Here is a 141,609-nt window from a genome sequence, read left to right as displayed (position 1 = left end):
GAGCTACTAGTAGGCTATACACTGTAGTTATAGCCTAAGATTGAAATTAAATATTTTTTAATCTAAATATTTGACTGACTTGTTGGATATTGACAAACAATTAGTCCTCTTCTCCTTATGGCCTATGAGTCCATATCCCATTCGACCTTCTGCCTCATAAGCTATTGACTTGTAGCCCATTTGAGCTTGAGGACTAATTGCTAATTAGTAGACCCTAATTCCATTGTTTTCGTTTGTGTCTATTTAACTATTATACCTTGACTAGTATTTTTTATTTCATGGGTTAAATGCCTTCACTCTATTAGTCTTCTAAGATAACTATTTTTGTTACAGATCAATACTTCCTCATTCTTAGTTTATTTGACATAATTTAAGTAGCTTGCGCTAATACTTATTGCAAATCGATCTGTTTCATTCAGCATTTAGATGTCGTCATTAAAGACTGGCCGAGTCGTTGTAAGACTAACTTTAAGATTCTATTTAATAAACAACACCAAGACCTTTGTGGTGTGATCCATTGATTGGAATCAATGTTGCCTTTATTTGCCTTTATTTAATGAAAGTGTTAACCAGGAATTCTGGGATGCCTGTGGTTAGTTAAAAAGTAGCCCAATAGCCAATAGGGACTTTAAGATTTGCAAAATCTATGACAGCGACTTCTACCGGAAGTGTAAATAACTTCACTTTGGGGATTCGCGCCTTCAAAGTCTGTCTTCCCTGTGGATGAGTTGACTTTACTGACAATGTTTTGAATGAAATCTCCAATGAACAGGACTCCAAAGAGGAATTATTTACACTTCCGGTTGCCATTGCCATAGTAGATTTTGTAAGTCTTAAAGTCCCTAATGTGCACGAGCACTAATCTCTAGAATCAAGCATGATGGTAAACTGAGTACTTGTGCTTTTTCCGCTCGTCTAAAAATCCCTCTGACAATTTTTCCTTCAACATTTTCTGTAAAACTGTAAGTATTTCAACAGACGAAAATAACTAACTTTTTTCTGATAATTCTCCATGTCTCCTGATGTATATAGTACTTGGTTTTCTATCACGCTTTGTGCTAGAGATTCCTGCTTGTGCACATTGGCTATTCTCTACTTTCCCATACCAATAATACTTTGCGGCTTTGGGGGAAAACGTACTTCTTTTGCTGATGGCTGATCAGACAATGTTGAAAATACCTTGCTTGATATCCAAATATAAAATGTAGTAAAAATCAGGAAAAAAGAAGCTTTGTAAGAAGTTTAAAGTAAATTTTAAAAACAATTGTCGTAAGCCAATACATTTTCTGCAACACCAAACCTCTTCTTCTGTACACACAAAATTAACTCGGAATAGTAAATAATAAAAAATAATAAATGGGATTTAGCCGTGGCATTTCTACAGAGTAGCTATTCATCCACTGTTATTCCAATAATAATAATCCAATTATTGGATTTTTGCAGAGGGAGGAAAGCTGGGGAACCCAGAAAACCCTCATAGCACAGGAGAGAACCAAAAAACAAAGCAGGTATATTATATATTCAATAGAAGAACGTTTCAATTCGGGACAGTTTTTTGATTGGTTACCCCCAAGGTGCAAAGCACTATGACAAAGTAGAGATACCAAAAAAAACTTTGAAATATCGAGATGAATGTAGAGATTGACTCGCTTTCTATATCCTTGCACTCCTGGACACTTTGTCATACACTTCAGGAAACGCCTTATGACAGTCCAACTCTTTCCTCAGCTTGTCGTAGAGGGTGTGGTCAAACATTTGACGAAACTCCTCTCTCGTCATGTATGAATCGGCATACAACATCTGGAACCTAGAAATCAATATTAGATTGTGACAGGTCATAACATTCCAGTTTCAAATTCTCAGGTACTGGTCAAAGTTAAAAAAAGGAAAAACTGGATTTGAAAGAACTTATTTCCTGTTGACCGACCCATCTCCAGTTTCCATGGTATCACAGTAATCTTTAGGGTATTTTGACATCTTTGACACAATGTGAATTCAATAGCATGATAAGTTCGACTTACCCATGAACTTCTCTCACAAAAGCTTCCACATTCCTCAAACACCTAGTGGCATTGAAGTCCTTGACCTTGGGTGATCCATAACCACCAATGTCCACATACATCTGGCCTTTAGCTCCTTGGGGGTGAACCATTCCAGGGATGCTTGGAAGATACATGGGGCACAGCCACAAGGGATAGAGCTACAAGATAGTAGACACTGTCGTCAGAGCACAGCTAATCATGAAATAATAATGACGATGATGATGATGATGGTGGTGATGGTGATGGGGACGATGATGATGGTGGTGATGATGATGATGATGATTTACAAGCATGGTCAAACAAAAAGCATGTTTGCTTACATTATCAGCCTAGAATGGGAGCTGGGATTGACCCTTTTAAGGGTTGGGACAATGGGATTTCATACACTGGGAATGGGAATCACTCCCCATCTAGCAGAGTCTTTCCTCTTTCTCTCCCATTTTTAGGCGGGGAGGAGGGAGACTCTGCCGATGTAGAGCGTTTCCTTTGATACACGGCCATCCACAATTGTGGATAAACGAAACCAGTTTTAAAACTGCTTTTTAAACTGTACATGTAGTGCGCATAAGCAAATATAACACACTGTGACGCCAAACGTTGTTTGACAAGGACGGCTGTCAAAATCATGACAGGGTGGACTCATAAATAGCAGAAACAACTCATTCTCATTTAACAAAAGAGAATCATTGTTTATGTTTTTTATATCCATGAAGAGTTCTTTCCTTAGATGGGGATGAGAAATGGGATTAGCCCCCTCCCCCCCCCCCCCCCCCCCCCCCCCCCCCCTCAGTACCCCCTTGTAGTTTATTAATCCCTTACTTCAAACTCCTTATGGAAACAGCTCAGTGCTTGCGCTAGTGTTTCTATGGGAACCAACATGTCCTGTACCACATGATGCTGCTCATACAGTCGGCGTAGTATCTCCCCTTGGGTCAGCTTGAGAAGGGATATCTTTGGCGGCATGGTCCATCCCAGTAGACATCTCCAAACAACATGGTTACCAAATGGTATTATGTCCTATGAATGAAAAGTTACATGTGAGAGGTAGGAGTGTTTTTTTTTTGCCTTTCTAGGTAATCACCATTATATATTATCAACCTCATAAAATTGTCACCACCAATCAATCAATCAAGAAAATAATTGGACAGTTACCTATATGGGATTAAATGAGAAGCTGTATAATTAAAAAGATAATTACGATACATTTATAATACAATGGATGTGAATTTCATGTAAACTATCTTTCTCAAGGATAGTAGGCAGGCAAAAGAGAGACCGAAGGCTTATATTATTGGGCTGCTTATGTATAGCTAAAGTAAAAATTAATGTATATTATGGTAATTACAATGAACAAAGAGGCACAAAGGCAAATATACTCAGACAGATTTTGATATAAATTAACAATAATCATATTAATTAAATTGCAAGAATGCAAAGATTGATTAGCTATTTATAGAGAGCATATAATAATAACAAAATTGGTAATTATGACCATCAAAAATTGTCATCATTATCTTTGTCATCATCATGATCATCAAAATCATAAGAATCACCATCACTATCATTGTCGTCATCCTCATCATCATCATCACCATAACATCAACATCACTACGTCATCACAATCATTACCACCACCATCATGATAATCATAATCATTACAAAACCATTTATTACTTTAATAAATTATGAATTGTGACAGCCCCCTCAGGGATAGCCATTATCTTAGATGAAAAAATAGAAAATAAGTACATGAGCTGTGACATGCTACCATTAACCAATCAGAAAGCAAGATTGATAACAGTTATTCTATAAAATCACCTGGAGCTCCCAGAACAAACTTCTCGTATGACGATGGTAGTAGTGCCGTAGAGGGATATACTCCACTTTTGTTTCTTTCGCCTTTAAATACTTTTCCACATGTTTGAAAAACCAAGGCTTCCAGAAATATCCGATGGCATTGATCTGCATGAATGAGAAAAAATGAAAATTGAATGGAAAAAAGAAAAAAGGGATAGAAAAATGGACTAATGTGTAGTTCCAGAAATCATCCATACCTACCCCACAGAGGAATTTGGAATTTCCGAAGAGTGGGGAGGGGGGTGGGGGTCAGAGAAAGAACAAAAATTACAGAGTTTGTATGGAAGAATATTGGAATTTCCAGGGGGTAGGGGGGTGTCTTAAAAAAATTTCATGAGGGGGTATGGATAATTTTTGGAACAACACAATCAATAAATGGAAGGATATGACAGAATGATGAGCTGCTTTGCAGATGGGATTGGATGAAATGGATGAACAAACAAATTTAAGATGGGATATACTAAACCATAACTTGATGATGAATGACAGATGAATGAGTTGTTTGGTGGATGTGATGAGATGGATGAAATGCAATGATATGGATTGAGTGAATGGATAGATAAAATGGATAGGATAGGATAGGATAGGATAGGATAGGATAGGATAGGACAGGATAGGATAGGATAGGATAGGATAGGATAGGATGATGTTGGATTGGTAGTGGTGTGGAAAAGGAATGGATGCTAATCATTAATCTAATTCCATTCATTCATCCTTTTTATCATCATGATAAAATGGCTAAAAGAATGGGGTAAGATGAGATAAGCAGTATGGGATTGAACCGATAAAATAGGTGGGAAAATATGGCATGAATTAGAAGCCTAAATCTCCGTACTCACCTTGTCTGACTCAGGAGTATCGGTGAACGTCCCAGTCATGACCACCGCCTCATTTTCAGAATAAACCAATCCCTCTACAAACTCATTCTCCTCAACTTTACGAGACTCTTGCTCGAACGCTCTCGTTGTCTCCTCCTTTCCATAAACAGGCTGATAATGTATGCGAACATACTTTTTTGCAGGAATTATTTTTATTTCTGCGGCGACAAGGAATCCAAGTGTTCCATGTGACCAGGGAATGGAATAAAAAAGATCTGAATTCTCCTCCTAAGAAAAAAATGCATACATTTGTTAATTACTAGGTCATCTGCCTGTTCTTATAACCAGAGTTCACAAATATACTGAATATTATTTATAGAACAGTTTTTGCATGACTATGAAAAGCTTAAGTGCCATGCGCATGTTCTCTAGAAATTAACTTGCCTTATTTTTTCTCGTAAAATTATTATATAACATATCATTGGTTTGATAGTGCTGTGACTTTGGCATGACCGTGTCCATGCTGTGTTTATGCCATGTTCTGGGTATATTTGATTGAATGGATTGCCATATGATGACCGTGTTCGTCCCATGAGCTTTTCACAGTCATACGAAAACTGTTCTATGAATAAAGGGGTCAGCTTGACTTCAAGAATTTTTTTCGCGAAATTTAAATAAAAAATTCAAATTTTTTCTTGCGCTGTTGTTGGTATTTTTGTTATACATGATGTTCCTGTTGTTCACATTGCTGTTGTTCCTGTTGTCAATGCTACTAATGTTACTGCTGATTCCGCTGCTGGTGCTGTTGCTGTTGCTGCTGCTGATGCGGCTACTAATATTGCTGCTGATGCCACTGCTGGTGCTGGTGCTGATGCCGCTGCTGGTGCTGTTGCTGTTGCTGCTGCTGATGCGGCTACTAATATTGCTGCTGATGCCGCTGCTGGTGCTGATGCCGCTGCTGGTGCTGCTGCAACTAATGTTGCTGCTGGTGCTGCTGCTGGTGCTGGTGCTGATGCCGCTGCTGGTGCTGATGCCGCTGCTGGTGCTGATGCCGCTGCTGGTGCTGATGCCGCTGCTGGTGCTGATGCCGCTGCTGGTGCTGATGCCGCTGCTGGTGCTGCTGCAACTAATGTTGCTGCTGATGCCACTGCTGGTGCTGGTGCTGATGCTGCTGCTGGTGCCGCTGATGATGCTGCTACTAATATTGTTGCTGATGCTGCTGCTGGTGCTGATGCTGCTGCTGATGCCGCTGCTGATGCCACTACTAAACCACTATCTGCAAATGCTGTTGCTAATACTGTTGCTGCTGCTGTTGCTATTGCTGCTGGTGCTGCTGCATTATGCTGGTGCTGTTGTTTCTACCACTATCTGGTATTGCTGTTGCCATTGCTATTGTATTATTCTGTTACTGTTGTTGCTGCCACTATCTGCTGCTGCCACTATCGTTGTTGTTAAATATCTAACCTTGGTTGCATGCACAAGACTTCCATCAGCAAGAACGACATCAAACCCAACACAGATATGTTGAAACAGACCATATTTATGCGATGACGACTCAATACCACATCCCATTATGAGACCTCCTGAAGAAAAACATTCACAGGCATTTCAGATATATTTCCTTTACTTACCAAACCTATTTTGAAAAGCATCCTCGGTTGGTACTAACAATGTACACGAGCACAAATCTCTAGCACAAAACATTATGGGAAACTGAGTACTTAAAGCTTTTGAGCTCCTCTAAAAATCCCTCTGACAATTTGTCCTTCAACATTTTCTATGAACAGTGAGTATTTCGACAGACAAAAATAAGAGTATTTTCTTTCTGATAATTCTATTGATTTCCTTGCTCTGATATGTGTAGTACTCGGTTTCCTATCATGCTGTGTGCTAGAGATTCATGCTTGTGCACATTGCCTATTAACTGAACAAAAAAGTGTGCAAGGAGTTGTGGTAGTAGAAGTCAATAGATCCTTTTCGAGATGCGCAAGTGCTGTCAAAAGACTTGAAAATATTTTCATGGCAAGAAAATCACAGAAAACACAGACGTTTATAGCTTTTGAATTATATTTTGAAATAAAGAGAAATAACGATGATGATGATGATGACGATGATGATGATAAGAACAACAATGATAAAACAGCTATAAATGACAAGCGAAGCTATTGCGAAGACCATTTAAGGCTTATGAACTCTGGTCATAATTCAACTCTGTGGTCAGTCAGTGCATCAAAAACACCACAACAGGTGTTGTCTGATCTACCAAGGGACTGTTCATTCAGGGTTCGTGCTGAGGTAACCACTTAAAATTCAAGGACTATTCGAGGAGCATACGAGGACCCAAAAATGAATTTATAAGGAGTATGTTCAGCTGACTATGCCAAGGTTTTACACGGTGGTTGCACATGGTCGACTTTTTTTGACTAGATTTATTTCAGAACCATGCAAGTAATGATCGAAGCAAAAATTCAAGGAGTTTTCAAGGAGTTTCACTAAAATCGTAAAATTCAAGAGCTTTTCAAGTGCCCTTGAAAACGTGAATTAAATTCAAGGAGTTTTCAAGGAGTTTAAGGAGTAGCATGAACCTTGTTCATTAATTATGCCTCAGGGTGGGCTGGAGGAAAAATGGAAAAAAACCTTGGAAAAATTCACAACCCCCCAAATTCTATCTAAAAAAAATTTTTGACCCCCCCTCCCCTCTCCTTGTGACCTTTTAGACATACCTTAATTATTTGTTTCAACCCCCCACCACTTTAAGTCAGCAAATACTATTTAAGCCCCCCCCCCCCTCCCTTCTATGTGTGATTTTTTTCCAAAGCCCCCCCCCCCCCCTACCCCTCCAAGGCATAATTAATGAACAGTCCTGTTAAGCTAGAACCAGACAAAAAAATTTGTTCCCATATATAATCTTTACACCCACCTACAGTAAGATCATCTAATTCTGGTAAAACAGGAATCGTCCATCCAAGAGGAAGCAAAGTGGAACTCAACTGGCCCATCGTCACCAAAGGCTCCACCCTTACGACCCTACTTTTGGTATCAACTTCAAGAACATCCATTAAATTGATATCTATCCTCTCGTGTGTGGCTTTGTACTTCCCGACTCGTAAGCTTACTGTCATCCAACCTGGTCTAGCAGTGCACATAGGCCTCTGCTGGCCTTCTTCCTTCCATCTTTTGACCTGTTCTTGGACTTTTTTGACCCGCTGTTGGTGTCGTTGAGGGCTGCTATAGAGTTTGAAGGCCAACCAGTTTCTCAGGTGCATAACTACCTCGTAAACCACAGAAAGAGGGAGCAAAAATAAACAAACGAATATCCAACGTTGTTGTATAATGATGTATTCTGCTCCTTTGATCCATACGTAGGCTATAGGAAAGGCGATCGCGGAGATTAGCGCTAAAATCGAGAAATATTGAACGGCCATTCTATTACGAAACTGATCTTGCCTGGAAACGTGCGCGTTAATACCAGGCGATTAATATTACCGCAGGAAGCCCATACAAGCTTTGAGAACTGAATGTAAAAGTACCGATAGGGGAAGGGAAATGTTTTTTAAAAAATCACTAAAATGGCTAAAAATCACTACTAAAGAACAAGGACGACGAAAACAACACTTCATGTGAGTAAATATTAGATTTTGTTAAATTTTTTTTGGTTAAAATTGCATTCAGTTCTCAAAGCTTGTATGGGCTTCCTTAGTCTCCCCCAAAGCCGCTTTCAGTGTCGTCACGCAACGCTTTACTCAGGGGAGAAAGCGTTGCGTGACGACACTGAAAGCGGCTGTGGGGGAGACTAGGGCTTCCTGTGATATTACATTCCTGCATAGCCTAAGCTTGGTAACTGGTGGGGGGGGAAAATCCTTAAAACGGGCTAAATTCAAAAAAATAACCACACAGAGCGAAAGAAGTGCTATTTCTCAATGATCGGGTAAATTTTCGAGGCTTTATTTCACGTTCCAATGATTTTATTGAAATTTTTGATGAATCCCCATACATTTCCTTATAACATGACATCACAGAAACCAAGCTTGGGTTACCTGTGGATTCACTGGTCAATAAACACGAAGCGCTCAAGCGAGGCGCCAAGGTACTTTCAAAGGATTATTCAAAATTTGAACCCTGCAACCTCGACTGAATGCTTTGTGTTTGACCAGTGAACCGATGTATGGAAAATGGTGAATAACAACAGGAAACCCGCAACTTAGTGGTTCAATATAGACGTATATTTGAACCAGCTTATTGAACCACGAAGTTGCGGGTTCCTTTGTTGTTCAACTGAGTGATTTACATACAAAATACCGATTTTTGAACTTGACATATTTGTAGAAATGGCGTAAACAGCTCTCCCATTTCTTCCTGGGCATCACCGCATTGGCTCTCAACTCCGTGACCGCAACGGAAAAGCGCCGCAAAAATGTTTATTGTACTTTATAAAGAAGAAATAACTAGGTAAAACTTAGTGTGACTTCTTTGTTTTCGGTCTTTCTTTGATAAACGGTAACAATGATTGTCGCAAGACCAAAGAAATGCGGCTTATTCACCTAATTGGACACTCTAGTCCCAACGGGATTAATGAACGCTTTGCTTTTAACTAACCAACTCTTCTGTCTTTTGATTGTTCGTTTCCTTGCCCACCTTGTCGTCATTGGTTTCTTTTGTCTTATTCTCAGTATATTAACACTCCTTTCTACCTACCTCTTTCTCTTTTACTCCGACGAAGGACTAGCGTCCAAAACATCAGTAAGTTTTTTCATATCTTTTCACAGTGTAAAATTTAACCTTTTGTCATTACTGTTTCGTTAGAAACACCGACGCAGCTCACACTAGTTTCTTATCTCTTCTTTGTAAAACAATAAGTTGAGTGGCCACAGTATCACAGCAACTACCAATGTAAAACGAAAGAAAAGGATATAATTACTTTAGTGTCTACTAATATATCAGAGTGCCTACCATAAATTATATTCGTAAGAAATTGCACATATTTGCACAAATTATTAAGTTCAGTAGACCTCAGTAGACCGCAGACCTACAAAATCTTGCATTGTCAATGAATTCCTTTGTTATATCCTCCAACATGGCCGCCGTGTCTTTTGTTATTTAATTCTCTTGCGAATGATTGAAAACCAGCAATATGCTAGACCGATTTTACTTAGTAATTGCCCGCTAAAACCATAGGAGTGCCACCGCATAGAGGGCATACTCGTATATTCGTGAAAATTTTAACTAATAATAAAATTGTACAGATTAGCTTAGTGCAAAATTTTGTAGGTCTACGGTCTGCTGAGGTCTACTGAATTAATAATTTGTGCAAATATGTCGTGCAATTTCTTACAAATAATTTATGGTAGGCACTCTGATATATTCAATTGACACTAAAGTAATTAGTATCCTTTTCTTTCGTTTTGGCATTGATAGTTAGTCATTTAATTAGAGAACTTCGTTGCAAGGGCTTAACTAAAATTAATGGGGATTAGTTAGGGTGTTGGATAGCCAGTCATTGATTATAGCCTTTGAGTGGAGATTAGTTAGGGTGTTGGACTTAGAAAATTAAAATCATAAAACTAATAACTAAACCTCTCCTCCCTCTCCCTCTCCCTCTCCCTCTCCCTCTCCCCTTCCCCTACAGGCCTGAAACTCAGGTTAACCAACAAACAGCTGTACTCGCTCAATGAGTCGAGAGGAACAATGCAGGTATGAAAAAATAAACTCAATCAATCAAAAATTGAAAAAATCTACTAAACGACTTTGCTTCCTAACCGCCATTCTTCGAGTAAACATCTTTTAAAATAAGCCACATTGTTTCGTCTATTGTACATTGTCTGGGTTTCCTTTATCACGACCGACCGGATATGACGTCATACCACATTTTCCCAATATTCGACTTTACCGGACGATCAAAAAATTGTTGCAAGTGAATAATTTCGAATGAAGTGAGTTTTAGCGAGCAGCTGCGTTTATAAAAAGAAACAAGACAACGATTCATGGGAATCTATTTTAAAACCTAGCTCGTTTATAATTACATAGGAAAATTCCACAGTGTGAAAACGGTAGGAAATCCTGCTGTGACGTCACTAAATCTTGTTTTTTATAATAAACACGGACAGAAATTTTAGAGAATTTCATAAATTCCTTAATTAAGTCCTTGCTTAACGATTTAAGTTCAAAATCCGGCTGAAATATTAGTTAAAAGTAGCATTGTGTAACGCACTCCTACGACCTAAGCTTATCTTATCCGCCAAGTAATAGATGGCAGGTTAATAGTTCTCTGTTGTGATCATAGCTTGAATATAGAGTGTATGGATCAATGCAAATACCATCTACCAATGCTAATTTATTGAGCGAGTACTACATGGCCTAGATCAGGGAACGTCCACTAACATGAGCTCTCTGGTCAAGGTTTTCTTGCTTTATTTGGTCCAGGGTAAGTCGAGATTGATACTTTATAGCGCAAATATTATTTATGCAAAATATCGCAAAAAATATTCAAATGAATTATGACAGTGTTAGAAAGTATTTCACGAGATCTCCAGGATTTCCCCCTGCTAAACACGAAACACCCGATTTTATATTTACTCGTTTAGAACGGCTTGGATATACACAGGAAAACTGTTTTGGTTTAACCGGTGAATAATTGAATCCCCAGCAAATATTTTTGACCCAAATCTTCACACTTTTGATGTGTGTTTTCGATCAGCTGCTATTCGTTGACAATATTTCAGATACGCAAAAAGCACTTGTCGTTTTAAATAGCACTCAAAAACTAAATAGAAATAATCTATTCAAGCCAATTTCTTAATTCAAATACTAGAATATTCATTTTGAATTGTCATGTCAATCGGAAAATGGATTCCCAATAGTAGTAAGCATTCAGTACGATACCAGATTTCGAATATATTTAAGCCTTCTTTTCATTGATTTTATCACCATATAATTTAAAGGCAACTGATAAAAAATATTAGTTAATTTTGGTTATTTTATTGGTTACGTTAGCGGGATGAATGATCATTCTTTGTTTGATATTAAAAATAGATTGTAACTCGAGAAAAATATAGCAGTTTATCTGATATGCAAAAGCTGTTTTCAATGGTTTTTTTGTCTTTTTTTTTTTTTTGCATTGGTCTAAATTTTTTGCATGTGTTAAGTTGAATTTTGCTGGAACATTCTTCAAAAATAACTACAGGTTAGACCCCTAGTGCTTCTGTCAAAATAATAACTTGAAAAGGAAATTACAAAAAGCCTTTAATATATATTTATTTCTTAATCAAATTTCCAACTTCAAAATTCGAGTCCTAGTGAATTCATATGTATGTATAAAAAATGGATGGAATGTAATAGGATTTTTCCCATTTTTCCCATACTCTCGTTCTTGTTTGTTGTGAAAACGACCCCGACAAAATTACCAGTTATTCCCCGAAAATATCTGAAGACAACTGTGTGGGCTATAGCTTTTTTCAGCTACAAAAAAAGTCTAAACAGGTACTTCTCTATTTAGCCAATGAAAAAATAAACACAAGAAAGCGTTTAAAATTAAATACGACAAGTAAAACTGCTTGAGAAACTATTTTCTATTTGCATATCCATGAATTTTTAATTCAAAGCAAAGTTTTTTCAATGCTAGACTTCAAGCTCAGCGCAATTATTATAGAGCCTTGTTCAGCCATGAATTTAAAGTTCAAGTTTATTTTGTTCTCTTATTTTTCGATAGCTTTGATTCCCAGGGCTTTGGTATATGGCGTGACCAATGCTGTCACGCTATCATGTCACTCGTCACATATGTCTGTTCAAGTCGATTTGAAATATTTCCAATGGCTCGATCCACAATCGTTGCATTTAAGACACCAATCTTGTAGTTCCAATCGTTATAACAAGACTAGTGCATCATTCGTCGTTCCCCTTGATGGATGTGGCACACGACGAAGGACTCACAAAGACTTATTTATTTACACGAATGCTGTTAGTAACTCCAATCGGAATTCATCGTTCATCAGTCGTGTGCCGTATATACGCATGCCATTTCATTGCATATATCATAGAAGATATTCATTCATGTTGACGACTGGTACTGCCTCGAAAAGAAATATCGCAAAGAAAATCAAGAACCCAGAGAAAAAAGAGATTTTATTTCAAGAAAAAAAATGGACGTAAGTCATATAAACTTCTTTACCTTGAGCGTAATGTTTTCCCATCTCAGATCACGTGTCATTCTCTTGAGAATAAAATTCTTTGTTTGAGTTGTATCCATATTCATGTATCTTCTCATGTGCAACCGTTTAACAAAAGAATGATGATACTCAAGGGAATGACACATGGCTTGAAATGAAAAACAACTGACTTCGCAACGTGCTGGTAATAGACTAGACCCTTTGCATTGAGTCCCGAGAGGAATTGTTCTGGGGGACAAAACAATGGATTTCTCTTGTACTACTCTTCCCAGTAGACCGAGGTAGTTGTGATTTTTTAATGGCCTTCGTAGCGTCTGTTATGTTATCCGCAAGTACATTTCAAATCGACCACGTGATGCCGATGTTGTACCACGGAGACAAGTTTTTTACACCACGTGATCAAAATTCAGTCAAGTCTACTGGGAAGAGTAGTATAAGAAAAGACGGACTATTGTTTTTTCCCCAGAACAATTCCTCTCGGGACTCAGTTCAAGGTGTCTATAGCACTTTTCTGAGATAGCGAATATGGTGTATTGTGGTCTATATTTGCTAAAAAGCCATATAAGGCATGTTATAAAATATATATATTCGTACCGAAGCTATACCATAATGCACCATGTTCGCTATCTCAGAAACCGTGCCGTTGCCGTGCGTGATATTACATGCAATTGTTCAGTATCATCTGTTGAACTTGTGTTCTCTAACCTTTATACATTTTCCAAACTTATTCTTCGTCTTCCTTCCTAGAAGATGGAATTTCAGCCGATTCAAACGCAGATTCACTACATCGCATCTCCGTGAGCATTCTCTGGATTACATCAATGGGAACGTTTACACTTTCTGTTTCAACGTTATCATAGAAGAAAACCTAACTACAGGAAAAAACTGGGTCAAGAGGCATTGCAGTGCATTCTGGGGCTGATTTAAGGGACATATTTCTAAGATGGAGGCTATATTTCGGCCCCCAATTAAACAGTCCCACAATGCACTGCAAGGCCAACTCGATCTAGTTTTTTCCTAAACTTTGAATAGCTGCTATCAGTATTTTTTCAATTGTTATTGTTTTGTTGTTTAAAAAAACACATATGGTACTTCTTCAAAATCCTTAACATCATTCCGCGTTTTCAATAACATTTATGCCAAAAGGAGCCAAAGTAGATATTTAATTTTGTCAGTCCTCGGAATTTTTTTCATCCAATTATTTCCAAATTTGACAGCATGTAGTCCTATTACCTATACTAATTCGCGTTCCTAAACTCCGATTCTGTCATCGTTGCTCGTCTTGTACGTTCCGATCTAGCTCGTACCGCTCTGAACGAGTTACATGATTGGATTAAAAAACAATAGATTGGTCTTCCAAACAATAGCACTAAACCTAACCTTACAAAAGCGGTACTGTACTTAGGGAGCAATGAAAATCCAGCTTTCGAGCAGTATACTGGATTACTCCTTGTTCCAAGTGTCGTCAATGAACATCAAACCCCCACCCCTGGGGAGGATTTTTTGTCCTCTTAGAGATTTTCTGAATTTAGTTATTTAAATATAAAAATCTTATCTACAAATTCAAGATTCTAAAAAGATTATTGTCTGTAAATTAAATTAGCTAGTTATTTATTAACTATAGGGATAGTCGGGTTTTATAATTATTAGAGATTAAATATTATGTACTAAGACTTATACCCCATTCACACCAAGGCTTAAACATGTTTTAAAGTGGTTTAACTAAACAGGTTTGGAAAACTATCTACGAACACTGCACAATATTTAGTGAAGTAATGCATGTAAGCTATCCTTTATCTTGCTCTGACAATATTTTAGAAAGTTTTATTATATTGTAGGTTTCTAGTTTCTCAATTGTTTTCCTAATGAAAACACAGTTTAACTAAACACGTTTAGGTGTGAATAGGGTATAAATGTTTGGGAATTAAAAGAACTTTGCTACTCTTTTTTGAATGGGAAATTAAATCATCTCATTTTTCTAAAGTTATTGGGAATTTCTTAAATTTTTGGAAATAGTTAACTTGTGCTTCTAACGATTTCATCCAGGATTAGAGGTAAGGTAGAGGAAATCCCAAAGCTCTTGTCTAGATTCTATCACTTTTAAACTTTGGCGGTTTCCTCCTTCAACAGTGTAATCAGTTAGTTCAAAAAAAGCGTCGAAATGATTCTCTCGCCATCCCCTCAGCTGGGAATCACACCCAGTCCTCAAAACTACCACAAACTAAAGCCGTTTGCGTGTGGTAATATTAGTGTACCAGAGCTGGAAATTCAACCTAGTTCGATAAGAAAAAAACCGTAAAAATGTCAAGCCCTCGTTCACAGCAAGTTCAATAAAAAAGTGAACATCAGTAAAATCTGATGGTTTTCCTATATCGTTCTTATATGATGTCCAATGCTGCCATCAAGCATGTGATAAGTTTACTTTTATCTAAAGTGGGCTCCCTGTGGATTAACTCAATAAGATTGACTCGGAGATTGACTGAAAAACAGATGTCGAGTACAAGAAATTTTGCTCTCAAAAGTTATCTAAAATATCAAAAAATAAAACAAGAAAGCTTTTGGTACACGAAGAACCCCATTTTTCTGCGACTTTAAGAAACTCGATAGCAATTTCTTTTTTTTTTTTTTTTTTTTTTTTTGTAAAGAACAAGTCAACAAAACGTAAAAGATAAACATAAACGAGTCTTCAAGATTCTCAACTTAAGTCGCAAGAAACCAAACAGGCTTTAGTAAGTATATAGTGATGAATGCATTAGTACACCACTGAGTTGATTGGGATGGCAAAGGGAAAAGATTATGAAGTATTTTGTGGATATATTTGATCGATCGAACTTTCTAAAAATTGCAACATCCCACCGTTCTATATGATCTGATTGATGACATAAGGAATCTGGGACAAATCTCTTGGGCCAGAAATAAAATACTAGGGCAGTTAAAATGAAACTGAAAAATAAGAAAATAAAAACGCACTTGCAATAGGCGCTTTGCAGCTCAGCAATCACGTGCTGATTAATTGACTGAGAGCAAATGAATGAACATCTTGATTCCCATGGGTGAAATATACTGGTGAGCAAACAAACTTTCTACAACCTGTTTCGAGAGATCGTAATAAAACTGCATTTCGTGACACACTGGTTACACATCGTTTCATTCAGTTCTTTAAAAGCAGCTAAAAAGAATCAACGATTTAAAATAAAATAAAAAAATTTGCCCACTAGGTACAGACACGTGACCGCTAACTGCAAAGGGCCTATTAGGATAAACGGTTATTCGTAATAATTGCCATAGATGTTATACCAGTAAATCAATATTTTGAGTCTAAAACATATACATTTTAAACATTTATATCAAAGTTTTTGATGAATGTGTAATTGGAATTCAATAGCCAATTAGCATCGAGTTTACTGGTTACAATGGCAATTACTTCCCCGCTACGCCACGTGGAGGCTACCGTTCTTCGTAGCGGACACAGACACCGACACAAAGACAGACAGACATAAATACTTGAGACAGCCATAAAATAAGCAAAAGCTTGCTTTATTTCAACTTTATTTTTGCCAACAAACAACCTGTCTAAAACTCAAAACCCATTAGTCGAAGTACGATAACGTAAGGAACCACACCCAAAATCATATGGGGCTAACTTCTACCTGATTATAACCATACTACACTGTCTAAACCTAAACACATGCTTCCGGAAAAAAGGCCGGGGAAAAAGCCGGAAAAAGAAGCCGGAAAAGAGGCGGGGAAAAGGCGGTGATAAAAGAGCCGAAAAAGCAAACTTAAGTCTAACTAGAGGCATCCGAAAAACCTCTAGTATCCTAAACCGTTTGAAGCCATCCAAAAAGACTTCAAAGAAGCTAACTTAGTCTAACTAGAGGCATCCGAAAAACCTCTAGGAACCTAATTTGTTTTGAAGCCATCCGAAAAAAACTTCATAAAATCTAACTTAATCTAACTAGAAGCATCCGAAAAACTTCTAGTATCCTAACTCTAACTTAATCGAAAAATAACGTTTCTTAAGTACGCGGAGATATCCGAAAGATCTGCAGAAAGCCCTAAACTTAAGAGAGAAAATAGAGTTCGGGTTATAAAAACGAAATGTTGTATCGAAGAACGAAAGATAAAGATCGAATGAATCTGAGCCAAATGAAATGCCAATTAGAATCGAAGTTAAATTGAATAAAACTATGTACCGAATCTCACTGAAAAAATATAGCACACACGGGTATAATTTATAGCAATTGAAAACAATGGCAAAACAAAATTTATACCGTTAAAAATGTGCAATATTTACTAGGATGTTAAGAAATTTTGTAGGTTGCATTTTAGTTCAATTATACCCACGTATACTGCAAGAATAATTAAATTTCATAACTCACGTATAACCAAGAACCTGACGTTTGGATGGATGGACGAGTACGTCTTGTTATTCTTGAACTATTCGGTGATGCATTGTCGTGTTGTTAATTGTGAAGAGGGAGCCAAGAAGACGAAAAGGTTCTGTAGTCTTCTGTCTGTCTAGACAAGTCATAGAAAGTATCTTGTCAAAATTAATAGTATTTTTTTAGCAAGTATAAGTTACTGACTTGAGAAGGCTCAAAATGGAGCTAGATTTTTTACCAAGATATTGTAGTTACCCTAAGTTAGATCAGAATGCACTAGTTCAGTAGACCTCTCTGTGCCTGCGTATGTCGAATGGTCGCCGTATTAAGAGCAAGTCTTAGTAGCTTTGGATTAGAGTAGAGGTCACATATACAACAAACAGAGGGCGCAAAAGATGTTACACTTACTTGTTGTATGGCGGTGAAGGATGGAGTCTGCATGAAGCTGGGCTGTGGTACCGTCCAGTGCAGGTTACCTGTGAGATGAATATGAAGGTATTATTGGAATGGATAGAGTGGAACTGTGGTTTTGAGGTCAAGAGGTCACCGAAACAGAGAGCGCACAAGATAATAGACTTACTTGTTCAGTGGCGGGGAAGAATGAAGTCAGTATGAAGCGCAGCTGTGGTACTGCCTGTCCAGTGCAGGTTCCCTGTGAAATGAATATGAAGGTATTATTGGAATGAATAGAATGAAACTGTGGTTCTGAGGTCAAGAGGTCACAGAAACAAACGAGGGCTTGCAAGATGTTAGACTTACTCGTTAAATGGCGGGGAAGGATGAAGTCGATATGATGCTTGGCTGTGGTATATACTGTCCAGGGGTTTTCTACGAGATGAATGTGAAGATATTATTAGAATGGATAGAATGATTCTATGATTGTCAAATAGAGCGACTACGAACAACAATAGCAGGAATGACAACTACAACAGCAGCAACAGCAGCAGCAGCAGCAATTACAGCAAAAGAGCAGTAACAACAGCAATAACAACAACAAGAACAAGGACAGCACCAGCAACGACAGCAGCAACGACAGCACTAACAACAGCAGCAGCAACAACAACACTAACAGCAGTAGTAGCAACAACAAAAGCAACACCAGCACTGAACAACAACAATATCAACAACAACAACAGCAACGACAGCAACAACAACAACAGCAACGACAAAGCAACAACAACAACAGCAACGACAAAGCAACAACAACAACAGCAACGACAGCAACAACAACAACAACGTACAGCACTTACAACAACAGCAGCAACAACAAAAGCAATTAACAGCAGCAACAACAACAGCAACGACAAACAAACAAACAAACCGTAACAACAACATCAATGTTTACTTACATATCCAAAGTAGGCTTAATCTTCAAATTCTCGGCACTCTTCATCATTGGTGCTTGAGACTTACTGAAAGCTAAAAAAAACAGTATTCTAATCTAAGTATGACATCTTTTAATTTAAAGTAGAGATAACTAGCTAAAAACTAGTGTGAGCTGCGTCGGTGTTTCTAATGAAACAGTAATGATAAAAAGGTAAATTATACACCGTGAAAAGATGAAAAAAAACTTACTGACGTTTAATTCATATATGTTTTTAAATGTTCATGCGTCTGAAATAAGCTACAGTACCTGAACTGTTTGAGGATAAATCTTGATAGGGATGGACTGAATCTGGACCTGAAAAACTGGCACACTTCGTTGGAGTCGCGATTTTCAGTCTAAAATGTGAGAAAAACATATCCTAATCTGAGTAAGCATTCATCTTTTTAGTATTTTTATGTTCATTGGTATAAAATAGGAAACAAAAAAACAAAAAACAAAAACAAAAGGAAGAAAAGGACCTGTACTGTTTGAGGACAATACTTGACAGGAATGGACTGAATCTGGACCTGAAAAACACGCTAAAAAAATTGTTAGAAAAGATCACAAAAAAGACTAAAACTAGTTATTCTGCACCGCAATCCGGGTTTGAGTCCCAGCTGCTGCAAATAAACAAGTCACCCTATCAAATGCTGTTTGTACTTGATGTTAAAAGACTCGATAGAGACGGGTTAGAGTCCTGTAAAAACACAACCGTAACTAAAGAATTCGTAATATCTCCGAATTATTGTTCTGTCAGTTGATTTGACTTCAATTAAATATTCCAATTTTTATATTTATAATCTTCCTTGACTTTTCAAGCGAAATTCTAATTCTGTAGCGCAGTTTTCACCTCATCTTGTACATTGAATACTGACCTGTAAAAATATAATAAAAGGTTAGTAAAAAAATTATTTACTTCGGTAAAAAGTTTACGAGTATAGCGTAATCTAGGTTTGAATCCTAGTTGCTCTGTTAGTCGAGCCATTCCATCAAATACACTTTATATTGAAAGTTCTAACGCTCGAGTTTTGGGTTAGAGTCCCATTACAAAACACTACATTTTCTTTTCATTTGTTTTACTTCGACCTGGGCTGGAAAAACAATTCAGTTTTTTATTATGGATCTGTATAATCGTCAGCATTTAGCTCTCCAAGTGTGTAGAAATTAATTGTTCTAAAAGCAAGAAGTTTGGGTTTGAATCCCATTTTTTTTACAAAAAATAAACCTCATTAACCGTATTTATCTTACTTTTTTCAGTAAAAACTCCCAAAACGATTCCATATACCACAAGTCAATATAACCATACTACCTTTAAGATGTATTACTTGGCCTGTGAATAGACTAAAGGCAATTTTAGTTAGTATAAGATGAGAAATTTGAAAGCAAAATCTAGGTTTGACGAGATTTGGGTTTGAATCCCAAATACTTGCATAATCAGAGAGGATTTAGAGATTTTAGTTTGGGTTTCGACATCTCTAAATCTGAGTTTGAATCCCATTTTTTTTACAATTTAATCAGTAGAACTTCTAGCATATTGAAATAATAATCTTATTTGTAAAATCACAAAATGGCAAAATATCGAGTGGCAAAACATTCAAACTAAATAAAGAATACTAGAAGACAAATAAATGTTTTAAAAAATAAATTATAAATATCTAAAATACTCCCTTTCTTATTACACTGCAATGTTTCTTAAATTTTTTTCTGCAAAAAATAATAAAGAAATTAATAATGAAGTCTTAAATATTTAGGCAGAGACACCAAGAACGAAAATAATAAGAAAGAAGAAAAGTACAACTCACCTCAAAAATCATCTAAAAAATCCAGAAACCAAAATCCAGGCAAAAAACTAGGAGCAAACATTCAAGACCAAATCCACCTGCTTCAAAATGTTATGAAAAAAAGCAACCTCCAATCTGTAAAGAATTTCTCAAAAAAAGATTATCCCATTCCACGTACGTGCACAGTTCAATATGCATTGCATCTATTAAATACACTAACACAAGATAGTACAGCTGTTCATAAATATAATGCGCAACCAACTAACGTATCTATCGAATATACCCCTGCAAGATAGTATAGTTCTACATTAATACAGTGCGCAACCAAATAACAGTTCGATATGTATCGTATCTATTGAATATACCACTACTAGATAGTAGAGTTCTACATTAATACAGTGCGCAACCAAGTAACAGCTCTATTTAAGTCGAATATATCACTACAAGATAATATAATTATACATTAATACAGTGCGCAACCAAGTGACAGTTTGGTATGCATCGTATCTATCGAATATACCACTACTAGATAGCATAGTTCTACATTAATACAGTTCGTAACCAAGTCACAGTTTAATATGCATCGTATCTATCGAATATACCACTACAAGATAGTATAGTTCTACATTAATACAGTGCGTAACCAAGTAACAGTTCAATATGCATCATATCTATCGAATATACCACTACAAGATAGTATAGTTCTACTTTAATACAGTGCGCAACCAAGTAACAGTTCTATTTAAATCGAATATACCACTACAAGATAATATAGATCTACTTTAATACAGTGCGCAACCAAGTAACAGCTCTATTTAAATCGAATATACCACTACAAGATAATATAGATCTACTTTGATACAGTGCGCAACCAAGTAACAGCTCTATTTAAATCGAGTATACCACTACAAGATAATATAGATTTACTTTAATACAGTGCGCAACCAAGTAACTGCTCTATTTAAATCGAATATACCACTACAAGATAATATAGATCTACTTTAATACAGTGCGCAACCAAGTAACAGCTCTATTTAAATTGAATATACCACTACAAGATAATATAGATCTACTTTAATACAGTGCGCAACCAAGTAACAGCTCTATTTCAATCGAATATACCACTACAACATAATATAGATCTACTTTGATACAGTACGCAACCAAGTAACAGCTCTATTTAAATCGAATATACCACTACGAGATAGTATAGTTCTATATTAATACAGTGCGCAACCAAGTAACGGCTCTATTTAAATCGAATATACCACTACAAGATAGTATAGTTCTATATTAATACAGTGCGTAACCAAGTAACAGTTCTATTTAAATCGAATATACCACTATAAGATAGTATAGTTCTATATTAATACAGTGCGCAACCAAGTAACAGTTCTATTTAAATCGAATATACCACTACAAGATAGTATAGTTCTATATTAATACAGTGCGCAACCAAGTAACAGCTCTATTTAAATCGAATATACCACTACAAGATAATATAGATCTACTTTGATACAGTTCGCAACCAAGTAACAGCTCTATTTAAATCGAATATACCACTACAAGATAGTATAGTTCTATATTAATACAGTGAGCAACCAAGTAACAGTTCAATATGCTTCCTAGCTTTTGAATAAACTACTACAAGATAGTATAGTTCTTCAGTAATACGGCACTCAATCAAATGATAGTTCAATGCTATGTGTTCATTAATACTTCAAGACGTTTTATTTCGACATTAATAGGGACCTTAAGCTGCAGGACGGCAACGACGACGACGACGGCAACCATACAATAGCACTAATTGCGCTATTCAATAGATACGCATTGGAATGTACGAAATACTATGCATCATTACCGTCTTATGCTGAAAGTAAGACGTGAAATGTCCTATTTTTACGTACTAAAGAGAACGGCTACGCCAAAAGCTTATCTTTGCTGATTTTCGTTATAAGAAAAGCGTTCCCAAAAGACGTCATTTCACTCTAAAGCGGGGATTCTTATTGAGTAAAATACTAGATAAACACGAAATAATAATACAATAGAAAGTTGAAGCGCCTCAATTTCGCCGACATTGTCGCCCACGTTGCCGTCCTGCAGCTTAAGGTCCCTAATATCGCGGTTCAAAAATCATTGGTTTGTGTCCTAGGTATAACACGCGTTCTTATCAACATGGTGATGCTTTTGAAACGTTTCTTCGAATTAAAAAACAGTTAAATTTTGATCATCTCAAAATTCAATAAACTTTATGGCCTTGGTTTTCTCAATAAATATTCGAATTGTTGCCTCGGATTAATATCTAAATGGTATACAGTTGTTTATATTTTGAAACTCGAAAGTTTAAATCCCATATAATTTTCCTTTTTTCCTTCTCCAAATTCTCCCATTTTAATTTCTTTCTTTAACTCCTCGTATTCATCTTCTCCATCTCTCTTTCCCTTTCCCATCTTCTCTATTTTCATCTCCTCGATCATTGTAAGAAAAGACATCAAACTCTTATATTGTATCAGGATAAAACCAGGTCAAAACGACATACAAAAGTACAGTTTTTTAAACAATCAACGGAGCCGAAAACGGGAAAAATTTAAGTGCGAAGCAAGCAAGCTTAAATTCAGATGTAAAATATATCAATAAAACTAATTTGAAAATCTAAGGAATATGCTACTACAAGATGAAATACAATCGTACATCAAATATACTGCTAAAGATGGTATAGTTCAACAGTTCAATATGCATCGTATCAATCGAATACACTGCTACAAGACAGTATAGATCTACTTTAATACAGTGCGCAACCAAGTAACAGCTCTATTTAAATCGAATATACCACTACGAGATAGTATAGTTCTACATTAATACAGTATGCAACCAAGTAACAGCTCTATTTAAATTGAATACCACTACAAGATAGTATAATTCTACATTAATACAGTACGCAACCAAGTAACAGCTCTATTTAAATTGAATATACCACTACAAGATAGTATAATTCTACATTAATACAGTACGCAACCAAGTAACAGCTCTTTTAAAATCGAATATACCACTACAAGATAATATAGTTCTATATTAATACAGTGCGCAACCAAGTAACAGCTCTATTAAAATCGAATATACCACTACAAGATAATATAGATCTACATTAATACAGTACGCAACCAAGTAACAGCTCTATTTAAATTGAATACCACTACAAGATAGTATAATTCTACATTAATACAGTACGCAACCAAGTAACAGCTCTTTTAAAATCGAATATACCACTACAAGATAATATAGTTCTATATTAATACAGTGCGCAACCAAGTAACAGCTCTATTAAAATCGAATATACCACTACAAGATAATATAGATCTACTTTAATACAGTACGCAACCAAGTAACAGCTCTTTTAAAATCGAATATACCACTACGAGATAGTATAGAACTACTTTAATACAGTGCGCAACACCAAGTAACAGCTCTATTTAAATCGAATACCACTACAAGATAGTATAGTTCTACATTAATACAGTACGCAACGAACTAACAGTTCGATATGCATCGTATCTATCGAATATACCACTACGAGATAGTATAATTCTACATTAATACACAGTGTATAACCAAGTAACAAGTAACATATGCATCGCATATATCTAATATACTACTACAGGATAGTATAGTACTATATTAATACAGTGCGTTAAAAAGATAAAACTTTTACCTTATGGTTGCTGCATAATTTTGTCGAAAGTATGTTCGCAGGAAAAAAAGTGGAAAAAATTCTGAAAAGAAATAAAAATGAAAGTTTAGCTAACTTTATTATGCAACTTGGAGTATATTAAATCGTTGCAACAAGGATGGATAACAATATATTGATTTTTCTTTTGTAAAGATAGTGATTTTATGAATCTTTTCGTTCGCACGAGGCAGTCTTTGAACCTAAAAAGCCCACCAAATCGTTTAAAATATAGAAGATATAAAAATGTAGCCCTTTAAACTAAAAAAAGCTCATAACTAGACTTTCTAATTAATTTAAAAAGAAGAAATGAAGTTCGTGTTTCAAATGGTTTCATTTGGGTTGTTCCTTGCCTCACACGTGTACATCGAAAGACTGGATATTTCGTTCTAAATTTTGAGAATTTGAATTTTTTGGGGGTTAAAAATACAGCAAATATCACACTACTTTCAAACTTCAGTCTCTGTAAAGAAAAATTCTAATATTTCGTATTATATTTTAAGAGTATTTTCTACGAGTAAAAAACTGTGTCTTACCTATTCGAAGTCTTTGCAGCAACTGTGAATACTATTTTGAATGTGGCGCCACATGAACCATTTAAATTCCAACGAGACAAATCGACCAGTAGGATAGAGTTTAAAAATGGTGATGTAATTTTTCACCAATGGGATTCAAGATATTTCCTGCGCGTTTGTATTGTACATTGACAATATATTGACATGAAAATATTCAACGTTCGTATGTTTATATCACAACTCTTAATTAACTATATTATTTAATGTGATTCTCATGATCTAAAAAAAAAATCTTGTATTTTTGTATGCAAAACAAAAATGCAAACATAAAACCTATGAAAATACCCCGCCAAAAATTTCCGTCTTCAGTTTTTTGCTCGACAGTTCGAACATTTGTAAATTTTGAATTTTTGGCTCCGTTTTTTAATGAAGTCAAATCTTTGCCTTTTTTATACTGTCCAAATCATGACAACGTCAACGTGTATTTTACGTTTAATTCTTCATAAACATGCCCATTATTGAGGAATGATACAGCATTCTGGACAAACTGCAGACGTGAGGTTTCGCACGAAGGAAGTGTTTTCAATCCCATTTACTTGTGGTAACACCACAGGGACCCCGTTATGTGGTTTTGGGTTTTCTACTATACCTGTAGTAAAGTAAGTAAGAGAGAAAGAAAGAAAGAAAGAAAGAAAGAAAGAAGACAGTTTCAGTAAATATTTTCACAAGTTTATTTCAAAGAAACGGGTGACAAAAGTAATGTGGAAATGGCATAAAATATATTAAATAGCATTCAATCATCAACGTACTTAATTTACTTTCAGGAATATCAGGTTTCAATATCCTCTTTCACAAACAAACCAAGAAATTCAAAAAATTCCCAATGAAATACTAAGTCCAGAACCCCAGAGGATGTCCCCAATCATCATTACTCAGCAATTTTCATTGTATTCACATACTATGATAACGTGACGGGCAAGTTATAAGCCTTTTCATAGTTTAAGAATCGATTCCACTGCGCATGCGATTTTATCCCGAATTTCTCACCTTCTTTTGTTTAATTAAGAACAAGAGAAGGTTTAGACAAAAGAAGGTGAGAAATTCGGGATAAAATCGCATGCGCAGTGGAATCGATTCTTAAACTATGAAACTAAAAGCTTATTGAGATCACCCTTATGACGTCACGCCATGCTTATGCAAACGTCAATGTCGATTACACTATATAAACTTCAACATCAAAAAGCACAAAAAAGCTGAACTGAAAACGTTAACTACTCAAAAAATCCAAAATGATCGTTCCTAAACTTGGAAGATTTCATTCTTCCGGTAGTTTTGCAGGATCTCGGAGTGTTCTCGCGATAATCCTAGCAAGAGGACCGCGTTTAGGTGCTGTGAATATAAGAAGTTGTTGTCAGATGCAAGGTGGTTATTTTCCCAAGATTTCAACGCCTTCTGCTCCATATTCGGTGAGCAATTCGATTAATACTCGTTTACAATAGATACATATTCTTCAAGTCATAAAAATGAAAGCTCTAAAGTCGATTTTTTAAGACATATTAATGGCGACACTACGATCCTTGAATTAAAAACGCAACTTCAAAATGGCTTTCAAAAATCGTGGTCGTCGAAATAATGTATGAGTCAATTCCAAAGGTTCCCATCCCCCCCCTCCGGGCAACCCCCCGGGCATTTGACTTTTTGAAAAATAATTGGTCAAATTCCCCACCATGCGGGCCAAAAAATGATCAAATGCTCCATCGTTCAGGCTCCACGAAGTGGTCAAATGCCCGCCTCTCCAGTCCGATGAATCTCTAATTTTGCCTAAAAAGTACAAAACTGAGCCTGTATACATCCAACAAGTTTCATGCTAAGTACCTTTTGAGATCGTTTTATCATTTATAGCTTTATATAAAGAATTAAATAAGAATTAAATAAGAATCTAGACTTGAAATCTTTGCTGACTTTGGAATTAGCGTAAACCTATTTATTGTTTTGGACTCCAAAAACTTATCTTCATCTACTCGTTCTGTACTGTCATCCACCTTGAAAAGTTTCTTTTTAATTCCAAGCTTTTCTTTCTAATTCCAAGCTTTTCTTTCCCTGTTTCTCAAAGAAGCGACAAGGATAAGATTGTATTTTGAAACCAAATTTTTGTGGCGATTCGATTTCAATGAGATCGTATTAAACGACAGAAAAAAGGCTTTATTTTATCATCTTTTTCGGCTTTATGCAAATAAATTCGATATTCAGTCAATATAAATGTATTTTTATCATTCTGGAGGTCTGACAAAATAAAATGGATATTCTGAAACATTACTTTCCACCCACCCCCCCCCCCCCCCCCGTCACCCCTTCACCCCTTCCACTATAATACTTAACTACGTTTTATAGTGTATTGAAGTGCAAGACAGTTTACCTGCACCTGGTACACGTCACTATAATATATAAGGATAAAGTAAGAATAACTTAGAAATAGGTGATAGCTAATCATAATAACAAGGTCAAGGCCATATCAAACAAAACCTTTCTAAATGAATAAGCGAATTTCTATGGAATTTATTTCATATTAAGAATGCTGGAAAGTGTTTTGTGCCTTCACATTATGAGCTAAAAAAAATTATTATGGCTATAATATGACAGCAAAGAAACCCGGAAAGCCAAAGACCATAAACAAAAGATCACAATGAGCATGAAAAAATGACGTCAGACATTGCTATGACAACGTCAGAACCCTTGGTATGCCATCAAAAATGTTTATTTAAAAAATCATAACTCAGGAACCAAATGGTGAAATTTTTTTAAAACTGGAATATTTCAACTTTGTATCATATTATCTCCCATTTGACAAGAAAAGAAAAGATTCTGTAAGAGGGAATTTGTAAAAATCAATAAAAATTGTTTGGAATAGTTCCCTTTTACAGAATTTTTTAAAATTTTCCTTAAGTTTTTGAAAACATAAACTAAAGCCATATGCAAAATTTGAAGAAATTTCACCACAGAATTTTCGATTTTTTACAGTTTGAATATAAAATTTATGAGTACAAAAATTTTCCTTTTGCAAGTTCGATCTACTTGGACCTAGAGCATGAGCGTGCTCAAGAAAAAACCGTTTCCAGCCTCCTTAGTGAATGTGGAGTAAGGAGAAGTTTAACGTCAATTTGAAGAGCATAAAAATTTGAAACTTTATTTTGATTTAACTTTGACTTGCATTCTGAGATTTCAAATATGGCTGAAGCTGTTACACGTTGTTTTGAGTTCTGCTTCTCAAAAGCTTCCTTTGTGAGATAAAAGTCCAAGTGACTTATTCATATATTTTGTTTGAGAATAAGTTTTCTATGTTTATTCTGATAATCTTTGTTTTGCATCTTTTAGGTTCGCACAATGTATACGAGTTCATATTGCTGTCAAAATTTACCTCACTTCAAAGAATCTCAAAATGATGCAGCTTGTAAGGACAGTAAGAAAGAGGACAGCCCTTACCTTTTGCCTCACCCAATTTGGTAAATATTACTATAAAAGTAAAATATAAAAAATTTATATCAACAATAACAATTATTAAAATTGAAAAAACAATTAAAACAGACAGTGACAAGCTTAACTCTCCCATCCCCAGTGGAATAAATTGGAAGTTAAATTAAGTGTAGTTCCAAAAATTGTTCATATCCCCACCCCCCCCCCCCAGAGGAATTTGGAATTCCTGAGGGGTAGGGGGGTCAGAGAAAGAATGAAATTACAGAGTTTGTATGGAAGAAAATAGTACGTTTAATTTGCAAGGGCGGATCCAACCAAAATTTTAGGGGGGGGCTAATTGAGTTTAGGGGGCTGCTAATTGAGGTTTTTCCAGCAACACAACGGAAAACAATAAAAAAAGCATCTAATTCTTCAGTTTTGTTTGTTTTTTTTTCTGCTGAAGGGGGGGGTTTAGCCCTCCTCTGCCCCCCCCTTGGATACGCCCTTGGTTTACATGATGGCGTCATTGACCTCTACTACCAGACTCCCTTGCACTCTTTCTTTTGTTCAGTTAATTAGCACCAATTGTCTTACTATTCTCATGAGGGAATGCAAATTTAAATGAGAAAGAACGCGTGCAAAGCATCTTGGTAGTGGGAGTCAAATGACGCCATCATACATGTGTCATATTGTGTCATTGGTGAAAAAGGGCAATGCAGAGGTAATTTCATGTGCTAGTGCTTACTATTTAGTTTGAACATGCTAGTTCATGTCCCTTGCATCTCTTTCATTTATTTTTTATTTTTTTTATTTTTACAGGACTGAAGAAGATGTCAATAAGGTTAAAATCACTCACAAGGAACCACAAGACAAAATTGACAAGGTATTATTGAAAATATGGTCTGCATGGGTGGGTGGCGTAGTGGCTAAGTGGTTTACTGCTCACCTCTCACCGCTGTGGTCCAGGTTTAAGCCCCGGCTCAGACTGGATCATATGTGAGTTGAGTTTGTTTGATGTGTTGTACTCTCCCTTGCCACAAGGGTTTTCTCGGAGTTCTCAGGTTTCCTCCCTCCGTAAAAATCAACATACAAGTTGAGTGAGAATCTCATGGAAGAGCCCCATATGGGGAGTGGTAGTTGTAAAATATCCCGGGGGGGGGGGGGGTACTACCACTCCAACTTGGGTAGGGGTGTGCCGCCAGGACCTCAAAACCCTGACCCTATCCCAGACCTAAAATTTTGATTTTACATACCCTTTCCCAGACTAAAACTAGGAATTGTACATGCTCTATCCCAGACTAAAAGACGGAAAATAAGGTTTTACAATCGATTGCAAACAATATTTACTAACATTTTTATTGTTTTTGTGTCGGCAGAAAGCATAGCCTGTTAGCCAGACGAAAACGACCAAATCGTTAACCCTATCCCAGACTAAAATGATACCCTATCCCAGACAAAATGTCAAAACATGAGACCCTACCCCAGACCCAAAAGCCGAAAAACCATACCCTATAGGGCGGCACATACCCGTATAGCAAATATAGGGGAGTACCCCCCCGGGTAAAATATAAATATGAGTATAGAACTGAAATATCTATACCTTGCATTGTTTTGCATTGACATTTTTGATGCACTAGTCGACATCAAATTCTCCAGGTTATGCATGCAGCCACCTAGCTATCTAAGCAATGATTGGAGAATATATAATTTATATTTATAACCATCAGGTAGCTTACTACTCCGTGCAGCTGTTGCGCACAGCCTTTGATTTGGCTTCTTTTTATAAGATAGGACCCATGACAGAAAACAAATGGTTAAAGTAAGTATATAATATGGCAATATTAATAATCTGTCATCATGCAGATAATTCGTCAGTAGTTGATCAGTCACTCAGTTGGACAGCCAGTCAGTCGATTGGTCAGACAGTCAGCTAGACAGTCGGCCGGTCATTCAGTACTAGGTCAGTCAGTCAGTTACATGAAGCTGGCCCGTTAATTAATCAATTAGTAAGTCAGTCAGTCAGCCAATCAGTTGGTTGGTCAGTCTGTAAATGACAGCAGATCAGTTAGTTAGTCGGCCCGTTAGTTAATTAGTAAGTCAGTCAGTCAGTAAGCCTTTGATTGATCAGTTGGTCAGGTTGCAGGTATATCACTCATTCTTCATAACTTAATTGAACATGATTAATGGGTAGTAATTGACAGGCTTGTTTTCATTATGTAGTCGTATCATCATGCTAGAGACTGTTGCAGGTGTGCCAGGAATGATAGGAGGCATGGCAAGACACCTCAAGTCCCTACGACGCCTGTCACGTGACCATGGCTGGATCCATACACTGTTAGGTTAGTCCTTGTCGTCATGCAAACATATATTTTACAATGACCATTGTTCATTTGTTAATTCTTCTGTTAATGCTTGCAGAAGAGGCAGAGAACGAGCGCATGCATTTAATGACAGCTCTCGAAATGAAGAAACCAGGTGCCCTCTTTAGAGGAGTCATCATCGCAGCACAAGGTATGGTATAATGATTATATCTTAGCCTGGTATACTTGAAATTGGAGAAACATTGTTGGGGTTGAAAAAGTTCAATCATTGAAACTATGACCAAAAGGTGTTCTGGGTAAACAGTTGATAAGGCTAATATTACACATATTGTGTAGTTCCAGAAATTATCCACACCCCCCATGGAGGAATTTGGAATTTTTTGAGGAGTAGGGGGTCAGGGAAAGAAAAAATTACAGAGTTCGTATAGAAGAAAATTGGAATTTCTGAGGGTGAGGGGGTCTTTGAAATAATCCTCCATGAGAGTATGGATAATTAATTCTGGAACTACACTCTTGAACATCGATTCAAGTTGCTGAACAAGCATTTTGTCATGGCCTTCATACCTGTCTGTATGCAAATTCTTTCCAAATGCCTCGTATATGGACTATCAAATACCCCTAAGGCCTAGGGCAAACGTTGAACTTTCCACGCACCCAACTCATTAAAAACAATGGATATCAGGTAATAATGAGGTGGCATTCTTTGATGTAATTAAGTTCGGTGCATGAAAAGTTCAACGTTTGCCCTAGGCCTTAGTTTTGATGTTTTAATTCAACCCTGCAATTTTTGTAGTCTTTTTTTGGGTAATTTTTTTGGTTGGTATTTAAAAAAAAGTTATTCATTCTTTAGGTGTGTTTGTCAATATGTTCTTTATTGCTTATATGATAAGTCCTCGGTTCTGTCATCGTTTTGTTGGTTACCTGGAAGAAGAAGCAGTCAAGACATACACTTACTGCTTAAAGGTAGAAAACTGGCTAATAGATCAAAATGATGGAAATGATGATGTTAAAGCTAATGATAGATGTTGATGGTATTATGGTGATTGGTCGATGCTGCAGTGATGATGATGATGATGGTGGTGGTGATGATAATGATGATGATGATTCTGGTGGTGATGGTGATGGTGATGGTGATGGTGATGGTGGTGGTGATGATGATGGTGGTGATGATAATGATGATGATGATTCTGGTGGTGATGGTGATGGTGATGGTGGTGGTGATGATGATGGTGATGATGATGATGATGGTGGTGATGATTGCAATGGTGATGATGGTGGTGGCCGGGATGATACTGATAGTAATGGATGATGGTAATGGTGATGATGCTTTTGTTGTCATTGATAATGGTGTTGTTGTTAATGATGATGATGGTGATGATGATGAGGATGGTGATGATGAGGATGAGGATGGTGATGATTATGATGATGATGATGCTGTTGAAGCTTGCAAATGACAGTCTATAAGTTATTAGATTATCAAAAATGTAGCAGACACAGCAGTAATCATGAGATATATTTTCTGTTTTAATTAGTGCATTGATGAAGGAAAGCTGCCAAAATGGGAGCAGATGAAAGCTCCCCAAATTGCTGTTAATTACTGGAAATTGGGGGTATGTGAATATGAAAAAATTACTTCCTACTCACCCATCCATTCACCTATCTATCCATACATCCATCCCAACTGCCCTGTTACCTTTCATCCATCCATACTGTCCATCCCAACTCCCCTGTCACTTTTCATCCATCCATACATCCCAACTGCCCTATCACCTTGCATCCATGCATACATCCATCCCAACTGTACCCATGTACCTATCCACCTCATTGAACTGCCCATCCATATATCTCATAATAATAATAATGATGATGATGATCTAATGTAAATATCTATCCAATCCTTTATTCCATCCATCCATCTCTCCACTCACTCATTTACGTATCCATGCCTCTGTCAATCCACCTACCATGCCAGCCCCTGATCACCCATCTACTTTTCATTCAATCATTATTGTTTCTTTCACAGGAGGATGCAATGATGAGAGATGTCATTCTAGCAATCCGTGCTGATGAAGCGCACCACCGTGTGGTCAACCACACCCTCGGCACCATCAACCCTCATGAGCCAAACCCCTTCTTGCCAGGACAACGAAAACTATGACCCAAGGTCAAGGTCAATACATCAGGATGCAAGATTTTGAGTTTATGTTCAAGCTAACGAGTGTTGTCTATAGTTTGTTTATATAGGTGGGCCCTATGTATATAAACATGATAAGCATTGTCAGTGATGCCAGTGTGCCAACCTCCGGACCCCAAAGTGAGAAGGTCAAGACAATAGGGGTCCAAGATAAGAACCCAATTTTGTTCATTTAGATGGTGGATACTACACCCCTAGAGACCTGTCTAATGCTCAATATTGGGTATCCACATATATTTTCTATATGATTTTAAACATATTTTTACCATAGATTATTAATTCCTTGCGTGCTAATTTTCATCATCGATAAGAGGACAGACCAATGAGCTGACGTCAATGAGCACGCGCTCTTTCCGTTGGTCTTTATTGTTGCATTTTTTTGGGGGTAAAGAAAAAAAAAATCAAGGTCCCTTTTCTATGGTCTGTACTCTCATCGAAACTTTGCAGTGAAACCAATTGAGTTTGGATCATATGCTAACGCCATTCCATGTTCGATAAGAGTACAGACCATAGAAAAGGAAAGGGACCTCGATTGGTTGGTTGGTTGGATTGTCAACTGGTTGGCAGCTTAAATAACAATATTGAAACGAATTATATAGTATGCCCAGCTATTCCATTGCGTCTTCAACGTTAAGAATGAAATGTATATTACTTCGTTAAGGTTGTCAATAATTAATAATCATTATTGATTATCTTGGTTATGTTGATATCAGCTTTTTAAATGCTATTTTGCTCAACAAGCACCAGATGAATTAATTATTATTTATAAGGATGATCATTAACTATTATTATGTATAAATGAAATATATTTGAAAAACTGCAAATAATCAAAATCAGTCGTAAAAGAAACTTAAAGTGATTTGATATCCATTAATTGATTAAGATTGTAAAATGTATAGTTTGATCAAGTGAAATTAAAAGAATAATACTACATATAGAATGCTAAACTATAGAATACGTACAACTATATACTCCCGAACTATTTTTATTGTTATTATAAAATAACTTATAAGAGGCTAATCTCGCGTTCTGGTGTCACTGTGGATGTAAGTCGATGCTGTTTTCCAATAAATTTATCCATTGCATAAGATTTATCCTTCCGATAGCGCTATCCACAGGCCTTCGTACTGGGCTCAGGTATAGAACACGGTACAACATGCCTTAACAATGAAGTGGCTTTTCATTTTCGTCCAGCTTAATATTCATCCAGTATCAACGCATAGTTCAACTGCAGTAAGATACGGCACCGTTACAGTACGGTTACGAGTTTTGCCATGTCTTCTGACACGGTAATTTGCATTTGTGCTACGAGGCCTTGTATCCATACCCGAGGGTATCCCGAGGGACGTTCCCAGCCAAGCAATCATCATATTTCGTCTTCCTCGTTCAACACCTCAACCGTGGGATCTCTAACTACGATATTCAACTTCATGTTATTCGCATTTTTACCTCTTGGAGAACTCGCTGGTCCCAAATTTCTTGAAAACGGCTCAATAGATTTAATTTCTGTGTGAAAAATACCTTGACTAAAGCCTTCATTCTCGCTTTTTAAATTAGGCTTTGGGAATGATTGAGGCAAGCTTTTTGATCTAGGCCTTCTGGGAGATCTCTCTTTCTTCTCCAATTTTGCAGTTGAAAAAGGCTCCAAATTAGAAATTGTTTTCCTTCTTCCTCTGTTATTCCACGCTTTCTCTAACTCATTTTTCTCTTCAGCAAATTGAAGTTTACTTTCCAAAATACTCGTCATTTTAGAATTCCTTTCCAACGTCTTGTACGTAAAGTATCTTTGGTTGTTGTCCCAAAATTTAACTACCTTGCGATGTTGTTTTTCTAGAGAAGATAGCTCTTTTTGAAGGAGACGATTCTGCTTTTCAAAAACTGGTAGAAGTCTTTGTTCTCCGGAAAGCTTTCGTGTCGATCCTTTATTTGACATTTTCCATGAATTTCTATTTTATAGTCTATTCAAATTCAAGTCTTCGCAGCTCGTAAAAACGTTTACGTTAATTTTGTATAGCTTTAAAAATTCTGCAGCTTGAAAATATATACATATACGCAGTGTAATGTTTTTTTGTACGAAGTAAAATGCGTTTATTTGTACTGGAAAAGCCACTGAAGTACAAACCTATTTTTTTTAAAGAATTGAAAGCCATTTATGAAACAATTAATTTGAATTAGGATTAGTTAAGGAAACAAAAAGCAAAAAAAATTAAGCCATCCCTACATTCAACTTATGTCATTAAGCTAAAATAAGCTATAGAAATTAAGTGTGAAAAATTAATACTCGTTGATTGGATGAACGACAGGAATAAGAATGGACTTAATTTAGATGGGATTACTAAACGTATAGGAATAAGAATGGGTCTGAAATGGTTTGGATGAACGTAACGTATAGGAATAATAATGTACCTGAAATGGATTGGATGAACGTATAGGAATAAGAATGTACCTGCATGAGATGGATTGGATGAACGTATAGGAGGAATAAGAATGTACCTGAAATGGATTGGATGAACGTATAGGAATAAGAATGTACCTGCATGAGATGGATTGGATGAACGTATAGGAGGAATAAGAATGTACCTGAAATGGATTGGATGAACGTATAGGAATAAGAATGTACCTGAGATGGATTGGATGAACGTATAGGAATAAGAATGTACCTGAAATGGATTGGATGATCGTATAGGAATAAGAATGTACCTGAAATGGATTGGATAACTATTGATATTAAAGCAGATATTAATCCATTCAACATGTAATAGAATATGAACCATTTATTGACTAAATTTGTCGGTAAAAATGGATATTTTTCAATTGGAAATCTAATATCTAAAATACCAAAGGCATATTATATATATGGTTTCTTAATTTTCTTACATACTTTTATAACATTCTTTATTCCTAACACTATATAAAACATCATATATTCCTTGTGTTAAATGTCGTCCACATATCGTCAGTGCCGTAACCTTGGTAACTTCATGTGATGACATCATCGGTGGCCCTTTTTGTGATGACGTCATGTCTAAGCAGCTTTGATGAACTGTGAAGCGACTTCGTAGATTCCGATAGACTGCTGTGCTCTTTCGTCGTAGTCAGACCAGTCCTGCAACAGCAAAGGACAAACTTAGACCACTACCATCAACATTGAAACTCCTCTTATTATTATGCTATTTTACCCCCTATTCCCAATTTTTTTTTGGATGTTTCTCCCTTAGCAAACAAACAAAAGATGTGACTGATCATTACCGCTTCGCTCAGGTCGATGTCTGTGAACTTTGTCGATGTTTCTATACCCTCACCTACGAACCCAGTCTGAGGAATGACAAAAATGCTATGAATAAACACAAGTAACCAAACATAGTTTGAGGAAGGGAAGGAGGGAGATGGAGGATTGAGGAGGAGGAGGAAGAGAAGGACGAGGAGGAGGACGAGGAGGAGGACGAGGAGGAGGAAGAGAAGGATGAGGAGGAGGAGGAGGAGGAGGACGAGGAGGACGAGGACGAGAAGAGGACAAGGACGAGGACAACAAGAGTACGAGGAGGAGAAGGAGAAGGAGAAGGAGAAGGAGAAGGAGAAGGAGAAGGAGAAGGAGAAGGAGAAGGAGAAGGAGAAGGAGAAGGAGGAAGTAGAAGAGGAAGAGGAAGAGGAAGAGGAAGAGCAAGAGCAAGAGCAAGAGGAAGAGGAAGAGCAAGAGCAAGAGCAAGAGCAAGAGCAAGAGGAAGAGGAAGAGCAAGAGCAAGAGCAAGAGCAAGAGCAAGAGCAAGAGCAAGAGCAAGAGCAAGAGCAAGAGCAAGAGCAAGAGCAAGAGCAAGAGCAAGAGCAAGAGCAAGAGCAAGAGCAAGAGCAAGAGCAAGAGCAAGAGGAGGAGGAGGAGGAAGAGGAAGAGGAAGAGCAAGAGGAAGAGGAAGAGGAAGAGGAAGAGGAAGAGCAAGAGGAAGAGGAAGAGCAAGAGGAAGAGGAAGAGGAAGAGCAAGAGGAAGAGCAAGAGCAAGAGCAAGAGGAAGAGCAAGAGGAAGAGGAAGAGGAAGAGCAAGAGGAAGAGGAAGAGGAAGAGGAAGAGGAAGAGGAAGAGGAAGAGCAAGAGGAAGAGGAAGAGGAAGAGGATGAGGATGAGGACAAGGATGAGGATGAGCCCGTGAATGAGAAGGGATAGAAAATGAGGAGAGAGAAGAAGGAAGGAAGCAGGAAAAAAAAAAGGAGAAGGAGGAAAGAGAGCTTCATTCCATTTCTCCTTCCCCACCTCCTACTCCTTGCGATCCTTATTCAGCAGAATTAACCTACCCTTGGTGAGAAATCAAAGGGTTCCAAACCACGACAGTCAAAAGTAACCATGGTTTTGAAGTGATTACTGTCATCTGCCTTCAAAGACAAACAACAAGGTAGTTTACAAAAGCAATAGAAAACCGCAGTGTGTGGTCCTCTAGCAAAAATACTTACATTATATTCTTTAATGCTGTCCTTGATAATATCTGAATAAATAAAAGAAAATAGCATTACAATTTCAATTTCATTGAAGTAATATTTCAAACACGAGAGAGAGTTCTTCCTTTGATTTCGACTTTTTTAAACTGACTTTGAGGTGTTTGGAAATCGGAGGAAGAACTCTCTCAAGTGTTCCAAATTACTTCTCAAACTCATGAATATTTCTTGGAGAAAAAAACACATTTCCAAACCACGGTCACAGTAGTGATTTGCTTTGTTTTCCCCTCATTAAATATTCATGAGTTTTAGAATGGATTTTTAAAAATGATTTCAAAAAAAAAAAAAAAATCTCACCGAGTGAGTTTTCTCTTCCACATAGTTTGCACTTTGAGACATAGTTAGCTGATCCACGACTCCCTTTGATAGCCACACTTTCCTGAAATAAGAGAATCAATTATTGTCTTTAACTACAAGATTTAATTGAATGGTTTTTCTGTGCTATGTTTAGTACCTAATGCAGGAAGTACAACGAAAGCACAAAAAAGCGTGGGATCAGGCATGAGATGAGGGTGAAAATAGTATTATTTCTTCAATAGAGTTCACTTTAAAAATGTGTTTGTGACAAAAGACACAGTTCATTGTAATTGGTAGGTAATGGTAAATCCCACCTTCAGAGACCTTAGGGATCCAACCTTATGGTTTGTAGCAACCATCTATACACAAATAAATTCACTAGTATAAGGAGGGAGCACTAGGAGGCAAATGCCCCCCCCCCCCCCCCCCCTCTCTCTCTCTTCCCCCTCCAAATAAAACAAGGTGTTGTCGGCACCAAAATTTAATTAATTCATGTGAAATTTCTGTGGATTTGGAGGGAGGGATAATGGTACATTGCCCCCCGTCCCCACCCAATAGTTGAGACCCCGCTACACCCCTGAATAAATTGTTTATCATCCATGCAAACATACAGTACATTCATTTCTGTGGTTTGACTCTTAATTTTGGAGATATTTGAGGACAAAATTCAGGATTTCACTTGCAGAGGTGGGTGGCTTCGGATAACTCTGCCCACCCCCCCCCCCCCCCCTCTAAATTAGGTTATGTAAGATCTTATCTCTTATATTTTTATTTTCATTTTAAGTGCTCCACCATCCCCTCCCATAGTTTTTTCCCTTACCATGGAACAAAGGTAAATCCACTGTTTTGTTTCTTCACCACAGTTGAGACATTTTAACTGAAAAAAGAAAAATATGTATACAAGCATATATATGTATACATCCCTCGCACAAAATTCTTGAACATTATGAAATGAAAGAATATTAATGAAATGAAAGAGATAGAAAAAGAAAGAGACAGAGTTAGAGAAAAAAAGAAAAAAAGCAACATAGACATAGTTAGAGAAAAAAGAGAAAAAGCGACAGAGACAGAGTTAGAGAAAAAAAGAGAAAAAGGACAGAGACAAAGTTAGAGGAAAAAGAGAAAAAGCGACAGAGACAGAGTTAGAGAAAAAAAGAGAAAAAGGACAGAGACAAAGTTAGAGGAAAAAGAGAAAAAGCGACAGAGACAGAGTTAGAGAAAAAAGAAAAAAACCACAGAGACAGAGTTAGAGAAAAAAGAAAAAAACCACAGAGACAGAGTTAGAGAAAAAAAGAGAAAAAGCAACAGAGACAGAGTTAGAGAAAAAAAGAGAAAAAGCAACAGAGACAGAGTTAGAGAAAGAAAGAAATAAGGAAGGAAAGAAAGGAAGAAAGAAATAAAGGTAAAAAAGAATAGAAGAAACAAAGAAAGGAGTAAGAACGAAAGAAAAAAAAAGAAAAAGAAAAAGAAGGTAAGAAAAAAGCAAAACATATAAAGAAAGAGACAAAGAAGGATTGAAAAAGGAGGGGGGATAGAGGAGGAAATAACGCTGTTAATTAGACGTGTTTGTTAGAGTGCATGCAGTAAAACATGAAATAAAAACAAAGTTGATAGTGACAAATAGCACGTATCTAGTGACTAATAGTTGCTATCACTCAGCCAGAACATTTGTTAAACAAAAGACACAAATGGTCTCTTGTGTATTTGTCTTTGTATGATGAGTGTTCTGGTTGAGTGATAGCAACTATTGCTCACTATATAGTGCTATTTGTCAGTATCAACTTTGTGTTTATTTCATGGTTTTGCTGCATGTGCTCTATCAATAGGGGAATTATTATTAGTGGGGTGCTTGATTGACAAGCTATTGGTAAAATATCCCCCCTCCCCAACACAAAAAAAATCAAATAAACTATTTATATAAATATGCAGTACAATGCCCCTCCTCTTACACCATTCTGTTTGAAAAATAATCAAAGATTCGAATCATTTATTTCAATATAGCCGCCAAAAGTTTGACCAGATTTAAAATAATATCTTATTTTATAGATATTTATGCAATACAATACAATGCAAATGCAATACAATCCCTCTCCTCTTACACCATTCTGTTTGAAAAATAATCAAAGATTCGAATAATTTATTTTAATATAGCCGCCAAAACGTTGGCCACATTAAAAATAATATTTTATAGGGTTCAACTGTATTAGCGTTATGTGATAAGAATAGATGATTTTATTGCGAGATTCTAAAATCGTTTGAAAGAATCGTAGAGACGATGCAAACAGTAAAGTAAAACTAAATAATACATTATCATAAATAAATCAAAAATAATGGAAAATCTTGTTTTTTACCTTCAAATACCATCGAAAATCGTCTCCATCGGGCTTCACGTTGGTGATGTTCTCCAAGTTGGCCTTGAACTGCAAGGATATTCTCTAAAAAAAATATAAATTTCGATTGACAATCGCTTGACAAGTACTCAAAACACTATCGAAATACCGTCACTTTGAGGCAAAGATGTTCGAAATAGCTCCAAAAATGCTATAAAAACATAGTTTAAGCGAGCTAATAAAATAATTAGTTGATCCTATCTTCAAAACTGGGGGTTAGAGTATATATTTCTTTTAAAGATACAGCAATCGGACAAGATTTTTTTGAAGTTATAAAAATATTGCCACATACCACCATCTTGGAAAGAGCGAAAAGAAGGAATAGTTGTCTGCGGTCCTGATACAGCGGTCTCTAGTAAACAACCCATCCAAGCATGCGCCAAACTGAAGAGGTTGAAACAACGAAACTAGTTTTTTAAAGGCTAAAATACCAAGGGCGGATCCAGGGGGGGGCAAAAAAACAATGCTGCAGGAAAAAAGACAATGCTTTTTTACATTGTTTTCCATTGTTTTGACGGAAGAAACTCAATTAGCCCCCCCCCCCAAATGTTTTTGGCTGAATCCGCCCTTGAACACACATAGTGCGTATAAGACAATAATATTAAGAAAGTGAGAATTCACTAGTCTAAATTATGACTATAGTTTCAAAGTCTTTTGAGTCTTCAATAAAGAATATCACCCGAGGGGGGGGGGGGGGGGGGATACTCTTGCCCGTTTAGGGCAGGGATGTGCCGCTGAGCCCTCTGAACCCTGACCCTGTTCCAGAGTAAAATTCGCTGAAATTCATACCCTGTGCCAGAGCAAGATTGCTGAAAACCCTTTTCCGGAGATGAGAGAGCGTGATTTCATATACCCTGTTCCAGAGCGAGTGCGATTTTATATAACCTGTTCCAAAGTAGAATCGCTGGAAACTATACCCTGTTTGACGGCACGTACCCGTATAGCGAATATAGGGGAGTACCCCACCCCCCGGGAATATCACAAGGAAATTAAACTTAAAATGAGTTTGGGCTTCCTGTGTTTTGCTCTAAGCATGATGGGTAATATCAAATCCAAGATGGCGCATCACCAGTTTTTAGCAAGGACGATAATGGTGGCTGAAAAAACCGGCGTTAACGCAGCTCTACGATCGCTAAGGACCATTATGTCTTCAGAAAAACAGCTAAAGGACGTTCTTCTGAAAATGAGATATGAAAAGCCGACGATCAAGAGGCGGAGGAAGAAATATGAGAGCTCTTTGAGGCTGTACAACAATGAAATTCAGGAAAAAGTTGATTTTATTATGAAAGGACAACGGAAAGAAACACCTTGGTCGTGAAAAGAGGGTCTAAAATAGAAACTCTGGTACTTGGAGATTGATTCTTCACTTTAGGGCCTGGAAATTCAATAATTCTATATTCAAAAGGCATTGTTATCAAGTCTTTATCTTACGCATTTGTCTGAAGTGATGCAAGCTAAAAAGTTTTTTTCAAGTTCAAAGATAGAATTTAAGTCCTTTGACGAAGAAGTTGCCTGTATTATTGATTCATTAAGGTTATCTGCTTCGTGAGAAACTCGTTAATCAAGATATAGCGGCTTTGAAAAAGATTCAAGATCAAGTGGACAGACAGACATGCACAGACAAGATGAGAAGAAATAATGTCCTTCATATTGGGTTGCCTGTCTATTTTTTGTTATGATTGTTGTTTGTAATAAAAGTTGGTACTATATGTATGAACAATGTTTATTTTGCTTTCTTGGACCAGCAGTAGACATTTGTCATGATGTGGCTTCTATAATTTAGAATAATCTTTAAAAATATTTTTTTCTGCTTCTCCTTGAAATGATAGAGCTTGCTAACGTAGATGAGATGTGAGAAATCCTATCAAAAATTCTTGACAAGATATGAGGATTTAAAAATGTCAAATACACCAAAATGAAAGTTGTCATTCTCCTTAATTGGAAAAATGCCATTATAATGGCCCGTAAAGGTCCATGTCACGAACACACACAAAAAAAAGGGATTCCATAGGTCCAAAATGGACTGCTGATACTCTATTGGGCATAATCCAATCTACTCTCTGTGGGCAGTGGTGAAACCAGGGATCGGGGGCTTGCAAAACTTTGGCATTCAAGGAACCTCTATGGTTAACCAAAGGGGGGAACCTGCAGGCCCACGGCCTGACCAATACTCGGAGGTGGTGGGGGTCTAAAAATAACTTGGAAGCAGAACTGCATTTGTAATTACATCTGCAAATTGTTTAGACCTTCCAGTCTTTGGGGCAGGACATTAAACCATAGGCCCTGTCTCCCAACTCTTCATAAACTACAACCCTCCACAGGCAACCCAGTAATCATTTCTTTCATACATCTTACAAACGCGTGGCTAACCTTTTAATGGGTTAATATATTCATAAGTATATTTCTATATATCTTTTTAAGATTTTCCACGTCACTTCCACCAATAAAACACTAGAAATGATGATAATATTTTTGAAATACTTTAGGTCCAAGTACTGAACCTTGTGGCATACCCTATACAAAAGAGTACTATAAACAAACTGTACTTCAACGTTTGGAAAATTCCCATCTTGAATGATGCAAGAGTATAAGTAGGTGATATCAGTCACAGCCTCAATTTCATGTACACGGGAATGACTGGTAGATAATTTTTTTTTAAATGCTCATGAAAACGAGTTTTTTCATTTTGTTTTTTTTAGTTGTATGTGTCTCAATTTCTTGTCAGATTATGTCAGTCGGAACCTCAATTTCATGTAAAAACAAAATGTTTAAAGCCTGGAATTTTCTTTACGAATTTTCCTTCATTTATGAGTATAAGGATTCATGTCAATTCCAGCCTCATTTCTATGGCTAACAGGAAGCCCAATATGTAAATAAATTGATTTCGAATCCATGGAGAATAAAGCATACATATATTTCTTTATGTAGTGTTCTGATCTATAGACTCCTTGCAGCACTTCGGAATGCCGCTCAATTTGGAGGGCAAAACAATAGGTTTCCAATTCCAAGGAGCATTAAAATTGTATTGTTTCCCTTCCCTCCAAATTGAGCTCCTTTGACGTCACATGCAAGGTGTCTATTACTGTAGAGATCTCGGAGGTACTCTTTTCCAGGATATATTTTTCTCCTCCCATAAGTTGGACTCGATTACAGGAATACAGGAAAGCAAATGCCAGAAATTCATCGACTCCTCATCGAATTACACCATACAAAACGTTCAACAACACTAAACGCATCAGAGTAGAGCTCATCGTCCAAATTTCTGGCCGTGACACAGCATTTCGTGACCACATATTTCTTTGGTAAACGTCATTATTTAGGACTGACGTGACAGGCCTGAAAATAAATTGAAATAATGAATGAAATAACCGTTTAATGTAACATCTTTCAGGGATAAAAGTTTACGCTCAGTCCAATGGCATAACAAGTTTGACAAAAAATGTAAAATTGTCCTCTTTCTGTTTTATTTGGCTACCTGTGGATTTGCTGGAAATTTTCGCGCCATAGCATATACGGAACGTCAAAAACGCGCGTGCTTGCCAACTCCAAATCTTGGTACTATCGCTACGCCACTGACTCAGACCCTACTACAACATTTGTTTTATGACTGTGAAAAAGTTGGAGCTGTATGCGTGCCTTGCCGCCACCGTGACGTTTTCTAGAATTTTTTTGGGGATATTTCTAGCACAATGTGGTCGGTTTGGCACTGCAGTGACATTTGCGTGACCGTGTCAACGCATTGTTAATGACGTGTTTCGGGCATTTGATTGGAAGGAGAACAAATTCAAGTGCCGTATGATTGGTCTGGCATATGCCTTGACGTGTCACGATCGTACTCGTGCCGTGAGCTTTTCACAGTTATACGAAATTTGCTCTAATTCCCGTTCTACGTCACGCAATCTCACCTATTCGATGGGTACGGCCTTCTTGTAGCTTTCTGTAGCAAGCGAACTCTACTGTAATCGGGGCGTTTTTTGTTTCTTAAACTTTCACATTTTTTCTTTCTTTTTCTTCTGCCGCGACACCCCCGTTTCTTGGGGAACTCTTTGTTCGTTAAAATTGACTTTTTTGCTTTGTAGCTGAAAAAGAAAACGAAAAAAGATTGATATAGCGGAAAGGAACGGATCATGGGAGGAAAGTGGAAAAAAACGGGAAAAATTTAAGGAAGATAGTTTTTCGTTATTTTTCGCGGAGGGAGAAATTTCTGGAAAGAAATAGAGAGAAGGAAGAAAACTGGCTAAGGAAAGCGAGGAGAATATCTTAATGTCTTTTTCCTCTCCGCGCACTTGATATCTTGGGAGTCAGGATGGTGTGATGGTGAAACGCTCGCCTCTCGCCTCTGAGGTCCGGGGTTCGAATCCCACCAACCCTAACTAATTTAAACTGGTTAGAGCTGTGCTCCGGGGTCATACATGGACTGTATAGCGGCTGCCAGAGGCGCCTTCACATGCTTTCAGTTCGACCCCTTTGAGCTGCGCCACTGCTGTACTTGCGGTGGTGATAAGCGATGACAATTTTTTTTTTTCGCCAATAGGGGCTTTGCACTATCATATGATGTCATGGAGGCTGACCTTGGGAGGTTTTGCGTAGACTTGACATACTCAATACCGTATCCTTCTTTCTTTATTAAGTCAATGATGCTATGGTTACCAAGAAAATGACCTGCCAGAAAAATAAAATAAATTTCAATTTTATTTCATCATTAGAACAACTCTACAGCTCGAGCGTAATGTTTTCCCTTTTTAGACCACGTGTCATGCCCTAGAGTATCATGTATTTCTTTAAGGTTTGCGCTCGGTTGCACATGAGAAAACATATGAATATGGATACAACTCAAACAAAGAATATTATTCTCTAGGGAATGACACATGGTCTGAAATGGTATTTAAAAAAAGCCCAAGGTAAAAAGCTATATTATTATCTTTATCATCCCCTAGAGTATCCTTTCTTTGTTTACATTTGCATGGGAAGACTCATGAATATGGAAACGACTCAAACAAAAAATCATATTCTCAAGAGAATGACAAGTGGTCTGTGATGGAAAAAACATTACGCCCAAGGTAAAGAGGTCTATTGCGCGGATAACAAATGGGTAGCATGGATGAATCCAATGCAATGTTATGAATATTATGTCTCTCAAGTTTGGTGTCGACTCTCGACTGAACCGATTCAATAACTGTAAGTTAAAACATTTATTCAAAAAACGCAAACTCAAATGCCAGCGACGTCATACCTTGTATATCACAGGCAACCCATAATATAAATCCTTTTACCAAAAAGCGCGACGATAAGTTCTAGCAAGTTGTCGAGTATGCATTCATGTATGCGAGGTAAGAACAGGACTGCTCTACAAAGTTAAACCATATTACAAAGAAAAGCGCACAGCTCACACCACGCTCACAAGCTCAGTGAAACTCCAAACCTCCAAATTTTAGCGATATTCACCATTTTCCATACATCGGTTCACTGGTCAAACACAAAGCATTCAGTCGAGGTTGCAAGGTTCAAATTTGAATAATCCTTTGAAAGTACCTTTGCGCCTGGCTTGAACGCTTTCTGTTTGACCAGTGAACCAATGTATGGAAAATGATGAATACATTGACACAGCTTATGCTCACATCTTGTGGGAAGTAGAAGTGATGTGCGCATGCCCTACTATGGCGTCACCTCTCATCAAGACGATCCGGGCTCGATTCCCACGCTCGGTGTGTCGTATGTGAGTAGAGTTGTTTGTTGGTTTTCTCCTGTACCTCGAGGGTGTTTTTCTCCATGATGGCGTCCTTTTACTACCACCACCAAAATACTTTGCAAATTTTATTTGTTATTCGCATTTGTCTTCACTCATGAGAACAGGAAGACAATGTTGGTTGTATTTAACATAAATTATTCAAGCCATTCTGGTAAATGACGAAATAATGCAAGTGACTTATTCGATTTTTGAGCCGTTTCAACAGTAGCACGAAGCTAAATGTTTTGTTTTTGATTGTCCCATATTGCTGTGATACAACAGCCGAAACTACTGGATTTTTATAGCCTAAGAGTCCGTGACTCGGCGGTAATAGCTGATTCATATATGCCTAAGACCCGGTTCATACGTCGAACTTTTCATGCGCCGAACCAAATGTTAAGAATTAAGTTCATGAAAAGTACGACGTCTGAAAATATATTAAGTTCGACCATAACATTGAGATCGAACCAATCGTTAAGATCGACTGAAGCGGTTGGGAATTACGACTTCGGAGCTACTCTGATTCAAACGACGAACTTTTCATGAGCCGAACCTAATGCATATATTATATTCAATTGCGAAATGCTTGACATGGAAAAGTCTAATTGGATGGACTGAATTTGGTACGACGTCTGAAGCAAAAGTAGATATTTTGACGATCTTTGGTCGATTTTCAATGTGTTAGGTTCGGTTCATGAAAAGTTTGACGTATGAACCGGGCCTAAGGAAAAGAAGCCAACCTCGGACTTACCCGCTCCAAATGCAAAGAAGAAATCCTTTTCTGGATTATCACGCAGAAGTTCAACGACTCTTCGCGCCATACGAACATTCCGTTGATAAATTAATTCATTCCTGAAGTAGGAGTCAATGTTTTGGGCTTTTCTTCTCTGACTTTCTTCACGCGTTGAATTAGCGGTCAGCGGTGATACTTGAGTGGACTGGGTCGAGAATAATATGGTCTTCAAGTCCCCACAATTGTAGTGATTTATAAGGTCATCTGTTGTGTAGGTCAGGTGCGCTTTGCCTCGGCGCAGTCTTTCTTGGAAGTGAAGGGACTGGTTAAGAGCGAAGATAACCTATCAGAAACAAGAACAGTCTATTAGTGCGAAGCAGTCATTCTTGTGGACAGCGGTTTCTTTCCTTGGTAGGTTTGATACACTTCAAGTCGAGTGCGTGGGCTCGGTCAAGGCCTAACTAAAAGACTAAGAAACAAAAATCTTGGAAGAAAGAACGATCACTCGAACGAAAAGACGGACAGTTGGGGGAGCAAACGAATAATTTAAAAAACGCGCACTGAAGAACTCAAAAGAATAGATTAAACGAGTGAGCGAACTGCAAACGAACATAGAACAAACATTTGGACGGACGACGGACGACGGACGACGGACGACGGCATTCTCGTTCCTAGTTCCTGCGCTATCAGCGGGAGGCAACGACGGCTGGTAATTAGCGCCAGCTCTGGGAACGAGAATGCCTTCGACGGACGGACATAACAAAAGTTTATCAAATAACGTTTGAGTAAAACGACAAAAACACTGTCTTCATTCCACTGAACAGTTTTTTTATTCGCATGAAGTTGTATAAACAACAAAACTTCATTGCAAAACAAACAGAATAAATTCAACGTAACATAACTTCACTACAACAAACTCATTGATTAATAATCTTATTCCAGCTATAAATAAAGAGGATTAAGAACAGAATACCAGAAGAACCAGATTGTTTGTTTGTTATTTTATAAAAAGCATTAAAAGCATTGGCGACTCTTAGGTAATATTATTGAATATTTTCAGTTTTAACTCGTAGTGAGAACGGACAACTGCTTCCGAAATGGCGCCAGTGGTCGTCGTTTACTGACACGGTGCCATTTTTTCTACAGATTGTAATCTCAAACCGAATCATGTTTATCCAGCGCTGTCAAAGGATTTTCTTTTGTTTCTAAATGTATTGGAATAATTAAAGTTGTTTACAAAGATTTGTGAAAAGATTTAGCGTCACAATGGATTGTGAGCACGAATTAACGTTCTGCAAAATTTTCTGTTTCAAAACAAAGTTGATAGAACTTAAGCAAAAGTTCTATTTGTATTAAGTTAAAAAAACGAATTGCGTTTAGCTTTGAAAGTTAAGGAAAGGTTCAAAGTGTAGCTAATGCGTTTTCAACGACGTTTTTAGCGCTTTGTTTAACCGAAGAATGCAGAAACGCATTTTTTAAACATCGTACTAAAGAAAACCCACATGATTTTCGAACTACGACAGTTTTTATCAAAGTACTGACGAGCGAATTCTTTTCAAAACACACTCCCAGGCAATTAATTAACACATACAAGTGTTTTAGGAGAGCCTTCATTAGTGTTTGCATATTTAATTAAACATATCAAAGGATAATTGAATTTCGATTGAGCTAAGTGTTGTTAAGAGAATTATACTCGTTCAACAACGGCTCCCCTCTGAGGTGAGCTGGTATCATCTTTGACCTTAGCGACCGCCACACAAAAATTAATATCGATATATGAAACACAGTCATATACAGAAAGAACCCCCTAAGGGTATATTGTGCATTTTCCCTCTTAAATTGATTAAAACTATTGTTCAATAAAATACTCTATTGACATAATACTCCGTCGTCACGCCGCATAGCTTTTTTTTCAGTGCTGATTCTGATAGTCTACTTTCATTAAGGAGTAATATAAACCAAGCCATGTGCTCGACGCTCAGACTATCCCGGCGGTATATCGCATCTACAGGAATGTGTTTTGATAAGAAAGGCGCAAATTGCACAAGACAACTACACATATGTTTAAAATAACAATAACATTCACAACGAAGTCAAACGATATCAGTGTTTCAGGGTACCGAGCTCGGACGATAGGTATCTTCAAAACTTGGCACGTGGTGCGAGCGCAAAGATAAACTTCGGAAATCCAATCTGGAAATCTAGACCTAAAAGCAATTTTCCAAGCTTTTAAAATCTGAAAATAGATGTCGAGTTAAGATAAGTGCATTCCTTAGACGTTGAAAATTGAGCTTTATTAACTGTATACATTGAGTTTCCGGAGAAACGTTTTTGACCTCAAGATTGTTTTAGCCGCATCAGGATCAGCGTGACATTGTATTTCTTATTGAATTACTGTTCAATGACACTAAATTCGAGCAAAACCCAACCGCTAGCGTGTTTATGTTGCTATTGTAAGCTAATTAGAACGCCGTCGATCAGTTTATACAGCAATTTAGAAACGACTTGTCCAAATCTCATAAATAGTAAGCCATCTGTCCGTATTGATATACAGTGTACCACCACAAGTAAGCTATCGTATGAACAACAAAGACAGCAAGAGGAATTACGAATTCGCGACGGATGCTAAGAAGATATATAATACTGTCGTCTGCATTGGATTAGCATGAAGTAAAGTCGAGCGTTTACACACATCGTATATTAAGTTGTGGTACGAATTAGGACTAGGCGCCGCATTCGATGCACAGTTGGTTTGTGTTACTGAACGCGAAGCAGAAGCAATATCTCAATCGTTCGTTCAGCTTGACTAAGCTATCAAGCATGCAATTCTAGTTCAACTTGCGAAGATAATAACAAATGCTCTTGTCTTGAATAAAGGTAATTTTTAAACACCGAACATTTTGACATGCATTCTAGGGAAGCGCATAAAGATGGAGTGACTTTGAGCATCAATCTGACAAATGAATTCAGATCAAAAATAAACTCTATAGCCACGACAGCTATACTTTTCGTGGCTCATAGATTAAACACTGTTTAAGCAATGACAGAATTCTAATCATACAAACCTGAGACACGTTCAAGGTGTTTAGGGGACTGCACTGCTCTTCAACGTTCTCCACTGCACCAATAAGTTTGCTACCCCTCGAAGCCTGTATCGCGAGGTATTGATCTAAAACGGGAATCCCGCGATTCCTTATATCGCTCTCAGTTAGCGAATTCACCATTAACATTACCCATATCGGTCTTTTACGTTCCCAATCTTTAGTTAAAAGTTCGTAGAGTCGATCAGCGTAGGGTGTCCCGTGAGTTCCGTACCGACTGTCCTTTCTATGCAACCACGAAGGAATCTTTCTCCTGATGTATTTTAGATGAGATTTCAAGCGTTTGTACATCCTTCGTGGAATGATATGTTTTAGCAACTTTCCCGTAGGCAATAGCTGACATTTTACGAGAGCTCGCATAGTGCTTTCGTTGGTCAAGTCCAGTTCAAAATACACATTTTGGCTGTTCGTGAAAGCCTCTTTGCTGTTAATAGGTATGTAGTCCCATACTCGAGTATAAGGTACGTGGATTGTTCCAAAGAAATACGCTGGTGGAGACCTCTTAATCAACCATAGGAATGAATTCAACTCAGTCTGAGACTAAAAATATAAACAAGAGTGTTTTCGCTTGGAGGATAAGTATTTCAATTTCAATTAAAAAGACGGTCATAAAGTGGGCTTACTGCGTGTAATACGATTATAAATATTCAAAACATATAAACTTACTGTCGAATCTTGACACTTTTCTAAAGCAACCCGCGACGTCGTAACTTCAATACTTCCCTGTCACACACAATAAAAATTTACAAGATTGATACATGAATTTTAAGTCGTCTTTGATCAACCATATTAATGCTTTACTTAATGCGATTTGTTTTCAGTCTGTCGACCAACTTACGCTTAGAATTATAACCCAAAGTATTACGTGAAACAATTCGGCCATTCCTCCATCGATCTCGCCAGAAGATGGGCTGACGGCTTAGTCCAGTTTATTCGTTTCTTAGGCCACCAATCCATCGGCTCTTCGCACTCATGTTTCTTAACAGACAATTTTTGAAGTCATGTCACCAAGTTCACTTATAGAGTCTTCACGACTGAGTGAGGATGTCTATGATTGGTTCAAAGTGTTGAGTAATTGGAACAATAATTCAAGAGACCTCTAAACAAAAGCGGACTGTCCCTTTGTGCATAAGCAAGAGCGGTGTGCTAGTGACTCAAAAACTGACCTTAATTGAGTCGGTTTGAAGTTACTTCAAATCGATAATTTAGCTGTGAGTGGTGCTGCGTTAAGAATAAACCCACGAGTCGGTTAGCTGTGAGGTCGTCAAGCTTAAGTGAGTTAGAGTAATTGTCACTGCAAGTCCCTGGGGTCTAAGCATATCACAGGAACCGCTATCCTCGTGGCTGCAATTCAAACACTAACGCACCAATGAAAACCATTTGCTCTTACTTCCATTCTTCACGACCCTTTGATTTTAACCTTATTGTGTGTGTTATTAAAGCTAAGTGGAATGTAAAACCATCTGTTTATCTGAACCATGAAACAATCAACCACGAATTCCGAGCGAGAACTAAGACTGAAGGAAAAAAGAAAAAAAAATCCAGCAGCTTTCAAAAGCTCCGCAAAGCACTTAGCTTTGTATATTGACTATGTACTTAAATGTCAGATACACCAGTATTAGGGGCCAAATGTAAGGATTATACTTAAGCTGGTGCAAGCTCTAAGTAAATGGTTTTTACTTATAGAGCTATTTAAGAAGATTACCTATTATTCCAGTTAACTTTAGTTTGCGCTAGAGTTCGCGCGGTAGTGTCGACAAGTAGAGAATCTTAAACACATCTGCAAACCTTTTATTATTTGACAAGTAAATAGAAAAAAGTCTTTAGGATTAAAGAAAAAGAATATAAAAAAGAGTTTCATGTTGGGTATAAAATATATTAAGAAATGCCGTCTTTGGTGAGAAGGTTTGCAAAAGGTAAGTGAAATGCAGGAAAACGCGGATGAAAACGTGGTCATGTCTGCGAATGTCGAGTAAAGAAAGAAAGTCTATTCGTAAAACTAAAATAAAACGCTTAAAATTATAAATGGATTACTATGGACTACCCAGGAAGTCTTGCACGGAGGAATGTGAAAATTAAAGAATATAAGCTCTGTCCGCTATGCGTTTTTTCCCTTTAAAGCCTAATGGAAATAGCCGCAAGCTTCAAAGGAAAAAAAATAGTACATTGGTTTGAATTATGAACCTTAATCGCAATACACAGAAGTGCGGCTTCTTATTAAGATAAGGAAGGATACAGTTAAATTAGCTTCAGAAAGCAGGAATAAACACGTCGTTCTGTACGAGAAAGTGGCGCCGCCTAGATTTACAATGTCTTCATTTCACAGTTTTAAAATTTCTATCTTTTGGACTTTAAAAAATGCAACATTTGAGGAGGGATTTTTATTTTGTTATTTTTATGCCTGTGTACATTGTGCGGTGAGCGAAGAGAAATCTGGAAGATTCGTATTCACTAGAAACAGAAGGTTGTTGACCTGATCACGTACAGTTTGATGAAGAATCATTTCAGCCGACCAGGGATGAAAGATTGAATTCGTGTGAGATGACAAACAGAAAACAGCAAAGAGAGATACCGCTAGATGACACGATATGTAAGTCAGTGCAAAAAGGCCTTTGGTTGCGCTGTTCTGTTCTGTTCTGTTCTGTTCTGTTCTGTTCTGTTCTGTTCTGTTCTGTTCTGTTCTGTTCTGTTCTGTTCTGTTCTGTTCTGTTCTGTTCTTACTTCATATGTTCTTCATATTGTTGTTTACGTGCATGATAAATTACTACCAGTCCTTCTATCTTGACCTAAAGTAATTCTCAAGTAAGCGCAACTTCATAGAGATCAAATGGACCCTAAATGCAGTATTTTGCACGTCCAATGGCCGGATGGCCGATACGATAACCCCAAACTGATCGTTTTTCGTATTACATTCGATATGTCTTGCGCAAAGCATTCACCCGGGATGACAAACTTAAAGACCTCGAGAACCTCGTTGAGTGATGTCGTAATATACAATATTATGCAATCGAAAAAGGCCACTCATTTGCAATTTCGTCATCTCCTAAACTTGTATTTTTTTATTGCTATATTTTAAAATACCATTACTATTTCTTAAGCACTTAGCGCCATGCACCAACTGAAGTACTAGCTCTATGCTTCTACTTCTTTCAATATTGAACTGAGCTATAAGATTTCTATAAATAGCTTTTAATTTTGTGAGCCGGAAGAGAAAACCTATTAAAGAACCTGTGCCCGGTCGGTACGAAGGGTGGATAGCGCTATCCGACGGATAAATCCTTATCCAGTGGATAAATTTATTGGAAAACAGCATCGATTTATCCACGGGATAAGGATTTATCCATCGGAAAGTGTTATCCACTCTTCGTACGATCGGGCCCTGGAGAAGCACTAAGTGATGGAAGGCTGCTTTTATATGTTCGTGCGTCCAGGGATCAAACCCACACCCCACGTGCAACATAGCCGTGAGATCATCATCAAAGCATCGCATTTCGATAGCGCATTTGCACACTTCTTTAGTTTTAAGAGAGAATTCTTTTCGTATCAAGCAGTGAGAGCAAAAAACTATTTTCTTAAAGAAAAGCTGTTGTAAAAGGCTAAAATCTTGTTATTCAGAAAGTTTAACTTGTTTGGAATTAGTGGAGATGACTGATGAAAGTGGAATCAAAGTGTTAACCCAAAGCAAAACATTTATTCGAAAATGAGGTTTAGGCCTTCATTTGCTTATTTCCCATATATTTTCTATAAAAAAAGCCTGACAAAGCAATATTCTAACACAAATGCAACAAAACATCTTCGTACAATTGAAAATATTGCTTTAAACAGGCTTTTTATCATAGCACATCAGTTTCTAACTGTTTAAAAAAGGTTTTGAGTGTTAACCCAAAACGAAAATTGGGATCAAAACTCATACGAAAGTCTAGTTTTTGGCGCTTTTTGCCATTATTGCTCATTATTGAAAAAAATTTCATTCTTAACTTTAAGATCGTATGCAAGAAGAACTTCCTACTTTGAGTCAAGACTCGATGCGTGCTGAAAGCGCACTTGCCTTGTCTGTGTCGGTGGTGTTCCGAGCGCTTTCATTGAACAATGTTTTCGTGCGCTCTGTCTGATTCAAAGGATGTCGGCCGTACTTTAATTTGCGGATAGCGCGCGCAGTGACTTTCAACAATAAGTGATATAATCAACAATTTTTTGTCCCTTTATGGTTTACAGTACAGTAAATTAATTTGTAAGACCTCCGTTGAGAAATAGTAACTCCTTTGAGTCAGTTTGACACTGGCCACTACAAAGAGGTTGGATGTAATTACTGCATAAACCCGTTTAAAAGAGGTATACTACAGTGGCGGATCCAGGATTTTTCAAAGGGGGGTTCCGTTTCTTAAACTGTGTATAATTCTCTTTTGTTTAGTCGATGTTTGACAAAAAAGTGGCTCTAATCACCTAATTTACTATCTATAGTAACGGAACTTAAAGGTAAGTTAAACATTATAACAGCAAATATCTATCATTTCGTGTGCAACATTATCTTTGTGGATACTTTTAAGCAAAATTTATATAAGACATATTTCTATTATCTAAAAGATCAAACCTTCAAGGGGGGTTCCGTGGACCTCTTCGACCCCCCCCCCCCTGGATCCGCCACTGTACTGATTACTTCTAATGCTCTCTTCAGGACTTTGATAACTGCGGATCATGAGGTGTGAAAAGGGCTGTCGTTTATAAAGACAGCATGGACACTCAATAATGGTTCTATATTATTTAGATCTCCACGCACGGAATTGGAGTACAAACATTTTTGCTGAAAGGAATTAAAACGGCCAAGCACTGAAACCGATAGACATCAAAGGAGTAATTAATTTTGCGGCGCTTGTGCTGCGCGTACTCTAACCTCTACTCTGATCTTATCGAGGTGATAATTAAACTCAATGATAAGAAGTAGAATTGGATCCGAACCAGCTATATATTATTGTTTATGGACAAAAACCCGAAAAGATTTGACCACGCGCGCATGAGATAAAGCTCAGTGCAATCTTCGACACGGGTTTGTTTAATATCATGTCCTTTGAACTGACTGTGTTTTGACGTCAAAACAAGTTCCTGTTATAATCTTTCCGTTTTGCCGATAAACAAAATACAGTATTAACATTCTTTACGAGAATTTTTGTATGCAGCTACACTAGTAGGAGGATCTCATGGCACTGTTTTCACATTCCCCATGTTGCTTTTGCATGGGGCCAGGTGTAAATGGTTAAAACAATAGCCCAAACGTATATGATGTCATTCAATGGAATGTGCTTTAGTGTTTAGTGGAAATGTATGGACCCAAAGTGAAAAAAAAAATTGATTTGTTTAAGACTCATTCTTTTGTTCCTGGTTGTTTCTTATACATCTTTAAATAAGATAAGATGCATTTGCAACATGATCTGATGAGTAAGTCGTCTCCACCATATAACGTGTGCGGTTTTTCCCCTGGTTCCCCCTCAAAACCGCAATGATATATAAGCGGGATGCGAAAATGGGGCGGGTGAATAGGCAGGTTTAGGGTCGGGTTCTACTTAGGGACCATAAGATCTCCTTTGGGAGTCGGAGGTTGCAGGAACTTAAGTTGCACGATATTATTTTTTTTGTAGCAACTCATGCACTCAAATGTTTTGTGTTTGCTCTCGATATTTCTTTACTGAAAGGAGAGGTTGTATTTTTTCAATGGTCCGTCCCTTAGCTTCCTACAAAGAAGTTCTTAGGGTTTGTCACACAACGTTTTCATCCCCACGAGGATGAGGGAAGCGTTTCGTGACAGACCGTAGGAGGCTAGGCTCTCTGGCTTACCTCTCTGGTAGTTGTCTCTCAGCGCGCGCGCGTGTGCGATATAAACCAATCACGGCGCACAACGATTAGTCTTTTCGTCGCACCTTAATTACCCTGGTCCCAGAGGCTCGACGATTTTTCTCCCGGCCACGTATATTTTGAGCCGCGAAGCGGTGAGCGAGCTGCGAAGCAGCGAGACCTCGTCGTAGCGTTGCAGACACGCTGCGCGCAACTAATTTGCGCACACATGACGTCATGACCGCCATCTTGGTTGAATTTAACAAACGAATTGTCAATGATTTTGGAATACCAACCAACATGGCCGCCAACAATCACAACGAACGGATAAAAACTACATAACACGAGGTAAGACCTAAAACATGTCTAATTTCGTCATTAATTTTCAATTTACGATTTCTTGCACCGTCACGTGATGGCAGCCATGACAGGAGGCAGAAACCGAATTGAATCTGGTCTAATCTGATTTACATGAGAAAGAACACAGTTTTCCTATGGAAAACGACGCTATTCTTGTGCCTCCTATCATGGCTGCCATCAAGTGATTGTGCCTCTACTGGATCCATAAATCCACTAGTGATCAAGTATGTAGGTACACTACTTGGGCTTCCTGTGCCGAAGCACGACATTTTTGGGGCGCAGGATTTCGCTAATAATATATTTTTCATCTTTATTTTTAAATCATGTCAAATAGTTCCGACATCCTCAGGTTTTTTTTTGTTCGGAAATGATCCGCCATTAGAACAAACCGCAACATTACCTTCAGCGCCAAACATACCTCCCAAGGATAAGATGGTAATCCGTCTGGTATAAAGACTTCCGGTGATTCTATTTTTAAGCTACTAGCTTGGGTCGTTTCATTCCCATTTCCGACCACTTGTCATTGCCTCGAGAATAGTTTGAATATTCTAATGAGCTTGAAAGTTATAAATAACGCTATGTTGAAATGTCACGCGACGTACGGTTACGGTCACGGTCACGGTCAATCCTTGCGTCTTCGAGGACGAATTTAACAGGCCGCGCCGCGTGTGTGAGTGTGACCATAGCCTTGACAGCGCCAAAGAGCGTTATTGAGTGAACATTGTTTCGTTTGCTAAGCCGGGCTCAACTCGTTTCGTCACACCATCGTACCGTGACCGTGTTATGTGCCTCATCATGATCATGATCACACGCTCCTAATATGCTTTGCGCCATATCACGTGATGGCAGCCATGACTGGAGGCACGACACTAGTAGAGTCTTTTCCCCTTGGGTTACCTGTGGTGAAAACCGAAACAACGGAAATGACTGAATCCGGAAGTGATAACATCATTATTCTCCGTCAGGCGTCTTAATTCAAGTGTATCTCTTTAATTGAAGGCGGAAAGGCGTATGACTCAGTATAACGTTGCATGAATGTAACTATGGCAACGGCGGAGGAGGAAGAATTGAGATTAAGGAAGCGAATGAATTTTTTTGAAAACATTGTTCAAAAGTTCGTGGCTATTATAAAATGGTTTGGAGTGCAAGACTTGTCGCAAATTGTTCTTGTAAACTTGGAGTTTGTAAAACTCTTGTGAGAAAATATGCTAACAGAATTTTGTTTTGAGTTATTTCATATTCTTTGCAGAAAAAAACATTGCTTGAATTAAAATTCGAACAAAATGGGCTTCCTAAATCCGCCGGAAGTGACGTAAGTTTTAAAGAATGCGTCATCTTTTCATTTTCCTGGTTTTTCAATGTAAAAGGATGTTTTAAAAAGACACTTGTGGTGCTATTGTCTTACGATAGAAACTATTTTGAGAACGAAAATGACAGGAAAACAAAAACTTAAAATTAAAATATTGAGTGAAAGCTAGAAGCAAATTGATTGAATTTTTCCTTCATTTGTAAAATTTTGTACAATTTATCTATAGATTTTGTAGAAAGAATTTAAAAGGGATTATAATCCAAAGAATATATCCAACGAAATTTTGGGAGAAAATATTCTAAAAGACGAAAAAATGAAAGAGGGTATGGATTGTGAATGCGTGACGGTTCGTGAACGTGACATCACGCGTCCATGAAACGTGAGTGGCGTGAAAAAACAAACAACAAGCTCTCAATAGGTTGCCTACAGCTGGCTAACATGGCTGACTATTAATATGAAAGTAGGGTGTGTATACACTGAAAAACAAGGGAAAAATCTTCCAATCGGCTGCACTTTCTAATAGATATCTCAACCAAGACTTGAACTTGAACTTTGAGCAAATTATTTACTATTTTGGAATGATATGGGTGTCGAATCAGACGCTGTAGAATAAGCTTGTTTGTAACTCTAGATGACAAAGGTCAAAACCAGCAATGTGCTTCTTGTCAAAGATTCTACGGTCTTGTTAGACATTCTTCTTGAGACATTCATACAATTTTTCTGGATCTACAAGGTGCATGGTTAAGGAGGAAACAGTATAATCTTACATTATTGGGAAGCCTATCCGCTGTTTTGTTCGTCAGAGGAAAAGGAAAAGAAAAAAATATCCACCGTGGTTGGGAATTTTGAATAGAAAGTGAATGAATACGCGGAGCTCGAGAGAGCGGCGTTTGCGATGGAGACAAGCTTAGATAAAATGGTTTTATTTCGGGAAAGAGAGATCAATAATACTACAGGGAGTACTGGAGAATGGATCCATCGTTTTTGTACAAAATTAGGAAACGATTTCTTTTGCGAGGTCGACAAAGACTACATCAAAGACCCTGCGAATCTTGTCTCCTTGAATGAGGAAGTAACATGTTTTTCACAAGCGTTGAATTTAATCCTAGACAAGCCAGATTTTGCCGACGATGACTTTATCCGATTTTCTAAAATATCTTACCAATCGTCCGTGTTGGACAAGACTGTAGCCAGAACCGCCGAGCACCTATATGGGCTTATCCATGCAAGGTTTGCCTTAACCGACAAGGGATGCAAAAAAATGCTTCATAAATACCTCAACGGGGATTTTGGTCATTGCCCTCGAGTTTTATGCTCAAATGCTAATGTTTTACCGATAGGAATGTCCGATCAGCCAGGAGAAGGAATGGTTAAAATTTATTGTCCAAAATGTTGCGAGGTATACGAGCCAAGACAGCTGAAATATTGCTATATCGATGGAGCATATTTTGGAACTGGACTTCCACATATGCTTTTTATGGTCTTCCCTGAATACAGACCAAATCGTACCACAGAAAATTATACTCCAAAACTCTATGGATTCAAGCTACATTCGTCTGCCTTTGAGCAAGATAGCTCGGACAGCGATAAAAAAGCGCTTTCGAAAATGAATGGTACGCCTAGAGTTACAGTAAAAAAAAACAAAACTACGATAATAAATTAAATTTTACGCGAAATTAATTTTACCAGAATTGGTAGTTATTATGCTACATTATTTTTAAAGCATATATTTAAATTTTTCGTGGGATGAAACTATTTTATAGCTTTTGTTAAGAATTTACAGAATGAAAAGCTGTTTAATTAACCTGATTTCAAGATCACCATAGCAACATTGCAGCAAAAAGTTTTCAGTTTCTCGTTTACAATATAAACCACTACAGGTAGTTCCAAACTTTTTCTGAACTGGTTTACTGATGTAAATCTAGAGTTATCTCCATGGAAACAGTCATATATTGCAGACTTATCAATATGCAAAAAAATATATATATATTTTGGCCTTCAAAATCTGTGACAACTAATATATATTTAACTGTGACAGAGAGATTTAAAAAATTATTTGGGATCCAGACGTTTTTTAAAAAATATATTGTTTTCCACTGAAAGCATTTATGAACAGAGTATAGTTTAAGAATTACTAAGCGTCGAAATATGTGAGCATATTTGCATATCTATGCACCTTCTTGCATAATTAACCAATTGCCACTGCTTGTTTATGTGGGGGATAGAATCACCAAATCCAATAGAAAATTCAACAAAATCTGCTCTAAAATGGCCTGGTTTTCAGATATGTGTTAATATGTACTAAAAATATTCTGAGAGTTTGCTGGCTAATCTACTTCTCTTCGTGGATTGATAAGGGTTTTAGAACAATTTTCGGTGAATTTGCATTGATTTGACCCCCTCCGACGACCATGATCCTTTGCGTTGAAACAATAGATTGTTTTAATGTGACGTCATTTTGAAATAGGGCAATTGAAACCCCCACCCCACAAACCCCGGGGACAGAACAGAGAATTTAACTTTCATGTGGAGTCAAACATTGTTGCTGTTAAAATTGCTAAACTCTTAAAGTGTGTGTTATAACTCCCCCATCGTACGTCCATGCATTTCTGCTCTTAAATTCAGGTTGTATTTTCAGTTTTGCCACATTACCTCAGCTCCCTGCCCTATTCCACGGGTCGGGGGTTTCAAAGTAATTTCGCTTTTCCTTCAAAATGGCATTAATGACAGATATTAGTTATTGGACTTTATATGACATTCATGTTGTCTTTCAATGATAACTCACTAACAAATATATTCTGTTTCACTAGGCAAGCATATATAACTCACAGCAGACTGCAAGGTTCCGAACATTATGTAAAATACCCGAGAAAACAAGCCATCAACTAATGTAGCATCAGCAGAATTAATCCCAAGCTGAATATTCATAAAATGTATATAGTTTTAACACCTAATAATATATATATATATACATAAAGAGGTAAATTTTTTTAAAATTTATTCTAAATGTATTAAGAACTTAAAGGTACAGTTTTATAAAACGATTCTGGGGAGGGAACTTGGGATACGTCATACTTCTGCAGCAAGAGTAAAAAATCGATACAATTGCGGGTTAAAAAGTGCAAGGTTTATAAAATTATAATTATAATTTAAAAAAAATTAATTTCCTATTAGAAGTATGAATATTTTTTGTTAAGCATTGATGCTAGGGTTTTTTTCATTGAAAATGTTGTGAAAATGTATTTATTAACTAAGTTATTTCTTAAAAATAAAGTAAATTACTCAAGTTGATTTTGTGACCAGTGTGACAAAATATGCTAAAAAAAGTTTTGAAAATGTTTTCAAATTTCATATTTTCGTAAGTACATCTCAGAGGGCTTTAATATAATCAAACCTTTACAAATTTGGTGACAGCTGTTACAATTGCCAGGTGGGTGGGGTCACTAAGTTTAGAGGTAGTGGTGTGAGTAGTTAGAGAGAGAGGATAGGGGTTCTCATATCATGACTTGTACAATAGAGGCTTTGCATCATCACGTGATGGCAGCCATGACAGTAGCACAACAATTGAACATATCAGGAGCGGAGGAAGCTAAAAATCTTTGGGGGGGCACTGCAAATATCTTTGGGGCACTGAAGATTATATTTAACGCTATGTGATAATGACAATGTCTTGTTTGATTGCAGACGCATGCACCGTAAAACAATGACTCAGCCCCCCAGTTCCGCCGCCCCTGCATATAACAAACAAGCTTCTATTCTTCAATTGCACGTTACATCATCGTGGCTTCTCACGGGGGAGCGTTGGTGCCATTTAACAAAAGATTTCTTATTAGCATCCATTGTTAACGGCATCACAATGGCCACCATACTTTTGTCTTTTAACCCTCTTGGAAATGCTTACAACCCATCAATACTCTATAATCTCAGAATTTTCACTTGATGTTTTTATTCACTCATTAAATCATTACAAAAATGGAAGAAAAAAAACTTTTCCCAAGGAATGTCTCTCTATCACCTATCATTTGTCACAACGCACAAATATTTTGAAGGCTATGAAAAAACCATCTAATCACTCAGCAGCACAACATTAAGGTCAGTTACCTAGGTTACATGAATAGTCAATATACTACGTTAAATAATGATCAAAGACAGCAAATACTTTCAGTAATGCAATCTCCATTCCTTTTGTGTTTAGCTGAATTACTACTCTTCTCAGTAGACCGAGGCAGTTGGAATTTTTTTAATGGCCTTCGTAGCATCTGTTATATTATCCAGAAGTGCATTTCAAATCGACCACGTGATGCCAATTTTGTACCACGAGGACAAGTTTTTTACACCACGTGATTAAAACTTGACTGAATTTTAATCACGTGGTGTAAAAAACTTGTCCACGTGGTACAACATTGGCATCACGTGGCCGATTTGAAATGTACTTCTGGATCACATAAAAGACGCTACGAACGCGATAAAAAAAGCACTGTCTGGGTCTAGTGGGAAGAGTAGTAAATGAAGATCTTATCCATTCCTCGATAACCATCGTTGGGGGATTTAGGAACATGCTAGATGTGATTGGTCAAAAAGCCATCCAATCAGTTGCTATCAGAGTAGCAGTCGCCGGCGCTAACAGGTTTTTTCTTGTAGCTGCGTTTCTTCTTCTTGCGTGGCGTTTCTTCGTCATCATCGCTTGTCGCTTCTTGGGTGGTTTTCTTCTTGCTTTTTTCATACTCAGAGTCGTGGTCACTTCGATCTTCATCGCTGCTATGGCCTTTCTTTTTTGTCTTATTTTCCATGTCATTGTCACTCACTGCGGAAATGAAAAAATATGAAAAAAATGTAAAAATTTATTCCTTCGTATCTTCCATGGCATTTTATCCGTTTGTATTTTACATGTCATTGTCACTCACTGCAAGGGAATGTTAAACCGCACAGCACGGTCAAACCGCACGGCACGGTCAAACCGCACAGCACGGTCAAACCGCACGGCACGGTCAAACCGCACGGCACGTTCAAACCGCACGGCACGGTCAAACCCCAAGGCACGGTCAAACCCCAAGGCACGGTCAAACCCCAAGGCACGGTCAAACCCCAAGGCACGGTCAAACCCCAAGGCACGGTCAAACCCCAGGGCTCGGTCAAACCCCAAGGCACGGTCAAACCCCAAGGCACGGTCAAACCCCAGGACACGGTCAAACCCCACGGCACGGTCAAACCCCAAGGCACGGTCACGGTATCATTTGAACCAATCATAGCTCGAAATCACTATTTATCCAATCAAAATGCCTGGACAAGCCAGCGTCACAGTCGCTTAAAATCTGCTATGAGATTTTAATTTTCTCCCAATTTTAATCATCTGAAGGGCAAAATATTCTCCTGCGTTTGAGAAGATGTATTGATGAAATCTCGGAACGTACCTTTTTCGGCCTCACTGTCTTCAAAGTCACTTGTTCTTCGTCGTCTTTCTTTGTCTTTGCTCTTTTTCTCCTTCTTTCTCTTGTGGTGTCTGGAAGGAAGGAAATATTAGCACGGGAATAGTTCCATTGAAATTCATTTAACACTGAAACAACCTGATCTAAGTCAGGGCAAAGGTTGAACTCACAGGTAGAACTCTGAAAAAACCTCTGGGTTGATCTAAGTCAGGGCATGGCTAACTCACAGATAGAACCCTGAAACAACCTCTGGGCTGATCTAAGTCAGGGCACGGCTAACTCACAGATCAAACCCTGAAACAACCTCTTGGCTGATCTAAGTCAGGGCATGGCTAACTCACAAGTCGAACTCTGATACAACCTCTGGGCTGATCTAAGTCAGGGCACGGCTAACTCACAAGTCGAACCCTGAAACAACCTCAGGGCTGATCTAAGTCAGGGCATGGCTAACTCACAGGTCTAACTCTGATACAACCTCTGGGCTGATGTATGTCAAGCATGGCTGACTCACAGACCAAGCCCTGAGACAATCTCTGAGTTGATCTAAGTCAGCGCACGGCTAACTCACAGATCGAACCCTGAAACAACCTCAGGGCTGATCTAAGTCAGGGCATGGCTAACTCACAGATCAAACCCTGGAACAACCTCTGGGCTGATCTAAGTCAGGGCATGGCTAACTCACAGATCAAACCCTGGAACAACCTCTGGGCTGATCTAAGTCAGGGCATGGCTAACTCACAGATCAAACCCTGGAACAACCTCTGGGCTGATCTAAGTCAGGGCATGGCTAACTCATAGATCGAATTGAAATCCAGCGTGATGGGTTTTGCGTTGGTAGAAAACCACGAGAAAAACCCTTGGAAAAAGGAATAGACTCAACAAACTATACTCGCAATTGATACTGAGTCCAGAAATCGAACACGAGACCGCAGAGGTAAAAGGAGGGTACACTAGTATTTAAACTCCTTTGATTCTCCTAACACTATTACATACACTGGAGTACCATTCTTGATAAAATTCCGTAAACTAATCTAGAAGGGCGTGCCAATCTTGTCAGCAGTGCTGAACTGATTTCCGGCAGCTTGACTTTAACCATGCTTTAACCAATTCTTCCAGACAAGATTACATGTGATATGGCATAAAAAGTTAAATTGAATTAAACGATCGAGTCACCGCGGGGCGTTTGACCGAAATCCGATTACACCATACTTATCTGTTTAAATGCGATAGATTTTTTCCCGAATTCGTGAAATACCCTAGCCTACTACGCAGACGTTCTTAGTGTGTGGAAACGTTGCGTGACACTAGGAACCTCTGCGTAGGAAGTTAGTTATGCCCATGTGTTTCTTGATTACAGACTCGTTTACTCAGGGTTAGCCTTATTTCAGTGTCACAACATTCACAAATACCAACGGTAAAGTAAAGAATGCACAACTTCAACAATACAAACACTTTGAAACTCCACGAACCTTCACTAGAACACGTGAATATTCTAATATAGAATGGAGGCTAGCCCTGAGCAACAGAGAATTCTAAAGGGGAGGGGGTTAGGAATGTTTACCTACACAAAGAATAAAAGTTCAAAAAAAGGGAACAGGGTGACCGAGAGTCATTCAATATTGTGTGACTTTCGTTGTCGTTTATATAAGACGTACCTTGAGCGCCTTGGAGATTCAGACGGCGAACGACTTGATCTTCGCTTACGATCTAAGTCAATGTCACGCTCACGGTCTCTGTCACGATCACGGTCACGCTTATCACGGTGGCGATCCTTGTCACGATCTTTACGATCCTTATCACGGTCACGGTCGCGATCTCTGTCACGCTCCCTGTCACGGTCACGATCCTTGTCTCTAGTTTTTTCACGGCTCTTTTCTCGTTCGCGGTCCTTTTCTTTCGACTTTCTTGGCCTGTCTTCGTCCAAGTCCATGTCATTATCAGACCTGTTGGCACTTTTTTCCGGCTCTTCTTCAGCCGCGTCTTCGGTCTTGTCAGCTGATTTTTCTGTCGACTTTTCTCTTGACCTGTCACGTGATCTCTCCCTCGACCTATCACGAGGCTTCCCCCTTGATCGACTACCACGTGATTTCTCCACCGACCTCGAGCGTGACCTATCGCGGGATCTCTCACGGGTCCTTACGGGAGACTTTTCTTTTGATTTTTCGCGGGATCTCTCTCTAGACCTGCGAGATTTATCGCGGGATCTCTCACGGGACCTTACGGGAGACTTTTCCTTTGATTTTTCGCGGGACCTCTCGCGGGATTTCTCTTTCGACCTACGACTTTTATCGCGGGATCTCTCTCGGGATCGATCCCTAGATTTTTTCCCATAGTCTCGAGATCTGTCACGTGATCTGTCACGTGATCTGTCAGGGGAGCGTGGAGGGGGCCGACGTCTTTCCCTAAAATCAAAATATATCCGTTAATAGAGGGTTTGAAACATCAGGGGGTGGCATACACTACAGATGTGTCGTCTTTCACCGCTGTGCATGAGTCCAACGGTCGGTTCGAGCCCTGAGGACGCCAAATGTGAATTGAGTTTGTTTGATGTGTTGTTCTCTCCTATGCTACGAGGGTTTTCGCCGGGTTCTCCGGTTTCCTCCCTCCATAAACTGAAATCAACATGTGAGTCGAGTGTTCTATGTAAATAATATTCGAATGTAGTAAGAGTGTATATGAAGGATACACGTCCCCACAAGCTTCTACCTTACGAGCTTACCGTGTATAAATACAAAATATATTTATCTTATTTATTTTAATAGACCTCTTAACCTTGCGCGTAATATTACCCCATTTCAAACAACGTGTCTTTTCTTTAAGAATAAATGTCTTGGTCATGACACGTGGTATTAAATGAGATCAGTTGGACCAAGAAATACGACACCATTTTCCATACACTGGTTCACTGGTCGAACACAAAGCGCTCAAGCGAGGCGCCAAGGTACTTTCAAAGGATTATTTAAATTTGTGTTTGACCAGTGAGCCGATATATGGAAAATGGTGAATAGAGGCTTTGATAGGAGGAAGGAATATTTGAATCTGGTGTAATCTGATTTACATGAGAAAGAATTCAGTTTTCCGGGGGAGAACGACTCTATTGTCGTACCTCCTGTCATGGCTGCCATCACGTAATTGATGGGTTGCAAGCATTCCCAAGAGAGTTATGAGGCAAAAACATGGCGGCCATTGTGGTAGCGTTAACAATGGACGCTAATGAGAAATCTTTTGTTAAATGGTACCAACATGGCCGTGATGACGTAACGTGCAATCGAAGAATGGTGCAAAGCCTTTATAATTTTTCTGTGGATTTAGCCTCCAAAACGAGCGCGCCCACATCTAAGACACCTTTACCGTAACTTAACTGACCTGCTTCTTGAACGTCTGCTCCTATCACGTGACAAGGACCTTTCACGTGATCGCCTTCTTCGGTCTCTGAACGAGTCTCTACTCTTGTCCCTGGAGTATTGAAAAAAAAATCATGTTTTCCCGTTAATTCAGTCATTCGTTTTTTTGTTTCTTTTTCAGTTTACTTTTTCAATCAATCATTCATTTTATTTGTCACTATATTTGCGCACCTCTCATTCATTCATACAACCATTCATTTATGCATTCCTCCAAACATCCAACCAACTATCCATTTAGCCGTCACCCCATGCATTTATCCATCCCATTCATCCCATTCCATCCCTTTATTCATTCATCGATTCATTTATTAGTTCATGTTTTTGACCTCAACAACAGTAGTAGTATTGTCTCTTACCAAGATCTCGAGCGTGATCTGCCACGCCCTCTTGATTTCGACCAGGATGGTGATCGTGTTCGGCGTCTGCGAGAAGGAGAACTGGAAAAACGAGAATAAATAAAAAGAATGAAAATGAGAACTACATAAACAGCAGCAACAACAACAGCAACAAAAGCAACAACAACAACAACAACAGCAGCAACAGCAACAACACGAACAGCAGCAACGACACCAACAACAGCACCAACAGCAACGACAACAACAACAGCAACAACAACAGCAGCAACAACAACAGCAGCAACAACAACAAAGCAACAACAACAGCAGCAGCAACAAAAATATTAACAACAACAAGCGAAGTATGAAACTGCAGCAACATTCAAGACAACAACAGCAGCATCAACAAGTATTTTTCCTTATTGGATCTATGGCTTACCGTGACTTTGTTTTCTTTCTTGACCTTGAACGGGATCTGCTTCTACTTCTGCGATCTACACAAACAAACAAGCAAACAAACCGACATCTGCATTAATCAAAAAACAACTAAGAAATTTCACACATAAAAAAAACTGTATTTAGAGAGGGTGACACATGACAGTGGCAACTGTTAAACGTTCTCGCTAGCCCCGCAAACCCCAAACTACATTTCGACGTCAGGCGTTTTCCTTCAAACTTTGGACATTTATCAAGGTGTCATAACAAAGTTGTTGCTGGAAGAGCCGCCATATTAAATTTCATTGATGCCGAGCGTTTCTCGGTGTTTGCGGGCGTTTTTCGGCGCCTGGTTCCTAGCGGTTACAGGTTAGCGGTAAACACGATGCTAAAGGTCTAGATGGGACCGCCATTTCATGTGGTCATCCGAGCCACTGAGAAGGTTTAATGGACAAATATTTTTAGAGCAATGGTAGCACTTATTCAATTTTTTTTTGACGAAGACCCAGAACAAGACCAAGACCTCCTGCAAAAGCTAGCACTGAACCTACTGGGCCAACAAAGACGCTCATTGTCTGATAAAATCATAGGATATATGGACACAACTCAACGAAGAATAGACCTTATTCGTGGTGTGACAATGTTTTCCCAATTCAGCGTGACAAACCTCCAGGATTCATTTTCTTTTGTTTTTACTCTTCGAAAAATTCATGAGTATCCCAAAGGATACGAAAGGATAACGATGATATCCCGACGAGTTTCAAAACAATAGCTCTTCATTCCCCCAGAGGTTTGTCACGTTGAATTGGGAAAACATTGTCACACCACGAATAAGGTCTATTAAGGGTCCTGAATTAGAAATGAGAGGAACTTTAAAAAAGAAAAGTCGCACCTCTCCTTGAACCTCTGTCGCTGTCGTTTTTATCCTTGTCATACTTTGATGCTGGCTTGACAATAGCATGCTTGGAATAACTCACTCTGTTGATATAATAAGTAAGTAAGTAAGTAAGTAATATATTTATTCACATAGACACACTATAAAATAACTGTTATGAAAATTGCATTCTGATTGGTTGGGAGCGCGTGATTTATGAGAACACACAGCACTCACGCGCCCTTTGCATTCTATAAAAGAAATATAAAACTTGCTTGCTGTGCTGTGCTGTGTGGAGTTGTAAAGCACTTGGGGATTGGCAGAACTCCAGAAATGTCGGCCTTCTACCTATCCCCGTGTGCTTTATAACTGCACACAGCACAAGTGCGCGAGAGAATAAAATAAATCATTACTACGAAAAATCACTGAACTTCGGATTATGCATAAATACTCCAAGAATTTTCATTGATGAGTTGCACGCACAGATGATAGATACTGGCTGTAGATAAGCCTTATTTCAGTGTCAAGGTATTTAGCTAAAAGCTACAGAACGGTAAGCTAATTGGGGAAACTATAAAATAGCTATATCAATTAATGACAAAAAATAAATAATTGTATTAAGAATATATAGAGATCATCACATGTTAAGAGCTTGATATTGTTTTTATCTATGAGTTTGCATATCATATTGCGAACGAGGAAGTCTGCAAGCGAGTGATTGATATGATAATATGAAAAACGAGTGAATAAAAAGATATCAAGCTCTTAACATGCAATAATTTGTTAACATATTAAAATATAATTATTATTTGGTATTAAAGACTAAAACAACTCATAATTGCATTCCACGTGTATGTGATTAAAAGGGAGCCAAAATGCCAGCATACTAAAGACTACAGTTGGAATGTTAATTGGAGTTTATCATTGAAAATGGGTGGAGCAATCAAACAAATAATGGATCATATCTAATGTAAGTAACCCTTGTAAAACAAAGACAATATCTTGATAAAGTGTTTCAAACATAAATTATTTAAAACATAGAAATGTTCTTGGACATACTTGAGTTGACGGCCACCAAAATAGACACTGTTGTACTGTAGTGCTGTGAGAACAGACGATGACTCTGTAAACTCAAGGTAGGCACACCTGCAAAAATGATCAAAAATAATCAATCAGCAAAATTTCAAGTACAATCTGTTTTAATACTTTATGCCCTATGATGCTTCTCTTTCTCCTTTCACTCTCCAAATTTTTCTTACTTTCCATTATTAGGGTTCGTGCTGAGGTAACCATTTAAAATTCAAGGACTATGCAAGGAGTATACAAGAAATGAATTTTCAAGGAGTATGTTCAGCTAACTATGCCAAGGTTTTACACGGTGGTTGCACATGGCCAACTTTCAGATTCTCCAATCTTTCTGACTAGATCTATTTCAGAACCATGCAAGTAATGATCAAAGCAAAAATTCAAGGAGTTTTCAAGGAGTTTCGCTAAAATCATAAAATTCAAGAGCTTTTCAAGTGCACTTGAAAACTTGAATGAAATTCAAGGAGTAGCACGAACCCTGCATTTTTCAAGCAAGGTTAACGTTTTCTTGTGCATGTTTCCCCATTTAAGACCACATGTCAATTCTTTGGGTATAATTTCTTTATTTTCTTTATTTAGCGGTTGCGACACATGAATATGGATACAACTCATTCTTGAGACACTAACATGTGGTTTGAAATGGGAAAACATTACACCAAAGTTTTAGAGCTCTATGATTATCATTCTTACTTTGTTTCCTCAGATTCTTCTTCAAAGAGTCTTATAAACTTGACTTCTCCACAGGCAGAAAAGAAAGATAGAAGCTGCTCAGCAGAAATCTGCAGCGAGAAAAGAAAGAAATATGTCAGACAACTGGGAAAAAACAAACTGGAAATGCTGGGTAGAAAACAAATGGTATGCATCATTCCGAAAGTTCTTCGGTCTTCTGATTGAGGTACATGTAATCCACTTATTCCTGCTCTTCCTCAAACAAACAAGCAAACAAGCAAACAAACAAACAAGCAAACAAACAAACAAGCAAACAAACAAGCAAGCAAGCAAGCAAGCAAACAAACAAACAAGCAAACAAACAAACAAGCAAACAAACAAACAAACAAACAAGCAAACAAACAAACAAGCAAACAAACAAACAAGCAAACAAACAAACAAGCAAACAAACAAACAAGCAAACAAACAAGCAAACAAACAAACAAGCAAGCAAGCAAGCAAGCAAGCAAACAAGCTAGCAAACAAACAAACAAACAAGCAAACAAACAAGCGAACCAACAAACAAGCAAACCAACAAACAAGCAAACCAACAAGCGAACAAAGAATTAAACAAAAAAAAAAAAAATGAAAAGTCATAGTTTTACTCACACTCTTGTCCATGTTGCTGACAAATACAGTCCTGCGAATTTCTTCCAACTTGTGAGAGTCTGCGACATCAGTCAACGGAGGAGGTTGCGGCATTGAGGCTGGGACAGTAATAGTCGTTCCACCAGTAGTGATAATCTATTCCATAGATACAAATAAAAAACTAAGTACATGTATGTAGGCATTGGTAGGCGTGGGTTGCGGCATTGAGACATGAATAGTAATAGTCATACTACTACTAGTGATAATCTTAAAATTAGTATGTAGCATCAATGTACAAACAAACAGTAGATCTTTTCCAACTTTTCCAACATTATTTGAGTGCATGACGACAAAAGAAGTACATTTACTGTAATAAATTTATCTACTTTAAACCCCGGTGGGGGGGAGGGAGGGTTAGTCTTGCCCGTTTAGGGTAGGGATGTGCTGCTGAGCCCTCTGAACCCTGACCCTGTTCCAGAGTAAAATGTGTGTACACAATGTACCTGCGGTGCCATGTGAGGTAGAGGTATCAAGGTTCCTTCAGTAGAAACATCTCCAATCATCTCTGGTCTGGTCAAAGAATCTTTAATAAACAAGGTTAATATTATAATAACTTAATAAGTTACAAACGATAAATATATTCTAAAGCATCTTTACATCAATATAATCATAAAACAAAATATATTATTAATGTTCTTAAGAAAATTGATATTCAAAAATATTAGTAATTAAGAAAAGAATGAAAATTAAAAAATGCCTCCTAGTTATATTTACATCAAACTTAGGGGGAGGGGGGGCACACTTCAACCAAAAACGGTTGCTAGTAATAATGGCCTTTTGTAACAACAGGTCATGTGACCCTACCCCCTGTAAAAAGAGACGTTGTGTCAAAATGAACACCAGATATTGAAAGAGCACCTCAATATTAGTAAGAAGGCAAAGTTTTAGCTTATGACATGTAACACAGGAGAAATGAGATTATACAAAATCAAATATTTTATAAGCATTTGTATGGGTAAATTGTGCTTTTGCCATCCAACACATTTCGCCATACAAATCCTTATAAAATATTTGATTTTGTGTTTAATGCTATTTCTCCTATAGTCAACATTATATGTTACAGAAAACAAGTGAATACAAAGATATCAGGCACTTAACATGTAATACATGTACATTGTTTGTTACACAAATGAGGTCGACAAAATCACAAAATTTTCAGTTTCAGTGTTTACCATTAAAGGATATCAAATCACTTTACTGATATGTTTTTTATTCACAACTTTATCATATGGATATCAATAAAAGTGTAATAAAAATATACACCTAATTGAAAAAATGTTGTCGGGTTCAAAAAAGGTTATATCATCAAAGCTAAGACCGAAGGGGAGCATGGGAAGACAATCAATTATGCTAATTTCATGCGTATTGCAGATTTCCCTTCCTGTGCACATTTTATACATCATGGCTTTGGCATGTTGTTAATCTAGGTCGACCGACTTTGCTCTACTGTGCATTTTTACATGTCTATATGCAAACATAATACACATTTCGGAGTACCCAAAATCCTTTTCGGTCTTAGCTTCGATGATATGACCTTCTCAAACCCGACTATGTTTTTTCAATTACATGTAGGTGTATATGTATACAGTACTGTACCTTCAGGTATTGGAATGATAATCAGATGCTTGTCAATAAACACAGTGTTGGTGAGGTGTTGTGCAATATCTGTACTTGACGGCTCTTTAAACTTCACGAAACAGACCCGTGACTGAACTGGAATGGCAGAGTACCTGAAAACAAGTGTAGTAAGAAGTTATAATTTCATACATGTACACCTCTTTCCTTTAAGCAAAATTTCATTTGTCATTCCCTAGAGTATCATTTCTTTGCTTGATAGCTGCACATGAGAAGACACATGAATATAGATACAGTGCAAACAATATACACTTAATGTCTGGTCGCGAGGGAAATAGTTTTGTTTTCCCGAGAGTCTTGATGTTTCACGAGGCGAAGTCGAATTAATTTTGTTCCAGTTACTACAGACTGAATTCAGTCCTTTCACAGGACTTTACCAGGTCTCAAGTAACATCATGTGACCCAAAAATAGCCCATTGATTGGCTGGTTTACTTATGAATTATTAATGCCTATGAGAAAACCCCTTGAAGCACAAGAAATCCAACAAGGAACCGTGTGAAAATGGTCCAGAGATATAACCCATGTCCAAAGTGACAAGAAGTAGTGCAACCGTTAGCTGTCAATTCATTATGGAATCGGCCTTTGAAGAGACGATTTCTCCCTCCCACGTTAAAAAGTAAACTCTTTCCCCTTGGGCTTCCTGTGGTTTTCGCCTGATTATTGAATCGCTACATCATTTTTAAGCAAAATTTTATCTTTTTAAAGGGATATATCACATTTTAAACTTAAAGATTATTTTAGGACTAAATCAAATCGTCTAAAGTTTAAGAATTGTTTTAGATTTTCAATCAAAGTTTTACTTACTCTGGGAAAAGTTTCAAGTCTTCAATCTCGCCAAGAAAGCCAAATAAAATCCTCATTTGGTCAGTTGTAGCGTTAGGAGCAACGTTTGTTACTTGTATAACCCTCGTAGAGAGGGCTCCTTCGCTCACTGTCATTTTTTCAAGAGATTTTTTTGGACTAAAATCTTCCTTCTTCAACAAAACACATGCAGCTTTTCTTTGGGAACTGATCGAAATGCGCATGCGCATATTTTCCACCCAACACAGGTAGCCCGCATGAAAATATTTTGAAGAGATAACAAGCTAAAAACTAGTGTGAGCTGCGTCGGTGTTCCTAATGAAACAGTAATGATAAAAAGGTAAATTATACACCGTGAAAAGATGAAAAAAAAACTTGAAAAAAACTTGAAAATATTTTGGATCATTCCCGTACCCAGACCTCCTCGACTTCGTGCTTAAGAAATTAATTGGGGTTCCTGTGGTAGGGGTTATCAGTTCAAAGCAAAACAAACGACACACATGGACCACAATCAAACGTGTAAAAAAACTCAAATTTTACAATATGCTTGCTACAAATAGGGCTTTTTCCATCCTAGGACTCACCTTCAGTTCATTTAGAAGGTTATTTATGCCTGCAGCTCGCACAAATAATGGATATTTAAAGAGAAATTTTCATATATCTCGAGGTAAGATTAGAAGTCACCTCAATTTTCTCAGGAATACGGTTGAAAAATGATCAAATTTTGATTGTTCATATTTATGATTATGCATTAATTTCTGTTTCGTTAGGGCCTTTATTAACAGGTGATTACGAATGGCAGGATCCAAAATCGCCCGAGGAAGTGTGAGTTCAATTTTTTGGCTATCATTAGGTTATACATGTAGTAACTTCTGGTGTGTCAGACTTAAAGCTTACATAACGTTCTTCTTTGAGCGGAAAAAAAGAAAAGAAAAGAAAAATGCATAGCCCATAGTTATTATTTTAGCATTCGTGTTGATATTTAATGGATATTATTATTAAATACTAATTTAGTTTTGGTGCATGCAATTCTTAATGGCAGACCACATGCAATTCCTTTAGCATTATTTCTTTATTTTTTAAAGGATAGAGTGAGTGGACCTCTTAAACTTAAGCGTAATGTTTTCTGATTTCCAATCATGTGTCATTCTCTTCAGAATAAGATTCTTTGTTTTAACCGTTAAATAACGAAATGATACTCTATGGAATGACACATGCTCTGAAATGGGAAAACCTTATGCACAAAAAATCTGTAAGGAAATATTGAATAGAGTGTCACTCTCTTGAGCTTCAGAACATAGTTTGATCCATTCCCATGCACACTCCCATCCTTTTCCTTACTAACCCTGGATGAAATATTGGTAAAGCTGGGTTTTCAGCAATATGACCCAAGCATTTAAGCATAACCATTACTTAATCCTTTTATATTTGGGTAGAACAAAAAGTTCAGTTAAACTTAGTGGAATCTGCTCTTGTATACATGTATGCTAATTGTTATGCTTGTGCCCGGGGAATACTCTTGCAAGTTTAGGGTAGGGATGTGCCGCTGAGCCCACTGAACCCTGACCCTGTTCCAGAGAGGAGAGAGCGTGATTTCATAAACCCTGTCCCAGAGTGAGCATGATTTTATATACCCTGTTCCAGAGTAGAATCGCTGAAAACCATACCCAGTTTGGCAGCACATACCCATATAGCAAATATAAGGGAGTACCCCCCCTCTCCGGGTGCTTGTGCTGCTAGTGAAAACCTGGCCTAACCCCAATCTTGTCTGGAAATGGGAGAGATTAAGGCTGTAATATCAGCAGTGATTTAATTTTCATTACCAGGGTGAATATAACATACATAGACTCCAAGGGAAACAGAACAGAAGTAAAAGGCAAAGTAGGTGATAATGTGATGTATCTTGCTCACCGGTACAACATACCCATAGAAGGTAAGAAATGAAAATAAACTAACTCGTGAATAAAAAGAAAATGTGTGCACATGCTGTGTGCAGCAATAAAGCAAGCTGGGGTTGGCAGAATATGAGGTACACATAGCGGAGTGCTTCTTGACACTTCTCAAGTGTTCTGCCAATCCCCAAGTGCTTTATAACTCCACATGTCAACAGAGCAAGCAAGTTTTTAATTTCTTTTATTAAATACAAATATTACAATAACCGTTATTTTAGCTAGGAATCACGCAACTGAAAGTGGGAAAGTGGGGAAAGTTAAAGACAGGATTTGTGTACTCATTTTTGTACCTTTCTTTTTTTTTTAATTTTTTTTTCTACCAACTGTAAAATAATTGTTTAAAAAAACTGTGTAAACGTACCAGACATTTTGGATGTTTGTCCTTTGTTTATGAGGTAGTCCTTTTTACTGTGATGGATGATCGACTAATGTCCAAAATGTCAGTACAGTTACAATTATTTACCACACAGACACCAGGCCCAACTACTAACTGATATAGTTATTATCTTTTTATTTTTGTAGGCGCCTGTGAAGCTTCATTAGCCTGCTCAACATGTCATGTGTATGTCAAAGATGAATATATGGATAAGTTGAATGAACCAGAAGAAAAGTAAGTTAGTATATCACTTTTGAACAAAACAATCATCAGCTGACATTGAATGGCTTGATTATAATAATAATGAATTATAAAGTTATGCTGAAACTTGGCTAGAATTTTTGAAGGGATTATACCATGACCTCTTGAAGAAAGTTAACCCATCATGGCATAGAGTGAAATTATCAATGAATCAAACTTATCAATTAAAACTTGAAGCAATAAGGAGCAAGCAGTGAGACCTAGAAAAAACTTAGAGGTTATTGATATTACCATGGGAGAGAGATTATGATTGGCTACAGCCAATATGATACTGATTTTCCTCTATCCTGATTGGCTAAAGTTTTTTTAATCTTAAATTTTGTTTATACACTCAATTTATACACTCAATTGAAAAATCGTTGTCGGGTTCAGAAACATAGAACAAAATGACTGAGACAGAAATGCCACATGGGAAATACGCTAATCAGATGCATGCTGTGACCGGCGACCTGTGACATCATCCACTGTTCTTAATACCCATTTGGCATATATTCTAAACCGACTGCATGGATGGCGCAAATGAATAAATTACAATGAAGTTATGTCATTCCCTATGTGCCATTTCGGTCTCAGCCTCATATGTTCTATGTTTCTGAACCCGACAACGATTCTTCAAACGAGTGTACATTGTAGTCCTATAGTTAGTAGGTATATATAAAGGCAATTTGTTACTTTACTAGGGGATAAAAGTCATTTTACACTTATATATAAAAGCAAATTAATAATAATACACAGTAATTATGCACCAACTTTAAATCTTGATAAATTCCATTACATTTTGATTGTTTTGTTTCTTTTTTATAGAGAAGATGATATGCTTGACATGGCTCCCTTCTTACAAGAAAATTCGAGATTAGGTTTGTCAACTTTTTATTGACATGTAGTAGGAAAAAACAATAGAAATCTTCTCCCTTTAACAGGGATAGCAGAGCAATTTATAAAGTGGGAGGGGGGGTTGGGGGCTTAGGATCAATTTTATGTGGGAGGGCAGGGGGGGCTAGTCTGTTTTTCTTCATAACAAAACTCAGATTAAGAGAAAATGAAGTGTCATTCTTGAAAAAAATTACAAGTTCTCCTACCCCTCCCCCCTGGCTCTACCATCCCTCTTTTTTATGGGATGGGAAGGAAAGTAGGTAAAAGTGAGTTTTGTCTGTTTATGTGTGTATTGGAGTGGCATTGGTGGAAATTAATTAATGGGGCTAGACTTAGGAATTGCCAGGGCAAGTGGTAGCTAGCTATATATTATTATAGTGGGTTAATTTGTGAGCTTAATTAGTGGGCCTGTTAAGGGTTGGGAGCAATGGATTAATAATAATGATAATAATAATAATGATAATAATAACAAATAATAATAATAATGATAATAATAATAATAATAATAACAAATAATAATAATAATAATAATAATTCATCAAAGAGTAACATTCAGACTGTGTACTTTAGTATACAAGGCCCTTCATAACATGGCCCCCCAGTATATTAGTAATATGTTTAAGCTGAAATCTTCAGTTTGTAATAGGATAACTAGAAGCATTGCAAATAATGATTTATGGCTACCTAAAGTTAAGTTATGCATCAGTAGAAATTGTCTGCCCTATAGTGGGGCAAAGGCTTATAATAATTTACCTACTGCTTTAAGAAATATTGAGCAATTTAAGAGTTTTAGAACGGAACTCTACAAATATATGTTAAATAAATCATAATTATAAATAGTATCTTTTCTCAATAGTTTAGTGTATATTTAAATTTTGTAGTTTAGATATTTATATTAGCTTCACATATTTTTGTATTTTTATATTTCTTGATGACCCAATGTAAGATTAGCTTTGCTAAATTGGTTTTTTATCATCGTTAAATAAAGTTTATTATTATTATTATTATTATTATAATGAGCAGATGATAATAATAATAATAATAACAATAATAACAATGTTTAAGCAGGGGGCGCACAACACCAAGGTGTTTTTTTGTTTTTGTTTTTTTTTGTTTTTTGTTTTTTTCTGTTTTGTTTTTTGTTTTTTTGTTGTTGTTTTGTTTTGTTTTTGTTTTGTGTTTTTTTTTTTGTTTTTTTTCTTTTTTGTGAGATAGATAGTGAAAGTGGCCAGTTGATGGTATAAAAAAGGGTACATGCATAAAGAAAATCAAATCCCGTAATATATATATATATATTTATTAATAAATCCTTGCAGTTGCCATTCTTGGGAACTCCGAGTAAGGCCCATTGCTTCCCTGGAAATGTAAATACTTTCTTTCCCTTTTATCAGTTATCAAAAAAGGACGACAAAACTACAAACCTTACTTCCCATAGTTTTCAAATAAATTTCAAACTTCTTTTTGTATTTTTAGGTTGTCAGATTATTCTAACCAAGGACCTTGAAGGACTTGAGGTCACTCTTCCTAAAGCTACAAGAAACTTTTATGTGGATGGCCATGTACCTCAACCTCATTAGATTAGACAATTAACTTTAATCTTAAGAATTTATTCAATATATAGAGGTTATCAGTCAGCTAAGCATCTGATATTGCTGCGTATTTCTACGAGTCATGGAGCATTTTGGCAAACCTATAGGTGAGCCAATGCAAAGCCGTATCAGATGCTTAGCCTACTAATAAGTTGCTTGTCATTGTATTCTGCAAAGAAATGCTCAAACTCTCTCTATACCCTATTGTACCCAGCACAAGCAGGCGATGAGCAGTGCTGATACAGTTTCATATCAGGCATGGCCTTTTTCCATATCACACACTTTCTTTGCAGAATTAAATGATAAAAAGCTTAATAGCCCTTAAACAAAAATTGTTTCAAGTCGAGGCATTTTTGTGTCAATATCAAAATGCCTAAAAACTGACCCAAATGCAACAATAATGTTTGAAGGAAATAGAGTGTAACTCTTAATCTATTGTCTTGCTTGGAAAAAATAAAAGCTGATACTATTCTTTTTGTTAGGGGGGTGGGGGGAGATTACAATAAGTTACTGTATTTATCAATTTTTATCATAAATGAAATAATATTAATTTCATTCCAAGATAATACTATACAATGCACATCTATTTTAATTCTGTTTTATAAATAAAATTTCTGCATTAAAACTGCATTAACACCAGCGAATGTTTTAAGCATGATGGATATTTTTTGAAAAAGATGTTTATAATTTATCTAAAGCTTTAGAAATATTATTATTTTCTAATCTGTAGGGGTGGGGTTGGTCTGAAGAGAGTTTAGGACTCGTACTTCCTAGTTCTATTACAGTGCGGAGACTCGAACCATGAACACAATCTGCAAGGTTTTTTTGACATTTTTTCATAACTCTGCAATCAAAGCTGTCTGTAGAAACAAAGGAATCAAGCATTTTTAGGTGCCATCCAATCACACCAAATAGCAGAAAATCTTTAGATGTTTTATTTTTAGCTCACTCAGTAGAAACTTTCAATAATTTACAGAAATTAATAAAAATATTGTTCATTGACGAAGTAGCTGTTGTATGAAATAATTGATACACTTTATATTGTAAATTTTTAAAAACTTTAATTGCAACAATAACCCAAGAGACTCTGAAATTGCACGAAAAAATGTTGGAACCTCCATAAGAATCTGTCTTCTGATTGGATGATTTGAAAAATGTTAAAAAAACTTGAAGCGTTCTTGGTTCTTGTGTGCGCACAGTAATTAGTTTGAACAACCTCCATGGAATGTGATTATTTTCTCTAAATCATATGAAAAGGAATTTTGGTTACTTGTATTTATAACTGAAGCTTACTACTAATTTTTAATCATAATAAATGTTGTACGATAAATATTTGTTAATTATTTTGGAAACAGCTTTGATTTTATGCTTGAAATTTTGGAGGAGGATAATTTGGATTATATTACGTCTGGTGAGGGTATTTGGTAGAATTCCAAAAATATCCATACCTCGATCTCCCCATCAGAGGGGGATTGAAATTTCCAAGGGGTGGGAATGTTCTAAGGGGTTGGGAAATGTGACAAAAAATGCCCCACCCCCACCCCAAAAAACTTTTTTTCAATTGAACATCTTAAAACTAGCCTGCGTCACATCTGGAATTTTCTTCGTAAGAAAATTACGGATGTGACGCAGGCTACTTAAAACCCTTTTTTTTTTTTTTTAATTTTTATTTTTTGGCTTATTTACCTCGTAATACTCTGACTGGGATTTTCGTGAAGTTTATCGTGATAGATCTCTCATTCGTGCGACATGCGTGACGTTATGCGTGACCAAAGCGTGACAATCGACATCCAAAAAAGGCCTGGATGCGAAGGATGACGTCACATCAGCTGAGCTCCAAAGTGATCCAAGATGGCGGTCGTAATGGAAGGTCCTCTGTCTAAATGGACGAATGTAGTCAAAGGATGGCAATACAGATGGTTTGTTTTGGACGACAATACGGGTCTATTGTCTTATTACACGGTAAGTACAATGTTAAGCCATTCTACCCTTTGTTCGATATTTTTTAGAGACCTCAAATCGTAGTCTGTCATCATTAATAAGCTTAACTCTTATCTTCATTTTAGTGAAAATGACATAAGTCTGTCTTTACCCACGATTTTAATCTTTGTTTCAAATTTTGAATAGGTTTTTATAATATCTTATCTTCATATGAAAAACCACGAGTCCCAGAAAAATTAAATTTTGTAAAAGAACATTCTTAATTGGATGCCACAAACTAATAGATTATTAATGCTACATCAATTGATTAGAAATGACAATAAAATACAAACTAATTATGAAGTCTTTAAAATATTAGACGCTGAAGTTTGATTACCAAGTTAAGTTGTAAATAACCTGAAAAAAGTTAAATTAAGTTTGATAAATTTTGGAGACCAGACTTTTGCCTATCATAAAGTGTGTGGTTCCAGAAAATAGGTCAGAAAATCGAAAATTCCAGGGGGGAGGGGGGTCCAAGGAAAAGAAAAATACAGAGAGAGCCGATGCTATAACATGTACCACTAGCTACCTGTCCTTTCAAATTCAGCACTTCGTTGCTAGCCATCACGTGATATAAATTTTATTTGACTGCCTTTAATCACCAAAAAGTTTGGACATTGTTCTCAGATTTCGGTATGAATGTACCAACTTTTAAATAAATTATTTACTTGATGTTTTTATTCCTAAATACAAGCAAAATATAATTGTTCTTACTTGATTACATCTTTTCTTGCTGCTGTTAGAGAAACAGATAAACGAACTAATTAAATAATATGGGAATCCATGAGCAATGTCCGACATTTTGTCAACTGTAGCACAATCCAACAGAATCTGTATCATACGACAGTTAATGCTCAAAAGGCAGAGTTATGGTAATGTAACAATTTTTTAATTATTTTATCAATTATTTTTGTATATTTATTTAGTCCAAGGAAAAAATGATGAGAGGTGCAAGACGGGGCTGCTTACGATTAAAGGTTAGACAAAATATACTTAGAAATGAATATCAGAACTCAGCATTGATGATAGACCACTAGTTGGATTTGACTAAATAAATTTATTTACCATAATCACTGAACCTGAGGCATATAATGGTTTTTTAGTATGATTTTAGACTGAATATCAGGGTACAGAGTCCACAAACCATTCTAAAAAGCCCGGGGGAGGGTACTCCCATATATGGACTATACGGGGATGATCCACTGAACAGGGTATGGTTTTTCGAGCTTCTTGTCATAAACAAGGTATGCAATTTCACTCAAGTTCCAAGTTCTTCCAGAGTTTCCTGTCATGATCAAGGTTTCTACTTTCGTATTGACCGAAACTGGTTATTATGGTTGTCAAAAAACGATACGCGAGATGACAGGATAATTGAAACAGGAACTCAGTGTAATAAAATTAATCTTTTGTCACAAACAGGGTCCACAAATTTGAGTTTTGTTTATCATAAACAGGGTACCCTTTTCAGAATCCCAGCGGAACACCCCTACCCGAATTCTTGCGGAGTCCCCCCCCCCCCCCCCCCCCCCCCGGGCTAAAAAGTGTGTGCGAGGAAAGTGTGGGAAGGGGGAGGGGGGGGGGGTGCTAAGTTTTTAAAATATGAGAGACTAGTATGGAAAAAGGGAAAAAGTGTTAGCCAGTCAGATTCAAGCAAAGGATAAACTACTGGGCTACAGGGCACGAAAAAAGCGCTTGCAAACTAGCAAAATGCGGGTGAAATTTCGTATTTTTATTTTCAAGTGATAAAAAATTTAAAGTCCTAGCTAAGTTTTGCAAGTATTACCACAGTCCAGAAATTGAAGGACTGAAAAGTTTAGAACCCACATCAAGATAGTAAATCTTTTATTCGCCATGTCCAATCGCTAGTGACTTTGAAATTTTTGCTAATGAGAACAAAACTTAATTTAAAAGTTAATTTCGTGCCTGAAACTAGTACAAAATGATGCATGTATATTGGATGGCTTCAGTAGTGCACAACAAACTTTAATTTTTACCATACATTACTAAATTTACATTTAAAAAAATTTTTTTCTTAAATAATAAATACTTAAAACAAAGACGTGTCACTTTACAATATACAGATATACACAAAAAGCTATACATAACATTTTCTGTCTCTTTTCCTTGTATTTCTCATACACGTTTTTTTTTTTTGCTTACCTCCTCCTCTCACATTTTTTTTTAAAGTGGGTGTTTTATTTATTTACAATAATATACATATATTGATATTTTTACTATTCATGTTGCTTTTTTTCATTATTATTATTATTTTTTATTTATTTATTTATTTTTTGTTACCGACCTCCTCCCCTACTATTTATATGGCATTTGAATGTTTTTGATGAAGAAAAGAGAGAGAGAGAAAAAAAATGTGACATTTTCTATTAAATTTAGATTGTTCTTCTAATTATTATTGTCGACTAAATTTACATATAAACTCAAAATTGTTTTCTTAGGGTGCAAACTTAGGAATTGATGATGAAGATGACAGTACTTTCACCATCAGCTGTGACCAAAAAACATTTCATTTTCAAGGTATTTACAATAGAATAAACCAACAGAAATGAAAGTTATAAATGAAAACATTCAGCAAGTTTTCCTTATTAAGCCAATTGTTGAAACTAATTTTAGAACGTCAGTCCACATTCCTTTATTTTTTAGCTCGCGATTCAGAAGAACGTGAGCAATGGATTCGAGGACTAGAAGATACGATAAAAAGACATTCTCAAGTTAGGAAGGTAAGCAAGAGTAAAGAAGTAATCTTTATTCAGGGTTCACATATGGCCGAAAAAACTCGATATGAAATTCATTTTATTTCAACAAGCAATAACAAAACAAAACAAAAATGGAAATTTGGCTACATGTTGTTAAATGGTTGTACATGATGAGAAGACACATGAATATGGATACATCTCGAAGACACAAACTTATATTTTTCAAGAAGAGAATCGCACATGTGTGTGGTCAGAAATGTTTAGTTTATAACTTTGATAAAAATCGTTAAACTTGTAATTGACAGGTTTTCGACGTTGTCAAACGATGTCCTCAGAAAGTGAAGTACAAGTGTACATTTGTACTTCACTTTCTGCGGATGGCATTTGGCAACGTCAAAAGCTGTCAATTAAGAGTTTAACGATCTTTATCAAAGTCATAATCAAGTTCTTGCTGCTTGGACCATTTGGCTCAATTAATGTGTAGTTCCAGAAATTATCCATACCCCCCTCATGGAGGAATTTTTTAAAGACACCCCCCCCTACCCCCTGGAAATTCCAATATTCTTCCATACAAACTCTGTAATTTTTGTTCTTTCTCTGACCCCCCTACTCTTAGGAAATTCCAAATTCCTCTGTGGGGTGGGAATGGATAATTTCTGGAACTACACAAGCTAGAGAGGTCCAAGCTAAAGAGGTCTTAATTTAAAACATTACACTGTAGCTAGCAAACTATTCAAAGCCTTCCAGTATTGCTGTTTCATTATCTTTTCCGTTCTTTTTTCATCAACCAGAGAGTGGTGATCGGGAAAGATTTTGAGCATTTTGACCCAACAAGAGAAAGTCTTGATCAAAGACTAGCAGAGACTGAAGCTTATTACAAAATATTAACCAATCAAATCAAGGTATCTAAAATCTTTAGAGGATTTAATCTGTAAATGGGGAGGAAGGGAACAACACATCAAACATACTGGAGTTATATAACAACATTTGCACGATGACACCATTGACCTAGTTATACCACAATCCCTTGCACTCTTTCTTTTGTTCAGTTAATTTTCACCAATTGTCTTACTATTCTCATGAGGGAGTATAAATTTAAATAAGAAAGAAAATTCACGAAGCATCTTGGTAGTGGGAGTCAAATGATGCCATCATGCAAACGTCCTATTTATTGCTTGAGTTTCCAAATCAGAATTGTGTTGGTTGATCACAGACTCATTTACTAAGGGTAGCCCCATTTCAGTGTCAACAGAGCTCTATTTTTTTGCTGGACCAGTATAAAACAAGGTTAAAAGAATAATAATCTCCCACGTTTCCATGCAGGAAATGCAAATTACACAACTTTTAATAAGTTCAAAATTGTGTGACTGCCACCCCTGTTTTTAACCGACCCCTCCTCCACCTTCCCCCCTGTACTTTATGACCATTTTCTAAAACTGGTAGACTAGAAATGTCTGTATATACTGGCAAATTAATTCTTACTCATCCAATTTGTAGCTTGACATAACAAAACCATGGGGGAGGGGTGGGGAGGTGAGTGGGGACTGGGACAACTGGGTCAAAAAGTGGGTTCCAGAGAGAGGGGAGGGTCATATGGGAATTTTGCAAACTATGCTACACATATAATGACATAATTCATCAATCCTACATGTATGTTCCTTTGCAGATAATGAAAAATCAGATAAATGCTGATGTTGACAGTCATTTATCACAAGTAAGATTTTGGAGTTTTTTATTTTTGGAGAACTTTATATTTCAATAAAATCAAAGTAAATACTATCTACTTAGTGACTAATAGTTGCTATCACTCAACCAGAACATTCATCATACAAAGACAAATCCACAAGAGACCATTTGTGTCTTTTGTTTAACAAATGTTCTGGTTGAGTGATAGCAACTATTAGTCACTAAATAGATACTATTAGTTAGTATTTAGTTTGATTTTTATTTCATGGTTTAATTGCATCCACTCTAGCCAAGAAGGACTACTTATTTATTTTGTTGTTTTTATTCAATAAAGCACTACTGTGTCTAGCAGGTTAAAGCTTTCAACTTATTAAATATTTATTCTAATTTCATTAAGTATTTTATGCAAAAATTCAAATTTTTTTTGAAATACTATAAATATTATATAGCAGGAAATTGGAAGTACGTTCATTTTCTAGAAATAATTGAGCAACAATAGAAGACAACACAATGCATACAATATAAAACAATACACTACTATACAATATATGCATTGTATTCGTCTAGAACATGAAATTATTACCAGGAAATCAATGTTTTTTCAATTTACAGTAAAAATTTCAAGAATTTCAATCCAATAGACTTATTATTTTTGTCACTAGATGACTTTATCTGCTGTATGGATGTCGCTTTGCTAAATGAACACAAATTGTTTTAAAGTCGTCAAGTTATTGTTTTGAAGAAAATATTTTTGTTCTGTTGTTGCAGAGATATGCTGTACTCAAGGAGTCATCAGAAGTAAGTAGAGTATTAAGTAATCAAGAAGTGTATGTAGAGATACTATAAAGAAATTAACTGACATTAGGTGACAATGTTTTCCCATTTCAGACCGCTTGTCGCTCCCTAGAGTATCATTTCTTTGTTTCACGGTTGTGCATGAGAAGGCACATGAATATGGATACGACTCAAACAAGAATCTTATTCTCGAGAGCATGACATATATTCATTTTTTATTCAAATTTGTACTTTTTCAAGATAATAGAAAGACAATATACCTCTCTTCCTTGGACCTAATGTTTTCCCATTCCAGACCACTTGTCATTCCCTAGAGTATCATTTTTTTGTCTAATGATTGCACACGAGAAAACTATGTACTTATTGACTGAGTGGAAGTGCCGTACAGGAAAATATTTGCACGGATTCGAGCAGTGCGGTACAGATTCGTACAGCCCTGCTCACTCAAAGCCGTACGCCCTGTTCATGCCATTTTCCCGAAGGTTTTTTAAGAGTGCATGCATGATAAACAGGAATATGATACAATACAACTCAAACAAAGGATCTTTTTCTCAAGAGAATGACAGTTGGTCTAACATGGGTTACAAACATTACACCCAAGTCATTAAAGAGGTGTGTTTTCACATTATGTGTACAGAGAGTCTTTAATTTTGATTGGGAGAACCTACGTAGCACTCAGTTGATGTAATGTATTTAGAAAATCTGTTGTATATTGTCATTCTATCTATTGTATTAGGTGTGATTGTATTGATTGTATTGTATGATCAATACTACATCACATCAACTGTTTGCTACATATGTTCTCCCAGTTTTGATTCCTTACTTATGCCTCAGACATCACATAAAAAGTTTTGCCTCCTGAGATGATCCTCCCCTCCCCTTGGAAATTTGAATCTCCCTTCACGGGGGGGGGGGGGGGGGGGGGTATGGATGATAGAGCTATGAATTACACCCTAAAGATCGAGCTGACATACGAGGTGCTTTAATTTGCTTTTCAGAACATGTTGGATTCTGTTGGCAAATGTTTACAACTAATGTACTCAATTAAAGAAGAATGCGAAAAATCTATTCCCAAGGCACCACAGGACACCCAACCCTTGCTGGACATCGTCAGTGACCATTATTCTGAAGGAGATCAATCAAAGAGTAACCTTGTTCAAAATCAGATCCCCAGTGATATTTCTTCGTCTATTACCTCAGGCGAGAGAAAAAATGACACCTCTCCCGAAAGACGGACAATGCGACAGAGCAAAAGCGAATCATCGCTATCTCTTGAAAAACAGTCACCTTCAAATGAAAACGAAAATGATGATGAAAAAAAACTTAAGAGCGTAATGTCGAAATCAAGTTTGGAACTAACTACTCCAACGACAGAGGTAGCAACTTTAAATTTCGACACTTCTGTCACACCCGTGGAAAATTGTACCGCTCGTCCAAATATTCCAGATTTTACCTCTCATGTTACATATGCTATAGCCTCTCCTGTAGTTGGTGATGTTAGTGTACCACTTGCGTCGTATTCCAGTAGTGACGAAGAAGATGTGGAGTTTTTTGACGCATCAGAGTTTTCAGAGAACCAAAGTATTGAACAGAAAGATGTAACAAGGTATTGTGGAATTTAGAATGATGCACTTTAACACTTTAATATTAGACCCTGGACCCTTTCTTTTTTTTTCTTTTCTTTTTAAACGGCCGTTTAATTTGTTTTATTTTATTTAGTCACTAATTTTATTTTGGTATTAAATTTATTTATGTAAAAAGAAAGATGGTCTCAGGGTCCAGCAGCACTTCACACGTGCGTTCACTAATGAAGTACAGTTTTTGACCAATCAGCGTGCATGTACTATCCTAACTACATAATAATAAGCAATAGCGTTCATTTCTCCAAGGATAAAAAATGTATTGTACTTTGGTACATCAACATGGGCACTGTGACGTCATGAGAAAATGCTCTATAGCATGCACAGAATTGTAGAGTTTGCCATCGCCACAAAATAGGATATTGGTGATATCAAGTACAGTCTTTCCACTGGGCTGAAAGCCCCCAAAAACTTCAAAAACCGGCATTATGTTTTACAAAAAGAAAGAACAACCATTACTTCTTACGTTATTTTTACAAGAAAAATCAATTTTGAATTACCTCTTACATCCTAAAAAGATGCCATTTTGTTGCCACAGAGGGCCTCAACTTATAGACACTTTATTCTTCTTTCTTATTCTTTCCCTTCAGTTCTCAAAAACCAGCTTCCTTACAAGTTGCAATCCTAGATGATGAAGGTGAGTACCATATATTTCATCATAGCTGTGTCACATGTTCAGACCCCCAGACCTTACCCGTCAAGTTGCTTGTAGGTTCTCTCCTGTGTTCCTAGAGTTTTTTTTCTAGTTTCTCCAGTTTACCTCCCTCTTCAAATATCAACTTTTAAATTCCATTTGTCTGGTTCCAGAAAATTTCCATACCCCACCATGGAGGATATTTGAAAAAAGCTCCCCCCACCCCTCTGGAATGTCCAACTTTCTTCCATACGAAACTTGTAATTTTGTTTTTTCCTCTGACCCCCCACCCCTGGTAATATCTTAATTTATCCATGGTGGGGTATGGATATAAATGGGTATTGAACGTCACATTCCAAAGACTTACACTGTAGCTTACCACTGTTTAGATTACTGTCATTCAAGTAAATTGTTGGAATACAGTTCCTTTACCTTGACATTACTGTCGACTTATTTGATTGACAGTTGTCTAATGCTCATAAACATGACAACTATCTCAATCAGCGCATAGCGCATGAAAACTGTGGTAACTGTTCACCTTAAGCAGTCTAATATTTTACTTAATTATCATTTTAAAATATCTGAACCTTTTTTCTTGTTATGAAGACGAATATGAGCCAATGGATGAGGATGTGTATGGGAAAGAGTTAGGAGGTGAGATATTTAGTTTTATTACAGATTTGTCTTCCCTATCAGTGAGATAAAGCCATATCACTGAAATGATACGATATCACTTATTATCAAACTCATGAATAATGCATGAGGAAAACACAAAAGAAATCACGACCGTGAAGAGTGTTGTAAATCTGATACAAAACTGTGTTCATTTGCATAAACTTTAAGTTGGTTTTTCTTGGTCAAATTCACTTTAATTTTGAAAATTTTAGTGAAACACAAAGGAGCTAACCTAGACGTTTGATAAGTCATATACAGTATTCGTGTCCGTGTTGTATCAAATATACAATCACTCGGCTACACCTATTACATGGTAAACTGTAAACTGTGAGTTTCATCGTTATTGTATCGAACCTAATCGCGTAATAAACGAATTAGCTGCATGCTAAGAGCCTGATATCTTTTTTATTCTCAAGTTCTCAATATTACATCGTTCAACTTGCTTGCTTGCAGACTCGCTTGTTCACAATATGATATGGAAACTCGTGAATACAAACAATATCAAGCTCTTAACATGTGTTAATCTCTACATATCAAGAATGTTATACCAATAGCCCTAATAATATTTAGGATATCCAAATATGCCTTAAGACCAAATTCCACCAAGTATCCCTTATATTTGGTCAATCCATATTATAGACATGAAAAACAGTGGTGGGTCCAAAACGATTTCAAGGGGGTGTTGGATGGGTTACTGTTCCCCAGAAAGGCATCACATGGGAACCGGTTTTGAAGTTTGTTTTTCATTGTTTAAATATTTCTCAATGGAATCAATGTATTTATGATGATGTCCTGTCTTTCAGCTGATGCAGTAGAGCAACATAGTAGTGTTATTACTCATTTGTTATCACAAGTCAGGCTAGGAATGGATCTGACAAAGGTAAAGATAATTCGTCTCTTGCTCATACGTTCCTCAGATTTTGATAGCACATGATTGACACATCTTTTCAGTCCAGAAGTTGTTTCAGGGTTTGATCTCTGAGTTAGCCATGCCTGACATAGTTCAGCCCAGAGGTTGTTTCAGGGTTCGATCTGTGCTCAAGTTATTCGTATCAAGTAAACTCTTCTGATTGTCATCATCTATTTTAGGTTGTGCTGCCAACATTTATCTTGGAAACAAGGTCTTTATTAGAGATGTATGCAGATTTCTTTTCTCATCCTGACCTCTTTGTAGGGTAAGTATGAAGGATTGCTTAGCTGTGCCGTATTTTGTGAAGGTGTTGTTTTTAGGTTTATATTATTGTTACTTGTGTAATATATTTGTGGTGATTATTGATGATTATGACAGTATGATGGTGATGATGATGATGATGGTGATGATGTCGAAGATGATGATGGGGATGTGATGGCAATGATGTTGATGGTGATGATGATGATGGTGATGATGATAGTGATGATGATGTTGATGATGAGTATGATAATGATGGTGATAATGATGATGATGATGTTGATGATGATGGCGATGTGATGGTGGTGATAATGATGATGATGATGATGATGATGGGGACGATGTGATGGCAATGATGATGATGGGGATGACGGTGATGATGATAACGATGATGGTGTTGATGGTGATGATGGTGATGGGAATGATGGTGAAGTGATGGTGGGGGAAATGATGATGTTGGTGATGGTGGTGGGATGGTGTTGGGATGGTGATGATGGTAATATCAAAGAGCTGTACACCAAATGTACACAATAATAACTGTGTCTTACAGCTTAATAAATATAAGACATACAGCGCTAAATACAGCATTGCGAGGCTGCTGAGTCTCTACATCAGTGGAAATGTCTGCAGTCGTCAAGACTCGCTCATGTCGATTAGAAATGCCTAACAACATAAACATTTTGCGTCAGGCGCGCAATTATAATGATGATGCTTATGCTGCTGTTATTTTTCATAGAATCGTCGATAAGAAAACACCAGAAGAGAGAATCATACAAGTTCTCAGATGGTACCTGTCTGCGATGAGTGCTGGGAGAAAAGTAAATGTCATTCAACCTTAGTAAATTCCCTATGCCAATTTTTTTTCGGTCGCTCATGGGTGCAAACTTGTTGAGCGACCACCAGGAAAACGAAGGTGCGAAAACTACGACTTATGGAAACAGTGTATGCAATACTGTAAAACATTTTTTTACATGTGAATGTTTGTTCTTCCAGGGTTCGGTAGCAAAGAAACCCTATAATCCTATTCTGGGAGAGACGTTTCGTTGTTTTTGGACTCTACCGGAATATGCTTCTACTAGAGATAAGGTAAAGCCAGCAGACTAGCAGAACACAAAGAAGGGCCATGTAAAACACATGTCACCCTATGTAACACCACACCACACCACACCAAACTACGCCACACCACACCACACCACACCACACCACACCCCACCATACCACACCCCATCATACAACACCACACCATACAACACCACACCAGATTGCAACACATCACAACACACCACGCCACACCACGCCACTCCACACCACACCACACCACGCCACACCACATCACATTACTACACCACGTCACACCACATCACATCACAGTGCCACACCACACCACACCACACCACATCACACCACACCACACCACATGACATCACACCACACCACATCACACCACACCACACCACACCACATCACAACGCAACACACCATACCGCACCACATCATATCACACCACACCACATCACACCACACCACACCACATCACACCACACCACAACACACCACACCACACCACATCACACCACACCACACCACATCACACCACATTACACAACATCATACAACGCCCACCCTACCCCACCTCGCCCCACCACGCAACACTACAACGCACAACACTTCATCACAACACACCATACCACACAATACCTTACCACAACACACCACACCACACCACACATCAGGATCAAACAGCATTTCACCATACCTCACCACTCCACTTAACTTGTCAGTGACAGCTAACAATAAGTTTAAAATGAATAATCTTCATTAACGTTTCTTTTCTATTCCCCAGACGCCTGTCAAAGATGGTCCTGTTCCATGGGCATCAAAAGATGACGTGACATTTTTAGCCGAGCAAGTGTCACACCATCCACCCAGTATGTCACACTCTCCCTATTATCCAATAGACCTAAAACTTTCTCTTAATACTTTCATTGAATGTTTTGCTCTACAGTCTCAGCTTTCTACGCCGAAAATCGTACCAAGAAAATCTCATTTGGCGCTCACATTTGGACCAAGTCTAAGTTTCTGGGTTTATCTATTGGAGTAGAAAATGTTGGCCAAGGTAAATACCATCCCTTGTTTTCCCCCTCTTCCTATACCACAGGAAACCCATTAAATTGTGATTGAATGATCACGAATTTTTTAAAGAAATACTATTAATTTTATTATGGTTTAATTTAAGGCTGCGTATCTGTTATACCACATGACGAAGAGTATGTCTTAACCTTTCCCAACGGTTATGGAAGGTAGGTATATTGGGATATCTGTGGCACGAGTAAAAAATAACATTGAAACGGGCACTGGGAACAGGCTTTATATAAATGGCTTTATACTTCTAATTCCTATATAATGGTATACCCTATGCGTGCAAATCAAGGCTTATAGAAAGTAGATCTATTGGGATACCTGTGATACAAGTCGAAACTAGTACAACCTGACACCTAGGGACGAACTTCTTTCTTTTGCGAGCGGTATGCCTTATGCGCATGCGCATGGATAAAGGATCGTTTATTATGACACAGGGAGCCCAATATCTCGTCTTTTTTAAAGGTCGATTCTCACAGTCCCGTGGATGGAGATTGGTGGTAAAAGCACTATAACTTGTGCTAAATCTGGATACAGCGCTTCGATACAATTCCACTGTAAGGTAAAAAACCATGAACGTCAATCTTCTGTGTTTCAACCTCCTGTATTTCAACCTGTGTTTTATGGTTGAAATTCCTGAAATAAAAAGAGGGAACTACTATAAAAGTTGAGGCATCCACTCTCACAGTTAACCAAAAAATCCCTTCTCTCGTTTAGTTAATACCGCTTGTTTTATGACTTACGACTCATCTGCAGTGGCGTAACCTCGCTTAAGAGCAAATCATTCTCAAACGTTAGCTGTAATGTAAAGAGGTGCAGCTTGAACAATACCAATGTTTTGAAATCCCACTGACTTTTAATGACTTATAAACGATAAGCCTGTGCAAATGAGTCTGTTGTCTTCAAAATAATGTCAAACATGTGTGATTTGTAATGTACGGTTCGAACGCGCCGTGTAGTGTCATGACGTGACGTATCATCACGTGAGCTGCTATGACTTGACGTTGCGTTACACGGTTTCTGACGTGTTATGCTGTGCCTTGTCGTGTCGTGAAACACACTGTTTCTTACTATGTCATGTCATGCCATGCGATGACTTAACGGGACGTGACATAAAGTGAACTTCCATGACGTGGTGTGAGTTGAAGTTCCATAATGTGCCTTGCCACGATTCATTATTTTTACTGTGACATACCATGCCAATCATTAATAATATAATAATAATAATAATAATATTTATTTATAAAGCGCAAATACAAATCTGTTCTAAGCGCTAGTAAACAAACGACAAAGACAACGACAAAATAAAAACTGTGCAGTGCCATGACGTGACGTTGCGTGACATGACTTGACGTCGGTGGCCATTTGCCATGTGCCATGCTATGACGTGAAATTGTAACACAAACTGCTCATGCCTTTTTGTCCTATGATGAAGCATTCTTCTTGTAATAATTATTTTAAATTTTTTCTATTTTAGCCATTTTATGGAGGAAAGAAACACCGCGTGACTTGTGAAGTATTGTAAGTGACAACCATGAAGATTCATTATAAATATAAAAATCTTGCGTTACGAAAATGGCGTGACCGTGTGACGGTGTCATGTCGAAGCATTTTCACTGGATGAGGAGTTGTATCGAGCGCCTTGGTCGTTCAAGGACTTAAAACTTCAAAACTTCAAAACTCCAACAGGTTTTCCCATTTTAGCCCACATGTCATTCGCTAGAGTATCATTTCTTTGTTTATCGGTAGTGCATTAGAAGAAAGTTGAATATGGATACAAATGAAAGAAAAAATTTTATTCTCAAGAGAATGACACGGACCAGTATGAATTGAAAAACCATAGTTAACGAAAGGTCTATTGTTTTACTATCCTTCTAACCAGGGCGCCAAATGAGAAGAAACCATTCCTGACTATCAATGGTGAATGGAATGGACTGATGTTCGCTAAGTACGCTGATAAAGAGGTAAGATCATTAGATAATTATAATGATTGTTAAACCATGGCCTCATCCTTATCTCGGGAAAACGTTGTGTGATGTTGAAAATGTTGACGATGTTGACGATAATGGGGATGGTAATAAGTAAGTCAGAATATTCACAAATACCAACGTGGATAAAGTAAAGAATGCGAAACTTAAAAATACAAACACTTTAAAACTCCACGGACCTTCACTTGTACATGTGATAAATCTCTGGCCAGATCTTTGCAGTGATTGCACTGGGGGGAGTGGGGAGGGCGGTGGCATATCTTCAATAAACAGGTTTTTCCTGAACAACTGTGTCGTTGATGAGAAGTGTAGATACAATTATATATTCTACACAATATCGAGGCTAACCCTGAGCAACAGACGATTTAATACTGGAGTATTGGAAGTAGTTCTTTTGCTGCTGCTAATGTTAGAAAACGATGTTATTGATAATGATAATAACGATGAGGATGATGATGATGATGATGACAATGATCAGGATGAAGATGATGATTGTGTTTATAGCTACATCAGGCTATTGTCCAGTCTAAACAAAGACCACTTCATTTATGTGCTTCCAGGAGGAAGAACTCTTCATAGACGCGAAGAATTTCCCTACCTATAGAAAGCTAGTCAAGAAAATCGAAAAACAGGGAGAGTACGAGTCAAAGAGGTAAGTGATGCTGACAACTCCTTTATCCCATCTTTTTCTCTCTGTCTTTTCTTCCCACGTGCATTCCACTTGTATTCCACGTTCTTTCCACATGCATTCCACGTGCATTCCACTTGTATTCCATGAGCATTCCACGTGCATTCCAAGTGCTTTCCACGTGCTGTCCGCGTGCATTCCGCGTGTATTCCACGTGTATTTCATGAGCATTCCACGTGCATTCCAAGTGCTTTCCACGTGCTTTCCACGTGCTTTCCACGTGCATTCCACGTGCATTCCACGTGCTTTCCACATGCATTCCACGTGCTTTCCACGTGCTTTCCACGTGCTTTCCACGTGCTTTCCACGTGTATTCCATGAGCATTCCACGTGCTTTCCACATGCATTCCACGTGTATTCCACGTGCCGTTTCTTCCTCCTTCCTCTTAGATTCAAACTTTCTGTTTGTTATTTTTTTAGATTGTGGAAAGATGTGACTTATAACTTGAAACATTCCAACGTAGATAAAGCGACAGAAAGCAAACACAAGGTAATATGCTTTTAAACGATCGAGACATTTCAAAACCTAACCAAGCCTAACCAAAACGTTCAATTATTACTTAGCTCGAGGAAAGGCAAAGAGCAGAAGCAAGAGAAAGAAAAGAAAAAGGATTAAATTGGGAAACCAAGGTATAGTAAGCATATCTTTTAAGAAGGGGAACTATATAGACCGCCATGGCACGCCTCGGTATACAGATATAGAAGGGGACCAAAAAAAGACCTTTGAGGCACGCCTACGTATACAGATATTATTTGTCTTTGTTGGAAAGGGACCAACCTAGAACACTGTGGTACACCTTGGTATAGAAATATCCTTGATACTTATTAAAAGGGGACCAAAACAGACCTCTGGGGTATGCCATGGGTATGCAGATATCCTTTGTGCTTATTAGAAGGGGACCCAAATAGACCGCTGTGGTACACCTGGGTATACAAATATCCTTGGTATTGGCACGTAGTAAAAGGGAACCAAAACAGATCTCTGTGGTACGCCAAGGGGATACAAAAATCCTTAGTACCTATCAAAAGGGTAGCAAAACAGATCCAAAAAGAGAATACGATCCATTTGTTGTGTAAAGACCTTCTTTGAGACTTGCCAGCTGGCCGTTGTAGAGAGGTTGGCTGTTTAGTAGGTGGTTGCCCAATAGAGGTTGTTCTACAAGTTTAATTTTGTTAACTTTTTCTCTTAATCTTTTAGTTATTCCACGATGTAGGAGGTCATTGGCTGTACGATAAACCGCTACAGAAGATTCTAAATAAGGAAAGCTGAAATTCATAGGAAATTCTGAAAATTGTTACAAATATTTTGAATTATTTTATTAATGTAATTCGAAGCTCAAAAGGAACAAGGAAATCTGAAACGCAACAAATCCAAAGAAAGATGCAATTTAAGGAATTAGGAACTTGCACTCCTGGGTCACTTTGTATTCAAACGAATCCCAGAAAGAGGAGGACCATCTCGAATGCGAACTTTCAGGTCATGATACAGAAGATGGGAGTCGGGAATGGCAATTTAAGGATATAAAATTGGTTGTGAAAATGTGTTGAATGGCAAGAGGTTGCTGCGCAGCGCATATTGTTATGAAATTCCTAATAACATATTTAGTTTTATATTTAGGGATAGATCACGTGACCTATTATAAGAAGTCCCCAAATTTACCAACTTTTTTAGCCGTTAAATAAATTACAACTACACGCCAAACATTAAAAATTAGCGTTAAAATTTTTATGGCGCTAAACTCAAATCGCATTCCTGCAAGTGAAATAAATTGATCACTCAGGACTGTCTCTCGACTGTCTTTAGAAATTGCCTACAACTTGTGAAATTTTCAAGTGTTTCAATTGTTCGTTGATGTGTAAATTCCTTTCATTACTGTGGACTGTAGTCAAATTCTAAAGAATAATTACACGCTGACGAAGCTGAGGTTGAGTAATGGGATCCGTGAAATGGCCTATTCGTACTCTCGTTTTCTCGAAACCAAAGAGTTTGCCTGTGGTACCCATACTGAATCATTAAAAATTAATAGACCTTGTTACCTTGGATGTAATGTTTTCCCATTACAGACCACGTGTCATTCTATTGAGAATGAGATTTATTTTTTGAGTTGTATAGCATTGTTGCGTCTTTTTACGCGCAACCGTTAAAGAAATGATTTTCTAGAGAAGAACACGTGGAAAGAAATGGAAAAACGGTAGTATTTTTTACTTGGAACGAGTTGTTCTCCAACACTTCGCATCCAGTTTCGAGTTCTCTTTGCTCAATCTTAGGCCCCGTCCACACGTATCCGGAAATTTTTGTATCCGCAAATTATTTTTTTGCGGATACGAAAATGTTTGCGTCCACACACAGCGTATTCGAATCGTTTTCACCGTCCACACGTATCCGTTTTCGTAAAATTTGCGGATACGGACACAAAAATTTCCGGATACGTGTGGACGGGGCCTTAGTCTTGTTTGTGCGTTATAATTTAGCTATTCAAACAAAACACGTGGTAATTTAATCAATTCGTATTACTCCGTACTACGTATATTACTTACTATACAATGGGCCTTAAACATTTGTACATAATAGACCTCCTCGGCTCGGACGTAGTGTTTTCCCATTTCAGACCACGTGTCATTCCCTAGAGTATCCTTTCTTTGTTTAAGGTTTGCGCTTGGTTGCACATAAGAAGACACATGAATATGGATACAACTCAAACAAAGAATCTCATTGTCAAGGTAAATAAAACGTGGTCTGAAATTGGACAACATTACGTCCAAGCCAAGGAGGTCTATCGAGGCTAAGACTGAGCAAAGGCGAACTCGAAATGGGAGTATTTTCAAATCATAATTTGGTCTCCGTAAACCAAATCGAAACTCCTTCGAACCTACCGACCGCACAATTTAGACATTCTTCTCTTAAATGCGAATCTCTGAACAGTGTTTAATGTCTGATTATTTTAAATATCGTACCAAAAGATTCAATGCATGTTAAATAAGTTACGTCATCGAGGCCATGTTGGTACCATTTAACAAAAGATTTCTCATTAGCATACATTGTTAACGGCAACGCAATGGCCGTCTTGCTTTTGTCTTTTGACTCTCTTGGGAATGCTTGCAATCCATCAATGGGTCTAATAAAAGAAAATGTTTTTAACACGTAACTTTAATACGTTTAGTCGATAAAAGTCGTGCTCTTCGTACTCATAAATATAGACCCTTTGCATGTGACGTCAAAGCGGCTCCATCTGGGGGGAAAAACAAAAGAATTTCAATCCTGAGAATTGGATCCAAGAGAATATGAACTAAGAGAAGGAATCCTACCTATATAGCCTTGTAACCATCATGTGCACAGTTTGATGCTATTTTTGCTTGGAGATATTTTGAGTGAAGAACCTGATTGGTTGATTTCTTGAGGGTAGGCGGCTTCCAGTCTTGCAGTAAACAAAAGCCTGTGTTTTTGTTGTGGACGTAGCGAAATATGGCGCTTTTCGTGTCCTAAAACGAGGCATTAAAGGGAAGCATGATTATCGCGCGGGTATGGTAACGAGTTAGAAATAGCATCAATGATTCTAAAAGTAGCATCAAAGTGTGCACATGATGGGGCACGGGGATTCCTTCTCTTAGTTCATTTTCTCTTGTTGGATCCTATTTTGTGTTGTCCCCCAGATTGAGCTACATTCCAAAGTGCTGCATTTACTAAAGTGAATTTATCTGGCGCGTCTTTGCAACAAAGTCGTATAATTAGTGACTAAAAGTCAAAGTAAAACGGAAAAAAACAATGGAATTAGTGTCTGCTAAGTATTATGCCTGTTTATTTTTCACAAGCCAAATTAAATCACTTAAGTATTTAGATTTAGTTCTTACAGATATATTTTAAGATTTTTTATAGAAAAATTCTGTATTTTGAACGGGCCAAAACCCGCGTGTAAAAAGAAACTTGCAAGCAAAATAAAATGCAAGAATAAAGCCAGTAATTAACCAACTAATTAGATAAATAAACAGCGCAGCGCACTGATTCTAAAAATAGCTTAAAGATTCGGACAAACATTGCATTCTGTTTAACCGCTACGAGGATTATACGAACCGATTTTATTATTTTTACTTAAAGTTACAATAATAACCCATGTAAACTAAGATTAACTGCGATCGGCTGTGAAAATTATCTGCTGAAAGTAAACTTGTAAGTTTGTTTGTCCGAATTTCGCCTTTGTCTTCGTTTTTATGACGTCACGGTTGCGCTGCGCTATTGATAAAATAAACTAATTAATTGATTAATTAAAATAACTAACAGCTAATTAATTAACTAATTAAAAGCGAATGAATAGCTTCACCATTCCAGTCTTGAGCTTTATGCATTTAAATTAACTAGTAATAACACAAAATAACGTTTATTCAAATTCTTGCCAACAAAGACGCAAACATTGATTTGTTCTCGTAGCCAAAGGTCGCTTGAAATCTAGAAGTGGCAACATTTTGAATTAATCGCCTACGTGTAACAATAGCCGCCATGCTGGCCTCTCTTGTTCTATCGTCCAACATGGCGGCCATGACTTTTGTGAATTCCTAACTTGTAAAAATTCTGGGAACACCAAAATTATTGAAAGACATAAATTTTCTTAGTTCAAAAGGATTCCTTACATAATCCCTTTGGCTGGTCTCAAAAGAAACTTTATCCAGACGTAATTAACCTTAAGTGAACTTTCTTTCAAAGACGCGACTTTGAAGAACAAATAAAAGTGTCTAAGATTCATTACCAAAGCAAAGAAAAATATCCAGAGACCTAGAATAATAAAAACAACTTTGTTTTTATATATGTTATGAACATATACTCTTTGTTTTCGGAGTTAGGATGACAAACAGTGACGTCAAACTAACTAGGTGGTCTGGGAACAAATCGAATGATTTTAAAAATGGCGGACGACGATAAGCCGGCCGGGCACGAAACACTCTAGATTGAGCTAAAAAAGCGAATTATTGGCTCCCGCTGAGAGTTCTTAGGTGCAGATTGTATCTTCGTCTATTACCGGCCTGTATTTCACTTATAAATCGTTAAATTACAAAGATAATGCGATTTGGACCTCGGTTCGTAATCCTCGGTGGAAACGCTATGCAGTTGGTGTCAAGTTTGGTTCAGGATTATTGTAGCTTCAAAACCGATTTATATGATCATTGCAGTAGTATTGGTATGATTTCAAACTTTGTTTCTTAGAGTAGTAGCTAGAAGTGCTTACCGGAACTACCGGTGGAAAAAGAATTCGAATATTTTGAGCTTCGGTTGCGACCTGCGTTTGACTACAATGAAGTCTTTGTCGTATCAGTGACTTCTAAATCGCATACAACTACAGAGTTACATTTTGAATGATAACATCAGAATATTGTGCTATTAGCCAATTATCGACCTATCAATGGCAGTTTGTCAACGTTGTTTTCATCACAAACAAGCGTGATAATAATCTTTACTTAAAATCCGAACTGATCTAGTTTTAAAATATCTCAGCTATTTCGACCATGGAGATGTCACAGCCTTCCTATGGATCATCGTCAGGAAAAATAAGAAAATTAGCCATAGCTTTTTGCGTTTTCGGGTTTATTCTTGCTGTTGTTGGGATAGCTCTTATTACGGTTGGAATTTTGAAGAATACTTGTGGAGAAGCGTCGAAGCTGCCTCTCGAAGGTCAAGAGAAACAATGTGCGTACTCCACTGAGGCTAAGAGAAGCGGCTTTGACAACTTTTTAGACAAAGTTAAAAAGACTTACTTCGAACTCCATCAATCCAAAGCTGCGTTCAATCCAGACAAGAGGAAAACAACCGACATGAAAGGATTCTTAGAGCACGTGAAGTCCGTGTACACTGCTTATAATCCTACACCCAGCAAAATCAAAGAACATACAGATATCGCATGGAAGCTTCTGGAGGAGATTAAGAACTTAGATATTGATAAAGAGAAGCTTAGAGCCCGCGAAAGAAAAGCTTTAGTTCAAGTCAGGTTATTTCTTAAGCAAGTTTTTGGAATGCCATATGAGGTGAACTATTACAATGGAGACTGGATGTTGGGGCCAGATATGTTCTGTTATAGCCAGATATGTTACATAAGCTACGATATCTACGGGGCAATACTCTACCACAAGCCCTTTAACCTTAAAGATGTTGAGCTTATCAAGACAAAACTCGTGTCCAATAAAGTGGCTATTGAACAGTATGTTAAGAACATGAAAATGGGAGTTGAAAAAGGGATGGTTAGGAATGTGGAGTCGTGTAAAGCGGGGATAGATGCTTTCAAGCAGAATTATCTACAGATTGCGTTGAACAATGAAACTGGTGAGTACGTCTTGATAAAGCCATCAAATGATGAAAATATATGCGCAAAATTATCAGGTTTCATATCATCGCCCTAATGGGAATTACTATTCCATGCTGGACGGAAAGCCTAACACGTGGTTTTTGCGACCTATTTAATAATGCAGCCGATAGAAGGACGGAATTAGAACTTAAAAGTTGATTTAAAAGTTTGTTTTTTTGCAGTAGGAAAAAATGGCGGGAGAAATACCTTGGAAAACCAACCAGCAACTCAACCTAGTTTAAAACCATTTCTATGTCAGAAACACCTATCGTCTACGATGACAAAGTTTTTTTGAATTAGGTGTATACTCACATACGACATCGAGCTCAGGACTCGAACCCGGGTCGCATTGGTGAGAGGCGGCGCCATTAGCAGCGCGCGTCACCAGTGCTTCCCATAAAAAGGCATAAAGAGGTGAAGCGATAGAAAACTCTTGAAGCTGTACAGAAAATGCCTCTCGAGGGGAGGGAAGGGAAGGAATACTACGAGCTGTCATCACTTCAAGGGAAAGGACAGGAAAACGCGGTGGTGACTTTACGCGTTGCGGGTAACCTTGACCTGTTAATCTGTAGCGGAGAGATCCGGATGTGGTGAATCACAGATTTCTTGGGGGTAAAAAAAGAAAGAGTTCCCCAAGAGTTTATCCTCGCGAAAATTCTCCAAGAATGCCAAGAATTACGCAATAATGATAAATGTAATGAAAAGTGCATATAGCCTTGGATAGCAAGAGTGGATGGTGTATGGTTATAGCTGGTCGGTTGATACGCGTTCAGGAAGATGCAATGAAAGACGGATGGACGGATGGATGGATGGATGGATGGATGGATGGATGGATGGATGGATGGATGGATGGATGGATGGATGGATGGATGGATGGTTGGATGGATGGATGGATGGGTGGTTGGTTGGATGGATGGCTGGGTGGGTGGGTGGGTGGGTGGATGGATGGATGGATGGATGGATGGATGGATGGATGGATGAATGAATGGGTGGGTGGGTAGGTTGGTGAATGGGTGGATGGATGGATGGATGGATGGATGGGTGGGTGGGTGCATGGGATAGAATAATGACGCTAGCTTTTACTAACTGACTGCATGATTTATTATCCAGGTGTTTTGAAGGAATGGTTTGTGTCAGATCTATTGACACCATTGTATTATAACAACATCACATCAGCCATGAATGAGGAATGGAAGAACAACCACAATAATGTGAATGTCAGCGAATCAGTGAAGGGATATCTCGTGGAATATATCGGTAAACCAATGGTCGAGCTGTTAAGGTATAATAATGTACCTACCCTAACCGCAAATTAATGTAACAAATGCACATCGGTTTTTATGCCACTTTCCTCTTATCGACGATAAATTCAGGGCTTTAAATAAAAGCCGGACAACGCACAAATGTCCGCTCAGAATTGACATGAGTGAAAAACGTCTGCGCATGCTCTGAATTCGTATGCAAATTAGTCAAAACATACGTAAATTTGACTTTCAAACATGCCTGATAAATTGGACTTCACAAAATGCCAAAACTTAGTGTCTATGCTTGAAACTTAAGGCTAATTCTTTCATATTGTGTTTGTTAATACAGTATCTTGGTCTGACAAAAGTATACTCGCGAACCTTTTTGTATACTTGGAGAAAACAAACATTTACTCTCTCACTCAAACTCTTCAAAATTCTTAGAAAACGTGCTGAAGCGCACGCATGCGCAAATGTTTTTCTCTAGTGTCCCCAGAATTGCCCTATTTCATAATGACGTCACGGTTTGCTTACATCAGGTGAAAATGATAGAAATTGAGGCTAAATTTAAGCTTGATTCTCTTCTTTCGAGATATTAAGCGTAATATTTAGTTGTTCTTGCCTTCACCAGCTTATAAACCGAATTTCATTGTGATTTAAGATGTGTTGTTGTTATTCCATCTCCCTCCAGCGACCGTGATCCCCAGCGTTAAAACAATAGTTCGTTTTGTTGTGACGTCATTATAAAATAGCGCAATTGGAACTTGTCCGGTCAAACATTTGCCTTGCCGGTCATTCTGACCATTAATGTTGAGACAGAAATGAAGTTTAACAAATTCAAGATAAAAGTAATTTTGCCGGGCATCTTGACCGTCGACTAACCTGCTGTTATTTTAACCCGTGTGAATAGACCAGTTTCGAATTCCAAATTACCGCTGTGTTCCTTGATTACAGACTCATTTGCACAGGGTTAGCCTCGTATCAGTGTTTAAATATTCACAAATACCAACGGTAAAGTAAAGAATGCGCAACTTCAACAACACAAACACTTTGAAACTCGATGTACTTTGACAGGAACACGTGAATATTCTGCACGAACTCGAGGCTAACCCTGTACAAATGAGTCTGTAATCAAGAAACACAGCGGTAATTTGGAATTCGAAACGGGCCTATTGCGTCATCACATTGTCAAAGTAGTGTGGACAGTAGCTTCACGATTTTGCTACCTAACTCTTCATTCTAGGTATCTTCAACAAGAGCATCTGCGTCACTGCGTCCCCAGTTCTGTGTCTAGCGGTCTTGCCAACCTTCCTCTCAAGTACGTGTACACAGACGGAATAGCTAATCATTCCAGACCAACAGACCCCACCCTACCCCTGACAGATAAAGTTTTGAATGGCACGAAATTCTATGAAATGGTGATGCCGTATTTCACGACTAATACTATGACGCCAATTGAGGTTAACAAGCTGGGATACGAAATGTTGGATAAACTTTACCCGAAGGTAAATGATAATTATATTAATCATATATTGATTAAAATGACTGCCATGTTGGATATAATAGCAAAACCAATGGCCTACTTCGATGATACGGCGGCCATCTTGCCAGGGGCGAAGCAAAACAAAGATGACGGAAAATATGTAGAATTACGTGTGTTTGTCTTCTCTTATGGATAAAGGTAATCGATGTGTCATCGGTCTTAATTCATCTTTTTTTGCTGTATTCTCTTGTGGTGAGCTGTTAAGAGAGAATTCTTTTCGCATTCAAGCAGTGAGCGCCAAAAACTATTTTCTTGAAGAAAGGCTGTTGTACAAGGCTAAAATCTTGTTATTCGGAAAGTTTAACTTGTTTGGAAGTGGAGATGACCGATGAAAGTGGAATCAAAGTATTAACCAAAAGCAAAAATGTTATTCGAAAATGAGGTTTAGGCCTTCATTTGCTTATTTCCCATATATTTTCTATAAAAAAAACCTGACAAAGCAACATTATAACACAAATGCAACAAAACAATTGGCGTCATAACTGTTACAAAGCTTTCATTTGCCCTCTGAACGAATACGCAATAGACCCGCCGCTCGCACTGAGTCCCTAGAGGAATTGTTCTGGGGACAAAACAATGGATTTTTTTGCATAAGAAAAGACGCCCTATCCTCCAGAACAATTCCTCTAAAAAATCAATCACATCTATAGTGTGCGTGAGGTCTAAAACTGAGCACAGGTGAACTCGAAATGGTCGTGGCGGAAACTTTCCAAAATGTGGACAATGTTTTGTTTTCATGTTTTCCATACCAAGGCCGTTCAAGTCGCCAGAGAAGTCACCAAAATATACAACGACAACGCCACAGCTGTAATGGAGTTCCGTAAGATTCTGAATTCATCAGATAGCTACTTCAACAAGAATCCATTCCCACAGAACGAAAGCAACGAAGAGGCTCACAAGCTATGCAGTGATGTGCAAGGTGCTAAAACATACTGTCCTACTCGTTGGCTAACGATACAGAAATGGTTCGAAGAGGCTAGGAAGGTATAATCATAATATGATAAAATGTATTTATAAAAAGGATGTAAATACGATTAACTTATGGCCCCTTGTTTTTAACCTTTTTAGATATTTTAGTTGATCTCTTTAGAGAAAAGGCCTGCGTGTTGTTGTATTGAACCCATATGACCTATTTATTGCACAAAGTACAAGCTCGAATAAGATGCAGAGGCTGATCCAGGGGATGTCCTGAGGTACACCGAACACCCCCCACCCCTAAAACCATAATTACTCTTACATCTTTTTCAAAGCGATGCATGATATCACTATATACATTTCTTCATTTGGGACACCCCCTAATTGATTCCTGGGTCCCCCCTGATCTGTATCTTTGACTGTACCGTGTTTTGTCCACATGTTTTCAGGTGATGAGTTTGTTGGATCCCAAGACAGTTAACATGTTCTACTTCACTGGATCTAAACACACCACACCCAATTGTCCTGTGGATTTGAAGCCCGATCTCAATCCCTCTAGTGGTGCCCAGAGCTACTCGGCCAGCAGCAAGACCTGTTCCACAAGTGCTTCGTATTACATCCCATTCTTCCTGGAAAGAATGGGCCCAAGGTTCTCTGAGTGGAGTATTAATGCACATGAAGCAAGACCAGGCCATCACTTGCAGGTATTGAATGAACATGACCAGTTAGGTACAGTACATGACATTTCTATTGGCCGTACACCCAGCTGATCTGAGAAAAAATATTAGTCAATCAGAATAGAGAAAAATTGTCAAAACTGAGTTTTCACTTTTTCTCTTGAAATTGTAGATCAGTCCTGGCTACCAAATGAAAAAAGTAACGCTTTTAAGGTTGATAGCAGTAACATAATAACTAGTGCGTTATATTTTTATATTGCAAAAGTTTTTTTTTTACGCTGGTCAATTTTCACAGGCTTCATCACACCTCATTTTTGTAGTGACGTCATTCTACGTCACTATTTCAGATCAGCTGGACATTATATAAGTGGACACCCTTAATTATAAACAGATGGCTAATATATACCATATAATATATCCCATATTTACTGTAAAACAAACCTCTAATAGTCGTACACATTATTAAGTGGACACCCATCATTATTAAACACACAGCTTCTTGCACGGCCTCAAACTGTATTTTCCCCACTATGTACTGTAAAACAAACCTCTAATAGTCGTACACATTATTAAGTGGACACCCTTCATTATTAAACACACAGCTACTTTGCACGGCCTCAAAAATGTCCCCGAATATATGCTGTAAAACAAACCTTTCTTCAGCTAGAAACTTTTATCGAGCGGAGATACCACATTTGCGCAGGTCGCAAGATATGTGGTAAACTTGTTCTTCAGATTATAAACGTATTGTGATTGTGTTTCTATGGTAACAGGTGCAAGGGAGTGTCGAGCATTTTGGAGACAATTGCAAAGATTCAATTGGTTGGTTGGATAAAAAGAACTCCTACACTGCTTACGATGAAGGCTGGGGACTGTATGCAGAAAGTCCATTGATTGCTGAGGATACTGACACTTATAAAGACGAACCGATGCAGAGATATGGAATGTTACAGATGCAGGTAGGACATTGACAGCTATGGTATATACAGAAAATATGGCATGGCACAGACGCAGGTAGGATACTGGCAACTATGGTATATACACAAATATAGGATGGTACAGATGCAGGTAGGATACTATGGCAATTATGGTATATACACAAATATAGGATGGTACAGATGCAGGTAGGATACTATGGCAACTATGGTATATACACAAATATAGGATGGTACAGATGCAGGTAGGATACTATGGCAACTATGGTATATACACAAATATAGGATGGCACAGATGCAGGTAGGATACTGACAGCTATGATAAATGCACAGATATAGAATAGTACAGATACATGCCCCTTCAATTGATGTAAAAAAGTCGCTTTTACATGGTCTCATGAAGTTCACATCACAGTGAGAGACGTATGAAAAAAAAAATTGTTTTTACCTTTGTCTTGTGATGTCTACATCCAGTGAAAGGACCTTAGAAAAATTCGCTCCACATCGTTTCATGACTACACCTAGTGGAAGGCATTTGAAAAAGTCGCTCTCATATCCTGCGAAAGGACCTTTGAACATCTTAATGAACTGTCAAACCATATATTCGTCCATTTAGTTTCACCTTTTTATCTTACTTTTCCCTACTCATGAAATATTTTTCATCGCTGGAAAATAAACTTCATATCTTCGCGCCTTCGTCTAATATTCTCTATACATATATATATTAGCCTAAATATCATAACGAATTGTTTTCTATTTCAGATATGGCGGGCAATTCGTCTAATAGTAGACACTGGTCTCCACTATACGGGAATGACAAGGTCCCAAGCCTTACAAATGCACAGCGAGAAAGCCTGGGACGACACAGACGTTGCAAAGAAAGAGGTGACTCGATATCAGAGCGTTCCTGGACAAGCCACAGCCTATATGATTGGACAACTAGACATCATTAAAAACAGAAAATATGCCTCAAAGCAACTAGGAAAAGAATTCGACTTGAAGGACTTTCACTACCAGGTGTTATCCCAGGGATCGTCACCGCTAGAGTACCTATCAGATCAGATCCATCGTTATGTTGAATGTAAGAAAGATTCCAGCAAGACCGGCTGTGATGAAGTTCTTCGTCCGCCCAAAATATCCTCTATTAAATCAAAAAAAACTTCTTTGGACAATTTCTTGAGGCCTATTAAACGGCCTGATAGAAGAAATTTCTTTTAGGCCGATCTAAAAAAATAAAATATCCTGGATTCATCATTTTATTTTCAATTGCATTTTGAAAGTTCCTGTATTATGTATTAGATCATTAATTGATTGAGATCTGTCTGATTCTAGCTTGTTTCTGCTTTGTTGATTTGAAAACACAAGGTCCTGTTACACTCAACAGTTGTTTTTTTGTTGTTTTTCTTTGTCTCCCGAAAACAATTCTTGGAAATTGAACGAGATTATATTGCACATATTTCCTTCGCAACGTTCAGAAAAAAAAACTGTTACAAGTTTTAACTTTAACTTTAAAAAGAGTGTATAAAATATAGCTCTTTTTCCAGTTTATGCAACATAAAATCGAAAAATGGCACACGGAGAAAGCTTCTGCAATCTTTTTAAAACATTTTCGCGAGACAAATTCTACGAGAAAAGGTAGTGTGACAAGGCCTTCGGATTGCGAAGAGACCATCATTGTTGACATGAATTAAATTTATTGATATACGATTGACAACTGAGGAAATATTTAGATACAGCTTGGTTTTGCTTTGCAAAATTACCATTTTTTGCATAGTTTATTTTTTTTTAGAACTACTGATGAAGGGCAAGAGTCCTTATAATATTCTTCGATTACACGTAACATCATCGCGGCCATGTTGGTACCATTTAACAAAAGATTTCTCATTAGCATCCATCGTTAACGGTATCACAATGGCCGCCATGATTTTGTCTTTTAACTCTCTTGGGAATGCTTGCGACCCATCAATTATTGGGTTTGTTAATTGACTAAATTTTTAATTTCAAAAATGGTGTTTGATTAACTGCTCTTTCACTTGTCGGGACCAAAATAGATTTAACCTAAGAAAATTTCTAGCCATTTTTGTTTTTGTTTTGTTTGTTTGTTGTTTTTTTTTTGTTGTTGCAAAGATTACGAAATGATTTTAAATATTTGAGATTACGCTAAGTGAGTTCACGTGGAAATGCACAAATGCTCGCTGTCTGATTGGCTACCTAGTAAAAAATCAATTGGGTCGCCACGGTAGGGCGCGTCGCACTGTAATATCCACAAAACAATGATTTAGTTAAGATGTAAGCATTAGTTGTCAGTTATAGTTCATTTCCAAATTTGCACTCGACTGCTTACGAAGTCCAATACATACACTCGACCATCAGCTGCAACCACTACATCAAAGGGATGCGTCATATGGCCAAATGACGTTATAAACTGACCTTCTTGTGTGAAAAGTTGAACACGGTGATTGCCACTATCACAGACAAGAATCATGTCTGGACCATAAACAGCCAGTCCACGTACACCATTAAACTGACCGTCTCCTTCTCCTTTTCGCCCAAACTTGTACAAGAAAACTCCGTCCACATCAAAAACACGAACGTAGTATGTGTTCAAGTAGGATACGAAGTATTTCCCGTTACCATAGGTGATGAACCGAGGCTGTTCATTAATATTAGGCATATCAAACTCATGAACTAAAAGCCCTTGTTTGCTGAACACCTTGATACTTGGTTTGATACCCAGTTCTCCATTTCCCCTACAGCAAACTGCGATGTATTTATTATCATTGCAACATATTCCATACCCTACCAGCCATTCCTTGGGTGTATTGAAAGTTCTTACATAAGTACCGTTCAAGTCAAACTCTTTTAGTTTGACATCATCGTGCGATCCATCACTGACAATTATACTTTCGTCATTAAACACCAATCCAAATGGAAAAAAGAGTTTACCTTCTTCTGTTCCTTTGCTGCCAAAATCTCTTAAATAAGTTCCATCACGGCTGAATATTTGAATACGGTGATTGAGACTGTCAACAATAGCAATCTCTTCATTATCACTGACTGCTATCGACTGGGGATTGTTCAACATTCCTCTTGCACATCCCTTTATTCCGAAGATTTTCACAGGCTTGAACAACTCATTTACATCCAGTATCTCTACATTCTGAGGCGAGTTCTCGATCCTTTCTCCTTCAATATTCACCAGTATTTCGTACCTTCCCGCTTTCTCTGCTTTATAACTCACACGGTATTTTCCAGTTTGCTTTACAGACACTTTCTTTTCCACCTCGTTGCCCTCCACGTCTTTGATTCTAAGATCGATAGACTCGATTCTTGTGTGACACACTTCTCTTTCTGTATTCCTTGTGATGATGTAAAAGTCGTTTTCAAAGGTGTGACAGACGTTTTTCAGCGAAGCAAATGTGCACTGTGAAGGGTCTGGCATAATAGTCCTTGCGATCTTGCTAATCACCGATTGCATGACTTCCTCGGCTGTCATGTAACGCGTTGTCAAGTCACGCTGGACTGACTCACCAGCTACAAAAGAAGGCGGCGTTTCCAGTAATGTCTTACAGATGGCCTTATGGTCATCTTTGCTCTCTATGATGTCATATAAGACTCCTTTATCTTGTAGATCCTGCCACTGCTGCATGAACGACGATAACTGCTCGATTCCATTCTCAATACGAAGTTGTTCTTGATCATTTGCTGTAGTTTGTTCTTGAAGTTTCTGCTCCAGGGCACTTATCATCGCTGTGCTGTGATCTCGCACCATCCTGCAAAGCATTTCTTCTGCTCGAAGAACTTCTTTCTTCCCCAAATCAAATTCTTGTCGGCTTTTTTCCTTGCTTTTCTTGGACTTCTCCAGTTCTTTCTTTAATGATTCCTTCAGGTGCTTGGCTCGGTTGATGCTTTCTTGAATGTCTTTTCTGCCATCTTCTGCAGTTTCTGCTAATCTCTGCAATTGGTGATTTTGATGATTTGATGCAAGGCACTTTTGACACACACAGTGTCTACATTCCTCTTCTTGACAGAAATATATAAGCTTTTCGTTTTCGTGCAACTTTTCTTTGCAAACCATTTCGTTCTCAATAAAGCTTTTTACATTCTCTTCTTTGAACTCAACGAATTTCTTTGGCTGATGTTTAATTTGAAGTTGTTTGTTTTTCTTGTGAGTTTTGATGCAATTTTTACATATGAAGCCTTCACACTGTGGGCAAAACGCAACCAGGACTTTAGGTTTCTCGCATCTGCCACAATCAGATAATCCTAGATCGGCGTTGCTTTTCATGGCTTGAAATAATTTCAGGAGACAATCGAGGTAGAATGAAGAGCGAAGCTTCGAAGGATCGCCGTCTGGTACATCTATCGTCGTCTTGCACTTAGGACACTCCATTTTCTTGTTGACTTGATCCCCATTTTCTTCATACGACTGAACGATACATTGTGTACAGTAACTATGAAGACAGGGAAGAGTTTTAGGATTGATAAATATATCGTGACAGATGGAACAAATTAACTTGTTCTTTAAGTTATTGATAAAAGCGTCTGAAGAAGCCATTTCGTCGAATATGCTGGGAACATTAGGAAGTCAAGGATTGGTATAAAATTTTGAATGTCGTCAGCCTCATCAGCCAATCAGAATGGTTGTTATCGCCTGGTTGTTTTCCAAGGAACGAAGGACAATGAATTCGTTTCCTAGAATTTTGGCAAATGGTCACGCATGAAAGTTGTTTTGTCGTCGAGGAGCAGTGCTATCGATCTTCAGTCAACTTCCTCAGTTTCCAAGAAATGTTACATTCTTTTACCACAGGACGTCCACTATTAGCGAAGACAAAATATTAATTTTCGATTCTTTCTTGCCGGTGCTGCACTAGGTAAAACAATAAGCAAGGATAATGAATTTGGAGCTAAACAACACCCTGAAAAACAAAAAAAAAACCTAACCGAGAATATAATAAAGCTTGCTACACCAAGAAAGAACCAGATTTTCACACATAAACGTTGTCTAAACTTAGACTTTAGACTTTTATTTATTCACACACTTGACAATGATAATATTAATTTACAAAAATAACTTAATAACTTATTAATAAGATATAGAGTTGTACATAAATATAGTTACAAAAATGATAGAAAAGTTGTGTGTGTGGCTGTTGTCGAAGAGTTAAAACTTTCGAGTCAACAACCACCCACTGAGGTTTTGACAAACTAATTAATGTGGAACCAAGACTGGCTAAGCATCTGAAAAAATTACCACAGTTTTAGAAAAAGATCGAAAATTTATTATACTAGTTTGGTAAAGTTTTTCACGAGATTTTTAGAGATTTTTATAGAGCCGCCATCTTGATCCACGTCACATACACACCGAAACTGACTTCGTTGTTAATCGCTTCTGGAGTTAATAACCTGAATAGAGAGCATCAATAATCGGGATAAATAAGTCATCGAACAAACGGGTTAACAAAAGCAAAGCTCATTATGCTGCAACTGAATTAGGGAATTTTCCCTGTTACTATTAATAGACCCCTTGCACTCATCCCTGACCTTGGAGTCAAAACAATGAAACATATTAACATTCAAAAAATCGATCGTCAAGGAAAGAAAAGATAGATCTAATTCACTCTTTCTCGATTTCATTCTACAGGTCATTTCCTAGAGTATCATTTCTTTGTTTAACGGTTGTGCATGAGAAGACCAAGCTCGAGAGTGACAAGCGATCACGATCTGGAATAGAAAGTTTTCTCAAGGTTGCGTGCGCATCCAAATTTAAGGAAATTTAAGGACCACGATACCAGAATAAAAATATTTTATAAAATAATTGGGATACTACGCGCGCTATGATTGGTCGAAAACCATGTTTGATGAGAGTATCAAAACACGCTATCGTCATTTTTAATCTATCGCGCGCGCTCATTGGTCAGTTTGAATAAGACGGCATGTAGGGAGAATTTACTTAAATTTGCTTTTTTTCGATCTTTTCGCGAGTTTGTTATTTCATAAAACAAATCAAAAACAGTTTTCTGTGTTTGATACTCTGATCAAAACACTTGGGATGTTGGGAGAACACTCGAGAAGCTGGAAACCACTGCGCTACGCGTCGTGGTTTCCTACGCTCCTCTCGTGTTCTCCCAACATCCCGCGTGTTTTGATTAGAGTATCAAACACGGAAAACTGTTTTTGATCTGTTAAATCATGCATTGCTATCAAAAAAAATTTCGATAATAATTCTTCTTAATTTTACTGAATTTGCGTTTTTCAGTTTTGTGGCCCGTCAAGTTGGAAGCGCACGTAACCTTGAGAAAACGGTCTATTAGTGCGAGGAGTTTGTAACTTAGTTATAAATGAATAAAAGTGTATTAAACTTAATGTGGAGTGCAACAAGAAATCCTATATATGTAGACTTATATATGACCAATTCTGTGACCGGCTAACTGTGGAAAACCATTGTAAGGAAACCTGAATTTCGATTAATTGTCAGTAATCACCATCATGACATTTGGTGTCCACTTTTAAGCCAATGGTGTAAAAGTACCTTATATAGTTTGTTTACGTCGTACGTTGTCTTGGTGAAGATCAAGCGAAAGGTATACGTAGAGGGACTCCAAACTAACCAAAATGGCTCTTCAAAATTCTCCCCTTTTGTTCTTTTTGGTTATGGTAAGTCATTTAAAGGAAACATGTCGAATCGATGGTTTGTCATGCATACTATATTCGCCTTTCAGTTCTGGGATGCTTTCGCGATTTAGACTTTATTTTCTAGCTATCATTCGTTGTTCGTTGTTGTCTTTCACTTTCGAAGACTGTTTTAGTATTTTCCTTACCGCATTGAGTAGATAAAAACCCAGTATTTTGAAAGCATTTGCAGATTAATTTACTATTTTAGCTTACTATTTTCCCGTCAGCCTGCAGTCAGCCTACAGTCTGTTTGCAGTATAATGCAGATCAACTTTTACAACTCAGCACTTTCAATTTAGTAAGCATAAAGTGTTTTTTGCAACTTTTCACTTTCATTTTAATTTACGTAGAATTAAACATTCTTTTCAATAGTTCACTTCTGAGATATGCTTCGGCTTCGCTTGTGACACAAAGGTTTTAGAACGAAGCTACGTGCGAAATTAAATTTATTCTTTTCTCCTTTCGCGAATCACTTCTTGGAAGTGGCTATTAATGATTCATTTGATTCATTTTAGGTTTTATAAAATCAAGTTCCTTATACTTCTATCTAATATTTCTATCAGGAAAAATACCAGAAATACCAGATTTTTTTTTGAAGTCGAAACTACAACATCAAGGCTTATCTAAATAAATGGGTTTTTAGTTTTTGTCGATGAATGACTGGAGAAACTGGAGAAAAATAATTAACCACTGAATCACTAAGCATCAACCTGTGTGCCGTTCGATAGGACATGCTTTCTCGCGATTTTGTCCTTAGATATTTTGTACTATTTGCATCATATATTATGATACTAACTTATTTATTATAACATTGGCAATGATAAAGAATTCTTGGAATTTTTAAAAGGCTCGTGATTCACAATAAAATATCTGAAATAAAAGATGCTATATTTGTTCACAACAGTATTAGTGAATATAGAAGTTTTTTCCCTAAAAAATCGTTCTAATATAGTTATTATTTGTTAATTAATCCTATATGATTAATACTGATTGTTTATTGAAAAGGAAATAGCCTTTTATCATGCTTTCCTAATTATCATCTAGTAACTTAACTGTATCTGCGTGGAAATATTTATCCGCATGGTTTTTGGTCATGGAATGAAAGTTCTCACTTCAAAATGTTCATACATGAAAACAATAAGGAAATTAGTATTTTCAGCCATACCTGCTTTGATTTGTTGTACCATTCCACTCCTTTAACTATGGCTCCACCTACCAGGAGATAATGTTGCTAAATAACCCATGAGTCAAAAATCAAACATAGAATATTTAATTTTGTATTTTATATAAGTTAGGATAATGATCATTCCTTCATTCTTTACCTTAGGTTATTGACTGGATTCCAGGGTTGTCTCAGGTTAAATCACTATATCAAGTCGTTACTGGGGATGAAGAAGGCGCGATGCGAACACAGAATAACTTTACCAGACAATGCCCTGGAATATCGCAACTGCGTTCCACCGTTGAAATGATGAGCGGTAATCCAGAAAGGGCACTGGAAACTCAAAAAGCGTTCTTCCGCAATGTGAATGACGTAAGTATTTACACCCGATATTTATTACCTCGCCTCAGCTCGCCCCACCTCACCTTGTCACGCCACGCCAGGCCACGCCACTAGTGTGTGTACTGGTAGAGCGGCTTAGCAGTGAAGGTTGCGCGCAAATAATGGGTGAACAAAATGACCTGCCCTATAAGCATTTTCGGAGCTTGAAACAACGAAGCAAATGTGGCGGTAAAGTGGCTAATTGGTTTTAGTCTTCCTTTCTATATTTCTGTTTCTTGCAAGCACGTATATTATTTTAGTCAAAAGAAAACACAAAAATACGCAAAAACTGGGTTACAGTAGCCTGGGAATGAGGGTCGGCGGCAAAACAGCTAAACGCGATGTGATTGGCTAACACAAAATCCCTCGCTCATCTGTAAGGCCCAGAAAACTTTAGTCTTTTGCAACTTATTGAATTCTTTATCTATTTCTTTTTTATCACTAAAGGTAAGTACAGTTATTCAGCCAATAGCTGTAGTGAAATCTTTCGCTCAAGTAGCTACTGGGAACCACGAAGCCGCCCATCAAACAGGAATGAACCTTTTCAGAAGATTTCCTCTAGCATCTCAGTTAGTATCTTAACAACAAGCGATGTTTGGGGATACCAATGGAGCAGCTGCGACACAATTGGAATTCTTGCGTAATCTAGGAATTCCTGTTCCTACGGTACTGTATAGACTCCTTGCATGTGACGTCAAAGCAGCTCGATCTGGGGGACTTAATTGTACTCCTCTTGTCCAATCAGAATCGAGTAATTTTGACGAGTGTATTATAAAGGATTTAATTTTGGATTCCTGAAAAAAAAAAAGAAAAAAGAAGAAAAGAAAAAATAAATAGATAAATAAATAAATAAATAAAAAAATCAAAGGATTTCTGGAAAAAAAAATCAAAAGCTTGATTACCAGTGACATTTTGAATTGTTTTCGTTGAAAAAAATTGTTGATAAGCTTATGTTCAATCGTGAATATCTCGAAAAAGACCTCGGGATACCCCTCTTTAATTCCAGATTTGAAATCAGCATCAAATTTCAGTTTAAAATCAAAACCAATTTTATAGTTCTAGTTCTATAGTAGGAAGGCACTTAAATGTTTTATTTTTATTTTTATTTTTTAAGATAAAGAATTTCTATCACTACACGAACAGAAGTGGCGCTATAGCTATCTTCAGGCATCAAAGGATTAGAGCATCTAGCGTTGAAGCCGGGGATGCAGCATTTGGAAGAGGTACGTGATTGTATCCATTGCTCCTATGTTGTCTTCGTCGTTCTTATTACATTTATGATCATTATTCAGGAATCCGACTAGCCATCATCAACAACAAGATCATCACCATCATCGTGTCTTCATCAACATCAACATCACCATCACTACTATCATCACCATCATCACCACCATCACCACCATTCCAATTTCAACATCAAATCATCATCATCAGTTTCGTCATCACAGCCAACACCACCACCAACATCACCATCATCATCACCACCTTTATCATCATTATCATCATCATTCATCGCCACCACTCCATCCCACTTCCACCATCATCGTCACCACCACCACCATCACCACCACCACCATCATCATCACCACCACCACCATCATCATCACCACCACCATTATTATCATCATTCATCGCCACCACTATCATCATCACCACCACCATTATTATCATCATTCATCGCCACCACTATCATCATCACCACCACCATTATCACCATCATCCATCGCCACCACTATCATGCATCATAATCACCATCAACATCATAATCTGACCAACATCATCATTAGCATTTATAATCACCATCATTATATTATCATCATCATCACTTCCACCCCCACCCCCACCACCATCATCATGATCATCATTAATATTACCTTTGCTATTACCTTAGGCGTATATTTTACTTCCATGGACCCTCGTCACTTCAGCAAGAGAGAAATACGAAAAAACAACTACGGCAACAGCGCAGCGTTTCCTGACAGGACTGACTATGTGGTTGAAGTATGGATTCCATGGGATCATATACAGAGGACACCTGATAAAAAACGTGACATCTACCTGTATGAAGACGATGTGAATCTCAAGCATTACTGTTACACCATTTTAGTTAATTGATCAGATGGCTTACTAACCAGCCCACCAGCCCACCAGCCCACCAGCCCACCAGCCCACCAGCCCACCAGCCCACCAGCCCACCAGCCCACCAACGAAGCTAGGGTGACCCTAGTGCTAGATAGGGCTTAATCTTTTGTTTTTAGTGTCCACTTTTGGAAGAACTGAAACGACCTAAGACCCCTGCGGGCTGGCATGATGACGTTAATTTAGTCTCATGGCAGAGACCATGCACTTATATAGCTTGGTCGAGCTAGGCGAGTACTGCCCATGTATACCTGATTATTATTATTGTAGAAATTGCTTTCTTCGTTCAAGTACTCAAGAACAATCTAGAGCTCTGAAATAGGATTCAAGTCCATATGCGAATAGTAAGACAATTAATAATAATGAACTATAGGAAAAAGTAAATTAGCTTGAGCTAAGGGAGTTAACTAGTATCCCAAGTGCCTTAGAACGTTGTTTTCTTTGGCTTCAACCGGTTTAAGTGAGTCTTTTTGTAACTATACTTCTACCTAATATTCTAACATTACTAATACTCATGTGTTGCTTTAGCACATGACTAATTTGGCAAATAAAAGTAGTCCGGTTGTAGAATCTGGACTAAAACTGAACTAATTATTCAAAAAGTGTTACATTATTTTGACGAGTATCTTTAAATCTCTTGAAGAATTTGGAAAAAGATATCGCTAAAAGGTGTGACATACACTCTACTTTTAAAAGTACAATTCACTTTTCAATTTCGAAAATATTAATTTTAGCTGTACGTTTAAATAAAAAGAATGTTACATCTATCTCTATGCACTCTGGAACATTAGTGGATCCTCCTCTGGGCTGAGCTATAGTTTTTGGACTATATAATTTGATTTACTCGTTTACTTAGGGTTAGCCTCGAATCAGTGTCTAAATATTCACAAATACCAACGGTAAAGTAAAGAATGCACAACTTCAACGATACAAACACTTTGAAACTTGACGGACCTTGACTGCAACACGTGAATATTCTAGTATAAAACGGAGGCTTGCCCTGAGCAACAGAGAACTCGAAACTGGAGTATTACAGTGAAGACACTCGAACCATGAACACTTGACTTTATTCAGATTTTTATTTCACTGAGCTTTTTACTGCTTCAAACCCTCTAAAAAACAGTAGGATTGAACTCAAATATGCTATGTGATGAAAAGACAACTTATTTCTAAATGATTCACTCAAGGGATGGCTAGAGCGTCCTCACTGTAAGCAAACGGAAGTGTAGAAGGCCGATTCTAGTTGTAGTAGAAGCAAAAATATACAGCATGGCTTGGCACGTATTTTAATAGTGAGTCATAGATTTTAGATTTGATTCCCCCGACTGTGTATCTAACTATATAGACCCCTTGCAGCACTTTTGAATGTAGCTTAATCTGGGGGACAAAAACAATAGGTTACAATTCTCAGGAGATTGGAATTTTTTTGTTTTGTCCCCTAGATCGAGCTGCTTTGACGTCACATGCAAGGACCCTGGTCTACAACTTTAGTACGTTACTCAGGGAATATCCGGAGGTTGAATGTACCCCCATGACCATCTGCATGTGGGTTTTGGGGGAGATGATAAAGGGATCATTTGTTGAGGGGTGAGCAGATAGTGTTATGCCTCCATAGAGCATCCTGGAATCCACTTTGATATTATGCCCTATATTGTAAAGCTACGAACTGCAATCTTAATAAAGTTTTTTCGATAGTAACACAAATTGAAAAGTCTGTGATGGTGTATGCATATATTAGTATGGCGTCAAAAACGAAGTCAAACATTGAATGAAGGCATTGGACCCCTTCGTAGGCACTGAGATAATATATTTTTTTGCAGTTATTTGCATGAATCTTAGAATTAAATGATAAAAAATGACCTCTGCAATTTGTGTTGTATATATACACCTACTTGCAAGAACGTTGACATACGAAAATAGAGCATTAGTGATTTAGTGGGATAGGAATTATATTAAAAAACAAAAGAAGATCACTGAAGCTGAACTTTTTCTTTTGTCTTTTAATTTATTCCTTCTCGCTAAATTACTAATCAAATATCGTATGACAACGTTTTTGCAAGTAGGTGTATTTATATATATATATATATTTTTTTTACCCAACCAAATCACTATCGTTATCCTTTTAAACGACGATTACACTTTTGTCTGGCTTTTTAAAGCTTATTAAAGAAAGAAAAGAATGGGCCCGCTCGAGGACTGGGGTGAAAGCATTTGGGTAGATACAGTAGGTATATTAGATATGACGGGCGAAAATCAAACATTCTATATCTATTCTGTTATATTCTATAAATTGAGAGAGAAAAAGAAAGGAAGAGAGAGAGAGAGAGAGCGAAAAAGAAGAAGAAGAAGAAGAAAAAAAACAAAACAAAACGAAAAAAGAAGCAAAAGCTTAGTAGGTATGATGCATAAGTCACCCATCCAGGTACTAATCCTCCTTAGACGGGCTTGACTCAGTATCTTGAACGTCCAAGTTTTTTCCCACTCGGCCACGGTTCCATGAAATTAGCACAACAGTGCTCGTGAAAACAATCGGCAGCCAATAGACTAGCTTTTTTAACTTCATACTTTCAACCGATTCCGTGCGTGGCAGAGATGCAAGGGATTAGCCGATATGGTCTGGGGGCCGGCTGGTCTCTCCCCTGATGCTTCGGCTAGAACATTTTCTTGCGTAATTCGTACACCCAAGGGCAGAAGGATTTAATCGCCGTCAGGTCCGAAGTCCATACGACGCCCCAGCTCTGCGGATGTCTCGGGGGTATGGCACATGAATCGATTTTTAAAAAAAAATTCTGTCGGTGGACTTCGGTTGTTCATATCCCATTGTATCAATATGTTTTTTTTTATAGCATCCTTGGTTGAACGGATTAAATGCCACGACAATATTTAATTTTCGACGACTTTATCAACTAAAACTAAATCCCAGAAATCTGGTTAAAAAAACGGTACATTCCCCCAGCTGCGCCAGCCCGCTGACCAAAATCCTGGAAGACTGTGGGCTCGAGATCGCCAAGATGGCGGCTCCCTTCCAGGTCAGGGTGCTGCAGCTCTGCGCTGGGGAAAACCTCCAAAATAAACTCTACAGACTCCAAAAAGGTAAGTACTTTGCCACAAAAATAAATGAACGTATCTAATAAGCCTTGTTTTACCTAAATATTGCCTGGGAACGTTTGGAATGAGGTAAAAAGTTGGTTTAATGTTGCACAAATATTCCATCTTTCAATCTTTTTTTAACAAATGTTGTATGCTTTATGGTTTTCTGTTGTAAAACGCCACTGTTTTTGTACTTCTGAGAGGTTATTTTAATATTCTTTAGAGATGAATAAGTGTTACATTTGCTTTTGCTGCAATAGTATCGCCTTTTTGTTTTAATTTCTATCTAAAAACAAAGCTCTGATTTGTAGGTTTTTCTTACGTCAAGCTTTTATCTTGCTAAATAAATCAATCATTTTAATCTATTTAATCTTTAACAATTGTTTGTATATAGTAAGCTTATTATTATGATTATTATTTTGGCTGGCTTGATAAAAATCCTAAATGGTGTAGGAGTAGTGCACTCACCTCGCACCTCTGGTTTTGATTTCTGGACTTACACCACCGTGAGTTGACGGTGCCCTGAACTAGATCAACCCAGAGGTTGTTTCAGAGTTTGATCTGTGAGTTAGTACTACCCTGACTTAGATCAGCCCAGAGGTTGTTTCTGGGTTCGATCTGTGAGTTAGTTGTGCCCTGATGCGGATCAGCTAAGAGGTTGTTTCAGGGCTCAATCTGTAAGTTAGCTGTGCCCTGACTTACAGCAGATCAGCCAGGTTGTTCCAGGATTTGATTAAAACATTCAATGGATATCTTTTTACAGCAGTCTTGAGTCTTGATTTACTTGTCTTAAGTGTTTACCCTGGGGGGATGGGGTGGGGTTGACAAGTGTCTTAAGGCTTCAGACAGGCTGTTGTTTAAGGGAGTTAATAAGTGAAAGTGAAATGGTAGAGCAACAAAGAAATTGATGATGACTTTGACAGCAATTAAATGATAAATAAATGAAGAAGATTACTCCTTGTGTTAAATTGTGTTTTTTCTTACCTTATCTAATCTATAAACATTAGGAAAATAAGGATCAATATTGAAGCACTTCAGAATGCAACTCACTTTGGAGGGCAAAACAATTGGTTCCCAATTTTCAGGAGATTGAAATTCCTTTGTTTTATCCTTCAAATTGAGCTCCTTTGATTTCACATGCAAGGGTGACACCGCTTCGGCAGATAACATGGCCTTTTGTTTTGATAACTTATGACATCGTGCTCAACCATATCCAATAATTGCATAATAGCACATCATCCAAAACTGTACTCAAGTCTCAAATTATACTAAATAAGATATTAATTAATCACTATTGTTATTATTGTAATTATACAGCTTCTCATTAATCCCATATAGGTAACTGTCCAATTATTTTCTTAATTGGACAGGTCTTGTTGATATGGGATTAATTAGGCAGCTATATAATTAATAGGTAATGGGACTCCATGCTGTCCAATTAAGAAATAATTAGACTCGAAAAATTCCTCTGACTGCCAAATTGGACTCGGCCTACGGCCTCATCCAATTTCGTCAGTCCCTGGAATTTTCCTCGTCCAATTATTTCTTAATTGGACAGCATAGAGTCCTATTACATATACTAATTGGTTTTAGTATTTTTACACAAGTGCATATAATAAATTCAGTGTGCTTATTATGCTGTGATATTCACCTACGTGCTCACCCGCACACTCGTTTGTTGATTTGTGCTGCTTGCAGAGATAAATAGAATTTGAACAAAAAAACTTTCTCTCAGTCATTAAATTCACTTGTGTTTTCATTTATCTCGGTAAACATTCCCCAATATTCACTTCCCCTTTGGCAAATAATTGTTAATTATGTTTTCTCAATGAAGAAACATTCCAGTGGTATTCATAATTTGTTTTATTATATAGATATCGATGAAATACCAGGTTTTCTCTAGTGTCGAAAACTTGATATCTTTCACCAGTGGAAGATACCATATCTTTCACACGTGAAGATATCGCTGTTGACATAGTAACATATTTTAATAAGGAATTTTTGAGCTACTGTTTTTTATTTAAGTTTCATCGATATCTACATAATAAACAGAACATTACATGGCCGCTTGGAGATACTAACTTTATCTTATCGTGTTCAATTTAGATATCTCACTCATTTGCTGCCCTCACTCGTGATAAAATTCGTATCTCTGCGCGCCCATGTAATATCCTCTATTTACTAGTAATGAAACTCTTCCCTAAATTCAAAATCCTCACTTTTTAAAACTTTCTAATTTTCTAGGTTGGAAACTCCAGTTCACTCTATCTCCTGAACTCCAGCCATATGATGTTCATCTTTTTTGCAACCATCCTCTTCCTGGAAATTCATTTGACAGGAAAAAGTACCAGGACTTGAAATGGGTGTCTCCAGCCAAAGACAAGTGCGACAATGGAGATAGATATGCCGAGCTTATTGTCCATCAAGCTGGTTCGTTTCACTTCTATCTGGAATACGATGATGGTAGGGGAGATAGGTAAGACCATATTACTACAGTACTTGCATGATTCATTGGACACCTCAACTAATATACCAAAGTGCTCTGGTCTGGTCAGGCTTCCCTGATTTTAATCCCTCTTGTCAAGCCCTAATGTAAAGAAGTCTTTCAATATCAAATCCTATGGTCTACAGTCTTTCTGTGTTGCTGCTCCTCAACTTTGGAACTCTTTACCGTCTTCACTTAGGCCTAGGGCAAACGTTAAACTTTCCATGCACCGAACTTATTAAAAACAATGGATATCAGGTGATAATGAGATGGCATTCTTTGATTTAATTAAGTTCTGTGCATGGAAAGTTCGACGTTTGCCCTAGGTCTTAGAGATACTTCTAATTTATCTTCTTTTAAAAATAATCTTAAAACTCATTTATTTAAAATAGCTTTTTCTTTGTAATTTAATTTAGCGCTTAGAACAGACTTTTATAAGTGCTTTACAAGCTTTTCTTCCTCTTGTCATTATTATTATAATGCCCCTCCCCCCTGATTATTAGGCCTCTTTTCTAGTGCTAATGCAAACAAGGCTACTCTGATTTAAAGCCCTCTGGTCTAGCTCTTATGTAAACAGACCCGCTTATGCATTTCAATAGAAGCCGGCAACCGGCAGATTCTGCCATCTACTTTTGCTAATTCTGCCGCCTACTTAGCCACTTCCCAATGTAATTGTAAATTTTGATTAAAGTTTTTTAAAGTTCGTTAAAATAAATTTTAACCCAATCTTTGTTGCTGAACTACGAAAACTGCAACGCAATCGAAACTACAAGGATCGTTGTCCTTCATCTTGAATTTTTGTGAGAAGAGTGAGACTGGTGACATGTATGCCTTGATTTACTGCCTATTTTAATTTCATAACTGCCTAAAAGAAATTTTATTGACAACCCTGCCCCATGATTTGGAGCCCTTTGGTCTAGCGCTAATTCAATTAACAACCCCCTTCTGAATTTTAAGCACTTTGATCTAGCGCTAATGGAAAAAGGATCTCCCGATTTTAAGCCCTCTGGTCTAGCATGTATACTAATGCAAAAAAGGCCCCCTTGATTATAAGCCCCTTCCCCCTTCCCCCTTCCCCCAAATACAGTACAAGCCCTTTGAAGCCCATCAAAAAATCCTTATGATTGAGTATTATTAGCAGAGGGCTTACAAATTGTGCATTTTATGGTAGCTAATGTGGGTGTACTAGAAAATACTGAGTCATGGAATAATCCGTGGTATTCTACTCAAAACCATCACATTACTGTATTTTTATATGTAATTTTGCTCTGCATTTTTCAGACCTTGTAAGAAATTATCTGAGACGAGTGGATATTTCACTGTAGACCCAACGTTATACCTCAATGACAAAGAGACTCTTCCCTTGGATTGCATCAGTTTACAGACTGTTCTGTCCAAGTGTCTTGGACCAATCTCACAGTGGATGGACCGACTACGAGTCGGCAAAGAAAGTGGATACAATGTGATACATTTCACACCGATACAAGAACTTGGAGGATCAAAGTCAAGCTACTCGTTGTTCGACCAGTTACAGCTAAACCATCAGTTCAATGAACCTGGCTCAAAGAAACCAGCGAGCTTTGATGATATCAAATATGTACTCGAAAAAATGAGAAAAGAATGGAAAGTTATTTCAATAGTGGATATTGTACTCAACCACACTGCGAATAATTCCAAGTGGATTATGGAACATCCTGAATGTGTCTATAATGTATCTAATTCACCTCACTTGAGGCCGGCATTCTTACTTGATAGGTTGCTGTGGTATTTCTCCTGTGATATTGCCGACGGGAAGTATGCAGATAAGGGTATTCCACCAGAGGTTAATAACGAGCACCACGTTCATCTTATTGGAGAGATTTTAAGGTAACTAACTACTACCACAGGAAAATCAAGCACTGTACAATAATTTTCCCGTGTGCTTAAATATAATGCATATATATAATGGTGTCCTAATGTAAAAATGTATTTTTAAGATATGCAAGTTTTTACACTTTCTATGACTTTTGATCAGAGCTTACAGGGCAATGAGCAAAAGTATGACCACAATGAATGCATTTGCATACTTCTATGAACAGGCTTTTGTACCGTTAACTGGCACATTTCGATGTGAAGCTGTCTGGTTTTCCCAAATAAGGCATGTAAAGGCTTGTTGGAAGCAAAAAGCCAGTGCATATATGTATGCAAATACTTTAAAGGTGGACATACTTTTCTGCATTGCGCTGTAAAATAATGGCTGATCAGTGGCTGGTCATAATAAATGGCCAAATCAGGTTTAGCTCTGTCATACATGTACCTTATTTCTGGCTCAGCAGCATTACTGGTCAAAATGATTGGCAAAGCAAAGAGTTACCCAAACAAGTTTCAATACTGACTGGAATTCCTATGTAGAAATATATTTTAAAGAGATGCAACATATTACACTTCATACGACTTTGATCAGAGCTTATGATAACTGCCTGTCAGTCGCTGGTCCCTGGGGGGGACTTTCTTGAAAAGTGGGTAGGGGGGCTTGACGGACCTTTTAGGGTTGAAAATTAGACCCTGTTACCTTTTAGGGTCTCCGGCTGACTCCCGGCTGACTCCATACATTTTCGCCCCCTACCCACTTTTCAAGAGAGGCCCCCGCCACTATTACAGTTTAGTAAAAATACGCAGGTGATTATAGGAAATCTTGTGCACTGATTGGTCAAGAAACTCACACTGTCACACAATAAACACCTCAAGCAAAAATCCAAGATGGCGGCCAGCCGCTTTGTTGCTGTTACCAGGAAAAAATGCCTTTTATCTTCTTTTTTTTCTTTTTTTGAAAGAACCACCTGTGTATTTATACTAAAACAATTATTTGCCTCATGCTCAGTAATTATTGGGGAATATTTACCTCGCCGCTCGAAGACTCGCGTCTCAGTAAATATTCCCTGATAATCACTGAGCATGAGGCGAATAATTGTTAAATAAGCCCTGCTGGTCATGCACACAACTATAACTGTATAAAAAATGGTTCTCTCATTTGGCCTTTTTTCCTAGTCTTCTTTTCCAGATTTTTTTCCTCAGACCCCCCTCCCCCCTCCCCCAGATTTTCTTTCCAGATTCCCCCCAGATTTTTTTGGTCTTATGCCTTTATCTTGATTGGACTCGTAATTGATAATACTGTACTGTATGTACACAATGTTTTTTTATTTAATATGATTTTTATATGTTATCCAGAAATGAGCTGATTCCTTCTTTAAAGCTGTGGGAATTCTTCTGTGTTGATGTAAAAACAGCAGTAGAACAGTTCAAGAAGGCAGTCATGAAGAGCAAAAAGAGAACATCAAGTCCTGAGTTGGTACCTGAGTTGGTTAAAGGTGAAAAGCTTCAAGTCAAACCAAGCTCCAAATATGAGAGGAACATGGCAATGATAGATATGGATGATGCACTCAAAATGTTTAATATTGAAATGTATGTAAAAAAGAGCATACCGCTTTCGAGCGATAGGCGAGGGCGAGAGGAGAGGAGAGGGAGAGAGAGAGGGAGGAGCGGGAGAGGAGAGGAGAGGCGAGGAGGAGAGGAGATGGAGGAGGAGGCGGAGAGGAGAGGAGGGAGAGGAGGGACGGAGGGCGCGGAGAGGATATTTTCGTGTATTGCGTGGCTCTGTCTGCTATTCTGTATCTTCTCTTCTTACTTTCTATTCTATTCTCTTGTCTCTTCCTCTTCTCTTTTGTTGTATTTCCAGTGTTCTGTTCTGCTCTGATCTCTCCTCCTTCACTTTTCTTCACTTAATTCTCTATTCACCTCTTTCCCTTCCCTTCCCTTCCCTATCTTCCCTCTTTACCATTCCCTCATCACCTCCAATCAAAAATATCATACACATCACTGTTTTATTAATCCCTAAACAGACCAGATGTAACATCGGAAAAGGAGCGTCTTCAAAAATGCTGCTCTGCACTTCAAGAACACCTGGAAACCTTAAATGAGGAAATTCAATTCAATGGGATACTGAGTCATGTTGATGCTGCTGTTAATAATGTGCAGGCTACTGTAAGATACGAGAGAATTGAACATCATGGACCAAAACATCAGGAAGTGTCAAGAAATGATCCATTGGTTACTAGGTATGTTGATGCTAGGGATGATTCCTACAAGAGAAAAAGGTTTCAGTCAGTTCGTTGGTCAGTCAGCCGTTCAGTCAGTCGGTCAGTCAGTCGGTCGGTCAGTCGGTCAGTCAGTCGGTCAGTCAGTCGGTCAGTCAGTCGGTTAGTCGGTCGGTCGGTCAGTCAGTCAGTCGGTCGGTCAGTCGGTCACTTGGTCCAGGGCCGTAACTAGGGGGGGGGGGGGGGGGAGCACAGGGTGCACGTGCACCCCCCCAATAAAAGCTTAAGGTCCGCTCATCCATCTCCTTTATTTTTTATTTTTTGGTTCTGCTTTCTTTTGGTTACCTTTATTTATTTATTTAATTTATTTATTTATTTATTGTTTTGGTTATTATTATTATTTTTTTGGTTCTCCTTTCTTTCGGTTACCTTTCGGTTACAATGGCCCGATTTTATTCGATGTGCACCCTCCCTGTAAAAGTTCTGGTTACGTCCATGTGGTCAGCCGGTCAGTCGATTAGTTGGTCAGGAGAGAAAGATATGCGAAGAAACAATTCAAGTACTAATCCTCATTTCAATAATTCTAGGTATTTTACAGTGTATGGTCCAGACAAAACCATAGAAGATGACGAAAAGCTAATGGACTCCAACAAAGCTCCCTTCTGTATGGCTCGCCAGGGCTGGATGTTTGGAGGAGATCCATTGAAAGACTTTGCTAGACCTGCATCTAATGCCTACCTCAGACGTGAAGTGATCGCCTGGGGTGATAGCGTTAAACTGCGCTATGGGGAGAAACCCGAGGATGCACCTTTCTTGTGGGAACACATGGTTAAATACACCAAATTATGCGCTAGGTTAATAAGCCTTCAATACCATCCACTTTTATATCTTTCCTATCAGCCGACAAACCCACCTAATGTGTCCTTGAAGTCTCATATGAGACTTGGTAGCTCAGTGGTTAGAGCATGGCACCGGAATCGCCAGGGCATGAGTTCAAATCCCGTTCAAGATCCAGAATTCTTTCCGAGTCTTACAATTTGTAGCTGCATAAGTTGCTTCATATACTGTGAGGGTCAGCTCAATTTCACACAATACCTAGTAAGATCAAACTCTGAGCTGTCTTGGACAATAATTATATTTTTTCTTACTTTATTTAGGCTTTTCTCTGGTGTTCGTCTTGACAATTGTCACAGCACTCCACTCCATGTTGCAGAGGTAACAGTTTAGACAACAGCTCAAAACCCTTCCCAGTAGACCGAGGCAGTTGTGATCTTTTTTATCGCCTTAGCGTCTGTTATGTTAACCGCAAGTGTATTTCAAATCGACCAACGTTGTACCACGTGGACATGTTTTTTTAAACCACGTGATAACAACTTGACTGCACTTCGGTCACGTGGTTTTAAAAACTTGTCCTCGTGGTTCAACATTAGCATCACGTGGTCGATTTGAAATGCACTTGCTGTTAACATAACAGACGCTACAGGGCGAACTGCCTCGATCTGCTAGGAAGAGAAATAATTTATTTCTGGAATCAATGTATTTTTTCTTGTACTTTTTAATGAGGTTTTACCGCCGTTTGCATTGCTACGCGGCCACCCCAGACTAAAATCGCGACGTGCACTTTGCAAATAGATTGCCGTCAATCAAACACGTTGACGTCATTTACACGCGTGTGTGATTCAAAAGGCGCCAAAACTTGTCAATTGTTTACAAGTATTATGAGCCACACTCACCGGGCCTATCTGGGCCGATGCAAACGCGTGTAAATGACGTCAACGTGTTTGATTGACGGCAATCTATTGCAAAGTGCACGTCGCTAGTTTTGTCTGTGGTGATCGCGTAGCAATGCAAATGGCTGTAAAATAATTGATTCTCTTCGGGACACCAAGTGAACACACAGTTTCTGAAGTGTTTTTGCCGTTTTTCTTTCTCTGTATATTACAGTACATGTTAGACGCTGCTCGCAAGGAAAACCCTGAGCTCTATGTAGTGGCTGAACTCTTCACAGGGTCAGAATTGCTGGACAACATTTTTGTCAATCGCCTTGGAATAACATCGTTAATAAGAGGTACAATGACACAATACAAACAATTAGTAAAGATACACAGGTGATTATTGAAAGTCTCGCGCGCTGATTGGTCAAGAAACTCACACTATCACACGATAATCACCTCCAGCGATAATCCAAAATGGCGGCTTTATTGCTGTTACCGGAAAAAATATCTTTTATCTTCTTTTTTTTCTCTTTTTTTTGAAAGAATCACCTGTGTTTTTTTACTAAAACAATTATTTGCCTCAGGCAGAGTGATTATTGGGGAATATTTACCTCGCCGTTCGAAAACTCGCGTCTCGGTAAATATTCCCCGATAATCACTTCAATTGTTAATTATCACACTGCACCATGTTTATTCCCATGATAATTAGCCCGAGTAGAGGCTATATATTTTTTGTTTAACTCGGAGTAGCTTCACTCTGAAGTCTGTTGCTCCAGTCAACATAGCTACTGCTTTAGAAAGGTCCATTCCTTTCACATTATAGTCCAGATGCGTCGCAACCTTTGACCACTTCCACTGTTATGGGCTTCCTGTGGTCAAATAAGGGTCCAGAGTCTAGCGTATTTCGCAGTCATGTACTTTTACATACAAAATTTTTCGTCCCAATAATTCTTATTTCTTAATACAGAGGCTATGTCAGCACATGACGCCCATGAAGAGGGTAGGCTCATTTACCGCTATGGCGGAGACCCTGTAGGGTCCTTTATGGACCCCTTATCAACCAAGCCTTTTGTACCTGGTATTGCTCATGCGCTCTATATGGATGTTACCCATGACAACGAAAATCCAATCAAGGTAAGGAACTGGGCATGTGCAACCGCTGGACTGAAATACTGGCGTATCATAAAATTATCAATTCTGAGGCTGATTTAACTGAAACTAACTTTTAAACCCACTAGCAAAAATTTCAAAGTCACTAGCGATCTTTTTTTAAAGATAGGAATGACGCGTGCATGCTGTGTGCTCTCATAAAGCTCGCGCTCCCAACCAATCAGAACGCGAAATTAATAGCACTTATTGTATATTTTGCCACAAAAGAATACAGTTTCTGAAAGCTAAATGAACATAGATTAAATCTATTTTTTGAAAAAGATTTTTTGGAAAATCTCTTTATGAAAATCTGTGCAAGATTTGAAGTAGCGCGTATAGGGGTCCAAATCCGCTCCTGATACCTTAAAATATACTGTAAAGAATGTGCAACTTGAACAAAACTATATGCCAAATGTTATTTGTTTTACCAGGTTCGTTCAGTGTATGACTCTATGGCCAGTGCTGGTCTGGTCAACATGGCTTGTTGTGCATCAGGCAGTAGTAGAGGATACGATGAACTGGTACCCCATCACGTGAGTTTGTGACGTTATAGTACTGACCTATACATGTTCATTTCATTGTTTTGGTTGTACGCTAACATGCCTTGCTGTACGGTCCTCAACACCTCAGGCATACAAGCAAAGTACTAGGTTATTTGATCGTTCATTCCTTCCTTGCTTCATTCCTTTTTTCCCTTCGTTCCTCGCTTCTTTCCTTCGTTTGGTCTTTCATTGTTTGTTCCTTCCTTCCTTGCTTTGTTCCTTGCTTGCTGCCTTGCTTCGTTGTCCGTTCCTTCCTTCCTTCCTTTTCTTCGTTTTTCTTCCTTTTGTTCCTTCCTTCCTTGCTTTGTTCCTTGCTTGCTGCCTTGCTTCGTTGTCCGTTCCTTCCTTCCTTCCTTTTCTTCGTTTTTCTTCCTTTTGTTCGTTCCTTCCTCCTTTTTCGTTAAAATTATTCATACGAACATACTTTGTATTAATACACTCAGATAGTCATATCGGAAGTTCCCGTACAAAACTCACTTTTTGTCCTAACAAACTTCTTGTCTTTCGATGTAAGGTGTGCTTCTTAATGTTTTTTCTTCTTGTTAGGTACATGTTGTAAAGGAGGAAAGACAATACTTGTCTTGGCCTAACAAATCCTCCCCCCTTCCTGGCAAAGCCTTCCTGGCCCCTGATACTGGTATTATATCTGCTAAGAGAGCTATCAACCAGCTTCACAAGAAATTAGGACAAGAGGGATATTCACAGGTGATTAGGAGCTAAAAATAGAATGTATCGTGCTGCAATTGTTGTAGTTTTAGCTTTTGCTGCTAGTTTTTTTGTTACTGCTGCCAGTGCTGTTTTTGCTGTTTCTGCTGTTCCTATTATGTTTATACTTAGATATTTGTTGCTGCTGCTGTTCCTTTGTTGCTGCTGTTGCTCTTCTAGTTGTTGATGTAATTGGCTTTTATTTATTGTTGCAGTTGTTGTTGCTGCTGTTGCTGCTGTTGTTGTTGTTGCTGTTGTTGCTGTTGTTGCTGTTGTTGCTGTTGCTGCTGTTGCTGCTGTTGTTGTTGTTGCTGCTGCTGCTGTTGCTGCTGCTGCTGTTGCTGCTGCTGCTGTTGCTGCTGCTGCTGTTGCTGCTGCTGCTGTTGCTGCTGCTGCTATTTCTGCTGTTGGTGTTGCTGCTGCTGCTGTTGTTGGTGTTGTTGCTGCTGTTGTTAGTGCTGCTGTTGTTGCTGATGATGCTACTGTTTGATGTTCCTATTCCTTGTCATTGCTGTTTTTGCTGCATCTTCACCATTGTTTCATTATATATTGATTGTTATTCATCTCATCCATTTCACTCTTTCCTACAAGGTATACGTCGATCAGATTCATGCTGATGTCCATGCCATAACTCGTCATTGTCCTGACCAGCGCAGGACAGTTGTACTTGTGGCTCACTCAGCCTTTAAACTTCCTCCAGACCATCTACTGCCAACAGAGTCTAATATGAAGGTACAGATGCATGGTATTCCACCATTAAACATACCAGGTTCGTATGAGTTTAAACCTCAAGTAAATTTTATTGCTACCCTGAAACAATCTCTGGGCTGATCTAAGTAAGGGGAAGCTATCTCAAAGATCGAAGCCTGAAACAACCTCTTGTGCTAGTGTGACTAAGTGGATGTTGAACGGCAAGAATGATGAAACTCATTGCAGGTTTTTTCCAAGATAGGTCGCAGGAAAATAAGTGAAACTAAAACTAAAACTTGAACTAAACAAAAACACAACTAAACAGCACAAAAATCTGGAGCAGAACTGATTTATTCTTCAAATTACGAATACTGTTGCGTGATCACTTACATTATCATTCCAAATATGGCTAGTACAAACGTAACGCAACAAACTGGAACAAATCTGCAACCAGTATGTTTTCAACTAGTAAAGACGATGATAATAAATACAAAAGATGTTTATGTCTATATGTAACAAGGATGTTTTTGCTCAATCATTTTCTACTTGTTCAGGTGACATCGAAGAGGTCATTTTCGAGGCAACTCTTGTGAAGAAGAATGGCTTAAAGGAGTTCAAGAAAGATGGCAGTTTCATCAATGGACTAGAGTCACATGTAGCAGTGATTCAGGAAAATATACCAATACAACAATCCAAGGTGCTTTATATACCTGCTTAGATTGGCTCAGTGTTAAAACATTTCAGATCAAATGACCATTCTCTTTGACTAGTATCATATAAGCAAAAGACCCATTCAGCGTGGCTCAATGTTGTCCCATTTCAGACCACATCTCCATTCTCTTGAGTATTGGACAAGCAATAGACCCATTCAGCGTGGCTCAGTGTTGTCCCATTTCAGACCACATGTCCATTCTCTTGAGTATTGGACAAGCAATAGACCCATTCAGCGTGGCTCAATGTTATCTCATTCCAGACCACACGTCCATTCCCTTGAGCATTGTACAAGCAATATACCCATTTAGCTTGCATAAGTGTTGTCCTTTTTTGCCTTTTGTTTTGTCAACAGACCTGCACTATCATTCGTAAAGAAGGTGCCAATATGTGTGAGGTGATTTTTGACCATTTTTCTCCTGGAAGTGTCATTGCATTTCAAGTCATGATGGAACCTCGAGTTCGCAAAGCCTTGGGACAGTTAAGGTAAGAACTGTAAGGCAGTTGGTTGGTCGGCCAGTAATTCTGTCTGTCTTTTTATCTATCCATCCTGCCTGCAGGTGGCTTTGCTCTTTGTCCAAATTTCTGTCTGTCTGTCTGTTATGTCAGTCAGTCTGTCTGTCTGTCTGTTCGTTACATATAACAATTAACGATTTTTGTCTTTCAGGTCTCTTTCATGTGAGATGTATGGTGTCACCACAGGGAACCAAGAGAGCGCAAAATCACTACAAGAGCTCAACGCCATCATAAGCAACCTGTCTCTCTCAGACTTGAACCGGGTGCTGTATCGCTGCCATAACGAGGAGGCTGAGGAAGGCAGAGGTGGTGGGGTGTACAATATACCTGACTATGGACCACTAACATATTGTGGTCTGCAAGGTAAGGATATGTTTGTGTAAGGTAAGTAGATAGGGGATATGCAGGCAGGCAAGTAGGTCTAGCATATTATGGTTAGATTGAAAACGATAGTCTTGTATCTAATGTCTAATGCGTCTAATGTCTAAAAAAAAAACAACCTCTTGAAGGCTCAATTTGACGGAAAAATTTTCTCTGCAACTTGTCTCGCATGAATGCTTACAAGGTGCAACGGAGATGCAAACGATTGCTGCAACTTGTCTCGCAACATTTTTTAAATCGAGCTGTAGGTTACACGCTGCAATGGTACACGCAACTCGTTTTGCAGCGCCGTTGCTAGACAAGTTTCAGAGAAAATTGCTCCGTGTAATCGCGCCTTAAGCATTGGCTCATTTTATTTCAGACCTTGTGTCATTTGCTTGAGTTGTATTCCTATTCAATCACGCGTCTTCTCCTGATCAACGTCAAAACAACAGAGAATTGATACTCTAGGGAATCACACGTGATCTGCAATGGGAAAACATTACGCCGAAGCTAAGGAGGTCCATTCATTAGATAGATGTATTCTTCTTGATGGGTGGGATGGATAAAGGACAGACTCGTAACCAGTCGCTTCTCTTGTCTTATTGATCTCGAGGTGCATCAAGGGAAGGAACGAAGAGAAAGCGAAGCCGTCACTTTTTCACTATCCTTTCCAAAAGCCATCGCGCGCATTAAAAAAGCGCGAGTGACGACTGGGTACGAGTCTGGATAAGGAATGGGGTGTATTGAGAAAGCTGTTGCGTGTCTTTATAGGATTTCTATCTGTTTTAACGGATGTTCGTCAACACAATGATCTGGCTCACCCAATCTGTAAGAACCTACGTGAAGGCAACTGGATGATGGATTACACAGTCAACAGACTATTACCAGTACATGGAACTAGACAAGTAAGGAATCCTTTTGTTTTCTTTCCATTTTCTATCGTTCCATTTCTTTTGTCTCATTTCCTTTCCTTTCCTTTCCTTTCGTTTCGTTTCCTTTCGTTTCGTTTCCTTTCCTTTCCTTTCCTTTCCTTTCCTTTTCGTTTCGTTTTTCTTCCATTCTTCTCGTTTCTCTATTTCATTTCCTTTTATTTATGTTTCTTTCTCTTCCTTTCTTCTCCTTTCTGTAGCTATCCTATCCTATCCCGTGCTGTCCCACCCCATCCTATGCCCTCCCATCTTCCATAAATGATCTCCAATATTTATTCTTCTAGTTAGGTGTATGGTTAGATAAGGCATTCAACCTGGTTAAAGAGTGTCCTCGCTATCTAGTGCCCTGCTACTTCGATGCCATCATCACTCCTCTCTACCTGATGCTCCTAAAGAGAGCCTGGTCTCTTATGTCAAGGTAAATATAACCGCGTGATCTGAAATGTCGTTAATTTTTTTTATGGTGGCCTGGAAATCCCTAATTTCAAGAGGAAAAGTAGCACCTCAGTTTTGCAAATTTTCTGGATTCTGATTGGCTGCAACAGGTTGTAGCTCTAAGAGAACGGGTGGACAATGAACACTATTGTTTGTTTTTGCCAATATCGACAGCTCTTCTCGATAGTTCTTCTTAGCGCTTGCGACATAACTGTCAAGTGGAGGTTGATTATACATTCCATCCTCGACTTGGAACCATTGTTCCTTGGTCACTCAACCAAATTCAGAAAAAGTCTATTCAAGACGTTTGAGGGTTTTTGGCTCCAATTTTGTTCCTTTTCATAACTTCATTCCTATATTTTTTTGCTCCAGCTTTCAGTTTTTTTAATTTCCCATTTTCAACAGCTTTGTCAAAGATGGTTCAACATTCGTTAAATCCTTGGCATTAGGTTCAGTGCAGTTCCTTGGTCTCACCCGATCAGCAAATCTCCCTTCCCTCTCCCCCTCAGTTCATTATGGCCCCGTGTCTGGGTCAGAGATGCCTACTCTTATGTCTATGGCTGCGGGATTACCGCACTTCTCTACGGGATTCATGCGGTGCTGGGGACGGGACACTTTTATTGCACTTCGTGGACTCATGCTGACTACTGGGCGATATGCTGATGCAAAGTAAGTATGATGGGATCTCTGTGGAAATGTAAAAAAGTCCCTCTATTTTGATTGGATAAGGATGTGTGCTGTGATTGTCTCAACCATGTGTATTCTAACTTCATCGTTCCACCTCCCCCCAGACATCACATCCTTGCCTTCGCTGGGTGCCTACGTCACGGACTCATCCCCAATCTCCTGGACGGCGGAATCAACCCAAGATACAACTGCCGCGATGCAGTATGGTGGTGGCTTCAGTCAATCCAGGATTACTGTAAAATAGTCCCACAAGGTTTAGATATTCTAAAAGCTGCAGTAGTTAGGGCATTCCCTTCTGACAACACCGATCACGCGGGTAAAGAGGTGAGAGATTCCCCATGGCTGATGCGATGGCCTTACTCCAGTTTTATGCATCAGAAGATTGTAAGTGGTGGTTTCGTATAGAGCTTTTTAAGTTGTGACGTATTTCCGGGTCCAGTTGCTCGCGACCGGAAATAACGTACTATTGGTAGCAGCCTATAAAGTGAATTATGCACGCAATGCATTAACCACCACCAAGTAAGAAAAAACCTCCATAGAACAGCTTTTCGTTTTGGACCCGGAAGTCATTTTCCATACGATTGACGTCACACTTGGAAGCTCTATTGTGGCATGGTTAGACAGCAGCCATAAGGTTAAACGTCACACATTAACGTTAAAAACACCACTTTAAGTCTATAATAGATTCTACACTTGCTCGTTATCATCGCGGCCATATTGGTGGCATTTCTCAAAATATTTCTTTTATTTTTCAATTAGGCTTTCAATCACCTGATAAAAATCTTTGAATCTCATTATCTGCTCCAAATGGTGGTTAAACAATGACTTTGACTATCATGTGCTGTCAACTCAGTAGAAAGAATGCTATTGAAAACTTGTAATTCATCAAGCAGTACCACCAACATGGCCGCCATTCATGTCTTTGTCTGATGACATTTTTCGGAATGAATGCAATTCCTCAATAGTCCCCTTCACAGTTCCCTGCGCCATCTTGAAAGGTAGCCGTGCCTTTGCATCGAAGTGAGATGAACGATGAGCTTGCAATGATAGAGACATGCGAATAATTGTCCAAGGTCTCTTTCATTACACGCTTACCGTTCGGTTCGCTTCGATGCAAAGGCACGGCTACCTTTCAAGACGGCGCAGGGAACTGTGAAAGGGACTATTGAGTGACAGGAACCCCAATACTTATAGACCCCTTGCATGTGACGTCAAAGGAATTCAATTTGGGGGACAAAGCAAAAGACTTTCAATCTCCTGAGAATTAGAAACCTATTGTTTTGCCCTCCAAATCGCGCTGCATTCCGAAGTACTGCAAGGTGTCTATACACCTCTCTACCTTTGGCGTAATGTTTTCCCATTTTAGACCACGTGTCATTCCCTTGAGAATGAGATTCTTTGTTGGAGTTGTATCCATATTCATGTGTCTTCTCATGTGCAACTGAGCGCAACCGTTAAACAAAGAAATGATACTCTAGGGAATGACATGTGGCATGAAATGGGACAACATTATGCCCGAGCCGAGGAAGTCTATTCCCTAGAATTATTTTTGAAGGGATCTAGAATTGTGTTGTGCATATCGATTGATTCAAATAACGTACCCATTGTTTTACTATAATTTGACTAGCTTTTTGTCTTAGGAGAAACCATTACATGACGTAATGCAAGAGGCAATCCAGCGTCATTTCATTGGCGTACAGTTCCGTGAGAGGGGAGCAGGGCCGAGCCTAGACCACAACATGAAGGACAAAGGGTTTAACGTGAGTGTTGGCGTCAACGAGAGGACTGGGTTTGTTTTTGGCGGGAACGAGTGGAATGCTGGGACATGGATGGATAAAGTTGGAGAATCGAAAAAGGCGGGAAATGATGGGGTACCTGCAACTCCAAGGTAGTGTTCTTAATACCTAGCGCAATGATTTTTTGCATTTTTTTACTACTATTATCGTTGAAATGCGACTCAAGAATTTCAATGACCTTTAATCAAACACCTAAAATAAAGAGGGAAATTTTAGACTGAATTAATTATCTTAATCCTCTAATCCTCTAAGATCTTTAATTCAGTCCAAAGTTTACAAAGTGGACACCTTCGGTACCTTGCATGGTGTCCTCTTAATAAAGGGTGTCCACTGAATAGAGGTTTATTTTATAATAAATATAGTGGTAAGTGTATTAAGTGGACACCTTCAGTACCTTGCCTGGTGTCCACTTAATAAAGGGTGTTGACTGAATAGATGCTTATTTTATAGTAAATATAGTGGTACCTATATTAAGTGGACACCTTCAGTACCTTGCCTGGTGTCCACTTAATAAAGGGTGTTGACTGAATAGATGCTTATTTTATAGTAAATATAGTGGTACCTATATTAAGTGGACACCTTCAGTACCTTGCCTGGTGTCCACTTAATAAAGGGTGTTCACTGAATAGAGGTTTATTTTATAGTAAATATAGTGGTACCTGTATTAAGTGGACACCTTCGGGTCCTTGCCTGGTGTCCGCTTATTACAGGGTGTCCGTCCGTTTCTTCTATAGTGAATACAGTGGTACCCCCCCCCCCCCCCGTTTAATAAAGGATGTCCGCTGTGTGAAGAAAATAATTCGATACATTGCAACTGGCTGTCCGTTTAAGGAAAAGTGTCAGTTAAACAGATGTACTTTTATTTTATTTGTATTTGTACGTAAATATAGGGATGGCAGTGCTGTGGAGCTGATTGGTCTGTGTAAGTCAGCTGTTCGATGGCTGGGGGAGCTAAGTGACGCCAAGAAATTCCCTTATTCAGGAGTATCCAAGATGCAAGATGGTAAGCTTACAAAAATGGCATGAAAAATAACATTGTCACCATGGATTTGGTCGTCATCATCGTAATGTGTCACAATCTTCATGTATTATCATTATCGTGTGTTATCATTATCCGTGTCATTATCATGTGTCATTATCATGTGTCAGCATCAACATCATCATGTAACATCGTCATCATCATCATCATCATCATGTATCATCATCATCATCATCATGTATCAGCATCATCATGTATCATCACCATCATCATCACCATCACCATCATCATCATCATCATCATGTATCATCATCATGTATCATCATCATGTATCATCATCACCATCACCATCATCACCATCACCATCATCATCATCATCATGTATCATCATCATGTATCATCATCATGTATCATCATCATCATCATGTAACATCATCATCACTGTCATTATTATGCCACTTACGAACTGGTGTCTTGATTTCCTCTCAGGCTTCCCAACGGCATGGACATACAAGGAATGGAGCGCAAAGTTACAAAGCAACTTCGAAAAGTACTTCTGGATCTCAGACAAGCTGACGTCCCAGGAAGAGAGTGAAGAAACATCTTTGATTCACAGGCGTGGTATATACAAAGATACTCACAATGCCACTCATCGATACACTGATTATCAGCTGAGGCCTAACTTTTGTGTTGCCATGGCAGTGGTAAGATTTTCCCGCCATTGTGACGTATTATAAGTGGACGTAATGATAAACATATCCTTTTCCGCAGACATCTCCTTGGCTATTTTTTCTTCTCGGTCATGCCTCGTGTTCATAAGCTTCTTTTCTTTCGTGCCCTATAGAGCGTTTTCACTCACGTGAGAAGGCAGTCATAAACAATAGAAACTTTCTGCACAGTATTTGCATAAAAATAGAGTTCAATTCCCGGAGGATAGAAAATGTATTGTTAATTGGTACCCCATAATGGCCGCTGTGACGTCACGTGAAAACGCTCTACAGCTCCCAGCATGTTTATATAATAAGTTTATTTATACCACACACAGAAGAATACATAAGATGGCAGTAATTAATTAAATGAAAAATTCTAAAGGTATTGGTATTGAAGCTAATCGAGCTGGGTAACACAAGATTATATCACAGTACAAAGACGTGCGTGTTTTATATTTCTTAAACATAGTGACGTCATTTTTGTCCGTGTTAATCATGATGGTATATGACATGACGTGTCGTATACCATCTGAAATTTTATAACGTCATTATTACCATTTGATCAGGGCATTCATCATGACAGGGCGTCAATATGTTTGCTTTACATTGATGTCAGAATTATAATCTGGAGACGTCATGCGATTTCATCTTGGTGATATGATTGTTATTTTTAGGCCCCAGAGATGTTTAATCCAGAGCATGCTTGCAAAGCCTTGGATGTGGTAGAGAGTACTCTACTTGGTCCTCTTGGAATGGCTACTCTTGACCCTGAGTAAGTACTTATAAATAGAACACTAGGGACCTTTAGATTTGAACATACATGTTCGATTGCGACTTCAAGATTCTCTTGAGAATAAGTTTAACAAATTGACATCAGATCTTTATGTGTCTGTCCTCTTATTGACAATAAATTGCGTCATCACATTGTCAAAGTAGTGTGGATCCACGAGGCGTAGATGAGTGGATCCGCATACTGCTTTGACAATGTGATGGCGAAATTTATTGTCAATAAGAGGACAGACAAATAAAAATCTGATGTTAATTTGTTTTTTACAATAACAAAAACGATAAAAACTTCTCATTTTTAGTGATCAAAACAACCAACGGAAAGAGCGCGCGCTCATTGACTTCAGCTTATAGAAAATAACCAATAAGCGCGCGAGAAATTTGTAAGTTATTGTAAAATTTTTGTTTGAGTTGTATCTATATTCATGCCACTTCTCGTGCGCAACCGTTAAAGAAATGATACTCAAGGGAATGACACGAAATGGGAAAATATCACGCCCAAGGTAAAGAGGTCTATTCTCTAGAATCTTTTTTAGGGGATCTTGTACAAGGGGTACATAACTTGTAGATCGACTAAACATTTTTCTTTCTACAGAGACTGGGCTTATGAAGGTGTTTACGATAACACCACTGACTCAACATCTTATAAAAGCTCCAAAGGATTTAGTTATCACCAAGGACCGGTAAGAAACTGAGTAATTTTCAATATATAATGATGACAAATTCACGATATGGATCTTGCATACCATTACCATGACGATGTCCGGGACCATAAATTCTGATTGGATACTTGTTGCAATGATTCATAGCCACCTCCAAGGCCTCTCTTTTCTTTTACTTTCTTTGACACTTGGGATCCTTGAGAAGGCAGAGGGGACTTTGGGAGAAGATGCAAGTTAGCTCGAAACCTATTTTACATTGCTCTACATGAGAGGGGAAAAAAGTAGACTCTTGCGGATGAGGGTAGCCAGTTGATCTAAAATAGTGACAGAAATTACTTCACTGCATAACTGAGGTATCATGAAGCTTGAAAATTGACCAGGGAAAAATAAAAACCTGTCCACAATCGTCCACAATTGCAATAGAAATATGAAACTCATTAATTATTGCGCCATTAGTGTTATTAAGGGCTTTTTAGCAAAGTATTATTTGGTAGCTTGCAAATCCAGAATTTAAAGAGGAAAACATGACCCCTCAGTTTTGCAAATTTCCTCGATTCTGATTGGCTAATATTTTTTGTCAGATGAGCTGAGTACATTGAATGAGCAAATCACTGCCATGTGCCGTTTCGTTTCACTGGCACACAATTTCCTCGATTCTGATTGGCTAATATTTTTTTGTCAGATCAGCTGGAGTATATTGAATGAGCAAATCAATTACATGCGCCGTTTCGTTTCACAGGCACAAAATCTTCTTTCGTGAATCCTCTCTTTATACCCTTTCTGGAATATTAAGACATTACTGCTGTCATGTGTTATTAAAATAATCATAATCTCTCCAGGAGTGGGTGTGGTGTATAGGTCCTTTCCTACGAGCACGTTTATACTTCGCCAAAGAGTTCAAAGGAAAAAAAGGTCTCGAAGAGACTGTTATTAAAGTCAGAAAAGCCCTGGCTCAACACAAGGTCCAGATCACTGCCTCCCCCTGGCGAAGCCTACCAGAAATTACAAATGCAGGTGGAGACGTTTGTAAGGATGGCTGCCCAGCCCAGGCGTGGTCTATAGCTTGTATACTAGATGTCCTTTTTGATATGGAAAAATATCTAAAAGAGTAGAGAGTGGGCATAGTAAGGTAATAGTTCGATAGGTATCACTGTGTTGTATGACTAAAGACTTATCTGCACAAGTTTTGCCTCGTCTAAGAACTAAAAATTTGCTTAAGTCAGCTGTAATGTAAAGAATGTGCAGCTTGAACAATATACCCCTTACAGCACTTCAGAATGCAGCTCAATTTGAAGGGCAAAACAATAGGTTTCCTATTCTCTGGATATTAATTTTTTGTTTGTTTTTCCCTTCCAAATTGAGCTTCTTTGACGTCACGTGCTTTGGGTATATACCAATGTTTTGAAATCCCACAGGTTTTAAATGGTATCTGTGATTGGCTGATTTATAAACGAGGCTAAGCCTGTACAAATGAGTCTGTGGTCTTCAAAAACAGCGGTATGCATCGAATTTGAAAGTGTATGGTGTATGCTAAATATCATGAAATGATATGAAAATGGCATGAAAGCTATATACTAAAGCTTGTATATTGGTCCTATAGTTATGTAAAAAAACACGATAAATTGAGGATGGGACAGAATGGTGAGGGGGCACATGGAGAATAGCTTAAAGTGTATATCAAGAAATATTTTTTCATAATCACTTATATGTGAACAGTGTAGTAGTGTGGTCGCAGTATTTTTGTATGTGGTCTTCTCTTTTCAGAGATATAAACATTTGAAATATCAATATGCAAATGAGATGAAGTAATTCAAGAATGTGTTACATTTTGTGTTCTGAAGTGTTCTGAAGTAAAATAACCTAAAAGTGTACAAAAACCACATATTTCAGTTATAAGGATGATTTGCAAATGAAAAACTGCAGTACTTTCCTCATCAGCATTTTTGTATAATAAATTAATCTTGAATTTACGTCATCTTATTTCCATTTTGATATTTCAAATGTTTATAACTCCGAAATGAAAATTCCACATACAAAAATGCTGCAACCATACTACTACACTATTCACATATAAGTGATTTCGAAAAAAAATTTTCCTTGATATAAACTTCAAAAAAAAAAAAAAAAAAAAAATGGGGAGGAGGGGCGGAGCAGTGTCAGAGAGTGCGTTCTGTGTATAGAATCAAGGAAGGGATTTGGTGAATAAACGATGGAGGATGGGACAGAATGGAGAAGGGACACATGGAGAATTACTTAAAAGAAGAGAGAGGAGGGGCGGAGAAGTGTCAGAGAGAGTGTTCTATGTATAGAGATTTCATCCACGGTACAGACAGAGTCGATAGGTAGGGTTATGCAACGCGTACAAGGAATTGGATGAGAGAAGAGTAGTTTAGGTTAGAGTAGGCTTGTTAAAACTGTGTTTCATGAACTGTTTCGTTTGTATTAATAGTGAAATCCATTGTTGAGGAATGGGTGCAGATGGGAAGGGTAGGGAAATTGATGGTGAAACATTCAAGGGGTAGAGAAAAGGGAGAGAGTATAATAAAGTCATATATGTAATTTATAAAATTCTTTGATTTTTAAGATATTTTGATATCTTTTGATGTACAATTAATTAGTGGTTGATTCAATATTGACTATTCATCTCGACTTTGTTTTGTTTTGTTTTTATCAATTTTATTATTTTGTTGAGTTGCATTAATTTATAACAAGATTATCATTGATTGGTTGGTGATCCAGTTTTAATATAAAAATTTCAAACTGATGCAAAATGAATAACATTATGAAATGATGTTATGTAACCCAGAACCTTGTCAATCGAAAAAACCTCCAAATTAATCTTTTTAAGAAGATATGAGTGTATAGTGGCATGCAAATATGTATCCACATGCATGAAACATTTTTCCAGAATACATGGAAAAATCTCACCCTGCATGCATGCAATTCTCACCTTAGATGCATGCAAATTTCATCTTGCATGCATGCAAATCTCATCTTGCATGCATGCAAATCTCATCTTGCATGCATGTAAATCTCACCCTGTATGCGTAAACCCTACTCTATGTTAAGAAGTGGTGAAAGTTTTCATCGTAATCCTCTCCGAAATAACTATAAAATTTGACTGCATTGGTTGCTAATTCATCTTTCATTGAGTCTTGATCTAGATTTGGTCTATTCTTCAGATGTTCATATTTTACTGCTTTCACAATCCTTAAGTTGTTTTATAGTTGAATTTCT

General features: G+C 37.9%; 14 protein-coding genes and 1 long non-coding RNA gene across 18 annotated transcripts in view; 9 read left to right on the top strand and 6 right to left on the bottom strand.

Moving 5' to 3' along the window:
• The window catches only part of LOC116302752 (transitional endoplasmic reticulum ATPase), a 17,045-nt gene extending 16,518 nt beyond the window's left edge, over positions 1–527 (top strand). The window contains exon 24 of the mRNA XM_031712119.2: positions 1–527. This exon is cut by the window's left edge and continues 955 nt beyond it. The gene's annotated coding sequence lies outside the window, so the exon portion shown is untranslated.
• Positions 528–1,244: 717 nt separating this feature from the next.
• On the bottom strand, positions 1,245–8,201 carry LOC116302753 (delta(24)-sterol reductase). The gene is made up of 7 exons (XM_089024378.1): positions 7,638–8,201; positions 6,182–6,300; positions 4,739–5,005; positions 3,861–4,004; positions 2,862–3,059; positions 2,022–2,200; positions 1,245–1,807 (listed from the first exon to the last, which is right to left on the bottom strand). Exons 1-7 carry the CDS (start codon positions 8,140–8,142, stop codon positions 1,654–1,656), a joined length of 1,566 nt encoding a protein of 521 aa, XP_088880504.1. The 5' UTR covers positions 8,143–8,201; the 3' UTR covers positions 1,245–1,653.
• Positions 8,202–9,434: 1,233 nt separating this feature from the next.
• LOC116302751 (uncharacterized) lies at positions 9,435–15,249 on the top strand. 2 transcript variants are annotated; one of them, XM_031712116.2, is made up of 4 exons: positions 9,435–9,457; positions 10,998–11,138; positions 12,423–12,858; positions 13,627–15,249. In XM_031712116.2, exons 2-4 carry the CDS (start codon positions 11,096–11,098, stop codon positions 13,799–13,801), a joined length of 654 nt encoding a protein of 217 aa, XP_031567976.2. In that variant the 5' UTR covers positions 9,435–9,457; positions 10,998–11,095; the 3' UTR covers positions 13,802–15,249. The 2 variants fall into 2 exon arrangements, with proteins under 2 accessions (XP_031567976.2, XP_031567975.2); XM_031712115.2 differs by lacking the exon at positions 9,435–9,457 and adding an exon at positions 10,699–10,764.
• A 10,579-nt stretch (positions 15,250–25,828) lies between these two features.
• On the top strand, positions 25,829–33,703 carry LOC116302766 (uncharacterized). Its single transcript, XM_031712134.2, has 9 exons — positions 25,829–26,116; positions 28,023–28,150; positions 28,920–28,983; positions 29,828–29,919; positions 30,321–30,439; positions 30,519–30,611; positions 31,272–31,384; positions 31,954–32,031; positions 32,445–33,703. Exons 1-9 carry the CDS (start codon positions 25,940–25,942, stop codon positions 32,577–32,579), a joined length of 999 nt encoding a protein of 332 aa, XP_031567994.1. The 5' UTR covers positions 25,829–25,939; the 3' UTR covers positions 32,580–33,703.
• A 1,671-nt stretch (positions 33,704–35,374) lies between these two features.
• Positions 35,375–39,893, bottom strand: LOC116302787 (CXXC motif containing zinc binding protein). The gene is made up of 7 exons (XM_031712155.2): positions 39,746–39,893; positions 38,215–38,271; positions 37,395–37,476; positions 37,056–37,087; positions 36,900–36,977; positions 35,865–35,930; positions 35,375–35,721 (listed from the first exon to the last, which is right to left on the bottom strand). Exons 2-7 carry the CDS (start codon positions 38,215–38,217, stop codon positions 35,641–35,643), a joined length of 342 nt encoding a protein of 113 aa, XP_031568015.2. The 5' UTR covers positions 38,218–38,271; positions 39,746–39,893; the 3' UTR covers positions 35,375–35,640.
• A 2,249-nt stretch (positions 39,894–42,142) lies between these two features.
• On the bottom strand, positions 42,143–50,705 carry LOC116302767 (metalloprotease TIKI homolog). Of its 2 annotated transcripts, XM_031712135.2 has the most exons (8): positions 50,513–50,705; positions 50,185–50,324; positions 50,013–50,069; positions 49,311–49,886; positions 46,264–46,588; positions 44,356–44,446; positions 43,690–43,863; positions 42,143–43,120 (listed from the first exon to the last, which is right to left on the bottom strand). In XM_031712135.2, the coding sequence occupies exons 2-8, from the start codon at positions 50,227–50,229 to the stop codon at positions 42,976–42,978; spliced, it is 1,413 nt and encodes a 470-aa protein (XP_031567995.1). In that variant the 5' UTR covers positions 50,230–50,324; positions 50,513–50,705; the 3' UTR covers positions 42,143–42,975. The 2 variants fall into 2 exon arrangements, with proteins under 2 accessions (XP_031567995.1, XP_088880476.1); XM_089024350.1 differs by having other exon boundaries at positions 50,185–50,705.
• A 6,560-nt stretch (positions 50,706–57,265) lies between these two features.
• Positions 57,266–60,132, top strand: LOC116302782 (casein kinase II subunit beta). The gene is made up of 2 exons (XM_031712151.2): positions 57,266–58,454; positions 59,652–60,132. Exons 1-2 carry the CDS (start codon positions 57,737–57,739, stop codon positions 59,663–59,665), a joined length of 732 nt encoding a protein of 243 aa, XP_031568011.1. The 5' UTR covers positions 57,266–57,736; the 3' UTR covers positions 59,666–60,132.
• A 638-nt stretch (positions 60,133–60,770) lies between these two features.
• On the bottom strand, positions 60,771–72,398 carry LOC116302769 (uncharacterized). Its single transcript, XM_031712138.2, has 13 exons — positions 72,198–72,398; positions 71,354–71,487; positions 70,201–70,280; positions 69,719–69,853; positions 69,092–69,180; positions 68,375–68,461; positions 67,334–67,419; positions 66,446–66,500; positions 66,028–66,108; positions 65,634–65,723; positions 63,923–64,669; positions 62,253–62,341; positions 60,771–61,645 (listed from the first exon to the last, which is right to left on the bottom strand). Exons 1-13 carry the CDS (start codon positions 72,329–72,331, stop codon positions 61,431–61,433), a joined length of 2,022 nt encoding a protein of 673 aa, XP_031567998.2. The 5' UTR covers positions 72,332–72,398; the 3' UTR covers positions 60,771–61,430.
• Positions 72,399–72,666: 268 nt separating this feature from the next.
• LOC116302765 (adrenodoxin-like protein 1, mitochondrial) lies at positions 72,667–78,570 on the top strand. Its single transcript, XM_031712133.2, has 6 exons — positions 72,667–72,861; positions 72,965–73,019; positions 74,021–74,127; positions 74,669–74,756; positions 75,588–75,640; positions 77,130–78,570. The coding sequence occupies exons 1-6, from the start codon at positions 72,738–72,740 to the stop codon at positions 77,231–77,233; spliced, it is 531 nt and encodes a 176-aa protein (XP_031567993.1). The 5' UTR covers positions 72,667–72,737; the 3' UTR covers positions 77,234–78,570.
• Positions 78,571–79,074: 504 nt separating this feature from the next.
• On the top strand, positions 79,075–96,498 carry LOC116302763 (oxysterol-binding protein-related protein 9). The gene is made up of 24 exons (XM_089024321.1): positions 79,075–79,207; positions 80,152–80,202; positions 81,682–81,760; positions 81,887–81,963; positions 82,731–82,841; positions 83,606–83,653; positions 84,394–84,423; positions 85,419–86,026; positions 86,651–86,697; positions 87,301–87,348; positions 88,173–88,249; positions 88,459–88,544; positions 89,274–89,355; positions 89,531–89,623; positions 90,381–90,465; positions 90,543–90,653; positions 90,774–90,837; positions 91,142–91,238; positions 92,154–92,197; positions 92,559–92,640; positions 93,225–93,316; positions 93,773–93,842; positions 93,917–93,982; positions 94,551–96,498. Exons 1-24 carry the CDS (start codon positions 79,097–79,099, stop codon positions 94,620–94,622), a joined length of 2,331 nt encoding a protein of 776 aa, XP_088880447.1. The 5' UTR covers positions 79,075–79,096; the 3' UTR covers positions 94,623–96,498.
• Positions 96,499–98,250: 1,752 nt separating this feature from the next.
• LOC116302759 (uncharacterized) lies at positions 98,251–106,470 on the top strand. Its single transcript, XM_031712128.2, has 7 exons — positions 98,251–99,656; positions 100,789–100,960; positions 102,166–102,427; positions 103,219–103,449; positions 103,830–104,084; positions 104,831–105,016; positions 105,755–106,470. The coding sequence occupies exons 1-7, from the start codon at positions 98,846–98,848 to the stop codon at positions 106,208–106,210; spliced, it is 2,373 nt and encodes a 790-aa protein (XP_031567988.2). The 5' UTR covers positions 98,251–98,845; the 3' UTR covers positions 106,211–106,470.
• Positions 106,471–106,666: 196 nt separating this feature from the next.
• Positions 106,667–109,702, bottom strand: LOC116302760 (E3 ubiquitin-protein ligase TRIM71-like). Its single transcript, XM_031712129.2, has one exon. It carries the CDS (start codon positions 109,548–109,550, stop codon positions 107,307–107,309), a length of 2,244 nt encoding a protein of 747 aa, XP_031567989.2. The 5' UTR covers positions 109,551–109,702; the 3' UTR covers positions 106,667–107,306.
• Positions 109,703–110,034: 332 nt separating this feature from the next.
• Positions 110,035–113,106, bottom strand: LOC148914135 (uncharacterized). Its single transcript, XR_016118744.1, has 3 exons — positions 112,990–113,106; positions 112,833–112,879; positions 110,035–110,398 (listed from the first exon to the last, which is right to left on the bottom strand). It is a non-coding gene; the product is annotated as an uncharacterized LOC148914135 (long non-coding RNA).
• Positions 113,070–115,384, top strand: LOC148914134 (uncharacterized). The gene is made up of 4 exons (XM_089024328.1): positions 113,070–113,201; positions 113,658–113,876; positions 114,325–114,433; positions 115,102–115,384. Exons 2-4 carry the CDS (start codon positions 113,802–113,804, stop codon positions 115,323–115,325), a joined length of 408 nt encoding a protein of 135 aa, XP_088880454.1. The 5' UTR covers positions 113,070–113,201; positions 113,658–113,801; the 3' UTR covers positions 115,326–115,384.
• Positions 115,385–118,360: 2,976 nt separating this feature from the next.
• LOC116302781 (glycogen debranching enzyme) lies at positions 118,361–140,386 on the top strand. Of its 2 annotated transcripts, none has more exons than XM_089024287.1 (25): positions 118,361–118,442; positions 120,684–120,915; positions 122,206–122,790; positions 124,132–124,365; positions 124,803–125,018; positions 125,585–125,851; positions 126,155–126,212; positions 126,942–127,065; positions 127,680–127,846; positions 128,293–128,394; positions 128,950–129,108; positions 129,700–129,877; positions 130,353–130,495; positions 130,865–130,995; positions 131,177–131,388; positions 132,160–132,293; positions 132,602–132,735; positions 133,158–133,421; positions 133,544–133,823; positions 135,080–135,327; positions 136,126–136,238; positions 136,704–136,918; positions 137,599–137,696; positions 138,306–138,393; positions 139,212–140,386. In XM_089024287.1, exons 1-25 carry the CDS (start codon positions 118,361–118,363, stop codon positions 139,482–139,484), a joined length of 4,737 nt encoding a protein of 1,578 aa, XP_088880413.1. In that variant the 3' UTR covers positions 139,485–140,386. The 2 variants fall into 2 exon arrangements, with proteins under 2 accessions (XP_088880413.1, XP_088880417.1); XM_089024291.1 differs by having other exon boundaries at positions 133,544–133,763; positions 139,212–140,385.
• The last annotated feature ends 1,223 nt before the right edge of the window (positions 140,387–141,609 follow it).

The sequence above is a fragment of the Actinia tenebrosa genome, unplaced genomic scaffold, assembly GCF_029948245.1.
Source record: "Actinia tenebrosa isolate PJP-AT-01 unplaced genomic scaffold, QUT_ActTen_1.0 PGA_scaffold0__85_contigs__length_37466705, whole genome shotgun sequence".
In the NCBI taxonomy this organism is placed as follows: Eukaryota; Metazoa; Cnidaria; class Anthozoa; order Actiniaria; family Actiniidae; genus Actinia; species Actinia tenebrosa.
Note: the sequence above shows the minus strand (reverse complement) of the source record. Positions and strands in the feature narration are given on the sequence as shown.

Bases quoted from the DNA above. Each gene is read 5' to 3' on its own strand.
- LOC116302766 (XM_031712134.2), top strand. From the start codon at position 25,940: ATGATCGTTCCTAAACTTGGAAGATTTCATTCTTCCGGTAGTTTTGCA. The intron at 28,984-29,827 runs GTATTATTGAAA...TATAACCATCAG, and splicing joins CACAAGACAAAATTGACAAG to GTAGCTTACTACTCCGTGCA. The intron at 30,440-30,518 runs GTTAGTCCTTGT...TAATGCTTGCAG, and splicing joins CTGGATCCATACACTGTTAG to AAGAGGCAGAGAACGAGCGC.
- LOC116302769 (XM_031712138.2), bottom strand. From the start codon at position 72,331: ATGACAGTGAGCGAAGGAGCCCTCTCTACGAGGGTTATACAAGTAACA. The intron at 71,488-72,197 runs GTAAGTAAAACT...ACTTGTTTTCAG, and splicing joins GACTTGAAACTTTTCCCAGA to GTACTCTGCCATTCCAGTTC. The intron at 69,854-70,200 runs GTACATTGTGTA...TCTATGGAATAG, and splicing joins TACCTCACATGGCACCGCAG to ATTATCACTACTGGTGGAAC.
- LOC116302767 (XM_089024350.1), bottom strand. From the start codon at position 50,229: ATGGCCGAATTGTTTCACGTAATACTTTGGGTTATAATTCTAAGC. The intron at 50,070-50,184 runs GTAAGTTGGTCG...TGTGTGTGACAG, and splicing joins TTTGGGTTATAATTCTAAGC to GGAAGTATTGAAGTTACGAC. The intron at 44,447-46,263 runs GTAAGTCCGAGG...TTTTTCTGGCAG, and splicing joins CTTCTTTGCATTTGGAGCGG to GTCATTTTCTTGGTAACCAT.
- LOC116302782 (XM_031712151.2), top strand. From the start codon at position 57,737: ATGGAGACAAGCTTAGATAAAATGGTTTTATTTCGGGAAAGAGAGATC.
- LOC116302763 (XM_089024321.1), top strand. From the start codon at position 79,097: ATGGCGGTCGTAATGGAAGGTCCTCTGTCTAAATGGACGAATGTAGTC. The intron at 87,349-88,172 runs GTGAGATATTTA...CCTGTCTTTCAG, and splicing joins GTATGGGAAAGAGTTAGGAG to CTGATGCAGTAGAGCAACAT. The intron at 93,983-94,550 runs GTATAGTAAGCA...TTAATCTTTTAG, and splicing joins GATTAAATTGGGAAACCAAG to TTATTCCACGATGTAGGAGG.
- LOC116302765 (XM_031712133.2), top strand. From the start codon at position 72,738: ATGCTTGCTACAAATAGGGCTTTTTCCATCCTAGGACTCACCTTCAGT. The intron at 73,020-74,020 runs GTGAGTTCAATT...TTTCATTACCAG, and splicing joins CCAAAATCGCCCGAGGAAGT to GGTGAATATAACATACATAG. The intron at 75,641-77,129 runs GTTTGTCAACTT...TTGTATTTTTAG, and splicing joins ACAAGAAAATTCGAGATTAG to GTTGTCAGATTATTCTAACC.
- LOC116302753 (XM_089024378.1), bottom strand. From the start codon at position 8,142: ATGGCCGTTCAATATTTCTCGATTTTAGCGCTAATCTCCGCGATCGCC. The intron at 4,005-4,738 runs GTGAGTACGGAG...TCATTCATGCAG, and splicing joins ATACTCCTGAGTCAGACAAG to ATCAATGCCATCGGATATTT. The intron at 2,201-2,861 runs GTAAGGGATTAA...ACTATCTTGTAG, and splicing joins GTTTCCATAAGGAGTTTGAA to CTCTATCCCTTGTGGCTGTG.
- LOC116302759 (XM_031712128.2), top strand. From the start codon at position 98,846: ATGGAGATGTCACAGCCTTCCTATGGATCATCGTCAGGAAAAATAAGA. The intron at 100,961-102,165 runs GTATAATAATGT...TCTTCATTCTAG, and splicing joins CCAATGGTCGAGCTGTTAAG to GTATCTTCAACAAGAGCATC. The intron at 102,428-103,218 runs GTAAATGATAAT...TTCCATACCAAG, and splicing joins TGGATAAACTTTACCCGAAG to GCCGTTCAAGTCGCCAGAGA.
- LOC148914134 (XM_089024328.1), top strand. From the start codon at position 113,802: ATGTTTGGGGATACCAATGGAGCAGCTGCGACACAATTGGAATTCTTG. The intron at 113,877-114,324 runs GTACTGTATAGA...TTATTTTTTAAG, and splicing joins TAGGAATTCCTGTTCCTACG to ATAAAGAATTTCTATCACTA. The intron at 114,434-115,101 runs GTACGTGATTGT...CTATTACCTTAG, and splicing joins GGATGCAGCATTTGGAAGAG to GCGTATATTTTACTTCCATG.
- LOC116302787 (XM_031712155.2), bottom strand. The intron at 37,088-37,394 runs GTGAGATTTTTT...TTATTTATTCAG, and splicing joins TGGAAGAGAAAACTCACTCG to ATATTATCAAGGACAGCATT. The intron at 36,978-37,055 runs GTAAGTATTTTT...TTGTCTTTGAAG, and splicing joins ACAGCATTAAAGAATATAAT to GCAGATGACAGTAATCACTT.
- LOC116302751 (XM_031712116.2), top strand. From the start codon at position 11,096: ATGAGCTCTCTGGTCAAGGTTTTCTTGCTTTATTTGGTCCAGG. The intron at 11,139-12,422 runs GTAAGTCGAGAT...ATTTTTCGATAG, and splicing joins CTTGCTTTATTTGGTCCAGG to CTTTGATTCCCAGGGCTTTG. The intron at 12,859-13,626 runs GTAAGTCATATA...CTTCCTTCCTAG, and splicing joins TTTCAAGAAAAAAAATGGAC to AAGATGGAATTTCAGCCGAT.
- LOC116302760 (XM_031712129.2), bottom strand. From the start codon at position 109,550: ATGGCTTCTTCAGACGCTTTTATCAATAACTTAAAGAACAAGTTAATT.
- LOC116302781 (XM_089024287.1), top strand. From the start codon at position 118,361: ATGGCGGCTCCCTTCCAGGTCAGGGTGCTGCAGCTCTGCGCTGGGGAA. The intron at 120,916-122,205 runs GTAAGACCATAT...TGCATTTTTCAG, and splicing joins GATGATGGTAGGGGAGATAG to ACCTTGTAAGAAATTATCTG. The intron at 132,736-133,157 runs GTAAATATAACC...CATTTTCAACAG, and splicing joins GCCTGGTCTCTTATGTCAAG to CTTTGTCAAAGATGGTTCAA.